Source organism: Oryzias latipes, chromosome 3 (assembly GCF_053564925.1).
Source record: "Oryzias latipes strain Hd-rR chromosome 3, Olatipes_Hd-rR_3.1".
Taxonomy (NCBI): Eukaryota; Metazoa; Chordata; class Actinopteri; order Beloniformes; family Adrianichthyidae; genus Oryzias; species Oryzias latipes.
The window spans coordinates 21,918,141-22,061,949 of record NC_136239.1 but is presented as its reverse complement, the minus strand read 5'-3'; the positions used below and the strand labels follow the sequence as shown (position 1 = coordinate 22,061,949).

General features: G+C 39.0%; 4 protein-coding genes and 1 long non-coding RNA gene across 7 annotated transcripts; 3 read left to right on the top strand and 2 right to left on the bottom strand.

Annotated features, from left to right (window-relative positions):
* Positions 1 to 3,919: 3,919 nt before the first annotated feature.
* On the top strand, positions 3,920 to 23,707 carry strc1 (stereocilin 1). Its single transcript, XM_023953425.2, has 29 exons — positions 3,920 to 4,100; positions 4,262 to 4,948; positions 5,056 to 5,080; positions 5,959 to 7,315; positions 8,547 to 9,368; positions 9,770 to 9,835; positions 10,693 to 10,803; positions 10,911 to 11,065; positions 12,298 to 12,484; positions 12,919 to 13,034; positions 13,155 to 13,284; positions 13,390 to 13,572; positions 14,082 to 14,114; positions 14,194 to 14,367; positions 14,527 to 14,667; positions 14,997 to 15,058; positions 16,244 to 16,379; positions 17,484 to 17,572; positions 17,726 to 17,861; positions 18,004 to 18,200; positions 18,962 to 19,052; positions 19,259 to 19,430; positions 19,824 to 19,999; positions 20,121 to 20,276; positions 21,184 to 21,326; positions 21,405 to 21,553; positions 21,725 to 21,822; positions 21,983 to 22,133; positions 23,017 to 23,707. The coding sequence occupies exons 1-29, from the start codon at positions 4,061 to 4,063 to the stop codon at positions 23,109 to 23,111; spliced, it is 6,078 nt and encodes a 2,025-aa protein (XP_023809193.2). The 5' UTR covers positions 3,920 to 4,060; the 3' UTR covers positions 23,112 to 23,707.
* Positions 23,708 to 24,350: 643 nt separating this feature from the next.
* eif3jb (eukaryotic translation initiation factor 3, subunit Jb) lies at positions 24,351 to 28,363 on the top strand. Its single transcript, XM_004067030.4, has 8 exons — positions 24,351 to 24,507; positions 24,645 to 24,745; positions 26,161 to 26,224; positions 26,299 to 26,390; positions 26,471 to 26,570; positions 26,756 to 26,914; positions 27,023 to 27,096; positions 27,220 to 28,363. The coding sequence occupies exons 1-8, from the start codon at positions 24,441 to 24,443 to the stop codon at positions 27,346 to 27,348; spliced, it is 786 nt and encodes a 261-aa protein (XP_004067078.1). The 5' UTR covers positions 24,351 to 24,440; the 3' UTR covers positions 27,349 to 28,363.
* A 4,055-nt stretch (positions 28,364 to 32,418) lies between these two features.
* On the bottom strand, positions 32,419 to 39,148 carry cilp (cartilage intermediate layer protein, nucleotide pyrophosphohydrolase). Of its 2 annotated transcripts, none has more exons than XM_004067031.5 (9): positions 38,992 to 39,148; positions 38,142 to 38,238; positions 36,705 to 36,752; positions 36,300 to 36,569; positions 36,043 to 36,222; positions 35,634 to 35,939; positions 35,415 to 35,523; positions 35,156 to 35,304; positions 32,419 to 35,070 (listed from the first exon to the last, which is right to left on the bottom strand). In XM_004067031.5, exons 2-9 carry the CDS (start codon positions 38,221 to 38,223, stop codon positions 32,723 to 32,725), a joined length of 3,492 nt encoding a protein of 1,163 aa, XP_004067079.1. In that variant the 5' UTR covers positions 38,224 to 38,238; positions 38,992 to 39,148; the 3' UTR covers positions 32,419 to 32,722. The 2 variants fall into 2 exon arrangements, with proteins under 2 accessions (XP_004067079.1, XP_020569199.1); XM_020713540.3 differs by having other exon boundaries at positions 38,142 to 38,244; positions 38,992 to 39,128.
* Positions 39,149 to 56,020: 16,872 nt separating this feature from the next.
* On the top strand, positions 56,021 to 59,626 carry LOC144990964 (uncharacterized). Of its 2 annotated transcripts, none has more exons than XR_013654851.1 (3): positions 56,021 to 56,821; positions 57,159 to 57,252; positions 57,718 to 59,626. It is a non-coding gene; the product is annotated as an uncharacterized LOC144990964 (long non-coding RNA). The 2 variants fall into 2 exon arrangements; XR_013654852.1 differs by having other exon boundaries at positions 56,023 to 56,821; positions 58,047 to 59,626.
* A 15,705-nt stretch (positions 59,627 to 75,331) lies between these two features.
* On the bottom strand, positions 75,332 to 139,263 carry igdcc3 (immunoglobulin superfamily, DCC subclass, member 3). Its single transcript, XM_004067122.5, has 14 exons — positions 138,898 to 139,263; positions 133,693 to 133,998; positions 104,229 to 104,373; positions 104,009 to 104,139; positions 103,698 to 103,835; positions 99,995 to 100,153; positions 93,227 to 93,392; positions 86,157 to 86,404; positions 83,863 to 84,027; positions 83,438 to 83,626; positions 82,792 to 82,896; positions 82,565 to 82,700; positions 82,221 to 82,428; positions 75,332 to 78,232 (listed from the first exon to the last, which is right to left on the bottom strand). Exons 1-14 carry the CDS (start codon positions 138,965 to 138,967, stop codon positions 78,107 to 78,109), a joined length of 2,292 nt encoding a protein of 763 aa, XP_004067170.1. The 5' UTR covers positions 138,968 to 139,263; the 3' UTR covers positions 75,332 to 78,106.
* Between the last annotated feature and the right edge of the window lie 4,546 nt (positions 139,264 to 143,809).

Below are 143,809 nucleotides of genomic sequence, written 5' to 3'. Positions count from 1 at the left end.
AGTCCTACTAGTCCTACTTTTGGGGGCTGCTGTTGATTTTATTCAAGGATATCATCTGAGAAGTACAGCAGCGTTTCTGGAAAATGCACAGGTTTTATCCGAAAATGCAATTCTCTCAGAGCTCTTCTCCTGCTCTGGAGCTAACACAGCTCCGCTGTCTGTGCTCACAGACGCAGTCTGACGTCAGATCAAGGTTGTCCTTACACGTGATCACAATGCCGGCTCCTGGGATGCGAGCTGGCGGCCAGCCAGAGACCCACTGCCTCCTGAACCTTATATTTTATTTTCATCGAGACAATAATTATTTTATTTTTTCCCTCTCTGGTTTAACGCAGGACAGCAGAGATGGAAACAAAGCTGAAGAAGCCGTGATCAAGACATAGCTTTCACTGCAGGAGCTGAAGCTGAGACTTTCTCTGGGAAAATCTCTGAATGATCCCATGAACTCAAACATGGAAACACATTCTACCATGTAGAACTCTTCCTAATAAAAAAAACCCTGATCTCTCAACATTCTCTGTGACTTCCATGCATTGTAAGTGAGATAAACACAGACACCAATCAAAAATTAAAAGATCTTGGAGGAAAAGAAATCTATAACTGACCTAAAGTATGTTTTCTTTGGCTTTAAAATCTCTAAGCAAGAGGGTACCCGGACACATTTTTCCACACAGATTTTGTCTTGATTTCTGTCTACATAGTTCCTTGAGCAATCCTTTCCAACAATTGTTTTATCTTGTTGACTGATGGGGTCTTGGGCTTTGGCAGATCTCTTATTTGCAATGCCACTGACCGCTTTGACGATTTGGTTATCGTAATTGTTCTCAGTGAAAAAAGGATGTTGGAGAGCTTCTTCTGGGGTGATGCGTCTATACGGATCAATAAGCAGCATCTGTTCAAGAAGGCTGACAAACAGTTCCACTTGACAATTACGTTCTTCAAGAATTTCCTCAAAGCTGGAACAATGTCTTTTGTCCAATTTGACCTTTTTCCCAGTTTTTACCAGATGTTCTATAGGCGAATCAAGTTTCCATTTGCCTTCAGAATTCATGTTAAAAAACTTGTCAGAGTAGAGTCCCTGATCTAAAAGGGAATTTTTAGGCATGCCCTGCATATCCACCATGGCTCGGATTACATTGTAGTCACTGTCACATGGATACAATGGTGATCCTTTTAACAGCATAGCTAAAGTATGTCCAAGTGCCCACATATCAACCCCTTCATTTAATGGGAGACCCAGCCTGACTTCAGGAGCTCTGTAAGGCATAGTCTGAAAAATGCTTCCAGTTTCTAAGTCTTCCAGTTTTAATGCTAAACCAAAGTCAATCAATTTTACTCTAAATGGCTGTGACTTGTGGTCTACCAACATGATATTATCCAGCTTAATGTCAGTGTGGACCAAACCAATGCTTTTTAGGGCTTTCAAGGCAACAAGAAGCTGCTGAGAAATTACTTTGATTTCAGATATACCCAAAGGAGAGAAGTTTCTTTTAGACAAGAAATGATGCAGATTTTGATCCAGCATTTCAAAAACTATGAATGCACGACTTCTATAATTAAATCTATCAATGCACTTAATCAAGTTGTTTTTGTCAGCCTTGATCCTCTTAATTTCTTTTAATGCTTTGAATTCCATTGGACCTGCTTCTAAGTAATCACCCTTGATTATTTTAATTGCTACAGCTTCATTTGTTCTTAGCTTTTTACCTCTCAACACCTTTCCATAAGATCCATCATCCAGAAATGTTCCCAATTGATACGACGCTTTTGAACTGTGAAGGATGGTGCCTTCTTCTATCTCCACTTTTTTCTTCACCAATATCATAGTGTTTTCATAATAAGTGGAATAGTCTTTTGAAAATTGGTGAGTAAAATTTCTCAGAAAATCTTTTGTGGCAGAACTCGCTGGAGAGGAACTCAAATAGCTGTTAAAACCTCTTGAAGTAGAACTTCCTTGTGAGGAACTCTGACAATATCTTTTAGTAAAACCAACTTGCTGGTTGGCAAACGGCTGTGAAGTTCTGCTGCGGTAGAAATTGGTTGCAGTGAAGGTAAAAGACTGTAAAACTCTCTTGCAAAAAATACTCATTTTGTTTTTTTATCAGGCTGTAATCAAACAAGTAATCTTTAAACAAATCTTCCAGTAGAATTCACTGACACAAACGTGTTGTAAAAGGCTTTCTTTGGGAGTTCACTTTTTTTAAATTGTTCAGGTTTCCTACCTATATAAATCAATTCAAGCCAGCTCACACTTTCATAAAGCTTTGATGTAACATGATGCGTAATGACACAACATTATGAAGCTTTGATGTAACATGATGCGTAATGACACAACATTATGAAGCTTTGATGACATCACAGAAAAAAAAGATTTGGTATCAAACGTTTTTTCTTTGATGACATCATGCAACATCATTTTGAGGCATGTGCTCTGTGAGTAAAACATTTAGGAAAAAGTGGAATGGTCAGGGGCATTTGTAAGCAAATAGGTACATTTATTCTATGTTTTCAATTGAATAATTAGGTTCATCATTGCTCTGTGCAACACTACACTTTTGTATTTTTGCTTGAAAAATGTTTTTATTCCATCAACAGTTGCATTTCGTTGTTGTTGTTGTAGTGGTATAAGTTTAAGTTCGTCAGGATGGAAAGTCAACATCCAGGTGAGCGTGGTCCCTGTGGACGTTTGCAGGTCTGCAGGCGTGTACACGGAAGTGTGGAGCTGAAATTATTTAAAAACTCAGAAAATCATCAAATGGGCCATTACAACATTAACATATTCAGAAACTATGCGTGATGTGACAGCAGGGGCGCAAAAAGTAGCTATGCAGCATATGTGTCGCATAGGGGGGCCGGCCAAAGGGGGCGCCAAACTAAAGTTGTGAAATTTTTTATAGTCCGTATTTTTTAACTTCACAGCTGTTTTGTGCACATATATGTACATGATATGATCAGTAACAGAAGCACATTGTAGCTGATTTTCTCTGCTAAGAATAATTGTTCCCATTGACTCTGCAATTCCTTACTCCAGTAAGGTTTTTCACTTTTACATATTCCTTTTTTGGTTTTATAGTTCTGTTTTGGTCTAGTTTTTTTTTTACATTTCTTAGTATAAAACATTACAAAACCATTCATAACAACTGTTCAAAATTTCCTGTGTTTGTTTACCTTCCCTCAGCTGAAGATCAATTTCACGTAGAGACTCACAACAGACTTCTGACTCCAGAAAATAACAGGCAGGTTTCTGATTGGCTTTTTGTTTTGGAAACCAATTTGCATATTATTTACAAAGTTTGTTTCAATGGTTTTATATCGCACTGAATGATCACAAACTGTAGTTTGTGTGTAATTATAAGCTTTTTCAAATGGCAATTTTTTTGTGTGCTCATGTTAGACCACGATTTGAATAAAGAAGTATTCGGAAATGCAATTTTTTTATTTGACATCATCAGAAAATGCTACAAGAACATATTAAAAATGCCAAAGATACAAGTTTCATTGGAGTTAGTCTTTAAACAGCAACATTTATTACAGCAGAAACTTTTTGCTTAGTTGAGTTTGTTCTTAGTCTAAGTTCGGTCTTTCATCCCCTGCTCCCCTCTCTCATTTGGGGCCCCATTCCCAACAGCAGCCTCTAAATGGGAGTTCCAGGCTGCTGATCAGAGTATTGGAAGCAGATATCAGACATCTTCTCCAGAAGTGTCCTCTGGCTCCTGCCACTAATCAGGTTTCAGGGGCAGGAGATAAGCAACACACTGTTTTAATAATTCATTACAGATTGCCATGCCTGTTGCTGAAATCCCTTCAGCGGTTCACAGCTCTGACTTCTCACCTGGGTTTTGGCTGTTAGCAGTGTCGTACCTGTGCTGCTGTCCGGTCAGGTGTGTGGTTGCAGATCTGCAGACTGTAGGCTACATGTGAGGGATCTGGTTCTTTGTAGTGCTAGCAAACATGGGACCTCGAGCACACTGCTTATTTTGTTTCAGGAAACATATTTTCTCCACATAATTAACAGAAAATATTTTTTGGAGTCATTTGAAGTTTTTATTGAAACCTTAAAATGTGGTCATCAGCAGCTCTTTACATGTGTATCTTGTTTGGTGAGTATTTGTTTACTTTTGATATGTAGTTGGCATCCAAAAAAGTAGTTTTTTATTATGTATATTTATATATTGTTATTTTTGTCACTGTTTTTTTGTTCAAGAAATGACAATTTTCAATATATCTTATTTTGAAGGGGTTTTATCATTGTTTTCTGCAGGGGTCCTGTGTGATGTTGATCAGGTGGGCTCAGACAGCAGACTCATACAAAGAAAGTCGTATCAGACGCTCAATGAAGTCACCAAACAGCAAGAGGACATGCAGAAAGTTATTGATCAAATTCACTTGTTGTCCAGTGGAAACACACGCAGCTTCAGCAGCCCTTCCACAGAGGAAAATGTAAACCTGAGTACATACGATAATATTCTGAGTGAACTCTCTGCTCTTAATTCACCACTGAGAGAGAGATTCATGGAGGACTTTCCCAAAATGTTAGTTTGCATTCTGTCTGGGAGACAGGACTGTGGATTGGAAGCAGAGCTAATCAAAACTGCGTCACTGGAGTTTGGGCCCCCACTGCTGTCCTTTTTATCATCTCTGAGATCGCAGACCTGCACCTCAGAGACCAGTAATGAAGCACTAAGAGGCCTTTTTGGGACCTACGCCACTGGAGGGACAGCAATTCCGGATTTAAGTAGTTTTCAGCAAATAATTCTTAAAATTCTGTCAAGCCTTTCAGTCTCAGAGAGACTGAAGAGTATTATGAATGCACTCCTGGATGCTACTGTCAAATATGTCTTACAGTTTATAGCAATAGTTGTGGAAGCGCCTTTAGACTTTATCAGGATAGCTTTACAGTTTGGAATTGAAATCCCATCTTTTGATAAAAAACAGACCTGTTCACAAGGTAAGAAACCTCTATTTTTTTTTTTTTTTGAGATATTGTAAACCATTGCAAGATGTGCCATTGCATACTTTTTCCAGGTTGTGAGATTGTTTTTTAATATTCTGCAGGAGATCTCAAACAGCTCATTATGTGGTAAGTTATTCATTCATGCAATTGTTGTTGTGTTTTTTTTTAATGACAGACAAAATGAAAAGCTTTCTTTTTGGAATTATTACATTAAAAAAGTCACAGTTTTTCCGCAAATCTTTAATACTTTAATGTTATCCAATTTCAAGAGCTGTTTGTGCTGAAATACACTTAAAAGTCCTTTTTTAAAATTTTGATGGCTTGGAAACAGCTTTCTGACCAGCACTGCTACCTTAAGTAATCCCAAAGGCGTTTAGATGTTTTTAGAAATCATTTGAATGCTTACTTTGTCAAAATGCAGATTGCATTACTTTGTTATTAAAGAGGTTATTTCATTTTAAAACGTTAACTACTTCAAAGGCTGGTGGTAAAAATTTACACTGTGCCTTTTAAGAGGAATTCAGTATGGACATATGAAAAAGTAAGTGTACGCAAAAAGTTGACGACTTTTTCATTAATTAATTTTCTTTAAATTTGATTTTGTATACATGCTTTCATATTCAATGATGCGTGCATATTATTAAGAATGTTTTTTTTTTCCACTTCTAACTATAACAGAATAATTCTTTGAAAGTCTTTGGAGAAATTGAGTATTTAACCAATTACTTGTGATTGATGAAAGTATTGTGTGTTTTTCTGAGCTGTTAACAATTTAACAACGTCTTTACAATTTAAAATATTATTAGTTTGAAACATTTTTGTAATAAAATCTGTCAGTTTTGCAGTTATGAACCCCGACATTATGCATTAAAAGTATGAGCACGTTAGCTGTATTCTTATGGAAAGGGTGACTATATTTATTGATCTGCATCAGTAGGACTACCTTTGAGTTTCTACAAATGTTATGTCACTGCTAATATTTGTAAAATGTCTGTTTTGTGTAGGGGTATGAAGAACAATGTAAGCTGGTCTTTCAGCGGTCCATTTATTGAAATCCTCCTGGAGAACATCTTCCCTTTAGAACAATCAACATACACCTCGGAATGCCAGGGTCCTTCCAGTGTCCAGTTCCAACGCACAACCTCGGATCAGACAAATTACACTGAGATCAACTATGAGATCATGTGTGATCAAGACAACCTGACCAGTCTTAATGAAACACTGTGCGCTGACATTTTGTCAGGGGCAGGAGGTGGATTTTCTGCTTCCATCTTAACTTTGTGTCAGGTGCTAAATAACCTCAGTCACAATCAAGTAGAGCTGACATGGAGGAACATGTGCTACTTCCTTCAGGCTCTGGTTTCTCCATTCAGCACCCGATCATCTGTCTGCAGTGTTGAAGACTCGGTTCCTTTTAATGTCATCACATCTCTCCACGAGTTTCTCCCCCTCACTCCTGCTCCTCGGCGAGTAGCCAGAGGGGCATCGAGCCTCAGACAGCTCATCTGCGACTACAACGGCTGGCTGGCGAACAGCACAGTGGATGGTGGTCTTGTGTCTCTGTGCAGCGACAATGATCATGCTGAGTTTGTGCGACAGGTGTGCAACAATGTAACTCTGATAAAAAAGCTGCTCTCATACCCGATGAACAGTTGGTTGTATGGATACTGTGGAAACTCCTCAGCAGATATTGGGTACCTCGTGAGCCAGCTCTGTGTCTACGAGCAGTGGCTCAACCAGCCCTCAGAGCCAGTAGACCCCGCGCTGATAAATTTCTGCATGAGCTACGATAGTTCCAGAATGACCCAACTGATGTGTGAGCACACCGGCTTCTTGATGCTTATAATGTCCAACCCTGACAACGGAAGGTTCATGTCCAATTGCACAAACTTGCCTCCCCCTCCACCAATACCTGGCCTGGACCTACTACCACTGGACTCATGTCAGTACTCAGAATGGCTTGATTTGAATCAAATCACCACAGATATTTTGTCAAAGTGCATCATGTTTGATCAAAGTGGATTCACGATGGAGGTTTGCCTCAACAAAACCTTTCTGAACAGTCTACTTCAAAACAAAGAGAATGGTTGGCTTGAGATGCACTGCAGTACCTCTTTCATCCCCTCCATGCCTGAGCCGAGCCCGGCCTTCAACTTTGCAAACTGGTGTGACTACCAGATGTGGGGACAAAAGCAGGTGGATAACTCGATCGTAGCTCTCTGCTGGCAACACGACCTGCAGTCCTTCAACGACCACGTCTGCTGTCAGTGGTCCGTTCTGGAGAAGCTGCTGCAGGATCCTCAGAACACATGGTTGTCCTCAGCCTGCTCTGACATGTCGGAAATAACTTTAGCTCCGCAGGTGGGTGCTTTCCCTGAATGAATGCAGCTGTAACCCATTTTATTAGAATAACCAACAACAATAATCATTCTTATTACGGATTCCTGCACCCCACAAACACTAACAATATCTTAATGAACCTCATATTTAAATATTTAAAAAAAAAAGGGTGTTCTGAACATGTTTTAGTCACCTATCACACATTGATGGCATGTTTCATCAAATGCATAAAAGTAAGAAATCAAAGTTGTTTGTATAATCACTACTACTACTTTTCAACGGGGGACTCCGGCTTCCTCCCACGGTCCAAAAACAGGCTTCATTGGTTACTCTAAATTGTCCCTAGGTGTGAATGTGAGTGTGTGATAGTGGCCCTGCGACAGAATGGCGACCTGTCCAGGGTGTACCCTGCCTTCGCCCATGTGTGGTCAGGTTAGGCTCCGGCATTCCCATGACCGCAAAAGGGACAAAATCGGGTTTGGAGAATGGAAATGGATTTTCACACACAAAAAGAAATGAGTTCAGTTTTGCGTGACAATGTGGCTTCAGGGCAAAGATGCCAACAAACTTTTGCATCTTACGGCGTTACATTTCTATATATATCATTTGTTTTCACAATATTTTATGTTGTATAAGTTACTAAAACATGACAACTTACAAATTTATAACATGCAATTTATTATTTTGGAAAATGTATTCGTTTATTGGTGACTTTTTAGGAATGGCTGTGTGTGGTTTTCTATCTGTGTGGCCCTACTGGTCCAAAGTCTACCTGTCCTCTGCCCAAAAGTAGCTGAGATGAGTTCCAGCAACCCTTGTGACCCTACTTGGGGTAAAGTGGTTAAAGATAATGGACAAAAGTTAAAAAAGACAAAGACAGTATCATCCCACTTCTTTAATAACAAGAATCCCCGACAGGGAACTATATGATATGCAGTAAATAAACATGAAAACGTTGACTAATTTTTAAATGCAGTTTAAGCATTTTTTTTAAAAGCTTTTGAAAAAATTGGCAAATTAACAGTTTTTTTTCTGGTAGCTGTTCATTCTAAAAACTCTGGGTTAGTTGATTTTAGGCAGATAAAATGATAAAATGTATATTTTCCATCACTTTTCAGCATGTCATCATACATGCAGTTATTCATATGTCAAGAAGTCAAAGCTGTTGGTGCAGCAATTATCAGCTGTTCTAAGAAATGTGTTAGGACCATCTTTTGTAACAAGTTTTGTTCTGATTTTGTCTTCATTTAAGGTGTGTACATACTCCGAGTGGACCCGCCCGGTTATTGTGGACATGACTGATGTAGCTCTTTGCTCGGAAATTGACCCGAAGAATTTCACATCCAAGGTCTGCAAGAATGATACTGTTCTCCAGAACCTGCTGGCTAACCAAGATAACACTTGGTTATTAGAGTACTGCGGCAACCATTCAAATCCAGCCAGAACTCCTGTTCCAGGTGTGGGGCAGGGAACGGGCAGGCCTCCGTTCAATGCAACTGAGCAGTGCCAGTACTCCAGCTGGAGCATTTCTCCCCCAAATGCAGCACTGCTGACTCAGTGCTGGGAGCATGACTTAGCCAACTTTGTCTCTTCCATCTGTTCCAATGCTGCCGTCCTCCTTTCTTTGTCTTGGGAGCCTTCCAGTGTGTGGGTGAACAACATGTGTCAGACCTTCACCAACTACACCACTACGCCCAACAAGAGCACCACTACGGACAAGACTGTCTGCGTGGCACAAGAACTGATCAAAGAGTTTAACTTGATCTGCCCTAGCTTCTACATCTCAGACTGTCGGCCGTGCACCACTCAGAATAGGGTTCTGCAGATGATGGTCCGGTGTTTGATGGAGACTCTGAGGTCCAGGAAGACGGAGCTGATGACTGCGTCTGTGACTAAAATACTGAATGAAGCTATCAGCACCACTATAGTGATCATGCTGACTCTGGAGGACGCCCTGGGAACCACATGGCACGTCACTGATGCCATAAGGCCCAGTCTCCTGCAGTCTGTAGTTAACTTTTTCAAGAACGAAAGCGACCCAGACAAAAAGACAGTCTTGCTGCAGTGCTTTGGGGTAGGGACTATACTTTGTTTTTTTACTGTACAAGAAGTGTGTGATGAAAGTTAGTCATGATGTTTTTTTTTTCCAATTTGAAAATGTCTTCATGTTAGATCATTCATTGATAGTAGTTAGCTTATCATCATTTACTTTTAGCTGATGTGGAAATGCATTAAAGGTGTTTTAATCAGTGTAATCTTAGAGCTGTTGAGCTTTTCCCCCCACAGTTTTTATCTGGTTACACTTCTGGCACTGATATCAGTTCCCTGACTCTTCCTGTGTGTGTAATCTCTGTGATCTCACACCTGATTTGACAGAGATTGCTGGCTTATATGATATCTGTTAAACCACCTCGCCAAAAAACAAAGTATAACTTTGTGTGTTTGTGTGTGTGTCTGTGCGTGTGTTGTTTACAGACTTTATTCAGCAGTTTGCTGCACACAACGAGAGATGTTACCAGTGAAGAAATGTTTCTCATTAAGGTCAGACACACATATTCTTGAAAGGTTTGTTTAAATAATATTTTTGACCGAAAGAAAGAAAGAACATTTTCAAGACCCACTCCAAAGAAAGTCCTGTTATTGGTGTTTATGTTCTTGTGGTATTTTCCTGATGATGCAGGACACTGACATTTCTAAGTATTGCTTTATTCAAATTTTTGTGAGTCAGGAGCAGATAAAAGAACACTGTTTGAAAAAGAGATTGTTTGTGATGTAGAAAATACAAATGTCAGGCCATAAACTCCCTGCTCCGCTCCGTTCTGATGCGTCCACTAGTAAACGACTAGATCCATGTACATCTTCATTTTCCTGGCATCTGACTCAAAACTGTACGGTTGGATGCTGCTCACCATTTTTGTTGTACCATTAATCATAAATTGAGGGTGTGAGGAGCTGTAAAATGGTGGTAGAGAGTGTGGGAGAAGGCTTACTCTGTCCCAACAGTCTTGTCCACAACTCAGAAGGGAATTTCTTATAAACTCCTGCTGCTCTGCAGAAACTATATCCTAGAAAAAGACACAAGCTTTTTGATTTTGTCTAAAAAGGCCATAATCATAATGAAAAGACCACTGGGATTGCTTTTACAATAGATCAATGCAATCAAATTAAAGAATTAAGGCACGCATATCTACTATTTAGACACTGTTCTCAAACCATGCAATTAATACATTGATGAAAGATATAACATATATAAATATTGTTCAATTCCATAATAATTCTTATTGTGAGCTTAAAACTTGTACCATAAAAATGTGCAAGTTTAAAGTAGAGTTGAACTGCAACTTCTTTCCAATTTTTTTTAGTTTTAGATTTTATTGCTTGTCTGTTTTTCTATATAGGAGTACTTCCTCGTACCTGTGAGTAGGTTGAGGCCAGTGCTGGCTGCAGCAAACATCAGCACTGTGAAACTGATCCTTCAGTACTATAATGGGGCTAAAAACATGCTGGACGTGAGTAAACAGCTGACTCCTGCTTGCTCACTGACCACACTTAGAAGCTTCTTCCTGCAACTCTTAGCTTTCTGATGAATGTCGCTTGTTCTCTCCTGGTGTTTCAGCTGCCTGATGGATACCTGTCCACCATGGTGTCAGTGTTGCTGCAGACTCATCTGGTAAAAGACGAGACACTCTTCCCAGAGTTGGCCCCTCTCTTGGCTGCAGCCAGTCCAGCTGACATCCAAGCTTTACCTGCTCTTCAGAGCAACTACAGTGTGTGAGTATGAGCGTCACTGATGGTTGAAACTTTTTTGTTGCACCGTCTTTTCAGAATTTGATCTCATAGTGTTCACTGTCGTCTTTTTTTTAACCTTTGTTTTCCTACCCTGTACCTTTTCATTATGGATTTCTATTCCACAGCTACACAATGGTGTAGTGGTTGGCACTCTTATTTCAAACTGGTTCATATATCCATGTGGAGTTTGCATGTTCTCCTTATGCATGTTTCTCCGGGCTCTCTGGCTTCCTCCCACAGTCCAAAAACATACTGTAAAGGTTATTTGATGACTTTAAATTGGGATTCAGCTCGTCTAAAAGATGGATGGATTGTGGTTCACCCTTTAATATTAATTGTGCATTCTAAATATATTATTATATTCCAGCTGTAATGAGTACACAGACGTGGGGAGGCAAAGGGTTCAGGAAACATTTCCTTTTATTTATATTTATTTAGTTAGTTATTTCCCTGTGTTTTGATCTGTATTGACTTGTATTGCTCTGATTTATTTCAGCTGTGCTAACAAGTATCCTTTACCTGTAGGTGTTGTGTTTCCACACCTTTGGTGTCAGGCAGCTGTGTAAAGTACCACTGCATTACACCGCAATGTGTGCCGGAGACATACATTATACATACATTTACTGACTAGGTTTCAGTTCAGATGGAGCCTGTGTTCTTTGACTCACACTACAAAACATCATCTCTTATTTTTGAAAAAGATGTAGAAGAAGTTCATAGATTTTGCACATTTTAATAATGCCTTAAAATTCAATATGATAATTATTCACAAGATATTAATCTGGTGTTCTGTAACAATGTTAAGAAAGTTTACTCAATGAATAAAGATGAGTAATACTAAATTACAACTGTAAAATCAATCTTTTAAAAATTATTTACCATCAAAATTAATAAATTAATTTAAAAAAATCTGGGAATATTTTTTTTGTAATTTGTAATATTTAGTTGTGTGTGTGTGTGTGTGTTCACATGTAAATAAAACATTTATCTGTAGGTTTCATAATATTTTGAATAAGATAAAAAAAATATTGAAAATAAATCGAATTTAAATACCCATCTTACATTTTTATTCTTATTGTGCTTCCTATCTCACTCTTAAAAAAAATTATGAACATCTGACCCCCATGCCATTGGCTTTGTCATTTTAAAAAAAACACACAGACATATTTTCGCTTTTTTGGGATATCCCATTCTGTTTTTTTTTTCTGCCCTAGGCGAGAGAGCATCAATAGAATCTTGAACAGCATGAGTCTGGAGCAGCGGGAGGCTTTCGGATTGTGGTACAGCAAAGGTATATCTGCCTCCGACATCATCAAAGGTCAACAGTCACTCATCCGAGACTCCGGAAACTTGATCGCCTACCTCCCCTTCCCAAGCTTCCAACACCTCTCAGCTGCTCAGGTAACAGCCGTCAGAGCCCCGACACCTGTCTGAGAAACTTAAGAAGGCAGAACATCATTTGATTAGCCATCAGGGCTCAGCAGAGACTGATGGTCACACACTGGTCAATGGAAAAGAATAGCCTTCTTCTTTTTTCCATCAGTGCGTGTCACACAGGACACTTGTGGTTTTTTTGTTTGTTGCATAAAAGCAAAAACCCATGAATTAAAAATGATGCTACCAATGCACCTGTGCAGAAATTGTTTCTAACATGTTGGGAAATGCACATTTTTGTTTGACAAAAAGTCGTATAAAGAGTATTTGTACTTTCATTTTGTTCTTGGACTGAAACAAACGTGTAAAAATTTGACGAAAGACAATAAATTGTTAATAGATGTTATTAGAAACAAAGACAAGGAGAGGCTTTCTGCATCTGTCCCTGTGTGTTACTGCAGCTGTTAGATGGGCTGGATGTGCTGAAGAGAAACACCTTAACCCCTATAAGGCAGGAGTTCATAGCCAACACAGTCATTGGTACCTACAAGAACCTGACCGCTCAGGACTTTAACAGGTTAGGAATGATAATGTTTATAGCCTATCTGTGCATGCAATAACAGTTGATGTTTTGTTTTTGATCATACATTTTTTATTTGAAAAAGCACGATTTATAAAAGGGGGCCTTTGATTTTAGGCTTGGAAATATCTCATGCATGGCAGAGCCAGCGGACCTCCTTGCATACAATAACACCGAGGCCTTTCGAGTCATCCTGGACACCATTATGAACTGCACACTTAAAGGAATCAGCATGCCCAGCCAGATGGTGTGCAGACAAGCAAATATCTCTTTTTTCATTTGAACTTCACATTCACATTCACTAACTTTTCCTTTTATTTATTTATTTTTTTTACATGGATCTTATTCCCAGATTTCCATTATCCTAAAAAACAGCCCAGAGCTGCAGGCCCCATCTTCACTCACGTCCGCCCGGCTGGCAGAGATTGCACCCCTCCTCCCTTTGGTAGGCGGGGCCTTCCTGCAGCGACTCACAGCGTCACAGCTGCTTCCTGCCCTTCCTGCCCTCAGCGCCATCCCCTTCAGTGCAGCACAGGTGAAGCTATCATTTCAACATCTGCACCGATACTCACTTTGCACTCTTTTATATTTGCACAACCTGATGGTCAGTTGGCAGAGTAAAATAAATATTTTACTGCTATAAATTTTATGAATTGTAAAATTTATAGCTCCTTTCTTAGATAAAAATCACAAAGGGATTCACAATGGTAAAAAAAATCCAAGTAAAATGACAACTAAACATCACACACGTATTGTGTGTGATAAGTAGGCATGCAGATGTTACAGCATGCTTACTTTAGAACAAAAAAAGGGATGAGAGGATAAATTAACATCTCAAGTTTGTAAATGCCCCCTCTAAAGTCTGTTATGTGTTACTGGAGCATCTACAGTAGATGATGGACTTCAGTATGTAAGATATTTGACAATTTTTCTTTTATAGCATGGTGATGTAAAATCAGCTAGACTTGAATTCGTTTAAATCTAAAAAATCCTAACTTTTATATGAACAATACTCTAAATAAGAAAACATTTTCTGATTTCCAGGCCTCCATAATCGTGGAAAAGCTACTTCCCACTGTGAGTGATGTCATCATTTTACATTTTAAATTCTGTGCATTTTGCGGCTTGAGTATTGATCATCCATCCATGTCACCAGCTGACTCAGGGCCAGCTGCAGGAGCTTGGTGCCCTGGCTGTGGGAGTGAAGACGGGGACCTTGATGAGCTTCACTTCGGACAAACTGCTGTCATTCCTGAAATCCTTTGGCCAAAGCACCAAAGCCCTGGGCCTCTGTTCACAGCAAGCAAATGCTATCACCACCAAACTATGGGTATCACACAGTAAACGCAGCAAAGCCCCTTAATATCGACACATGGAGGGGAAAAAAGAATTAAAATAATGATCAATATTTGAGTATATTTTATTAGGTACTGAATCTAGCTTGTGTTCTGCAGCCTTCTTCTCATGCTTTCTTTCTTGTTGCAATCAGGGTTTTGCAGAGGTTGTTGACTGGTTGAACGACGTGGAGCCGTTGCTCAGCTGCACACCTCTGATTAGTGTCCTGCGCAGAACTCCCCCACTTTTGGACATACTCCCCAACACAATCAAAAAAAAGTGGAACACACAGCAGGTACCACACACATGCATTGTTGGAGGTATTACAATTTACCAACCATAACGGTACGTAACAAAGAACTCTAAAAGACAAGCCAAACATTAAGGAAGCTGTAAACATGTAACTGAATACTATAGCATCTCAATGAGCTGGTAAATAATTCAACATCATAGGGAAAAGCAGAAACATCTCTGTGATGGACTTTCTGAAAGGACTCAGACAAAGCTGTTGTGCTATCGGATCACCTTGTGTCCTCAACTTATCATGGAAACTGAGAAGGAAGAAAACACAGGCTACACGCAACTGTAATGACCTTTTCTTTTTTTTTCTATTTTCTTCCTCAGGCTCAAGCGATTTTCACAGCGCTGCTCCGAACAAATCCAAATCAAGTTAAACAAGGTTTTCTGTAAGTACATTGTAACTTTTCTTAAACACCATTTCTAAAAATTTTAATCTTTATGACTCAATCACTATGTACCTGCACACGAACACACGTCCAGTTACCAATCCATCCATATTCCAAAGTCACTTAATCCCTTTGGGGCTCAAGTAGTTGCTGGAGCCTATCCCTGCTGTTGGTCAATTTATAGCTGAACAATATTTACTAAATTACACTCTCCAGGCAGAATTGTACACTTGTTAATATTATTACCCCCCTTTTTTTTTTTATAAAATATTAACAGACACAAACACACATCAGAAATCAGAATGGAGGTACATAAATATCTTATTTATAATTTTTCTTTTTAATTAAAAGTGACTTATTTTATCAATGGGTCTGCATGGTGGTGGACTGGCCAACACTCTCACCTCACAAAGAGAAGGTTCTGGTTCAAATACTGACTGGGTCCTTTCCGTGTGAAATTCACATGTTCTCCTTGTGCATGTGTGGGTTTTCTCTCAGCATTTTGGCTTCCTTCTGAAGTCCAAAAACATGTTTAATAAATTGGTGACTTTAAATTGTCTCTTTGGTATGATTATGAGTGTGTCTCTGTGATGGACTGGTAAACTGTCTGGAGTGTACCCCACCTTTGCCCAAACAGTAACTGGATCGGCTCCAGCAAGTTTTGAAAATGGTTGGATGCTTTGCCAACGTTTGTCACACCTTTGCCAGTGTAAGAGCCAGATGATCATCAAATCCCAGCCATCCATTTTCTAAACCCACCTAGTGTCATTCAGGGTCACAGGGGTTCTGGAGCCAACACAGCTACTCTCAGGCAACACTCACAACCCCATTCACACCTGTTGGACAGTTTAGAATTACCATTGAATCTATTAAGCATGTTTTTGGTCTGTGGGAGGAAGCCAGAAAAAAACCCACTCCTGCAAAGGGAGAACACAAACAAACTCCACACAACAGAGGTCCCAGCTGGCATTCAAACTGGGGTCTTCTTGTTGTAAGGCGAGGGCTAACTAATATACCACTATTTTATCATTACCCAAAGTCAGCTCAGTCATAATAATTCATTCTTGATGTTCTTTCTGAGAGTAAGCTAAACTTTTAAAAACTGAACTTTAAAAAAAAAAAAGAATGACTTGATGTTCTGTTAAGCCCTTCCAAGTATTGACCCATCTTCCTTTGTGTTATCAGGAGTTTGGGAGCACTGGGTCAAGGTTTGACTTGCAAGATCCTACAGGATAATTTGCGGGTCAATCCATCCCCTTCTGCAGTGAGGATGGTCTTAGCTTTCCTGAGGCAGCAACCTAATCTTCTGCACATCTCACTGGTAACCTTTTCACCTTTAGCTTTATTCATCTTTTTGATGTGATTGCAGGTCTGGGTGCTTTACTCCTATACATTGTAGTAAGTTTTGGGGATGTCATCTGGACTTGGTTTTAAGGTTAGAAGACGTTTCACCTCTTATGCAAGAGGCTTTGTCAATTCTGAATTAGCTGGTCGAAGAGCTGGTATATATGCACTCATTCTTTTAATAAGAATGCTGGTCTCAGGTTTATTCTTCCATCCATCTACGACAGTGTTTTGAAACCTAAAAAAAACAAACCAGTTCCACCTGGGTCGTTAACAGCTGAAAGAGATGACCAGCTTGGGGAGAGAGTCACTGGTTCCCCAACCCCCAGCTAAGGAACAAAGGACTCTTAACGACCCGATACCATGTAGGCTAAGTTGACAATACCATCCAGTTTGAGAATGAGAGTCTTCATAAACATGTTACTCCTATACAGTAAAGACAATATTTACATGTGCAAAAAATAAACGCAACAGTTTAGATTTTTTTTTACACTCTGGCTGCTATATTTTGGACAATACAAAGGAATTTTGGTTATTAATGAATAATTTAAACAGACTAAAAAGGAGTTGCTAAGTTTATGGTTTAAGACTGCAAATACTGTTTTTATAGCACATGGTAATTCTACAAAAATACAACCAATTTTGGAAAAATTTTGCACATGAAAGAACAACTCTGGGATTATAATGTGGAAGTAAGAAAAACAGTGCTCAAAAATGGCTCTCTGGTTCCTCGGTTGTGACCTTGAGGCCATGCTGATGTCTCGAGGTGACCATGTTGTTTGACAAAAACAAACATGTGTGTGTTTCGGGGACCAAAACAATCAATGCAAAGTCTGAGTTTGCCCGTCCCCAGCCCGGATAAAATACAGGGTCATAGTTAAAAAGTCAAAAGTAGGTGTTCGTCCATGTCTTTTTATCCTGCAAATTGGCTTACAACTTAAGTCAATTATTAGTCTCACCAAGATGTATTGATAGATAAAGTTGTGTGTCATCTGTGTCCAGGGGACATTCTGTGTTCAGTTGTTTGACTTTGTTAAGTCAATCTGCATAACTCTTCTGATGCTTTCCATTTTCTTCACAGAAAAAGTGTTTGATTGAGGCGATTTCTCAGTTTGAATTCTTCTCTGAACTGCTTGAGGATCTTGGAGTTGAAATAGCTCTCTCTGTGCCGTGAGTCAGCAGATGTGTTCTTGCTACCCGGATAATTAAGAAATGATGCACAAAACTAATAATGCTACATCCAAATATGGTTATTATGACCATTAACCATTCTTTTCTGCTTGTACAGTAACTGAATTAACCCTGTTCGATGTTGGTCCTTAGTGTGAGCACCATTAAGAAGTTTTCTATAGATGAGATGGACACTTTGAGGGAGATGATTATTCAGGAACCTCTTCAGTTTCTCATGTTGTCTAAAACCAAACAGGAACTGCTGGTGGACAAAATAGCTCAGAGACTGGTAAGTATTTTTACTATGAACAGCCACCAAAACAGGTACAAGTGTAGCCAGGGGTGGCTCTTTGATTTGATAAATTATTTTTTCCAGAAATACTTTCTGCTATGTATTTATACTATTTGTTGTCATTTTTTGTCCACTTCAGGGCATGTACACAGGGGACTTCACAGATAAGGAGTTTCGGTCTCTTGGAATTATGGCGCCGTTTGTGGTGGATGAAATCTTTATACAAGTCAATCGCAGCTTTTTTATTGAAAATCTGGATTCCCTCCAGGAGCTCTGTTACAGTGGCAGTAAGATGGAAATTGTGGCCCGTATCCTGCAAGAACCTGCTGTTTTTGGGTAAAGACGTCACACACGTGAAATCCTGTCTCTTCTTTTGGATGCTTGTAGCTTTTTTTCCGCTATTTCTTTTTATCAGATAGCTTAAATTGCATTTTTAGATTTAATTGAACTATAAAATAATAAAAAATTAGGGGTTGTGTTGCAGTTTCATTTTAAAAGATCACAAACAGTCCTTCTGTGATAGTAAACTAGGTGAAAAATACTAAATATTTGTCAAAGATTCCTTTTTTTGAATGGTTCAACTCCTAAAAACACTTGGATAGGCCAGATACTCATCTGCCTCCCACTTTAATGTAATTCCTCTTTGGCGGGATCTTTTCTAATGTATGTTTAGATGTATTTGTTGAGCAAACCATGTAAAGTAACTCTAACCGTAAGAGTGAGTCTTTTGCTCCTCCCAATGCTTCTGGTTCAGAAAGGTTGGGCCACATCAGAAACAGCATGAACATTATTGAAGGTACTCAGTCTGACTCTTGTGGAGATTATATCTGCTGAAGGATTTAAAAAAAAAAAGCCTACATACATGTTAGATAGATACCCTTGTGTACACACCGCTTCGCTGTTTTGTTACTTTCAGTTGTGAGAAAATTCAGCAAAATGGTAAGAGGTCAAATAAATTTCTCTTTTGGGGTCCTGTTGATCAAGTATGTTATGTATATAAGAAATATTGAAACGTTTTTAAACAGATTAGAAAAGCTTCAGATGCATTTATAGCTCTTTCTTTTCATTGAATTGAAATGATCTTGTTTTTTTGATAGCCCTGTCCAGAAGTGGAATGGGACAACGCTCACTCAGGCTGGGCGATTTATCTTCTTTTTGCCTACCAAAGTTGTGGAGACCATTTCACCAGTGAGTTTAATGCAATAACTCTTTTAAAAATGTTTTCTTTGAAAACAAATCAAACATTATTGGATGAAATGTTGCGTTTAGAAACAAAACAGGTTAAGAAAAAAAAAAAGAAATGCCTCAGGTTTCACGTTGTGTTGTTTTGTTGATGTCCCTTGTTATCTGTGAGTCTTACTTATATCCGTGGGTTTGTTTTGTGTTGCCTGAAGGATCTGATGACAGTGGGGCGAATAGAGAAGCTGTTCATGAGCCAGAGACAGTGGGCACAGGGAGATGTGGGGATCCTTTGTTCGGACCAGAATGACATGAAGGCCATTTTTGACAAGCAGCAGTATGTCCTGCAGTTCTTCCTGGGCTTCCTCAAAATAAATCCTTTTTCATGTAAGCTTCATGGAACTCTCATACAGTGTCCTGCTAATGTCACATTTAGAAAAAGATTTAAAAAAGATTATTTACCAAAACCCCAAGGTCAGTCTTGTTAGTGAATTTTTGCTCATTCTATAGAACAACCGTTTTGCAGAAAATGCAACATGCAGGCTGCTTCCATAAATGCAACTATTCGCTCATCAAAATTAATTGAACTCAAACTGTACTTTTTGTGGTTTTGTGTTACTTCTTAATGTGAATTCATTCAGCAGAGATTGTTGTAGCCCACAACATTGTCCAGTTTTTTCTCAACCAGCATAAACTGGTCAGACTGCATGCAGATTAAAAAGTATTTGTTGCTCTTTTCTTGAGTTATTAATTTTTGTGTGTGAATGCCTCCTCTGACAGCAACACCCTTGGTTCCCACCTGTGAGATGCTGCACACAACAGCGCCCTCTGTCTGGACCTCCAGCAGTCTGAGCAGCATGTCATCATCCGCCTTCTCCAACTGTCTGGAGTTGATGGGCGGCGACTCAAATTTGGCATTCTTCCAACGTGGCGAGGTGCTCAAGAGGGTGAAAAAGGTTAGGTTAATATGTAACAGCCATGCATTCCTCTCAATTGTGTCGCTTCTGATCTGTAAAGGTCCTAATGTTGTTTTGTTTTCTGTTTATTTTCCCCTGGATCACCCTAAAATGGATCAAGATGTATGGCCCAGTGTCATCATTATCCCCGTCTGTGATTGCTCAGTTAGGTGTAATAGCGACAGAGATGACACCGGAAGAACTTAATGCTCTCCAACTGACCGAGAGAGGAAGCATTGCTGCCATGGGAGCTGTCAAATCTTGGAACAGCAGACAGGTAGCTTCTTTGTTCATAGTTGTTAAATTTTGATGATAGTTTCTTGGCTCTTTTTAAATGAGTAATCAATCCTAGTGTAACTTTACACATCAGTTCCAAAGAGCCTTTGACTCAGACTTTAACTGGAACTTCTCCTTTACTTCTTTTACTACTTGTTTTACAACTTTTTTTGTTCTTTATTTACTAATTGAAAACCCTATTTTAATATTACAAAAAAGTGAACTTCCTTCACAAATGAACTTGTAAATGCTAAGTCGCTAAAACATCACAGAAACCTATTTAATAAATATAGAAATTTTAAAATAAAATAAAAAAGCTGTTAAGGTGTTTTGCTGTATGCTAAATTAGATGTTGAAGAATTGAACCAAGCAAAAAAATAACTTAAAATGATAAAAATATTTTGAATCTGCTGATTCAAATTCAGCCTAAAAGGATAAATGCAAAAAGGAAAAAGCCTTATTGACATAAAACTGCCATAATAACAGGTAAATACAAAATTATCCAAAACAAATCTTGTGAATTTTGTGTAACTTTTAAAATTTCATTAAATTGCCAAGAAAAATCTAAATATATATATCTGTTCAAGTAAAAAAATGAGACAGTACTATCACATGTCTTGTAAAAGCTATACTATTCTTTTCCTCGGTGGTTACAAAAACTTTTTTTGTATTTCAAAGGTGAAATAAAACTTCTGTCGTTTTACCAACAAAAACAACGTATCTTGAAAATAAGATCTCACATGTTATGTCTGGTAATAGGGTTTCAGCAGTAGAACATCCAAAAATGCCCATAAGAGAGTAATTTACACTGAAAAAAATTGCTTTTTTTTTTTTACAAAGTTGTCCACTATTCTAGTATTGTTTATATCCCTGCTTTCATCTGAACTCCTCTCTTTTTGTAATCCCAGCTCGCTGCCCTGTTCGCTGCTTTGTTAAACTCCACCAAGCAGAGTCCCAACCAGCTAGACTCCAGCACTCTGGTGGCACTGGGACACATTATATGTGGAGCTAAAACTACAGAGATCAAGTTACTCAATAATGTAGAGTTCAGGTGAGCAGTCAAGATGCTGCAAAAGAATCATCTCCTCTTTAACTTCTACTCCAAACATGTGTATTTGTCCGGCTGCAGCAAGGCAGTGCTCTGTCTGGGTCAGCTGAGTCTCTCCTGCTCAGAGGAGCAGCTGCAGGCTCTTGTTGAGCTGCTCTCCCACAGCCTGGCCTTTGGTCTCATGAGTTCATGGGGGACTGATGTGTTCATGGAGATTGGAGTCCTGGCAGGTACTTTGAAAAAAAACCCCACTGAAAGATCTGAACTGATTACCCTGAATGTATTTCTCATCATTATTTTCAAAGTATATTATTTTAACATTTTTTATGTGCTCACAGCCTTCAGTGAAAATAATTTGACTTCCATGACACCCATTGCAATTTTAACTGTCTATTTCACAGCTGGTCTCCCTGATATTGCTATGTCAGCTTTAGTTCAAGAGCAAATTGAAGGAATCACCCCCAAGGCTATCTCAATGATTTCACCTCAAAAGTTTGCTGTAAGTTGTCATTACGAGAGTATTTTTAAAGATGGTATTGTGTGGAAATTGGTCAATAATCCATAATGAAAAAAATCAAATAATTCGAAAATATACATTCTGATTTCCATCTTTTTAATGAATCTCAACATTAGTGTTCCTTTATTTTGTTTGTCTGAAGGTGGCACTTAACCAGAAGCAGATCAGCATGTTTTCCTATGAGCAGGCGGCAGCAGTGACTCAGCAGCAGATCGCGGTTCTGTCGGATGTGCAGAGGACAGCTCTTGACATGGTGCTGACTCCCTGGGTGAATAAACCTGTAGACTTCAGAGGTAACTATAGAACCAAAGGTCTGTGGATAATTGGACATGGTTATGTAGTATTTCGATAACAAAACTGATTTGAACATTTTATTTCAATTAGTAATTTCCTTATAAATGAAAGGATGTAAAATGTGCACGAGAGAGGACATCACGCACATTGTGTGTTTATTTTTTTACTTGTTTTATCAGTTTTGTCATCACTCAAAAGATTTCTAAATGTAATTTTCTGCATCGTGTTCATATAATTTAAAATTCCAAAGTAAATTTCAAAGAGAGGGGTGTGCATTGTGAATAAAAAAAGCATTAAGCTGGGGGTTAGGGTGTTTTAAAATTTCTTTAGGATTTTAACTAAAAACTAATTATCAATAAAAATGAAATAGATTATAATTTACTTTACTATAGAGTTAAAAAGGACAAGGAATTAAAATGTCATTTTTAGATGGTACTTTGGACTGCAAGCTGCATTTTTCTAAATACGTACATGATCAAATTGCTTATTGAAATGACAGTTGCAAAATGCATTTTCATTGAATTATGGTTCCACAAAACATGACAATTTTAAACGTAACTGATTTCTTTCTATTTAAAAATGTAATAAAAAACTCCAAGATTAAGTTCAAAAAAACATTTTAATTGAATTGTAAAATGTCTTTTCAAATTGCTGCCCATAATCAAATGGAAAAATTAATTGTAAAGTGATAATAAATATCCCTGAGTTATGCATTCACATTTTTTGCCTTTTTAAAAAGCTGTAACACTTGTTAAGGGTTGTTCTTTGGTTAACTTACCTGCAACATGCCTTCTTTTGAAATGACAGTTGAATAAGGTGCCATTTTGCATGGCTATTGTGTTATATTAATAGGTCTGATTTTGTTTTTTCTGTTTCTCACAGGGAGGTCAATGGGCTTGGTGGTTGGCATCAATCCTTCATGTCTCATATTTGGACTACTGATGCAGCTAACTGTCTCATTCTGCCATGATACATAACCTCACTCTTCTAAGCTGCTTCAGGACTGTGATACAAAGCACAATAAAAAATATAAGCAAATAAGCAAGATACAGTTTTTGTGAAGAGGAAATAAGCAACATATCTGGAGTTCTTCATGTCATGTTTCCTGACATTTTAGTGAACGTTGTTGCAAATTCCCTTTTTTTTTCAAATTAGCTAAAAGTACAGCTTTGCTTTTGATATAAAAACACAATTATAACATTTTGCAGCGTTTTCATTTAAACCCCATATAAAACCTACAATAAATAAAAGTTAACATTTATTTTTCTAAAAACATGTATATTGACAAGGAAAAAATGTAAATTTTTTGCAAATGAAAAAATGTATTGACATTTTTTATTTGTCTGTATGTTACTGCAAACTGTCAGGTTATTTTGTGTATATAGTCAATAGTTAAGACTGGAAGTATTAGTGCTTATCAATGACAGTCTATTGTTGCTGTGAGTTTATTATTGTTGTGCTTGCTTAATTTTCTTTAACTTTTAGCTGAAATGTTCAGTTAAACCACTTGGGCTCTGAATGACTGTTACTTTATTAAAAGGAACCAACAATTAAACTTTTATTTCACAATGTATATTTTTACATTTTCTGTCTTTTGTTCTTAGATCTTCTCTCACTGATAACCTCAAATGTTTTGCATACATTTCAGGACTTTCGGAGGTCTAAAAAACAAATCCTGGCAGTCATAAGGCAAGAATCAGGGGACCGCAAACCCAACAGTAATCTATTCATCAGTCTTTTTCAAATATTATAAGTTCCGAATCATATCTAACAGGACAAATGTTCAATATTTATTCAAACCAGGGATACTCTTAGAAAAAACAAATTCATTTATTACTCTGTAATTGTTTAAAATTTTCTTTGAAATAAATCTCTGTTATCTTAGAATTTTTCTTTTGTGTTTAGTAACCTTGAAACATTATGGGCGTCCTGATTCTGTAGATCCAAGAAAAAACATATTTTTGATAGACATTATTTACAAGAACTTGTGAAGAAAAAAGTGGTATAAAAAGTTGGTCCACCTGAAAAGAAAATAGAAAAAAAAAAGATTAATAATTACAAATATTTATACGTTTTTCATTAATTGTTTTTATATTGTTATTTCTGCCATAGTGTTTACGTTTTTGAACATTTATAAGGGGGTTGGCAGTCGTTCCTTATAATTGTGAAAATAATCTAGAAATCATTTTTGTAAGTTTTTCTTTGTTTGTTTTAAATCATCGTGAATAAATTCCTCGCCTGAAATAGCTCTTTTGGCTCGGGGACGTCACATAAACTCGCGGTGACGTCAGGAGCAGCTACTGAGCATGCCCAGCGGCAGCAGCCTTCACGTTTCTCCGAGCCTGTCAAACACAGCCAACATGGCGGACTGGGGTAAGAAACTAAGTTGGGAATGGAATATATTTATACACCGTAGTCTTGTTGTAAACTTCTTTTAAAAGTTGAAAACTATATCACCATAAGATTATAGCGAGTTGTCTTCGCATATTGAATGTTTTTTCTTATTGTAGACGCCGAGACCTTCGAGCCAGAGGAGCCGCTTAAAAAGGCGGCAGTTGTTGTTGCAGTTATGGACAAATGGGAAGGCGAAGACGAAGAGGAAGATGTTAAGGTATGCCTTCATCATGTCATAGTCTTAACGTGTATATTTAAATTCAGGTATATCTGTATTGTTTTTTTAGCGGGTCGTTCACGAGAGTCACGCCGACGTTAGGCTTAAAGCAGATCGCTCTTGATGCCACGCTTCCTCCGTGTCCGTCAAGCCCAACCTTAGAACTGTGTTAGCTGTATGTTAGCTAGCGGATGGCTAACTCGCGTGCTTCCACAGACTGTCCAATGTTGAGCTAACACCAGCCCTCCGTCCGGGTTTCACTAAGTGACAACTGAACGTTGTTTTAGCAAACTATTAACAATAGAAATAATATCTGCTTTGGTTTATAGTTTAGACTTTGAAATATACTTTTCATTTTAGAGGATTTATTGGCATAGATATTTGCTAACAGTTAGCCTGTTTTGGACGCTCAGCTGGGCACGACGATGCTTATTTTAAAAAAGAAATGTCAGAAAAGTCCAACTTTTTTTCTTCTTTTTACCAAAAGTGGTAAAGTGAAAATAGGTGAATAATGGCAGTAACTGTGGGCTCCGGTCTGCTGACGTTAGCTAATAGCTCGCTTACCAACTTAGCCTCAGTCAGAGGAAATCATTCTCTCTGCTGATGATTCAACTCGGCCAAAAGGAGGCCTAGAATTTTCCGACTTTACGATGGCTGAGCAGGAGTTTTGAGCTGTTGCGGCTCAGCTGACACTGCAGCTCAGGTGGCTTATATGAAAATATCGTGTTTCTTCCCAAATAGTTCAGCCGTGGAAAGTCTTAGTGTAGGCCTTCCTGGGATAAATGTATATTTATTTATTTGGTCACATATGCCATGGTGTCAAAGCTTGGGAAAAAATTTACTTTTTTTTTGCTAGTAGTTTGCTATGTAAGCAAGTGTACTGTTTCATAAGTGATAATTGGACATGGATGGTCATTTCTGAATAAAACTGCTCTTTTAGTGAAAATATCTCATAAGTTTAAACTAACGTAACTAATTTATTAATTCATTTATTAAAATAAAGTACACTACCCACTACTAAAGGAACAGTAACCTTGTTTTTGGGGAAACATTAATAGTCAATAAGTACTAGGTGCTGTTGCAATTATTTTATTTAGGTTAATGAGTTTTATTTATTTTTGCTTAATGAATTGTTCTGTCATCTCATTTGAGATCACATGTTGTAAAAGCTTGAGTTAGGCTTCACAAAGTGGGTGAAGACATTTCTGTGGATTTGAGGGATAGGATTTGGCAACATGTTGCAAAAGACAAAGTGGTTAATGTTGCAATAAATGCAATAAAATAAAGCTCAGGAATTTCTGGTATAAACCAAATTAAGATAAACTAATTTAAAAAAGAAGTAAAAATACATTTTTAAATCAACCTTTTTTTTCTGGAAATAACCTAAATATGTTTTCTTTCTTTCTTTTTTTTAGGATAACTGGGATGATGATGAGGAGGAAGATGATGAGAAGAAAAAGGAGGAGGCGAAGAAACCAGGTACTATAATCATTAGGAAAAACTTGCATTTTTATGGGTATGAATGTTGAAATGTTTCAAACTTGTGTTTACAGAGACGAAAGTTTCTGATAAGAAAAGGTTAAGTGAAAAGATCAAAGAGAAGGAAAACCGGTTAAAGAAGAAACAGCAGGAGTTGCAAGAGCAAGTATGTGTTGCTATGGCCTTTTTTTATTTAAACGGTAAAACAATATTCCTATAATGTTATTGTTTTTTTGCTTTCTTTAGGAACAAGAGGAACTAACTCCTGAAGAACAACTTGCAGAAAAGTTAAGAGTGAAAAAACTACAGGAAGAGGCTGACTTGGAGTTAGCAAAAGATGCTTTTGGTAAGAAAGAGTTGGCCTCTTCATTTCTCTCTTTCCAGGAAGTTAAAAAGAAAGGATTTTGCTCTACACTATTTTTACAATTAAAAACATTTGTTGCACCAATGAAAAACTTTTTTTTAATGTAACTTTTTGTTCTTAGAAGACATCTAAAAACGTTTTTTTTTTTTTTCTTTCTCTCACCTCAGGTGTTGGCAGTGTCACCGGCATTGATGCCATGTGTCCATCCTCCAAAGAAGAATTCACAGAATTTGAAAAAGTGCTGAAAGAAAAGATATCCCAGTTTGAAAAGTCTGTGCATTATTCAAGTTTTTTGGAATCGTTGTTTCGGGAACTTTGTATTTCATGTAAGGAAGACCTCAGTTTCATTTATCCTCAACATCACTTCTTAAATGCCATTTTCTTTATAAATCCAAGCCGGCCTAATATGTGCATCTTTTTTCTTTTTCATGCAGTGGAAGTAGAGGACTTAAAGAAAGTCAGTAATTCCCTTTCGGTTCTACTTAGTGAAAAACAGAAACAAGAAAAAGTAAGTTCTTGATCATCTAAAAGTGACTACTTGTACAAAAGGGGGCGCTGTTGACACATGGCATTGTTGAGAAGTTTGTCTTCTCAATTTCAGCTTAATTTTTATCTGTTTTTGCTTTCACAGCAAAACAAGGGAAAGAAGAAGAAGAAAGGTGTTATAGCTGGAGGCGGTTTGAAAGCACAGCTGAGAGATGACCTTGACTATGCAGAGTTTGATGGTGGTTACGCCCAAGACTATGAGGACTTCATGTGACGATGGCTCCGTCACTGCTGTCTTCTCTCTCCCATCTTCAGAACTACAGCTGTACCTTCTCATGCTGTCCAGTGCCATCCTGGAAAATCTGAACTGTGTGTTGCCCCCTTCAATTTTGCTTCAGTGACCTGAGGGACCAAGGCAGGGAGCATCCAGTCTGGCCCCTTCACATTCTTACTTAAGGAACTGCCTTTTGTCTCATTCAGCCACAATTGACACACAAAACATGGAGTGTGCTGTGTGACCCAGCTTCAGAAGAAAATACATGGAAAGCACTGTTTGAATTTTGCAGAGCTGTTTTCTTATTAAAACATTGCTCCCGTCTAAAAAAAAAAAAGTGCAAATACAGTATCACAATTGAGTGTAATGACATAGAAACAAGATTCTATGCAAATCTTTAACCAGAATGTCATGGGCATATTACAGCCACTCTTTTCTGTGGATGGGCTTTCACAGGAAAGTATATAGTCTATACTTTGGTTGCCAAAAGCAGAGCAATTATTTAGTATGTTATTCATTCTTCTTTCTGGAAATGTTGGATTGTGGGTAATTTGAGACAGGCGCAATTAGTAATTTTAAAGAGCAAATAAGGTTGATTGTAAGATAAAAAGGGATAGAGTATAACAATGTGACTTTAAGACTGCTCAGCCATTCTCTTGATACATCTCTGGAATAAAGAAATATAAGTATTTTTCATGCATGTCAAATGCAATTTACTAATTTGATTTCTATTAATGCAGAAGAGGTATAGATCAGGCAAGTGAATGAACTTGTTCATGGTCTGTTAGTTGCTTCTGTGGGCTTGTATCAAGTGAGGTGAGGGATGCAGCTTCTGGGCTTCACTTCCCCAAAGACTGCAAATGGGGTACATCTAGTTTTAAGGGGCATACTTCTATTCTTTTCTAGCAGTTGACCAGTTTGAAATGTTACATAGAGAATTGGATACATGCAATGTTAAAGATAAAAGTATCTGTTTTTAAGCATCTAATTTAATAAATTACTGGTCAAAAGTAAAGTTGTTTTTTGGTTGTTAATTTTAGTGTTATTAAATCTACACGACTCCTGACTGCAATGACTTATTAGATTAAAAGGATGTACCAGATGGGAATTAATACACATTTGTAAATGAATTATTTCAATTGTTCTTTTGATGAGATCAGGATGGCTTTAATGTTTGTGTACCCAAACAGCTTTTATGTCAAAAGAACATTGAGGTTTCAGTGAAGTGAAGTACATTTCTAGGTAAAAAGAGGCAGATTTGGGGCTCTTCCCACGGGCCCCGGTCGGGCACAGCCCGAAGGAGCGACGTGGGACCGCTCTCCCATGGGCCCACCACCCGTGGGAGACCTCAAAAGGGGCCGGTGCAGTGTGGTTTGGGTGGCAGTCGAGGGCGGGTGCCTCGGCGGCCCAAACCCCGATCATGGAACCTGGCTTTTGGGACATGGAATGTCACCTCTCTGGGAGGGAAGGAGCCTGAGCTGGTGCGAGAGGTTGAGAGATACCGTCTAGATATAGTCGGGCTCACCTCCACACATAGCCTGGGCTCTGAAACTCATTCCTTATAGAGGGGTTGGACTCTCTACCACTCTGGAGTTGCCCAAGGTGAGAGGCGGCGGGCTGGCGTAGGCTTACTCGTGAGCCCCCAGCTCAGCCGCCAAGTGTTGGAGTTCACCCCGGTGGACGAGAGGGTCATGTCCCTCCGCCTCCGGGTGGGGGACAGGTCTCTAACTGTTGTTTCGGCTTACGGGCCGAACAGCAGTTCGGAGTACCAGGCCTTCTTGGTGTCTCTCGAAGGGGTACTGGAAAGTGCCCCAACGGGGGACTCCATTGTCTTCCTGTGGGACTTCAATGCCCACGTGGGCAATGACAGTGGCACCTGGAGGGGTGTGATTGGTAGGAACGCCCCCCCTGATCTGAACCCGAGTGGTGTTTTGTTATTGGACTTCTGTGCTCGTCATAGTTTGTCCATAACGAACACCATGTTCGAGCACAAGGGTGTCCATCAGTACACCTGGCATCAGGACGCCCTAGGCAGGAGGTCAATGATCGACTTTGTAGTTGTTTCAGGTGACCTTCGGCCCTGTGTCTTGGACACTCGGGTGAAGAGAGGGGCGGAGCTGTCCACCGATCACTACCTGGTGGTGAGTTGGATTCGCTGGCGGGTAAAGAGGCCGGAAAGACTTGGAAGACCCAAACGTACTGTGAGGGTCTGCTGGGAACGTCTGGCTGAGCCCTCCGTCAGGGAAGTCTTTAACTCCCACATCCGGGAGAACTTCAAACAGGTACCGGGGGAGGTTGGGGACATTGAGTCCGAGTGGACCATGTTTTCCACCTCCATTGTCTCTGCTGCTGCTCGGAGTTGTGGTCGCAAGGTCTCTGGTGCCTGTCGCGGCGGTAACCCCAGAACCCGGTGGTGGACACCGGAAGTAAGGGATGCCGTCAAGCTGAAGAAGGAGTCCTACCAGGCCTGGCTGGCCTGCGGGACTCCAGAGGCAGCTGACAGGTACCGGCAGTCTAAGCGAGCTGCGGCCCAGACTGTTGCAGAGGCGAAAACTCTGTCCTGGGAGGAGTTCGGTGAGGCCATGGAGAAGGACTATCGGTTGGCCTCGAAGAAATTCTGGCAAACCATCCGGCGACTCAGGAGGGGAAAGCAGTTCTCCACAGGCACCGTTTTCAGTGCAGGTGGGGAGCTGTTGACTTCGACTGGGGACATTGTCGGGCGGTGGAAGGAGTACTTCGAGGATCTCCTCAATCCCACTGACACGCCTTCTATTGAAGAAGTGGAGAGTGAGGATTTTGGGGTGGGGCTGTCCATTACCCGGGCTGAAGTCACTGAGGTAGTCAACGAGCTCCTCGGTGGCAGGGCCCCGGGGGTGGATGAAGTCCGCCCTGAGCACCTCAAGTCTCTGGATGCTGTGGGAGTGCCTTGGCTGACACGTCTCTGCAGCATCGCGTGGCGGTCGGGAACCGTACCACTGGACTGGCAGACAGGGGTGGTGGTTCCCCTCTTTAAGAAGGGGGACCGGAGGGTGTGTTCCAACCATAGGGGAATTACACTCCTCAGCCTCCCTGGGAAAGTCTATGCCAGGGTACTGGAGAGGAGAGTCCGTCCGATAGTCGAACCTCGGATTCAGGAACAACAGTGCGGTTTCCGTCCTGGTCGTGGAACAGTGGACCAGCTCTACACCCTATCTAGGGTGCTGGAGGGTTTGTGGGAGTTCGCTCATCCAGTCCATATGTGTTTTGTGGATTTGGAGAAGGCGTTCGACCGCGTCCCCCGTGGCATCCTGTGGGGGGTGCTCTGGGAGTATGGGGTCCGGGGAGCCTTACTGAGGGCTGTCCGGTCTCTGTATGACCGGAGTAGGAGCTTGGTCCGCATAGCCGGCAGTAAGTCAGACCTGTTCCCGGTCCACGTTGGACTCCGGCAGGGCTGCCCTCTATCACCGGTTCTGTTCATAGTTTTTATGGACAGAATTTCTAGGCGCAGCCAGGGGCCGGAGGGGATCTGGTTTGGGGACCACAGGATTTCCTCTCTGCTTTTTGCAGATGATGTTGTCCTGTTGGCTTCATCGAACCGGGACCTCCAGCGTGCATTGGGGCGGTTTGCGGCCGAGTGTGAAGCGGCTGGGATGAGGGTCAGCACCGCTAAATCTGAGGCCATGGTCCTTGACCGGAGAAAGGTAGTTTGCCATCTCTCGGTCGGTGGAGTGTCCCTGCCCCAGGTGGAGGAGTTTAAATACCTTGGGGTCTTGTTCACGAGTGAGGGAAGATCGGAGCGTGAGATTGACAGGCGGATCGGAGCAGCGTCCGTAGTTATGCGGTCGCTCTATCGGTCCGTCGTGGTGAAGAGAGAGCTGAGCCGAAAAGCAAAGCTCTCAATTTACCGGTCGATCTACGTTCCAGTACTCACCTATGGTCATGAGCTATGGGTCATGACCGAAAGAACAAGGTCCCGAATACAAGCGGCTGAAATGAGCTTCCTCCGCAGGGTGGCTGGGCGCTCCCTTAGAGATAGGGTGAGAAGCTTGGTCACCCGCGGAGAGCTCGGAGTAGAACCGCTTCTCCTCCACATCGAAAGGAGCCAGTTGAGGTGGCTCGGGCATCTAGTTCGGATGCCTCCTGGACGCCTCCCTGGAGAGGTGTTCCGGGCATGTCCCACTGGGCGGAGGCCCCGGGGAAGACCCAGGACACGCTGGAGAGACTACGTCTCTCGGCTGGCCTGGGAACGTCTCGGGGTCCCCCCAGAGGAGCTGGAGGAAGTGGCTGGGGTGAGGGAAGTCTGGGCATCTCTGCTCAGTCTGCTGCCCCCGCGACCCGGTCCCGGATAAGCGGAGGAAGATGGATGGATGGATGGAAGAGGCAGATTTGATGACATGGACTTATAGTGACACTGGGCCACTTTTAAACCCATTAGTGCTTGTTTTTTTTGACAAAACTAAAATCAGATAAAAGAAGGGTTGCAGTGCAGCTTTGCTCAGACATAAAAATGACTTAGGCAAGCCGCTTCTCAGTTCTCTAGTCAGTTATTAGAGCCTGCTTAAAAAAGTGTAATCTGTTTTCTTACCCTTTAAATGAGTTATTTTCAGCAAGGGGTGCATTCGCACTTTAGGATACTTAGGAACAGTCATTAAAGGGTTTTGTTGTGCTAATGAGCAATAGTCAAAGGTCAAAATAAGACTTTCAGTGAAAGTTACTTTTGTATTAGTTCATAGTGTCAGCATATTAGTAAAAAAAACCCTTGGCTTTCAACATCTTAAACCAATGAACAATAGATTTAAAAAAAAGTTTATTCCATCTAAGTGCAATCAGAGTGCTTATTACACAGAAAAAGACATACTTTAAGTTATGCAACTATACCTTGTTTTTCTTTAATGGTTTTCTTTTGTTTGGTTTAGGTACCGTAATGAATTGATACTGACAAGGCAAAAAAAGGTTGGGAACCACTCCTCTGGTGAACTGTATTGTCTTCTTTTTGTAGACAGATGTATCGAAAAGGACCATCAAACAGTAGGGAGTAAAAATTTGGGGCAAATGATTTAAAACTTTGAACAAATCACTCTTGACAGTCTGTTCAATTTGATCAAAAGTCAAATTTTATTTAATGGTATGCATTTTAACCTGGTTACACATGGGCCCTGAAAAAGAGGGTTTTGCATTATTAAAAAGTATATTATTTAAGTTTTTACTCCAATGTGGACTCCCATTAAAGCTTAGAGCCTGCACTATAAGCACATACCCATAACATAACTTTTACTTGTATATATTTTTGGTAAACTGGGTAAAGTAAAAACTATAGGTGTCCTGATACTTACATTCCTTCATGATGGGATGTAGGTGTTTAGTTGTTGATATAAAGCTTTGAGTTTTGTCTAATTTAGCTTGTGGCTTTTGCAAGCTTTCTCACAGGATTTCTGGCACTACGTTTAGGGATGCCGCGGGAGCTATTGGCCCTATGCCGACCCCTGGTGTTTCTGGTTTTTCCTCTCACAACTGCACCTATCTGACCCCGAGAGGCTTGGAAGACGCTCTGGCGTGTTCCGTCGCGGTCTCCACAGGTGAAAGTTAGCGCTACACCTTCATTGGTCTTCATGACTCGTGACGTTCCATCAGAAGTACCATCAAAGCAACGTCCTAGTGCTATCTCTTTGGCTGTTCGGGGATCCTGATCAGTCACAGTATAGATTCCATAGTTATGGCCCAAAGGATCAAGAGGTCCCAGCATGGTGAACTCATTGGTGTCATTGTTGACAGCTAAAGGCAGGTGATTAACAAGGTACTCTTGGAGCATTGTGTTCACACCGTCTCTCCTGCAGCTCCCTTGTGGGATCACCTTCACCAAGGTGCGATCCACACGGTCTTGATCAAATAGCATGCCGCTGCACTTGAACTCCAGGCACACAGCCGAAACATTTGCCAAGTCCATGTCTCGGATACTGCGAGTGTCTCTGAGGCCGTATAGCTGGCCTACAGTCTTTGGATGGGTGCCACCCATGTTGCGAGACCGTACATTGATTTCATGTGGGCTGTTGATTTTGATCTTGATGTAACAGGCGCGGTATTCCATGGGTTTAGGCCACCAGCTAAGATAATCCTCTGTCCAGCTCATTGGGTCATCTTCATTGAATGGCACTGTGTTGTAATCGTAGCGGTCTCCTTCCACCCTTGAGAAGCGGAAGTGTCCCGCACTAAATGGAGCCTCCTCACATTCTTTTAAATTCTCAAAAGTGTACACAGGCCCATTGGCTTCCTCTGCTGTGTTAGGACTTGGTTTTGCCACATTGATACTGAATGCTGTCTTCTTCACTCTGGGGTCCTCATGGTCAGTGCGTCTGTAATTCAGTTTACCCAGGTATGGCTGGGGCACTCCGATGAGACTTGGATTAAATTTAGGGGCAGATGGAACAACTTCTAGTTCCTCCCCTCCTAGGTTGGCCATTACAAAAGCAGTGTAAGCATCAGGCTTTTGTTCATCACAGAAGGCAGGAAGGCAGGCACCATTTGACCCAGTAATGACACTGTCAAATCGACCCCAGGCACGTGGGTTGGAGGAATATCCAGCCGTTGGCTCCATATTAATGAGACTCACCGTGACTCCCTCCACTTGTTCACTGGGCATGAAGCGTTCACCACGAAAGGCCCTCACTTTTACATAACACCTTCGGTTCTCGGGAACATCCAAGTTGAATAACCTTCTTTCTCTGATCTCCATGTTTCCAATCAGAAATGTCCTTTCTTCTCTTTTACCTCTATTTTTCCTTTCTATTTTTAGATCACCCTCCTCTTCCCATAAACCTGTGTCAGGATTAAGAGACCACAGTTTCATGGCGTCAAGGTGTTCTGACATTTTTACTTGGGCAGAATCCAGAAACACCTTGACTTCACCTGCATTCAGGACCTCATTGTTTTCCTCGGCTCTGAAATCGATTGAGAACATTCCGTATGTTCTCAGTGGGAGTGTATCACCTTCATTTCCTATAAAGTTTAGATCACTTTGAGCAGCAGCAGCTGTGGAGACATCCCTGGGGTCTAGAAATGTCACACTTGCACTAACATTACCTGTAAAGACTTCCCCATTTTCTTTGTAGAAGGAATGAGGAGGAATCTGGATCTGAACCATGGCCTCCTGGTCTTTTACTTCCCCAAGCTCAAGAGTGTTAGTTTCTAAGGAACTAATAGTGACAGGATTTTTTTTCCGCAGAAGTTTGACCTCATGGTAAACAGCCCCCCCTTTAGTATTAAATGGAAGCACCTTTGTTGTGTTGACAAATTTTTGCATGTTGTCCACAAAAGTTAGCACAAATCTGTCAGTGTCTGGAGGGACCTGGATGGAGAAGGTGCCTTTGTAGCCCGTCCTGCTGACTCTGACGCCATTCATGAAAATATGACCGAATCTCATTGGCTCACCGTTGTCTGCAGCAATGGCCCTGCCATGCACAACGGCCTTGGTGTCCACACATTTCTTACAGCCACACTCAGTAACCACCATGGTTGGTAGTTGGTATCCTTGGCATGTCAGCTGTCTCTCCTCCATCTTTGCCACTCCACAGCAATAAGCTAGTTTGTCCTTGCACCTTATGCTGTTGTCTATCTGTCCAGTGCATTGACTAGACGGACACTTTCCAACATCATAGTAGAAAGAGTCTGTGGTGTTTTGGTGGCAGTCATGTGGAAGGCGGATTAGGTGAGATTCAGGCTTGGGGTTGCACGAGCGCTCATCTTTACCTATGTTGGAGACATGCATATTCAAAGACAGATCTAATATCATAATGATATAATACATGTGAAATACATTGTTACACCAACATACCAATTACTTTAAGAGTGGCTGGCTTAGACTTGATGGTCCCAGATGCCCCACTTGCTCTGCAGTAGTACTCTCCGGCCTGCTGGGAGTGTAGATCTCTCAAGACTAGCATGCCATCAGTCTCCATCTCCATGACTGTGTTGTTATGGAACCTGATGGTAACCATAAAAGAAAAAGAAAAAAATAGGACAGTAAAGCATAGATCCATAAAAACTGTAACTTCTTCAAGTGAAAACTGAGTATTTGTGAAATAACATCTCACCACTGGTATTTGTCTGGTTCTGGTCTTCCTGCAACTTTACAACAAAAGGCAACACTTTGCCCCTCTCTCCTGGCTTTGCTCTCAGGGTTGCTCAAGATATGCAACTTTTCTAAAAACAGCAACAAAAAACTTTACAAAGGAGCTTTTCCTCAAAATTAGAAATATATTAGATAACAGTTAGCTTCAACATAATTTTTGCTAGATTCATAAGTAATCTACCGGCTCTTTTCAACTGGATGGTCAAAACAGAGGTGCGTTCGGTGCTGCTGGGAACAACAGCGTTGAGGCTTGCATGGCCTTTGACGTTGACTGTGAGGGTTGTGTTTCCATCAGGGCAGATACCAGGGATGCGAAAGTGGCCGTTGTGGTCTGTTAGAGTAAGCAGTTTGTTGGCCCGCAGGATAGCCGCTCCTGTAGCAATGAGACCGCCCGCACTGCGGACGGAACCCAGGAGGATGTGCTCTTCGCACATGCATGCATCACAGTCTGCATTTACTCTCCCCATCACACAGCGCAGGGAGCAATCTAAAGAGAAATCAGTGTTTTCAACACGGTTTAGATATTTTATCTTCACCAAAATATCTGGTGTCACAAACATATCTGTGTAACACAAGCAATTGCTGCTAACCTGCATTTATGCATTCTGGCCCATTACATGGCTTTTCCTCTGTTTTAGGCCCACTGCATGGTACCAGTTGAGACCGACAGCTTCGATAACGACGTTGCATGGCCTCTTGACCACAAAGGGCAGGGCATGGGCTCCAGTTTGACCAAGGACCCCATGTTCCTTGGGTAGTTTGACTGCTATCTGATGGAAAATAACAATCTAAGCAGTATTCAAAGTAACATTTTAAAAAGGAAAGTTCTCCAAGATTTAGTTCAGACCTTTAGGACAGAGGAAACGAACTGCATAGTTGGAGCAGTTGCGACCAGGACTCTGTTCTGTATTGAGGCACCAGAAACCCACTGAGGGGTCTGCATGAACTATCTCCCCCGTTTCTCGAGCTGGGATCCATTCTGTGGTTCTGGCCTCAACAGCTCTTGGAGTCTCACACACTCTGGAGCGGTAATAGAAGCGAATGGCATCCAGCTGCTCATAGTCTCCACGGCCGCCCGGGTGATCAACGTTGAACCATGTCGTCCACATGTAGTGATCTGGTCACGCACAGTTCACAGAAACAAAAATGTCCTGAAGATCATCGTATGTCTTTTTTTCAGGTACTGTAACAAGGGGAACAATACACTGTGTGCTTTTAAAAGTAATTGAAATATAAAATGTTCCCATGGTACCATTAGAGTGGTAGACATCTGACGCTTTGTTGTCTCTTCTCCATGATCCTGCAATAGACAATAGAAAATTGTGTCATTTGTGCCAACAATGTCTCAATGATATTACTATAGAAACTTTGTTTTATCTATATTTACATCTTTATGTATTACTTTAAATGTTTTTTTTATATATTCAACTGACTGGCGGAGAAATATTGCTTAATGAGAGTAAGGGATGATTAAAACAATTTCTATACAATTCCGTTTCAGATAAACTCAGTAAACTGCAGATGTGTGTGTGCCATTCCAAAAAGACAGATAGGTCTCTAGTGAAAGTCAAGAGCAGACAGTGACTGGACAGGATGTAGACATGTGCCTTCTTAACCTGTATTTTTGGAAGCCATTCTACACTTTTTAATCTCAGAGGTTATGTCTTCTTGGTCGAAAAAAAAATGACTCAATGTTGAGAACATCACTTCATGCTAAATCCAATGTTGTCATGCTCATCTCTTTGTCAGTTTTAAAGTTTGGAAAAACTTCTTAGTTTGCTCCCTTCACTACTTTAACTTTTCTGGCCCCACACATCAACTGTTAATATGACATTTAGAAATAAAAACCTTAATCTTTTTTCAAATTATTGTTAATTTCTAATGGGGAGAACAAGTATATATATACAAGTATATTAACTAAATGTAAAAGGTCATTCTTGGCATTTTTTTCTTTTACCTTGGAGTAGTTCAATGAGCAATGACATGGATCTGGATTTTAGAAGGTGTTTTACATATTAAACATTTCATTTATATTTACATTTTTCATTTTACAAGACTCTCATTCATCCAGGTAGATTCCTCATTTTACATTGTGTTTTGGTTGAATATTTTCTTCCCTGTGATATTTCTAAATATGTCTTTGTTTGATGTCATATTTTGTCAAATTTGTATCAGCAACACATCAAAAACACAACATATGTTACAAAACAAACTTAAAACTTTGAGCTCCAAGTTCATAGACAAATAATATATGTCGGAGCTGATACGTTTATTTGCAACCAAAATAAAAAGGGGAAAAAAAGTAGAAGGATGAATCTGACATGAACATAAACTGGATGTTAGTCAAGTATGACTCAAGGAAGGTTAAGATTTATCTAAATAAGCTCTTTTATATGCTTCAACTGCAGCTTATTTCCTTTTGAATGTTTATATTTTTATCGTCTCTGCTACCAGCAAACAGTCTTTCCTCAGCTGAGTGCCTTTATGTTTTCCTCATTAAACACTGAGACACTTTGGAAAAAAGCATTCTCTCAGTGTTGTTCAAGTCAAAAAACGCCAAATCTTTTCTTTCTCTTGAAGACTGACCAAAAGGAGCAATGAAAGACAATTTTTGCTGATAGTTGTTAGTGAATATTTTCCGTCCAAAGACAGTGTATGTGTGTGGTGTGTGTGTGTGTTAGAGTCCCACCTTGAGCAGTTAGAACAACAGCTGCTGTGATTGCCAGAAAGACAAGAGGTCTCTGTGGCATTATTTCCCTTTTCACCCACATTTGACGCTTTTACTTCTGAAACTCAACAGAGCACAATCCACACATCTTAGAAACTCAAGCATAATAATGCAACAGCTTTTTAATAAACCTTAATAACCATCAAATAAGAAAATAAAAAAAAACTAAAACTTGTAGTGAAGGTTAATAATAAAGTGTTCAGAGGAATGTGTCTGGAAGTTCATGCTCCCTGCATTTGGTCTTTGAAGTTTTAGGGTGAAAAAAAAAAGTAGCAGGACAGAACCTTCCTCTCACGTTACACATCTGTGTTTGCCATCAGCATTCGTCAGGGGAACGCTCAAACATTTCTGGATTCTGTGTCGAGACGCTGTTCGCACAAACCCCCTCAGACCAACTGATGGACGGCATTCGATAACTCAAAGGAAGTAAAAGACTCACAGAAAAAGACGTTTAATCATTCTGAAAAATCGTAACCATCAAGTATAGGTGTTGATACTATAACTGAATAGGTCTGGAAAACTAAAGAAGAATTTCTGTTTATTGTCCAAAGTAACCCAAACAAGTATTTATGGAGTACATAGATCCATAATACTAACTGAAAATTTAGGTGCAGAAATTGTAACTTAGATATTTAAATACACAGGGTACATTTTTAAACAGGAATCAATTATCTTAAAACACCCAACTGCTAATGTTTCCAGTGACATTACCATCTAGAGTTAAAGTTGATCGGGTGTTAATAAAAACATTTTCAGCGTATAGGTTCCACCATAGCAAATGATGCACAACAGAAAATTGTCTTTTTCTTACCTCCTCTGCAGTTAACCCTCCTGTGCTTCTGGTTTTTATATCTTGTACTGGAAAGCCGCTCCTAACCTTTTCCTAATATTTCAATCTCACATTTGTCTCCACCTCCTCTGCTTCCCACTTCCACTCATGCTCCCTCCTTCCCCATCTCCTCCGCGTCTCTCTGCCTCTGCCTGGCTGTCTTTTTACCGTGCCATTATCTCAGTCATTTATCACATTCACCTGAAGAGTCTTGACATCAAATGGTTATCTCATGGAAGTGGGGCAGTTAAAGGTCCAGGGAACAGACTCTGGTACTGGAAGATTAATGGCAAACTGGGCATTTGCCCTGTTTTACTCTCAGCCTGCAGGTTTCTGCAGCATGTGGAGCGGAAGGGGAAAACCTTATCAAAGATCTTAAACCATTGTCATGTTTTCCCAATAAAGATACATTTCAGATAAAGACTGAAAGCACATTTTTGAAATAAGAAGAGAAGCAGATTATTTAAAGTAGAATTATTTTGTACATCGAGTTCACAAAACTACATTAAAACTTAATGGCTGCATCCTTATTGTTTTGTAATCTTCATAAAACGTCTGCAGCAACACAAAAACATTTGACTGGATTTGCAAGATTTTGTTTAAACTCCTAGAACTCCTCAAGTTTTGGCCCCAGCATTTCTTAATATGTTAATTTTTTATTGTTGTTGCTTTTAATCTACTTTGTCTTATGACTTTTTGATTGTTTTTATCTAATGTTTTTATACGTATTTTTTGGTAAGCACCTTTTGTTTGACAGCATGTTGATGTAAAGTTCTATATAAATAAAGTGATTGATTCATTGGTACTTACTTTTCAGAGGTGTAAATTGGTTAATTGTTGATTTTTATTTTATTTTATTTATTCAACCAAATTTAATTACATATTCAATAATTTGACACATAATTACAGCTTCTGCCAAAGGCTCCTCCTTTCTACAGGAAGGGGGCTGTGCTTTTTCTCTGCTTCCTTTCTTCTGAACTCCAAACGAAAAATTCAGAAACTTTTTGTCATCCGGACAAAAACGTTTTTTAAGGCCTTTTTAGGTTTTTTTCTGCACATTTGTTATTTTTCCTCTTAATAGGTATTGCTTTGTCATTTGACTAAACTAACATCTATGTCGCTCTTAAAGATGCTGCAGGCAAAAGTTAGAAAAATGTGATTTAATTTAGAACGCACCTCATTTATTTAGTGTTTTCCAGATAAATATGCTGTCTTCAGTGGGTTTTATCATGTTCAAACTTAACTTTTTTGTCTTGTAAGTTTGTCTTTGCTCATGCTCTTTTGAAGGAAAGAACAGACTTCATTTGTTTCTTTTCAACATCAGCAAAATATTCCCTCATTTTCAGCTTTAGCCGGTTTGAGGTTTACTTTAATGGTCTTTTTTTATTGACTGCACAATGATATGCCATTACAGCTTCAGCTGGACTGATAAGAATAGAGCACACAGGTGCTGTTAGGGGCATTTTGTGGAAAACAGCTGGTTTTCCAGCCTCATACAGCATCACGGAAGCAGTCACAGTGAACGAAAACAGATGAAAACTCTGTTGAAAGAGAAAAAAGCTGTTTCCAGGATGTGACCCTGAAACAATCGAAGCCAGCTATGGCGGAGCCAACATGGTGATTTAAAGAAGTGTTTCTTGCGTTCAAACCTGGGCACCTGCTGTTTTAACCCTTGTGCTATCCTAAGCACTTTACCATTGGGAGTTGGGTCATCTAGACCCACTAGACAGTGCTCTGAACCTTTTTTCTTCAATGATTTGTGATCTTCACTGGTGTCCATGGATTACATGAAATCTTTCCACCTTTATCCACCTTTGTCATGGTAGGGAGAACACGTCAAAGTAAGGGTGGGGTCATCTAAGATAACAAGGGTTAATGCATCTGGTATTGTGTAAATTGTCATAGCTGGTAACCTCTTCCTATCCCGTTCCAGTGCCAGGATGTTATTCACAACTTCCTTTAAGTCAGTTAGGCACAATTAGTATAAGAGGGACATTTGTTTGATAATTTATTGCAGAAGAAGTTCACTGGTTGCAGACACTTCCTGAGCCATCCCCATGATTTGCCAAAGAGGAGAGCCAAATGAAAACAAGGAGAAACAGTGCCACACTCCAGATTGTTCAGTTAAAAGACGGGATGACCGCAAACTGATGACTCATGCCAGAATTCAGAGGTTCCACATGCCTAAAGATGATGCATTATGCAAAAAAAAAAAAAAAAAACATTTGGAAATATTAATAAGTAAAACAGTTACTTGTAGGCTTTTTATTGAAAGATAAGGAATTCAAAATTTTAAGCAAAAGTGGTAAATACATCCGACTCCACTCATTTGTCTCCAAAGTGCTAAAATAAGTGATATGCTCACTAATGGAAGATAGAATACCTTGTAATAGAACAGAAGTAAAAGAAGTAGAATTGGTCTCTCTCCCACTGTGGGGCTCTGATGACAGAAGCAGAGGCTCCTCTGCATTTTTGCACTGCTACAGTCATTAAAGAGGCTTTTCTCTGCTTCCCCCTCTTCTCCTCGCTGTCCTGTCTGCGATGCTGCGGTGGGGGAACGTATCACTTTCTCTGTTACATAAACCTACAGTGTTTAACCAGCAGCCACACACTCTAACACACTCCACTGCTTTATGGTACTTCCTCTGATATTTGTACTCAAAATGCTTCTTAATACTAAAAATAAATCACAAAGTCAGTAAACTGAAAAAGAGCTATTACAGACAAATATTGTAGCTCTACAAACATTTGGTTGCTCTATTTGGGGCACCAATGGCCAATGCACGGGAATGATTTAGAGTCATTCCGTTGTAGAAATTATGGGCTATAATTTTATTTTATTTTTTGTTGTTTACATAAGTATTTATACATCTTTGCCAACAGGCTGAAGCCCTTTAATAAGCAAATTAACTCATTAAAACCTCAAAAATTACATCTTTGTATAAACATAAATAAAATAAATTACAGATGCATTATTTCAAAATTTCCCAAACCTTTGATACATATTAAAAGACAAGATTTAAAATTGCAGCATAGGCAGTGGTGAGAAGGTCAAGGTGAGGACAAGTAGAGATAAAACCATTTGCCAAAATTTCAACACAACAAAATGTACCAGATTCAAGTGTTAAAACACAAGCAAATGGAACACAGATAAAAGCAATTTATCGTCCATCCATCCTTTATCTAAACTTGCAGTATCACTTTTGGGGTCATGGGGTTGCCAGAACCTGGCAACACCCTAGACAGGTCACCAAGAAAATGAGGAGTCAATCTTTTTTAGTGGTTTGATTTATCAAACGATCCTTTTTCCTGATTATCTTTTTCAAAATGTATTTTTCTTAGTTGGAACAAATTCATCAACTTTAAAACCAAATAAAATTTCATCCTCTGAAAGAAATGAATGGGTTGAAGAATTGTTTTCAAAGAACCAGATACAGGGACACCCAAATATTCCTTTAACTTTGTCAGGCGGGGAGGGCTGGTGAGCATGAAGGACCCAAAATGTTATTAAACTAACAAAAAGCTCTGCAGAGCAGGGAAACAAAACTAAACTTACTGTGGGCTAAATAGGAAAACAGGACAGAAGACAGTCAGGAAGAGACAGTATGAACCAGCACAAGAGGAAGGCTTTAATACAAAACAGGACTGACAAGACACAGATGAACATGATCAGGAGAAATTGGGACCAGTCAAGTAAAACTCAAAAGTATGATAAAACAGGAAACAAAACTCAAGCATGACAGAAACAAAAGGAAAAGAAAACCAAACCATGACAAAGTTCAGTGATTCAAGTAACTCCTATGAGGATCAAAATACTTCAGCTGTTTTTTTTAACTGAAAATAAAATGGTTGCTGAGCTGCAACGTGGTTTCCAAGACATTGTAAGAGTTTCTCGGAAGAAGTAAGTAAAGTTTATTTAAATAGCACTTTCCCAGAAAGATTCACAAAGTGCTTAACAACACAAGTCAAACCACATTAAAACCACGACAATGCAAAAATGTTAAAAAATAAAATAAAATTTCAAAATCAAACCTACATGTGGCTTCATGCCTGCTGAAATAAAAATGCCCGTTGCTGAGTCTATAGAGCATAGGAAGAAAGGTAAATAATTCCAAACTTTAGGAACCGTCACTTGGAATGCTCGATCCACTCTAAAAAAAAAAAAAGAAAAGAAAAGAAAGCAACAGAGATAACAGATAAAAAGAAGCTTAGAAAGAACCTCAAATTCAGGCTGTGGAAGCTGATCTTTGGTGACACAGTTTAGTTAAGTTTCAGTTTTACTTTAGTCAAATGTCTAACATTAAACATAAAAGTGAGAACTGGATTCATTTTCACCCAACAAACTCCAAAGTATTCACCCAAACAAAGAAAGACATTTAAGGGGAACTCTTTGAGTCCATATGTCGGGAATTACTTTTTGATTGATGAGATAAGGTTCAAGTGATAAATTCTGGGAATAATTATGAAATCTATTTCATGCTGTTCTCTGACTCTGCTAATGACTCCCGCACAGCTGTGTTTTCAAACCAAGAAAGCATGTTTTTCTTTTGCATACTTTTTTTGGCACATGTGCAATAATCTATAACCCTGCTTTTCTAACTGATGATCTTGTTAATGACTCAGAAGCAGAAGAGAGGGACAACATTTCTGCATATTAGAGTGGGAGAGGACAGATTTTCTTTAAACATTATAGTGAACATGTAAAGGTCACAGCACCTCCTACATGTTTTCTGGCTGCCTGGAAGTTAGTAAAGCACAAAGACACAGAATTAAAGAATAGATTAGAAACATCTGATGCTGAACTAGAAGACAGATGACATATGCTCAAAGACTCAGTCCATTTGTCCCGTGGACCGTAGCCTGAAGACCTCTGGAGAATGAATAGCCAAGGTCTGAAGTTCTTTCACTTACAAGCAGAAAACAAATGTTTTTTTTGTTTTTTTTTTACACGATTGCAGTTCCCCAGATCTTGAAATCTCTTCATGGAAAATGTCTTAAGACAATGACAAACCTCTAAACTTTTCCAACTGTTGTAAAGTGTTCATCATTTCTCCAGAATCCTGCCTCTACTGACAACCTGAGGCAGGATGAAAGTTAAGTCAGAAAGCTAGAGTCAGTTTGTAGCTTTACAGCAGGCACTGACAGGAACAAAAGCAGATAGCATGTGAAGAAGTGTCTTATTAAAACATCTTAGCACAAGATTCTAAAAATTTACTCTGAAAAAAAAACAGAAACCTCAATCAAGCAAGGAACAATTTACAGAGCAGATAAATGGAATGAGTCATTTTGCTGTGAGTCTTTTCATATTTTATTTAGCTTTCTGGTTGGTTCATTCAAGCGTTGAACTTTTTATTTTTTTATCTTAGGTAGTGGCTTATGTACACACAAATGTTCATCTTTCAGTGAAAGGAAGAAGTCCAGATTTGCAAAGGTGACTCACACAGATCATGGCTCAGCTTCCGTCCAAGAGCATTATTACACAACTAAGTGTTCTCATGAGTATAAGGCCTTTGCTGAAGCATTAAGATGTCATGCTTTATTTTTTTTGCATTTTACAAGTGTTTAAACGTCTTTAGAAAAAATCAACTTTAAGTATTTAAAGAAATAAAAAAATTCAGTAACAAGAATCAGGACTCATAAGCATACATTTGATGAGAAAACAGCTATTAAAACGTGTTAAAACAAACATTTTCCAGAAATGTTACGTTCTGATACTGATCTGAACTGTTTTCAGTTTGGTTTTCAGGTTTTTCAAAGAAAAATGAAGCAGAGTAGAGAACCATGCACCCTTTAAAAGGCCCTTTTTATTCTCAGGCCACATAACTGACTCATAAAAAAAAGTCTGCAGAGATCTGGTATAATGCTCAGTGTGTAACAAAACCCACACAGCACTAGCTGGTAAGTCTCTCTTCATCCTAAAGTACATTGTCACGCTTTCTTCATCACAGCCATTCATACTGCTAAAAAAATGTTTTCATCACTTTTTTGTTTTTATGTATTAACTACACTGCTTTAATGATAGCTGAAGTAAATAATGATAAGTATTTAAAGCAACAGGTCCATAACATTGGACTTGTTAGAGCCTTGTTGGAGCCTTAACAATGTTAATGATCTACGCATTTTTGTTGGCCCTTCTTTTGAGAAACCATCAAACACTGCATAGTGTTAAAAATCTCGTTTTATTATTTCACAAATACATTTTACAGTATGTGAACTGTATCAGATTAATCTGAATATCTTCAAGGCATTTATTGATTGTTAATGTACTTCTATGCACATGCCTAAATGTGTAAACCCTGCAAATTCAAAATTACACTTAAATGAATTGAATCAAGCGAATCTTGAATCGAATCGATTGTGGAAATTATTGGTGATACCCAGCCCTACAATGAAGTCACTTGCAGCTCTCATTCTTAAACATGAACACTTCTTTGCAATTATTGATGAATTATCATACAAATCCATAACTTTTTATTCTATTTTTTTTTCTGAAAATTTCTGAAACTAGAGGTATTTATGAGATTATTTTGGAATGATATTGTACTACTGATACTGCTATTTGTAGTTGTACAAAACTGTAATTGAACCTTCAGTAAGTCAAATACATAATCAAAACCTAATAGGTATTATAAACACTGCCAACAATGGAGGAGAAAAAAATGGTGCAATCAGTGCCGCTGCACAGTTTTCCTGAAACAAATGTTTTCTATGAAATCATTTTCCACTTTGACACATGACTTATCAAACCAAAGTTGATACTTCCAGCTGGCCGAGCTTACGTCCCAAACACAAACAAGAAACTTCTTGAGTTCTCACGAGGAGATTGAGCTATTCAGAGCTGGTAATGTTTAAGTTCGATGTTTGGCTTTCATCTGTGCAACTCTGAGCATATTTTCTCTGATAAAACAGTAATGTCATTCTTTTTTTTTTTCCCCTCCAAGCAATGATTGCTCGCAACCTGCATTTAATGAAAGCACTTTGGAAAATTGCAGTATGTCCTTTCAGCATTCTGATGTACAATAAAGATCTTTTTAGTGTAACATACCGTGGAAAAAGGAGTAATCATCAATCTAAGAGCTATTGTTGTGTCTTTTTTGAATTGAACATCTGTTTGTAATCTGGCTTGAGTGTTGGCTACTAAATACACTATGTGTGTATCCGTGCACATGAGTGTACACTATGAGAAAGGAGTATATATATGTGATGATTTATATAATTTATCCCGTAGGACATGTTTTGCCTTCAAATGCGTCTTTTTCACAAAAATATATTTGCAAAATGAAATCAAGCACCACAAAGCCTCATTTTCTGTTGTTCTTCCAACAATTTACAAAAAAAAAAAAAATAGATCAAGCTGCGTCATTTACAACTAATATGATGTTTATTATAATTTCAAAGTAATTGATTGCTGCATGCTGTCTTCATGTTTTTCATTTATAAAAGAAGGTTTAAACAGTGTCGGACTTGTTTGGATCACGTCATGTCACCAAAGGGATTGATTTGTTTCTGTTCAGCAGTCACTGGAAGAAGTCACTCACCTCCTTAGGTATGAAAATTCATAACTCTTTGAAAGTTTATAATCTCTCCTTGTACTGACAAACATGGGAAAGCTTCCTTTTTGAGGTTTCGTGCTCTACAAGCAGCAAACAGTTGAACTGCCTAAATAGCACCGACGAAAGTGCAATTCCAGTCACTTCAGCAGCAGTTATATCCTTTTCTAATTAGAAAAAATTGAAAAAAACCTACTCAAATTTCACTGCTCCTCTTTTGTGATGTTCCACTTCCGTGTTAAATGGAATGATCAATCATGTTTTCTATCATCTGAGTTTCATCCTGCAATCTGAATCGCTTAACAAACATTTTTTATTTCTTATTATGATATCCTTTATTCTTTTTTATCTTTAAAGCAAACACAATTTAAAATCTAGCTTTCAGGTACCTTTTTGTCCAAATGTGATAATTTTGAGTCATAGAGCAGGAAAAAAAAGGTAATAGCTCAGTCTGATATCTGTCACACAGCTCCTATCCACTAGGTGTCACTGGATGCCAGTAAGAAATGGTTCAGTATTGCCCATCTCATCAATAGCAATGGAAGTTGGAATGAGATTCTTAATTCAAATAAATCGGCATCTTCTCCCAGTGGAGCTTCACTGTGTAGCTTTGGTGAAAATGAAAGGTTGCATTGCACATTTGCACACAAACAGCCAACTGTTTTGTACCACAACCACTGTCATATTACCTCTGCCTTCTAAAGGTTAATGCAAATGATCTTAAAGGTCAAAACTTTCTCAACTTCTGTGTGGAAATGTTTTCTGGTGGAAGACAGGTTTTGCTGCTTTAATGTCAGCTCCTGGATTCTCTCTATTCTAAAAATGAATCAAACAAAACGTCCAAAAACGAGCGAGAAATGAAAACGTACTTTTTAGGTGAGCATATTTTCAAAGTGGTTCAAATTGAGCTTCATCCAGATGTCTTTTGAAAGCACAATGGAGACCTCAAGGGTTTGTTGTTATTTTTGTTTATACGTTTTCATCATTTGACCATACAAAATGGCTTAACTGATGAGCATTTTGAGAGTGTCACAAACATCTCTAATATAGTATTTTTACCCTAAAACTTAAAAATCCAGATTGTTTTTAAAAGATATCTGCAGTGAGACAAAGAAAGAAGAGGATTCTTTACTAACCTAACAATCTTTTTGTCATTTTGATCAATGCAGAGAAGAGGCTGTGTTGCAGAAAGGCACCTGAAGTGGAGCTACAAGGGTCTTATAAAATCCTAGACATGATCACATGATGCAAGCAAGCACAAAGAGCTTTGAACTCCTGGATTCTTGGAAAGGCCTGAAGGAAATACCCGAAAAAGAGAACATGACAAAGAATAGAAACAGACTGAATGCAGATAAAGCCAATTTTATTCCTCAACATAAAAAAAACGACGAAGTTTGAAAATATTTGAGCAAAAGTTACAGGACATGATTTTGATGGACCTGAAATAGTATTGATTACTGAGTCTTGCGGACTTGGCATAATCAAAGTTTGACCATATAGCTCTTTTTTGAAGATGGAAAGAAAAAAGGGAAAACAGAAGTGTGGCTTAAATAAAACAAGACAGTTTCCTTTTTATGCATCTTTTGCCGTTAGTTATCAAAGTAAAAAAAACTAAAAAAAACTCTTGGTGAAGCTCGTCTGCTGGACTATTGAAACATGTAGTTGTAGAGTTAGATAAGCTCATTCTACTCTGAGAGTCCTCGTACATCACCTGTCCATCCTGGGAAAGGATCCCTCCTTCATGTGGACATCTCTGAGGTTTCTTCTTTTTATTCCGGAATCCGTTTTTTTTTATTTTTAGGAGTTTTTCCTTACAGAGAAGGAGAGTCTAAGGGTAGGGATGCCCAGTTTAACCTAGTCTGTTCAGTTAGTTTAGCAATCAGTTATTATTCTACGACTTCATGTCCTTTATGATTTCATGTTTATTATACAATTACCGGTGTGTGCGTGTAGAGCTGCTCAAAGAGGCTCCGTGTGCTCTGCTGCCAACTAGCGGTCGGAGGTTTCAGTGGAAAACAAGGCTCTGAAGGACGCTTATAAATAATCAAATACATTTTTTCCTGACAGCATTTTGAATTGAAACAAATATCGCCAAATGATCTATCGCGATATATTGCTGAAACTATTTTTTTCAAACTACTTTTTACTAGACATAAGAACCCTGTTTTTTGATGAAAAAGGGCCCTTTTGCAGAAGAAATGGAAGATGCTGGATGTGAAACTGAATGAACAACATCCTGTGATGGCCACTAATGTTTAACTGAAAAGATTTTCCAACATATTTGTGGCTTTTGAAAGCAGTTGAGCACATGGACAAACAATGAAATTCAAATGTCCTTAATGGAGTCAGTTGGGAAACATAATCACATGAATTTACTACCAATAATTAAGCATCTTCGTTACACAAAGTCCTTGAAACTATTTTACTGTTTGAGCAAAATTAAAAATTAAAAAAGATGACTATTCTGTCTTAACAGAAATGTTCTCATTTAATTAAGATGTACAAACCCAGAGCTGACTATCGAACATCAAACCATCTGCATGACCTGTTTGATGTTTTAATCATTTCAAAGTACTCAAAGGACTTCTGAAAACAACTAAAAATTACAGTTTCATGTTGATACAGAGGGAAAGTCTCAATGCTGAAACACACAGCACCATCAATATCTAGGGCAAAGGGGGGTCTAAGGGCAGTGATGCCAGTTTAGCTTAGTCAGTTTGTTAGTTCATTTTAGTATTTTCCTATTGAACTCGATGTATTCATGATCCTTTTGATTTTATGCTTCACTATTTCAATTACAGATACGAAGTCCATCGAGACGACTGTTGTTGTGAATTTGGGCCATAAAAATAAAATTGAATTGAATTTCCTCACAACTCAAAAACTGTCTTTAAGGAAGCACAGCGTGACCATAAGCAGTGCAATGATTTTTGCAGGAGGCTGCGCACAGGAACCATTTAAGACACTAGAAGTTTGGTAAAACACTTAGAGCTACATTTTCAAAATGCCGTTCCTCTTTCATCTTGATCAGGTAAAAGGAACAAGCAAGGCAACACCCAATACGCAAAAATGTGCCCACAGCAATTGTTTTCACCTCAGGAGCATATTTTTCAGCTCCAGTCTCAGCGGATTACACGGATCAGTCCAATTCTCCATGTCCAATTTCACACCTGGTCCTGGTACTCAACGGGACGTATAGAAGAAGGAGGATCAGAGACCACTGATCAACAGAAATACTCCTCTGCATCCACAGAAAAATAAAAAATAAAAATCTCAGACAATCAGTCAAGCAGCAAAAAGCTGTGATGTGTATGAAGTGGCTTCCCAAGGTTTAAGTGAAAGTGAAGTTTTTATTTTACTGAAAAAATATAATGTTGGGACTAAATGTTTGACTCAATCCTTGTGACAATAGTAATTACTTTCTTCAATAATAGCTGTTGAAGATAGGTGATGAGCAGTTATCATGGTCTGTCTTCTCTCTGCTGGCCTCTGCTTATGTATGCATCCATCAAGCTCTGCTCTTCCCTGCTGCTGTGCACCTGCTCCTCATTGCTCATTAAGCCTGCATAGGATCGAGGATCTTCCAGCTACTGGTTGCCAGTTTGAGTTACTCTGGCAGAAAGTGCATGCTGGTTCGACAGAGACAAAGAGACCAACTTATTAGGCTTCATCTGTTATTTAGTGCAGTGGTCTCTCTGAAATTGACAATTTAAGGCAGAATATTAAGTGTTTCCTTAGAGCAACTACTCTTGAAGTTGTTCTTTCCAGCTGTTTCCAGTGTTTTCATTTGAATATAAATGTTTAAAATGAACCTTTACTGTAATTAAAGGCCACGCCCATAAAGAGGAGATTTTGGAAACAGAGGCTTCAGATAAACATGAAATATGGCTTTTTAAGACATTTAGATTGTGGGATTTTGGTTTAAAAAACTATATAATCCTGATGAAAACACCACTGGGAATGTTATTGAAAAAAACAAAAAAAATGTCATGACGGACTTTATGTATTGTGAGTTTATGGGTTTCAGGTACATCCTCGCCCATCCAAGCACGTGCATGAAACCGAACAAAGAACCAGCAGAACAGCATCAAAAGTGAGAAACAGAAGATAGAGAATGGCAGCACTTTAAGACACTGAAATCACCCAAAATAAACAGTTAGAGTAAAGAAAATTGAAAAGAAGCACGTTTTTGTGATATTTTTCTCTGTGCTGTACTGATAAGTGGGGCTCATAAAAGAATACGGTTCTTCTGACACACCAGATGCTCACATGCATGTCACACTCACACTGTCTTGATCTCGCAGGTTGTTGGAATCTGTAATTGCACATTTACATCTGTAAGGGTATTTTAATTTTGCACAAAAACGCTTATTTATGGGGTCAAATCAGGATCTGTACAAAGTAAGTAAAAACAGCTTGGAAATTGAAAGAAAAACACATTGTAATTAATAAAAGAGATTAAAAACAGCTTTAAACTTGAAAGTACACACTGTAAACTTAAAGGAATTATTAAAAGTTTAAAAAGTAAAATAGTGTAAATTTGAAATATATTTATATATTATAAGCTTGGAAGAAAAACAGAAAATGTAAAAAGTAAATTGTAAATTGGAAACTTGAAATAAAACAAACCTTAAACTTTTACCAAAGGAAAAATGTTGACTTGTAACAGTTGCTGTTTTATATTTTCAACTTTTCTTTTTCTTTTCCCACTCTTATTTATTAAAACCAAAATTATTTCATAATATTTTTAGACTCAGTTTTATTATATAAAGTCAGCCAAATTATCTACCAACATCTCCAAAATCACATGAACTGTATAAGAAAAAGAAAATAGTTCAGAGAAGCATTAATTCTCGAAATGTAACAAAAGTCTGTTTTTATTTATTTTTGTCTGTGAAAGTGTAAATGTGTGAGTGTTCTCTGAAGGGTTAATCATCACTAAACATCATCTGCTGTTTAAAACCTTTCCCTGGGAGTTTTATTGGATTAGCAACATCACTGAACATTGCATCAAAACATCAGCTTTTATTGCCAGCCATCCATTAAATGTTGCCTTTCTGGCTCAAACACTGCTGCTCTGTGGTGACCGTTGGCTGTATCTCTTCCACATGCAGTAGATGCAGATGGGGAAGAGGCCATCTGGACTGGGTGACAATGTAGCAGCCACCACACTGGGCACAGCCAGAACTCCTCCAGATCATAATAAGTGTTTGGATGGGAACCTGAAAAAGCAGCTATGGGAACTTTTCCCTGCTACAGTGGCGCTCTTTCTTCCCCCACGAACTCTCCCCTTCCTTCCTTTCCTCCGAATCTTTATTTCACACCTCTTGAGATAATTCTGCTTACATGAGTTGATAAATCCTACTTTTGTGTTTCCTCGTTTATCCGCGTTTTGTTTCTGTAACACTAGCTTTGCTTCTTTCAAAAGCAGAGGAGTGTAGTGTATCTGCAAAGAGGGAACGAGTCTTTTGTTGCTGATTTGAAAGAGCAGCCTCCAGCCTGACAATTGACGACATGGCGATATGGGGACTACCAGTCGTCTGTACTCATTCAACAGCGTACAGTTTTGAGCAGATATCCGAGCTGTAACACTCATCCCACAGACACACACACATACAAGAGTTCAGCTTTTCTCGCAAAACTCCATCAAAAGAGACACAAAAACCCAGGATTCACCTTTTTCTATTCGTACATTTCCATAACATTGGAACAGTTGCTGGTACAATAAAGTACACTTCTCTTTCCTCTCAGGCTTTGTGCAAGTGTCTGTCCACAGTGAATGCCGTGTTTTGTTTTGAGTCTGACCCTCTTGACCTGCCTTTTTTGGACCAGCTTCCCCTTCTGGCTCCTCTTTAGAGCTCTGAGAAATTCCCCACTGTGAAAAGGATCCCTACTGAACTCCCCTGTGTCTCCTCCTCCCTGAGAGTGTAAGATAATGAACTCTCATAAGGGAGAGGGCGACCCTCGTTCATTCTCTCTCAATCCATCTTTGCTGTGCGATGAAGAGAGAGGCAGGATGGAGCAGAGAAAAAACAATGAGGTACAGAATGGCAGTAATATTCCTAAACAGCTAAGGCCTAACTCACTTAGGCTAGTTTGCCAAAATCAGCTGCTGAAAATGGATGAGGTCCCACCTACAAAGAGCTGAAAGGTCTATGGCCTGTCCACTCCAGCCAAGCGTTGATCTTCATTTGTACGGAGCTGGAATCTATTATAAAAGAGGTTAGGAGGCTTTTCATTCTGCTCCTACGGCAGTGGAAGACCCTGGCTTTAATTGAGGACCCAGTGGTCACATGCCTAAACTAAACGTAGCTCAGACACGGGCCCCAATCAAGCACAGCCTTTAATTTTCCACTCACTGTCACCCTTGTTACTCCCAGTCCTCTTTTTATTAAAGCACTCTTTTCACATGTTCAGCTCCGCACTCATTTACTCTTATTAACAGCAAGTAGGTTTAGTTGGGCAGCCTTGCTTTGTTCACTCAGATGGAGTCCAATATGCATTGGTGCTTCACTCCATAGTGTAATTGGTTCAAAGCCTACTTTAACTCAGAAAATTGTTTGTTCTCGGCTCAAAATAAGGCTGCAAAAAATGAATGCAGATGCACAAAAAAGTGATTAAACCACATAAATCCAACTACTGAAGTGTATTTAGAAGAGATGAAATAAAACTTTATTCTACCCAGAGGGGAAATCTAAGCAAAGTAACTCTTGATCCAGCAATCTAACCATGAGTGTGAAGAGCCTCCTACAGTCTTCTGCTCTACCCACTGTGCTCTCAAACTGTGTTCAAAACAGCTGAACGGGGACTTAAACTCTGGACTCCTAAATGAAAATGCTGAGGCTCTGGGATCTGAGCCATGCAGGTCTTTGCTGAAGAAGTCCACGAAAGTATTGATGTGGGTAAATTCTGACAGAGACAAACAGCTTCAGCTGCTTTGAACTCCCTCAACATTTTTTTCTGCTGTTTCCTAGATTACGTGAAGAAGTATTGACTTGTTGTTGCTGTTTTTGTTAAAATAGTGAACTGCAATTTACAGTTCTTTGGTGAGATAAGAATCTTTGTTTGCAATGAAATGTTTTAATGTAATACATATTAGATTTTGCTGTAATGATTTCAATACGACTTTAAAACTGAATTTTGATAGGTAGTTACATGTGCAGTAACTTGTGTTTTATGACACACTAACTGCTAAACTAAAACTTTTTTTTCTGCATGTGTACATTCATTTCATCTGGCTTTGAAGATCATCAACATACAAAATTGTAATTTTGGTGTTTTTGAGATGAAAAAATGACACTGGAAAACCCTGTAGCCATGACATAGAAACTACAATTGGCAAGCCACAAGCTCCCTGCTCTGCTCCATTCTGATGCAGCCACTTGAACACAAATGTATCCATGTTTGTCTTGGTTTTGCTTATCTTAGGTGCCATCTGGCTCAAAACTGTACGGCAGGATGGCTCCAATGATGCTTGCCATTGTTGTTGCACCGGTAATATTGGTGTTGTGGGAGACTTTAAGCCAGCAGGCGAGAGCTAAAACAGATGGATGATGGAACACTTGGGCTGGCTTACTCTGCACAAACAGTTCCGCCCTCAACTCAGAGGTGAATTCATAATGAACTACTGTCACTCTGCAGAAACTATGTCCTAGAAAATAAGACAGTTGGTTTGTCATTTTCTTTTGGCTAAAAAGGGAATCATCACAGTTAAAAGACCACTGGGAACGCTTTAAAAATATATTTAAAAAAGGACCAGGGTGGGAAATGATATTACTGTGCTAAATTTCCCGTTAGCCTTCATGGCACCCAACCCCTTAATTTTATTTTTGTGTTCCTTGTAAAAGTGTTTAGTCCTGTTTTTTCACAGTGATTTTAAACCACTTTTATTAGAAGCCATTTATTGGAAGTGTCTTTTACTCTTTGCTGTTTTCCCTTTTTTTTTTAGAGTAGATAGCCTATGTTTTTGTTTTTATGGACTAAACTAAAGTTTTTACTCCAATCATCCCTCAATTCAATTAAAAATACTTTGTGGAACAATTCAGATGTCATGTTCCACTTCACAAGGTATTAGAGTGAAAGTACTTTTAATGTAATACACGATTACTATTCTATGAGAGAAATGCTTCAATGTGATGGATTATTAAGAAAATTAACAAATAATCTGTAATGTCTTCAAATGTGGAAGTAACTTACACAGAACTGTAAGCGATTAAGTAAGTAAATGCAAAGTGTTCCAGATGATCACCAATTAGAGTTGAGTTTAAAATCTCACCTGTAGATTAGTGGGTCAAGAAGTACAAATTACACCAGCTTCCTTTGGTCCTTTGACTTCGTCATCTGCACGCAGCTTTTCTTCACTCTTGCTCAGCAAAAAGTTGGGGTGGTTTTAAGCACTAGAGCTGAAAAACAGCTCTAGTGCTTAAAACAGAAGACAAGCTGGTCTTGGTGAAACAGCTGGTGCTGAGCAAAATTCAGTTCTGAAAAAGAAACAAAACCAGGTCTTCTTGAACGGCTCATGAGTGTATATAAAGAATAAAGGGTTCTTTTTGGTCTTTCTATAGCTTTACAGCAGGAAAAGTGCTTTGTGTGGAACTTACTTTTCGTCCCTTTTCCTTTGAGAAAATTTAATTTCTGGATTGTTCTATCCTGTGTTTTCTGTGTTTTTGGGTGAGGTTTTAATCATCACAGCTACTTCAGTTTTTGACTCCAATTTTTTGAAGAGAGAAGCTGAGAAGAAGACAAAGAAAAAACAGTCTTTGTATCTGTTGCTCATTGTTAGATCCATGATTGTCTCTTTTTAATCACTGCCAGCCATGTTTTAGTTCAGGCTGCAATTTTGTCAAATTGAGTTTAGTGTAGTCACCTTGAACCACAAACCTTAAGACTGTGCATTCTGAACAATCTAAATTTTTAGTTTGAGAGCACACACTTTTTTTGCAGAAAGGAAGAAAAGATCTTTTGCTGGCTGAATCTTCCAGGAGTTATTGTTAGTTAAATAGAAGGTCTTCTTGAATCTTTTTCTGTGAAAACAAAAGATCCTTACTGTGTAAAATGACCCAAAACCAAGTGTTTTTTTTAAAAAGAACATTTGAAATCAGTAAATGATAAAAGACAGTTCTTCTTCAATTATTTCCTTTAGCAGATGACACACCAGACCTTTAAAGGATTATCTTATCTCTAGCAGAATTGATGTTTTACATTTTTTGATGCAAAGAAACCACACATTTTGTCTCAACTAGTACGACACTTTTACACATTTTTCCACAAAGCATTTGTAAGTACACCTTTAATAGTCAACCTACGTTTAGGTAAAAGTTAGATGGATTTTATCCATTTTCATGTCATATATGGGGCTGTAGAAAAGGTTGAGTCAAATTCTACAAAGTCTTAATATAACTTTTCTGTTTCCTTTGGAATCTCCCATAACTTCACTTTAACCAATGACATCAAAAGATTTAGCATGAACAAACGAGAAATGGGGAGGATGTTTTGGGGCATTAAGACCCACTTTTACCTGGCATCATTGTAATTCCTGAACACATCTAGTGTAGATCTGGTTTAGATCAAGGTGTTTCAATAAAACTGGAAGTTGCACTAACTTTTTTTTTATTTTTTATTGAATCAGTAGACAAAGTGTGGACTGAATTTACTTTGATCAACTGTATTTAGAAGTCCAGTAAAAAGCGAAAAAATTTTATCGATCAATGTCTCAACACAATAATGTCAGGATTGTGGAGGATCCACATGCAGGAGAACAGGAGCTACAGCACAGAAACTTCAATGAATTCTATGAAGAAATAAACTAAACTGAAAATTTAACAAACAAGTCCCAACTACAAGTGACTGAATAGGGGAACAGTATTACCTTCAAAATGCTGGGGAGCAATCAAGCTAAATAGAGAGCAGCTGTGGTGATTGCTGGTCAAAGCCAGGTGTGAATCTGACAAGAGACACGGATGAACAGAAATGACGTTGCAGAATGCCTATAATTATAGACATGTAGAAGGAAAGAAAAAAACACCAGAAATCCTGTCAGAAAAGGATTTTATGACTTGTTGCTACTAAACTCAATCATATTTATTCATAAAACAGGATCATCTCAACAGAGCAGAGCAAACTTTACAGATGAGACATTAAGAACAGGGAAAATAGTTGTAATAAATAAAACATTAGAAAGGTCCAACCTTTTGGGAGTGTAACAGTCTGATGAACTGCATGGCAGCTGGAGTAAATACAGAAGGATTCAAGAGAAAAGCTGTGTAAGAAAAACAGTTGCTGGTTTCTAGAAGTTTATCTCCCTTGTTTGTTCTTACAATTGCTCAGCAGTGTCTTGTCTTGTCTTCCTTCGATTTCCAGGGGTTTGCTAAACTAAAACTCTTGCAGTAGCTGGAATCCTGTTTCTTGCATAGTTACAAAAAAATTCTGAAATGACTTATCTGACAAATAATGGTCTTTTTTTTTCTTCTTTTTTTTGCTCGAATGTCTCATACTACTGTTTCTACTTGTTTTCCCCCTCCCTACTATTTGTTTGATTTCTTTTTTTTCCTCTTATTTTTCATTCAAATTCCCCTCTTTTCTCTGTTGTTGCTGCCCCAGTTATTCAGGCCATCTGTTCATCTGTCAGCGGGACGCCTCTGACAGATCCACCACTCAGGAGGAACGCGGAGGAGAATGCCTTCCCGCTGTGTAGGTGGGTAAATCAGTCCATCATCACAGGCTCATGTGTCAAGTATTCAAACTCCATAATTATCTAAAGAGAAACATGGCTGCCCTGTGCTCAAAAACAGTTGCGAAAAGCGAGAGCTTAATTATTTAGCAGCTCTGCTTTGATGCCTTTTAATTTTGTTAATTGATTTTCATTGTGTCTTGGAGTTCAGCAGATGAGAGGCCAAAATTAGTTGTTCAATTCTTGTCCCTTTGCTCAAGGCTCATTGATTTTATGACAAGTTTGCATTCTGTGGACCCCACTCAACCATTAATCATGGTTGATTTTCAATCGTTACAGGCTGTTGTCCTCCTTTATTACTCCAGGGACTGATTGAGTATGCTTTGTTAACCTTGACCAAAGCAGCAAGGGCAGATTTCCTGTATTTTTGAGTATAGTATTTGTTCTTTCAAAAAGGATGCGTTTAAATGAAAGTATTTTTGTTTACAGATCAGGAAAATTGGAAAAAAAATGGTGGAGATGCACACGGATGGGCGGGTTTAGATCCTTATGAGAGCGAGGCAGTTATGATGAGTGTGAAGGAAGAGAACTGAATGATGACTTGTGACAGTAACAGCGTAATTGGTCCCTTGTGCGCTGTCACAGCAGCACAAACTCTAGGAAATCTGTGCCTGCGCCTCATTAAACAAAACAGCAATACTCGTGTTCGGAGGAGTCTCCTTCGGAGTTTCATTCACCAGTACTTTTTTAAAAATGGCACTTGAAGTAACAGCTCCTCGTAAAATACACATTTCCCAATTTGTGTTGTCTTCCCTCAGAGTTTCAGGTGGAGGGCAGAAGGTGAATTTATCAAAGTGGGATTCCACAGGGGGGAATGGGGCCATGGGGCTTCTCTTACATCGCATTATTAAATTTCAATTCCAAGCCTTGTACTTCTCACCACATTCGAAACTATTCAGGACTTTTGAAGGCTTGCAATGACTGCTCAACCTGAAAGAAAAGAGTGAAGGTTTGTGAGGAAACTTTTTTCTAATGCCTTAGACTTCTTCTGGGAAAAGCGGCAACCAGCCATGAAGCATTAGTGACAAATTGGGGCTTTGTTGAATGAATACTCATACATACTGAGCAGCCGCAGACAATTCGTGGATGTGTCTCCAGCAGCAGGATCGGCTCTGCTGGCTGTGGATCTCTTTTCATCTGTGAAGTGAAAAACCAGAGGACTCTCTTGTTCAGTGTTTTTACCATCCGCTTGACAGCCATCATCTCTCCCGGAAACCTCATGCAGTTTCTCGGTTATTGAAATGCAAATTCTGGAAACACCACATGGGTGGCAGATATCAGCATATTTCTGATATTAAAGCTCGCGGAGTGGATGAATGCTTCATACTACAGGTATCACGCTGAGCTGGGCCCAGAGGAGCAATGCTTTGATCTGAATTAGTGGACAACAAACTCATCACCAAAGAGTATCTGACTCCTACACGCGTCGGTGCTGAGGCCTCTTTCAATCATCCAACCTGACAGGATATTTCCTGAACTGCACTTAATGAAAGAGAGACTGCAAGAGGAGGAGGAAGAGGAAAATTGAAGTTGAATATTATTGTTTTTTTACTTTCCAAATACTGCAACATCCAACAGCCTCAGAGGGTGCTGTGACAACAGCTGCACACAAATGATTTTCCTTGTTCAGCAGTTTTCACCAGAAAACCCAGTTCCTGCAGGCGTGTGAATCCATGATCCGCTGCTCTTTGTTCTCCGACACCAAAGCATCTGTATTGAGAATTAACAAGTGAAATCTACCACCCTTGAATTCCTTTTTCCCCGTCTCCGTGTGAGCAGTCCTGCCAATTGTGATGCACGATGAATTATTCACGATCTGTCTATGTGAGCGTGTGTACAGTATGTTAATTATTGGAGACATTTACGATAATTTAATAATGTTGGAGGACCTTCTGTACCAGCGGGAGTGGCAATCACTTTTCCTTCTGTTACTCAACACATTTACATCCTCATCTGCAACTTTTTAGAATGCATTAGCCCCACCTGCCACTCACGTGTGATCTTTTTTATGTTAAACTACTTTTTTTGTCATAAATGTTTAAATGGGTCTTTGATTTATTTATGTCTGCAGTGTTTTTTATTGACAAAGGATAAAACAAGAGAGAAGATGTTTGGAGGGGAAAATGTGGAAAACAGTTCCTTGTTATTGTGAGGTAAAAAAAAAGACCTAATCCTCCCCACGGTAACAAATCCTGGAGGCTCACATGCAAACACAAAAACACAAGGAGTCTTTAAAATTAGTTTAAGCCAGAAACTCTCTCCTTCCAGTTGTCCCATTAAAGTTGTACTCAGAATGATGTGAGTTCCTCATTTTTTTAAAGACCCACTCTGATGAAAATCATGTTTTTTAGTATTTTTAAAAAACATTTCCTTGTGACATTTTTTCATGGAGGACATAGCTATATGAAGAAAATGAAGCCATTTCTGCATTTCTGACTATATCTTTATTCAAATCATTGCAAATCAGGAGAAGATGAAAAAGTGCCTTTTGCAGAAACTTGTAGCTGTGATGTAGTTGTAGTTGTTTTCTTAGTCCAAGCTTATGTCTGGCTCAAAACTGTATGGCTGGTTAGCTCAAATATTTTTCTTGCACGGTGATGTTAACCCTTGTGCTATCTTAGATGACCCCACCCTTACATTGATGTGTTATTCCTACCATGACAAAGGTGGATAAAGGTGGAAAGATTTCATGTCATCCATGGACACCAGTGAAGATCACAAATCATTGAAGAAAAAAAGGTTCAGCGCACTGTTTAGTGGGTCTAGATGACCCAACTCCCAATGTTAAAGTGCCTAGGATAGCACAAGGTTAAGTTGGGGATGTGAAGGGCTGTAACCTAGTAGAAGATCGTGTAAACAAATGGATGATAGGAGAGGAGCACAGACTTACTCCACACCAACTGTCCTGCCCCCAACTCGGAGGCAAATTACTGATGACCTCCTGCTGCTCTGCAGAAACTATGTCCCAGAAAACAACACAGCCTTTTTGATTTTGCCTAAAAACGACATAATCACCATCAAAATACCAGTGGGAACACTTTAAAAATAGTTCAAAAGATGATTGGAGTGGGCCTTTTCTCATTTTGGCTCTGCTGCGATGTAAGACGCCAAACAAATGCAGCAGTCAAAAATATACAATTCCCAAAGACTTCAGGTAGATCACATCTGTGGATGCAGAAAGGGGGCTGGCTGCCGTCAGGCAGGAGCTCTTCAGGGGGTTGATGACGAACTCCAGGGAAAGTGATTGGATGCAGAAGCTTTTTAGACATGTATGTCTAGTCTGAGCCTCAAATGACACAAGAAAGTAGCAGCAGAAAGCAGAGCTGTTAAATCCACTCACAAAGACACAGACAGCGCCAGGAGCAAATGCTCATTTCTGTGTTATTGTTCCTTGGTTTACTGTACACAGCAATAGCAGCAATACTTTGACTGACTTTCCTGCAGTGGTTCATGTTTGTTGCCATTGAATCGTGTGTGGGGAAGTGAAAGTGTGTGCAGGGTTTTTACAGTCAATGAGGTTCAGGTCTGTTTGTATTGACATGGAAAAGAAACTGCACTCTCGTCAGCAAAGCTCAGCATTGCAGTCAATCACTGTCCGCACAATCTGGAGGCTCCCTTGCTCTGCAGCTCAATACGTGCACACACATCTGCACACGTGCATGTCGATGTCAAAGCCACTGGATAACACACTATTAGCTGTGTGGGGAGGCTTTTTCACAGCATGACATCAAACACTGCAACTAAATTAAAATCTAAGGAAAAGATCTTGAAGATGATTAAACACGAGTTTATAAAAATGCTTCAAATTACAGTTTTTGGGAAAAAAACGGAGTTCCCTTTGGCTTTGTTTGGTGAAACAGAAATTGTTTCCTTGTTTAATTGTTGAGTCTGAATTAGTGCTGTTTTTGTTCCCTCGTGGAGATGAGAGTAAACAACATCCTGGTTGTCATAGCTACTCCTCGAAAGAGATGCTAATGAGGGACAGAATGTCTTTAAGCACAGCAGCTTTTCAAAAACATTGGTTTAGTCAGTTAAAAATGCTAATGAAAAAAAAATGCTTAGAAATGTAGGTCCCATTTATTCTTGTCATTTTACCAAAAGACATGGCGGTCTAAGAATATTTAACTCTGTCACATGAATGGTCACATTTTATACTGTCCCCCAAGTATGATTGCTACATAATCACAGAACTTTTCAAATATTTTACAACAAAACAGGAGGCACTTTTCTCCCTCCAATAACCAAGCTGTTCACACAGAAATCAACAAATATGACCCATTTTTGGCCTGAACACACGATTGTCATATTTTAAAGTTTGGGAGGTGCAGTGACCATGTCTGGCCATTAGGTGGCAATACCTCTCTTTCAAGTGCACTAAGGCGATTTTGTTTTTATGTTTCCCTGACACTGTGTGTGCGTGTGTGTGTGTGTGTTTTGTCATCCATACATTACCACTAGCATTGTGCCCATAGGCTGAGACAACAAAGGAAGGGCCGCTCTGTGTAATGGCAGCAATAACAGGACAAAGACCAATCAGGTGTTGCAAAGCAGAGCCAGGGAACACAAAAATGCTTCAAACCTCATCTGTTTTAAATGAATAAATCTAACGTCTGAATTAATTTAAGTTTTATTATTAATTGTGGCATTGTTAAAGGTTTCTGGCATTTATTCTAACTATTGTTTATTATATTTATGTATACACAATAACTCCCTTTGCTTTTCTTCATACAAATGCTCCCATTTAGCAAATTCACTGGTAATTTATGGTAACTTATCGATCATGTGATTAATGATTCAGAAGCCCCACCTCCTTCATGTCCAGTTCAGAGTAATAGTTATTGAGTAAGTTGTCAATTTTCGAGGTGGCCATTGACCAGAAAATCCGGGTGATGGCAGGTAGGGGGTTGGGACAGCTACAGCAGCAGCAATATCCACTCTGACCTTCACCTTGCCCCCCCATCAACCCCCTGATTTGATTAGACAAACCAGGAGCCAGGGTGACCCCCACCTGTAATCATCCACCCACTCCCTGCTCCACATTAACCCGTGTTTTGATGACATAAAGCTTGGAAATCTGGCTTGTGTTTCAGAGCACGGGCTGGTGCATCCATTAGGACGACTGCAGTTCATCCTGCGGGTGATGATGCAACATGAGAGCAATCCTTACACATGATCCAATCTCAGCAAACCGCAAGATTAAAGTGGACCCTCGGGCAAATCCTCATGTTTGTATATTTCTATTGTCAATAAAACAAGCTCAGAAGCATTTCGTTGATAAGTTTGCTGATCAAAAGTGTCAGTAAAACACACTGCACGCATAAAATCTCCTTGTTTGTACAATGTATCTGCTGGGGCTAAACTTGACAGAAGGAGCTTTAGGGGATTTAGTGGTCCAGTTGCTAAAACATATGAAATCTAAAAAAGGAAATGGAAAGCTGCTGATGGTGTGTGTCAAATGTTCCCCCCATGTTTTTATCTTTAAAGAAAAAACTGTGTAGATTCTCTTCACAGTGTTGGCCAAAGCAGAAGAGGCAGTTGAAACGCCTTTCCTGAGGGATTTCTCTGCAGTATTTGACAAGACATGAAGTTACTGCAGATGCTTAGAAAAGGAACTTTAAGCAACTTTTTAACACAAGAAGCCCAGTTTGAAGCCACAAGCCTGGCAAAAAAAAGCATGTTTATTAACTTACAGTCCAGATACAGAACTCAAGCGTGTGCTTTTTTTCATAGTGTGGCTTGATTTTGTATGTATGGACTCTTTTTTATCAAACACAATATTACGAGACAATCAAAAGAAAAAACGTTTCTGTAAAGGTTAATCTTAAAAAGTCTGATGTGATGAAACAGAGAATCCCTTTGAGATCTCCTGGTTTGACCTATTTATCAGTTGTCTGCATCTAATACAGAAAATGATGAGTTCTCTGTTAAAAGTCACTGAGGCAGCTCGTTGGGTTTGTTGTAATGTTTTCACTTCTAGTTGAACTACAGTTTTTCTTGATTGTTAAGACACTTTTCTTGAAAGCTGCTCTCCTTTTCTCTGAACTGTGAACACAACACCCAATTTTCAAGCTACAGTTACAAAACCTCAGACTCTTTATGCAAAGCCAAACTTTCCCCTTAACACTTGTGCTATCCTAGGCACTTTAACTAGACAGTGTGTTGAACCTTTTTTCTTCAATGATTTGTGATCTTCACTGGTGTCCATCGATTACATGAAATCTTTCCACCTTTGTCATGGTAGGAAGAACAGGTCAATGCAAGGGTGGGGTCATCTAAGATAACACAAGGGTTAAAACAGTTCAATCTGGGCTAAAACTGAACTTTGTTGTGAAATCGAGCCCCAAGTCAGTCAAAATTAAAAGCAAAATTGAACAGTCTCTAAACACTATGTAGAAAAATGGAAAGCACAACGCTCAGGACATGAAGCTGGAGAAAAAAAAGTTTGTTGACTGTAGGCTAAATGCATGTTGCAGAAAACCTATGCATTTAGGACTTGTACAAAAAATAGCACTCCTGGTGCATTTACAAATAGCACTCCTGGTGAGTGTTGTAGGGCCCCAGGTTGGCATGATGATGGACAACCACATGGTTGCTGATGGGAGCACATAATGTGACAATGCCACCATGCTGCCCAGGAACACCAACAATGGCCCGATGGCCAATCACATTACGACCTCTTCTTCTCCTTTTGGTGATATTACTGTAAACTCAACTTCATCCATGTGGATGTATTCATGGAGTCATTCCATTGCATCCAGTTGAAAAACCCTCTGTAGAAATAGACATCGTTTTGTGAGTGATATGTAAAAAGTGATTTTGGCCACTACAGGTAATAACCACTTAGAGTAATCAACATTAAATGTGTGGGTATTTACCAACTTGTACATACAGAAACCTCAGCTCTTTGACTCTGTCTGAGTTGCGATCAAAGGACACTCTGTACAACTGTTTCACGCGCAGTCTGTTGCGCTTGAGGAAACAATCAACAGTAGAGAGGCTGACACTGTTGACACCCTCAAAATTTACTTGGTCCTCAATGATCTTCTGCTGAATCTCACTCAGTTTAATAGCATTGTTCTCAGGGACCATCTCAACAATTAGGGTCTCTTGGTGTGGGGAGAACAGACCTGTCCTCTGACCCCCACGTGGTAGTCTTTCAATGCCACGGAAAGAGAACACGTATTTACAAAAAATGTACATGGAATACTAGCCCTACAAACAGTTATACCAACCCTCCATTACAATACTACAGTATGTGATGTAGTGAAAGATATTTTTACTTACAGTATACTTTGAACATGTCCCTGTAATTTTCCACCACTTTGTAAAAAGTATGTGTTTTTTTCCACACAGATCTTTTCTCTACCTTAACTCACCCTCACTTCTCCCACCCCATCTCCATCCTTCCACTTGACCCTGTGAGGGACATTTCTGCCTCTGGCGTAGAAACTGTGAGAGTGAATCTCCCTGGTGTTTGGCCACACCCTGGGGTCTAATTAGTATGACAAACTCTGCATCCGAATGGCTGTACTCAGAGAAATTGGGAGAGCAGATAGATGGGGGATAAAGCATGCACAGGTGGGCTCTACTCCTTTACATTTCCCACACTGGTGAGTTAAGGCACACTGTTATGCAGCACATGTTTTTGCGTTCTGCCTCCAATAGACTGCTTAGGGCGTGCAAACAGAGAGCAATCTGAGGCGAAAAGCGTGATTAGAAGACGATAACACATTTTAAAAATGCATAACTCGATTAAAGATGCATTTTTCTTTGGGATTTGTAATTTCCTCTTTTTCTTTAAAATAAGCAAAATAACCCATTTAGTTTAAAAGTACAGGAGATAAGCCAAGTAAACAGATCTAGAGGCTTTCTTCCTGCACATAGATTATTGATTATTGGGCGGCCGTGGTGCAGCGGTAGGGCGGTCGACCCATGATCATAAGATTGCAGGTTCAATTCCTGCCTTGCATGCCCATGAGTCGAAGTGTCCTTGGGCAAGACACTGAACCCCACCTTGCCTCTGGTGGTAGGCGGGCGCCTGTGTTTGGCAGCGGAGCTGCCACCAGTGTGTGAATGTGTGAGTGACTGGTTGAATGGGTCTGTGACTGTAAAGCGCTTTGTCCTTGTAGGAAGAAAGGCGCTATATAAGTATACACCATTTACCATTTAATGAGAGTTAGCTGGAGGTAAAGAGCAGGAACAAACCAGGCCAACAGGTCAGGTGAACTGATAGAGACAAAGTAAAAAAAAAGGAGTTAAAATGGTGAGTGAGAAGAAATCAAAAGAAAGTGATTAAATGAGAGGCAAAGTGAGACTTGAATGAATAACAGCACTTTTGGTCATATACATAATACTCATACTTTTGAAGCTGGTAAACAATTATACAATATTATTTTCTTAAAACAATTTGACAACATGACCAAAATGTTTACGCTTACATTTGACATCTTATTCCATCGTTTATGAGAGCAGCAGAAACATTTTCTGTGGTTGTCACTTGGTCGAGAAATCTAAAAACGTATCAAGAGGTGGCAGAATAAAGATGATTACAATTTTTTCTCATTTAAGAGAGTACAAACTTGTCTTCTTGTAGTTTATGAAGAATATTACTATCATCATAATGCACCAAGATGCTCTGACTTCTCAGTTTAGGTGGAACAAATCACATATATGTGTTTTTTTTGTAAGATTCAGCCCTGGATGCTCTCAGTTTTAGTCCTTAGTGCTCACTGTCACAGAGCTAATAAAACAGTGCTCTTACAGTATTTATCTTAGAATGGCAGTATGCGTCATCTACCACAGAACACTACATACAACTATACTTAACAAGAACATTGTTCAGTTTGTACCGTTTGACTTTAACTTTTTGTTTTTTTTTAACAGGTAACAATATTTCCTAATTTCTACTTTTACATTGTGAATTCCAATTCAGGGGAACTCAACACCTGACAAGGTTTATCACTTGTGCACGAGAACATTTTTATTAAAATGATTAAATCAGTTTAAATTCACATCAACAATATACAGCTTTGCTGTTTCTGAAGTTTAACTAGTATTTTGCTGGTGTTTTTCATCTGTGGATCATTTGTGTTTGGAAAATGCTGCATGTTTTTATGATGACACAGAGAACTTTACCCTTCATTAGTACAGCCACCGATTGATGACAAATAAGGCAGACAACACTAGTCTTCCTAAGTTGTTTTTCTAAGTTGTTTCTTGTCCGTATGCCAGAGACTTTGCCGCTCTATGTTTTATCAATATCTGACAAAACCTGTAAAGCTCCTGGACTCCAAATCTCATTGCCACAAAGGTTCATGGGACTTTTTCAAAGATGGATAAAAGTTTTTTTCTTTAACTTTGAGCATATCCCTTCAAGGTAACCACAGCAAGTCAGCTTTCACTGATTCAGACAGGTGGTTTGGCAGAGATGGTCAGAATCCTGGGGCCATGAGAGGCCTCAGGTCAGTTTTTACACTGAAGAAAATTCACATTGACTCATATAATCACACAACCTCTTTCTGTTTACACTCTCTTACATATTAACTCTCGGGATTTGAGTTCACTGTAAAGCTGTATGTCTAATTCAGTCATGGTTTTTCAAATAGTTCAAATAAATATGCAGTTCTACTGTTACCAGCTCTCGGTCTGGTTTGCGTTTGGGTTATTTTCTGCCTTATTTTTCTGCATTTATGCCACTTTATCTCGTTTTCATCCAACCCCTCAAATCCCAACTCTACTTCTCCATCCAGCCTGAGCTTCTAACAAAACAAATAAAACCAGACAAAACACAGAAACAACAAGACTTCTAATAACTACACTCCTGGAGTGTTGGGTCTGCAGTAAAACTGTCTTCAATATGACATGTGCTGAGCTTCTGAACTAAAAAAAAAAAAAAAAAGCTAAATACCTTTTCGCTTATAAGCCTTGAAATCGACAAAAGCAACCTTACCCTAATGAGTAACTACACTCTCATACACCCTCTTATTTTTTGCACTCTTCTCTGAGGGCTAAACATCCATGTGGACATTGCTAATACAGTTTTACTTATATACTGTTAGTCATTCAGGCAGCAACTAGAACATCAAAGGAGGTCATTTTAACACAACTGCCATTTCTAGGCTGAAATGCTTGTGTTGTTTTGTTTGCGTGGGCAAAACTGTTTTCCCACTCAAGATCCAGAGTACTAAACATCAAATTATTGTCAGTTTCTTTGTCACTTCATGCTTTGCTGCTGCACTAAAAATGTGAAATCTAACACCACTACTATCAGAAATGTCGCCCTGTTCTGGTTTAGATCCTCCATCTGCTAATGTTAAAAATAATTGAAAAAAAATTATTAGGGTTTATTTTTTATAGGGGTTTAAGAATTCATTTCAACAACAATTGAGTCTTTATCCTGACTTTTGGTTGACAACACAATTTATAGTTAATATTGGTTCATTTTGGACGATCCGATTCACTGAGCTTAAATCGATCCAGGAAATCTTTACCCAAAAATTCAACCATTGCGACTCAGAGATAAACACTAAACAGTGTAGGTGAAATTTTCAGTATAAATCGATAATTCTTTCAATTGTTACAACCCTAATTTTTATGTAAATTGTAGTCTATTAGATTTTCTTTTCAATAATAGCTTGGTTTGTACCAATACAGTGGTGTATAGAAAATTATACAAATTCAATACAGGTTGTTTCAGATCACACGTTTGAGTAGTTACGTGCACAGACTAGGAAAAGTGTTCTTTAATGTGCAGTAAGTGCCAGCCGTGCTTCCTGGAAGCCCAAATTTCAGTAAGTTTTAAAGAAGATTTTAATGTTTAAAGTGCTTTATGTTCACCTCGTCTCTTTCTTTAACAATAATTACGACTTTGAAAAGCATATCTGCGACTACTAGTTTATTCACTATACACTAAAAGTGTTAGAAAATAATATAAAAACAATCATTGTGAACAGTTTAACATTTATTTATTTATAAGGTTTCTTTTAATTGGGCATTTTTCTAACTTTCGTATATCTGATATATTACTGGCATACAGAAAAAAACAGAAGTAAAAAAACTATTTTTTAACTTTAGAAATGTGGTGTGTTTACTTTTCCCAACTTTGCAGTAGTTTTTATGTAATCGCTGTCTTGAAAGTTAAAGTTGTTTTCCAGAAAGCACTTTTTTGAGCAGGTTTTTGATGTTTAGAAAAAATGCTTCAAAGTGTCTCTTCTGTCAGTCTTCTTGAAGACTTTTCATCACATTTTTCATGCTTGTTTTTTATTTTGAAGGGGAATCTTGGAAAATGAGACATTTTTGTTTTTTACAATAACTTAAACTTTTTTTTTTAAATAAAAAAAATAAATCTTCTCTATTAAAACCAGTAACTGTCCTTGAACAGATCTCTAAATCATGCAGACCTTCTGTTTTACTTCAGATCTGCATGTTTTTCCCTTTTTTCAGTTTTAACATTTTCACATCAATTGTCACACAGGGCCACCTCCTCCATCTTTGGCTGCTCTTTTCTGAAGCCGCCTCACACCTCTATCCCTTGCTCCCACCCCCATCCTTTTCTTTTATACTGTGTACTGCTCCACACCTCAGTGTGCAGCAAGCAGGAGACGCAATATCTCTGACACTCCACCTCCCCCACACTTTACCCTTACCCCCCCCCTCCCCTTGTTCTTTCTTGAGTGTGCTCGGGTACATTGGTACATTATGTTCACTGAAGAGTAGTCAATCCAGCCATCTGTGTGCTCACATGTGTGTTTGAGCGCTCAAAGAGAAGAAATCAACCAAGGAGGATGATATCTCTAAAAGCTACAGTTAATCCAAAAAGAAAAAGCAGACCTTTTTTTTTTTTTTTAGGCAGATACATATAAATATATTGTAAGGTCATCCATACTGCCTACGTGGTCATCTGCAGGGAAAAGATTCCCCTGGCCCCCATTGCAATCACATCAGCCCTACTTTTCTCAGAAACAGTCACTCCATTAATGCTTTCAGTGCCACGTCTCCTGTGGCCTTGGCATGTTAATGCTCACATGCTCCATCAGTCATCCTCCGTCCAAAAGAAGCACCACCTTCGACCACAGGCAGGCAACGGCACAGAGAGGGAAAAGTAGCAGCAAGGATGTCGGTTCTATTCTCACTTGTTCTTTTTGCTCAAACAACAGCTCAGACCATCTCAGCAAGTCATAAAGCAGAAAGTCAATTTGCTCTATACATAATTCGCTGTAAAACCAGGATTTCATTATCACAGCAGTTTGATTCAGAAGACTTTAAATGTGCCTTTTTATCTCCATCTTTCTTTTCCAAGGACCTTCACACATTATAACGAAAACATTAAAAGAGCATCGCTAATTAAACGAGACACATTACCATAATAACTCACAAACTAATACAGATGCTGTTAAATAAATGTGAGGGGTGAAAGAAAACTTGATCTAGAGAAAGAACGTATTTAATTTTCCTTAAAAATCAAGGATACAAAAGTATTTTTCTTTTTTCTTTAAGTCCACTCTTGTTTGGCCATCTAAATTTATCAGCCTGACCCTGATTTTAGAGCACCTGGACATGAAAACAGCTGCTGCAAAAGCAAAGGTTTTGTCCAAAACCAAGCCCCAGACCTATGCTGGCCATGTTTGCAACAGTTGTCTGGAGATCTCCATTCTTCTGTTGATGGCTGAAAAGCATCAGTTGTAACCAGGAAGTAAAGAAATGGAGATGCAACATCTGCACCAGGAATCATCCAACTACGATGTGCTTGATGGTTGTAGCCTGTTTTGTCTTACAAGGACAAAAATCATTTCAGTCCGTCTACATAATGAGTACTTACAGAGATGTTGCTAACTGAACCATTTTTTTATTTATAAGCTGTATTTTTTTTTATTTAACATCATTAACTTTGACTTGATTCTCTTTAAACCATTACAACTTGATTGTAATTCAGGTTAATGACTCATCCTAAATGTTAATTGAGAAACATTTAATGTTTATGGAAAGAGGTCATTTATAGACAGATCCATCGAACACAGTTAAAGGATGATTTAAAGGAGAGCTGAGGAGATTATTTGCGACCTGAGAGGAACGATGTCACCTGGGAGAAATCTTAGCGCTCGGAAATCTGGAAACAGTAAAAACAGAATATGGAGAGGAGAGGGAGGAAAAAAACACAGAGAACATTAGAGGCAGGCGGGTGAGACTGCTTGTGGCTGCTTTGACCTCTGCCCTCTCTGCTTCTTGGCTGCTCCCTCTGAGCTACTAAAAGGCTTCGTAGTGCAGGGAGCCAGATGATAGCCCCCCACCACCACCCCCCATCCTTTCTTTAGGTTCCTTCTGGGAAACGAAGGTCCCCTTTCTCAGTTTGCCTTAAATGTGTGGGGTCAGGAGAAATCAGGGTCCGGCCTAGTATAAGGTTTCACAGCTTTGCACGGTCTGCCTGAACTGTCTGTGTGCGAGTCCAAAGACAGCTTTATACACATCCACACATGTATATATAGGATCACACACATTCACAGCAGCTCCACAAGAGGAGCAAATCATGCTCTCCTCAAGTTCACAGCTGTGAGCAACGATAACTTACCTCCTGTTGCTCCTACATTTCTTCATGTCTTCTCAAAGAGTTTATTTTTGTCTGAAGAAGATAATTCCTTTCTGTTCACACTCTAAAGCCTTTTTTTTCGTGCAAGAATGTCATTATGTAGATTTTTAACCTCCTAAACCCTGACCTATGTAAGTGGTTACACCTTCAAAGATGCACTTAGACATGAGGGATGTTGCTAAAAAAAACCTTTATGTAAGGCTTATATAATATAGTGCTTATGTAAACCTCTTAAGTAGGAGGTAAAAGTGAAGGTGAGCACACCTCAGGTGCTGGAAAAACCTCTCCGCACAGGAAATCTGCATATGAGGTCAGTGCTGTTACACTACAATGAAAAAGATAATCAAGTCAAGCTTTTAGTCTTAAAAGCAAAAGGAAAACTTCTTTGAAAGGTCTGGGATTTTGAACGATCACAACTGTTTAGGTGCATTCAATCATTCTGTTTCTCCCAAGGGACACTTTTAATGGAAATTTGATGACATCAAATATTCAGGACCGACAAGAATGCCTAAAAACGAGGCATAAACCAGAGCAAAACTGCAATCATCTTTTGGTTTGTTACCCAAGAGAGACACATAGGGAGGCAGTTGATTCATATCGAGCTCTGCCTTTGCAGTCCTGCACTGGGATTTACCATGATTACAAGTCCGGCACCAGCCTTCATCGACCAGCAGCTGTAGGCCCTGAGCTCAATAGCGCTCGTCTGGCCGGGAAGCCATGAGTTAATGTGCCGAACAGGAAGGGAGAGAAAGCAGGAGCCTGAAAGACATTGATCCGCTGTTTCTCTGTGGATTGCAGGAAGCAAGCGAGCAAACACACGCGTGTGCAGTAGTTTACACCACTTTACACCACACAATGAACACAGACGCCAATTTTTTTTTTTTTTTTACTAGCGCTAGTTTATTACTATTAATGCTTTTTTTCATGTCTTCAGTGTTTCACAATGAACCCTAAAACAATACAAACCACTAAAATTGGTCTATTTTTACACATATACATACACACATACAGTACATGTGGATATGTATAAAGATTTATAATTTATAATTGTAACACCCCGGTCTAGAGAGAGTGTAGAAACATTTGTGTAGACAAAAAGCAGTGATCCCTGCCAAAGGTCTGAGAACACTTCTTCAAACAAATTTACCTGAATTAAACCGGGAGCAAGTGTTAGCAGTGACCTCAGCAGCGGACACACAACCAGACAGACAGGCAGAGGAATCAGACAGACACATGTCATTTCGTAAATGGAAAGATCTGAGCTCCCTTTAACAGTTAATCAGACCCAGTAAACACAGTTTGAACTGGAAATGCACAATTTGTACATGTTGTCTTCGGGTTGGCACCACGTTATAACCCTGCAGTACTTTCAAAAAGAAAAATAAAAAAAAAACAAGTTAAAAAAATGCATAGATGAAATAAGAGGTTTGTGTCAAAAAAAGAAAAAGTACAAGCTGAAGAAACACAAAGAAAGCTTAAAGTGATACTAATACTTTTTGATTAAATAAAAAAGTTAAAGACATCCTTGTGGTGGAAAGCAATTACATGGTAAATTCAATGGACAGAAATTAACTTAGCTCTGTAATTATTTCCAATTCTATTAAATTAAACATTTCAAAACTGAAGCATTTTTGGCAATTCTCAATGAATTTATATGGTTTCTTTAGCCATTAGGCATTCAAGCCTAGGTTTAAACCCCATCATCAGTCAAACTACAGTTTATTTTGGATCTTTACTGATTTACACTATATAAGTTATTCGAGTATATGCAAATGAGTCAAATTGCTGATGCACCTTGAAGCTGCACAGGGAAAAGCCGGTTAAATAATCCAAAGCCTACCTTTTTTTGATATGTTGATAATTTATATTGACATAGATTTTCCCTGCAGGGGATTTTCAAACTATGTTTCACAGCATCCTTCATGAACATTTACAATCTTTTTGTCTCGTAACAAAATTATGTGGATTTTTTTTTTTTTAATCAGCAACCTGCAGCTGATTTATTCATCACGTTGAATTTGCTCGTGTTGACACAAAGAAAATAAAAAAATAAAAATATTTTCAAAAAAAGATGGACTGTGAAAAAGTAACAGGACCGACACAGCTTCACCCCAACTCGCTCATGTGAACAGGATGCATGATGGGAACAGAATGGAGGGGGTCATTAGGAAGCTCAAGACAGACACCGTCAACAAAAAAGGTCACCCAACCTATTTTCATCAATACACACCATCAAAACAGATTGACTGACAATGTGAAACAGGACCATCAATAGTACCATACTGAGATCACAACGTTATTTTGCCATTATTTGGCTGAATATCACAGTGTTACCATCACAAGTCCAATAAAGGTTAACAAACACTTTTTCAATCGGGCTAAAAGAACACGTCAGCTTCTTCTTCTTCTTTTTTTGTTTGTTTTTTCATGCAGATATACTGTAGATTTTTCTCTGCCTACTACCTTTAAATACACTGGATTCAATCCACTTCCTTCAAATAAGTATTAATATCATAATACTGATCTCAAACATTAAAGTACAGTTACACTGAATCACCATCTGACAACAAATTACTTAGAAAATCATGAAACTCAGCATGGTTTGGCATGTCTCAGAGCAGAACACCAGGGAAAAGTTGACTGAAACTGGAAGGAGTTCACATGAAAATCAGGATGGTGATTTGGTGCTGATGTCAGGGATGCCTGCCTTGTGTGTGTGTGTGTGTGTGTGTGGTGGGGGCTTTCAGGGAAAAGAACATCTGAGGGTTTTTTTTGTGAGTCGTACGTCCTCACCCCTGAGGTAAACCATTAGCATACTAACAGAACAAAACACAATAATTTACTATTCTAACCAAACCAACTTATTCTCCTCTGTCTGACTGAATGTGTTTAGAAATCACAATCATAGAGCCATTTTCCTGACTGCGTATTCAGAATGAATCAAGCTCTGCCTTCTTCATTCACAACCCAAGATGACATTAAACAACAATCAAGGCTTTTTCTAAAACCGGTAACTCTAAACTTTCATTAGAAGCTGATTAGTCACTGAATGGTCTTGCATTTTTTGTAAAGCTCATTTTTAAATGAGTCCATCAAAGCAAGCAAACAAAAGGTAAGTTCATTTCTTATTGGATGCTTTAAATACCCTTTAACATGTTTTTGTGGAATTTGTTCATGATGGAGGACAATTTGCGCTTAAAATTGCATTTCTGAGAATTTCTTTATTCAAAATGTTGTGAATCAGGAGCAGATGAGTCTGAACTGGGCAGAAAGACTAGGAGGTAAAGCATCTTCAGAAGGTCAGCTATTTCAGACAGATAACAGAAGTAATGCAAAGATTGTTGCGTCCCTGAGCATAGAATCTTCTCGACCAAAGATCGGGCTTCACAAACAAGCAGTTAAAAAGGCAGGCGGCGCCTTCCGTCCGTGAAACCCGGGTTCGACTCCAGGCTGCTCCCTGTTCCCTTCTCTACCTCTGCCGGTTCCAAGCCCGGTTAGAGAAGGTTGCGTCAGGAAGGGCATCCGGCGTAAAACATTGCCAAATTTACCATGCGACTTGTTCGCTGTGGCGACCCCTGATGGGAGAAGCCGAAAGTGGAAGAAGAAGAACAGGAAAGAGAGGAGAGAACATGCCCAAGACCTAAATATAAATAACCAAATATCTTTTTTTGAATCTGTAAAAATACAAAGTGTACGGTCTCCCTCCACTGATGACTTACACCACTAACGCCAGTTACTGATAACTTTTCTAACGCTAAAATGATACTAGTGTATGACATCCTGATCTATGAAAGTCTAATCACGTAAACACGTATGTCTCTGCTCCACATTTCAGGCTTAATAGTGTGGCACGTCTACAGGGGGTGAGAAATTTGCTGCAGCAGGAGATTAACCCTAGATTACAACAAGGGAACAAAAAAAAACCAAAAAAAAAACACACACACTTCTTAGATCCCATGTGAAATGACTCCCAACAGAGGTTAAAAAACCCCCAGAGATATTTCAGCGGCCCTGAAGAGAAAAATACCACATCGGCGGTTAATAATATACACAGAGGAGACGTTAAAGTTGGGCATTTGTTTGGCTGTTTTGACGATTTACATTTTCTCAAGGCAACATGACAAACCACGCAAGTGTACAATTAAATAGAAGAAGTAGATGTAGTCAGAACATCTGCGTAGAAAGAAGCGTAAACACATAATTAACAAAAAGGCATAAAAATATACATTATTTGAGATGATCACTGAGATGGAGACCCCGCTGGTTTGCATAAGACATTAAAATAAAAGATAATTATTCGCTGTGGCGACGCCTCTAACCTTCAGGCAGACACTGATTTTTCACTCAGCGACGTTTTGAATGCACGGCGTCAAATGTTCATGAACAACAGTTAGCATGTTTGCCCGCAGCTAATGTTTAAAATGAATCTAAAAGGTTTCTGAGGTATGGTGCTGGAAAGTCTTTTTCAATGCTGCATATAAGTTAGCTGTTTTATTGTTATTTTTCTGAGCTAATTAGGATGAATTCATCCCGACTAAGTCAAAATCTGTTTAACCCTTGTGCTATCCTAGGCACTTTAACATTGGGAGTTGGGTCATCTAGACCCACTAGACAGTGCTCTGAACCTTTTTTCTTGAATGATTTGTGATCTTCACTGGTGTCCATGGATTACATGAAACCTTTCCACCTTTATACACCTTTGTCATGGTAGGGAGAACACGTCAAAGTAAGGGTGGGGTCATCTAAGATAGCACAAGGGTTACAATGAATCCAATATAAGAAAAATTGTTCCCAAAATGCATTTTTCTCCAGCTGTATGAGAAATCACAAATCTTAAATTTGTGATTCGAAAAGAAATTAAACTTCAGTTTCAGAATAAATGAAGCACTAAGTGTTTAACTAGTGCATGGCATTAAAGTCCTAAAAACTTCTTCCTTCATTTTTCTAGAAAATTAACGGTCCATTGTGTTCCTATTACTGCAAGCACTTCACATTTTGTATCACACAGTCTGTGTGTATTTTAACATAGTGTTGAGTTTCCTTCATGAAGACCTGAGAAGAAGGCCTGAAACAGGGTTGAGGTAGATAACCATGATGCATCAAAGAAAGTCCTGTGCAGGATGTGGCGACGCAGATTGTGTGAACACCCAACAACCATGCATTCCCCCCAGCCAGACGTATGTGTGTGCGCGCGGGTGTGGTGATCAGTGTGTAACAGGAAGAGGTTGATGTTCCTGAAACCCTGACAGCAGGCAGGAGGCTGAGCAGCTCGTGTGGTTTTGGGAAGAATACCAGCAGATAAGGTCAGAGGCTGTCTCATCTACACGACACCAGATGTTTCAAAGGCTACTGCTTCGGTTAAAAGGAGGCATGCAATGTGATGTAAAAACAAAAGGACTGCAGAAAAAAGACATTTAGAAAAAGCCAAGAGTTACACTGCTGTCAATTGAAGTTACACAATTTTCCAACTGTTTCTTAATGACAACATCTCGTCTATAAAGTATTCTTATTTCTGTGCCACTAAAGGAACAATTGATCACTCTGGTGATCACAGAATAACAGGATCCTGCTTTTAATTAGTCAAACATTTCAATAAAAAATTTAGTTTCTCATGGTTTTGGTTGATTTTCCTGTTTTTTGACAAGCAAATAACACCAGGCTTCCCTTTTACGCTAATAAATCAAAATGCACAAACAGAATTTTCAATTGACTGTGTCTTATTTGTCCAAATTTCTGATCAAAACTAAATGTAAGTGTTGTTTTATTTCTGCCTTTTGGTTGGCAAAGTTAAGATGAGAAAATAACATTTAAATGATTTCACGGTAGACGAAAGAAGATGCCATGATTGAACTGATTTAACACCTAAAAAAATAGAAAAAATTCAGATTATCAAAATAATGAACCATTCCTTCAGTTTTCTTTCAGTGGTAAAATGCCACAACAAAGACGTACAAATGTCCTCATATGAACCCCAGCTTGTGTGTAAATTGGTGTTTTGACAGAGTTTGTTTATGCAATATTTCCTTTCAGTGTAAAGATTCCTCGAGATGTAGATCAAAACGCAGTGTATCTCTTGTCATTGAGCTAAATCAGCTACCAGTGGGGAAAAATATATACATAAAAATAACAATAACAAAAATATATTCTAAATAACATTCTGGAAGAAAACGTCAAACATGATCAACACTTTCTCAGCATACTGTGTATCATGTTATCAGTCTGTCAGCTTGCATGAGGTACTGACAACTCTGCAAAAATTACAACAGAGGAAAGACACGACTTTACCAAAGGGGCAAAGGAAAACGGTTCTCGTTATGCAATAAACAAACTAACAACAACAACAACAGTGACAACATTTACATTGTTATCTTGAGGTAGAACATTCATTTCAGCATTTGGAAGTGCTTCATGTTGGATGCTCATTTTCCTGTTTCACGTCCATACGCTGGAGAGGGGGACGACGCTTCTTGACATCTGAGGTAGAGCGGCACCTGATCCTGTGGTTTTTCCTTCTAATCAGTTCCCTCCGTATCTAAAGTATTGTGAACAACGGGGAAGATCCAGTCCCTAAAAGCTTCCCACAACACATTCATTCCGGCTGAGGTAGGTTTTCGTGTAATTGTAAGGTTCACACACCCAAGTCTAGCACCTGTATGAAGGCCAAGAACTGATAAAAAATGTTGATATCAATGAAATAAAGTCCTGAGACAGAATATATTGAATCCCTGGAAGAAAGCTGAGGTCTTCTGTGAGTAAGAAGGTGGAATCATCGGTGGGAGAGAACAGGCAGCAGGAATCTTTGACATCCACAGAGATGTGAGCAGAGATACGACCAATAACTTATGACTGGTTCGACATAAAGACAATAAAGATATGTGTGTATTTATATTTATATATAGATATATAGTTATATAGATATAAACTTAAAAATAAAGTCATTGTATAACAAGGACATTTGGGGGAGGGGTCTCTCTTCTCTGTGCTGCCAAATACCAGAAAATTTACAAAAGAGATTTAAAGTGGTCCATCTAGCTAAAAACTGCCTGACCGCATTCACAGTCCTTGATTTCTGAAGACCTCAGAACAAACCACTTAAAGAGCGAAAGAAGGGGGGGAAAAAAAACTTGGCACAAAAGGAAAAACTATTTTCTGAAAAAGAAACACTTATCAACCTGAGTGAGAGAAAAGTCTAAGTGGACACTAGAAAGCATCCCATAAAAGGGCCTTCATACATGGTTAGCCTTGGACGTGCTGAGCCGCTTCTGCTGCAGAATGCGCCTGGAACTGAGTCTCACTCTCCATTTTAGCCTCATCCAGCGGTATGGTGGACAGCTGGGTGTCGTTCAGCATGAAGGAGTTGGACTGAAAGACAGATGCAAGGATAGGGTTAAAGGAGCAGAGGCTCACCGTGCACGTCCGATCCATTCAATTCAGCTCTTTTACACTGTATATTTAGAGAGAATTTCCTTTTCCAATACAATAAAAATAAACAAACACTTATCTGTCACTATATTTGCTGCACCTGCCAAATGTTATAGTACCCAGGGCAGCAGTTCTGTCTTAAATATTACTTCAACAAAGGTGCAATTTCTCCAAATTACTGATAAAACTGTTAGAATGGCAGTGATTCTATGATCTGTTTATTACTGAGGTCACAGTGGGTGGTGGAGCTTTACTGGGGTGCATTAAGGTTTTGCAAAAACATTACAACCAACCCCTTTTTATAAATCACTCCAGTAGGATCCCACCACCTGCTGTGACCTCAATAACAACCAGACTGTAGAATCATAAATTTCCCAGCAGTTTTAAATTAAAACCTGCGCAGTACAACTTTAAGACAGGGCTGTCTTGGGCAGCGATGCATTTTTCAGCAGTAGCTCATAAAGGTAATGAGTGCATTTATCTGGTGAAATTTAAAACAAACTCAATGCTGGGGAACACTTACAGTAAAAATTTAAAACAAGAGCACAATTACAAAGAAAATGCAAATACAAAAATATTAAAGATTAAGATTTTTTTCCTAGAGCTATGGACAGATGTATCAGAATGCTGAAAGTTGGTCCAGACATTTATGAGTTAAATTTTATAATTGGACAAATCTAACAGTTGGATAATAAAAGCAATGTGAACAGAAAAAAAACCAAGCAGTACTCCCCAAAACACCCAGGATATTTACTTAAAGGTTTTTTTTTTTGTGGCATTTTTCTCATGATGGAGTACATTTATTAAGAAAGTTAAGCTTTAAATCTCTTATCTTGTAAATCCGGAGCAGGTGAAAAATGTATGCAGTTTTAAAAATACCGTATTTGTTATATAGAAAATATCCTGGGCGGCCCACAAGCTCCAAGCTCTCTACAATGGGGAGGGGAAGAGGGGTTGGGGGATTGTTCTGCGCCAGTGGTCCCATTCACAACTCCGAGGTGAATTTCTGAAGAACTACTGCCGCTCTGCAGAAACGATGTCCTTGAAAACGACACAGGTTTTTTTTGTGGCTAAAAATAGTGTAAATATAAATAAAAGACCACTGGAAATGCTTTTAGAACAGATCAAACAGTGATTAAAGTAGGTCTTTAGGAAGGAACTGTAATGGAGTGTAGCGCTGATCTTACTTTGACCTTTAGTGAACTTTTAAAATGCTAATATCCAATCTGTTCAGACTTTATGCAGCTGTCTTAACAAAATGACTGACAGAAAAGCTCACAAGAGTGTGCACCCTGAATCTGCACCGCTGTGTTCTGCTTTAGATAGAAGGCCATGTTTCAGCAGACTACAAGTACACTTATGGAACACCATCAGAGTCAAGCTGTAGTCGATACTTTAGCTGACACCGGACAGGTTATTGAGATTATGACATGTTTTGCTATGATTTTTCTTTAGTTCTCTCTCTTCATAGTTTTTGTTTGAGACAGAGACACTAAGTTCCTCTTTAGATGAACAACTGTTAGAATAAACTCGTGTTGCTTATAGACTGTTTCCAAATTTCCATAACGTCACCCAAAAAGGAAATAACCAGAATTTCTCTCCACAGAGATGGGCTGTTTAATCCCAGATGTCCAGGACAGAAATCTGGATTGTTTAACTTTATCACCTACTGCTGATTACTTGAGTCAGGTATGTTCCACTAAAATAAAAAAATACTGCTACGTCATTTCTGTCCAAAAATAAAACAATAGTAATAGATAATTACTGAGTGAATGATAGTGTTGGTAATAGGTTTTTTATGTCCATCAGTTAGAAGTTTTTCATGACACATCCTCTGGTTCTTATTAAAAATGTCCATCTGTGCAGGACGGGTAAATGTGCTTGCATGCATGGAGCACAAAGGGTATTGCTGTAACTTCACAAACTAGGTTAAGAACTGTCAGGCACATTGTTAAAATTGAAAGAAGAAAAGAGAACCACCATCTTTTAGAAAGAAATGTGGCCATTAAAAAAACAAATCTACATAAGTTTTGGTAATTTAACAAAAAAACAACAACAGTGGACATGATGGCTAACATGGTTTAACTCGTGGATGAACGGGGAAAAAGCATTAAATGCAAATGGGAACTCAATAGGCACTAAATAGCTGTGGAGTCTTCAAAAACCACTTATAAGTGAGGCTAATCAGAGCAAAAGGCTTCAATTTGCTAAGAATTGTCGAGATTAGGACTCTGGAACCGTGGAGGACAGTCATGTGGTCTGATGAGTTCAGATTTGACCAGTGATGAGATTCCTTAAACTATGCTCCACATGCATTGTCCCAACCATACCAGCCTTTTCTGGCATTGCAATGAACTGGGGGTTTCTGCAGTTAGTGGTTGTTCCTGAAGATTGAGGTCAGGTGATTATTTTAATAGGTTTAAAGACCAACATTTTTCAAACAAATTTTTTTCTTCTTTCCTGATTGCCGGGACATTTTCATTCCATGCCAGGATTCTTCAGGCCCTAATTTACGAACCTTATGGAGAGTCTTTGGAAACTTGCAGAAGAAAATATTGCAGGGGTCCAACTCATTATCATCAGTACAAGATTTTCTTTTAAAAAATGTATGTAACTCAGGACAGGAATAGATGCTGTGACATAGGAGAACCACATTAAAGTTGATGCACACATAGGTGTGATGTAATCAAAGAAAAAAAAAAAAAATGTTAGCAACTTCATTTTACCCTATTTTCCGGACTATAAGTCGCTGTGGAGTATAAGTCACACCAGCCCAAAAATGCATTATAAAGTAGAAAAAAACACAGATAAGTCGCACTGGACTATAAGTCGCATTTTGACGGGAAATTTATTTGACAAAATCTGAGACCAAGATACAATAACTTGCACAAACTCATATGACACAATCATAGCAGACTGTTTATCTCATAATTTCACAGTAATTCCTTCTCATTCTTTCTTTATTTATTCCTTTCATGAAGCATCATTGTCCAACTAATACTCTGTGTTCATCCTGTATTTGTAGAAACAGTTGTCATTTTTATTGCATTTCTGAATCTATGAAATCATTGGAAAATAGAATATTATGTTGTTAGCCTTCAAGATCTTATTGTAAAAAAAGGTTTGCTGATTCTCTGAGTCACTTAACAAACTCTTAACACTTAACATACCTCATACATCAAATTGACCCAGGAACATCATCTCTGTTCCTCACAAATGAACATAACAGGAGGGTTAACAATGTATTTATTTCAATCTATTTCTAATATAAGTCGCTGCGGAGTATAAGTCGCACCCCTTGCCAAACTATGAATAAAAGGGCGACTTATAGTCCAGAAAATACGGTAGTTTAGAACCCTGGATATGTCGACATATCCAGGGTTGCCTCAGGCTTTCACTTGTTTGCAGTGATTTATATGCCAGATGCCCTTCCTGACACAGCCCTGTATTTTTTGCGGGCTGGGGGCTGGCACAGGGAGACCCAGACTTGGGCCCACTTGTGGCTACATAGTTAGGCAGGAGTGTGAAGGGTCCACACTGGATGAAGCTTTTGAAAATGTGCAAAATGATACTGAACTGAGCTGCTTCACTTCCACTCATTTATTTCAATGTTTCACTTACTTGCCTACTGTGGATCCACCTTGACGTTAAATTTTGCTTTTTTTTTAAAACTCTGTAAAGAACCCTGCCTGACTGATTCTTTATGATCACAAACCTGCTTCTTTTTTCATTGAAAAAATAAAAGCTGTGTTGTCATTTTGTCTCTTCAAATGGGAATTGTTCAAACATGAACACATCAATAAATTGCAAAAATCCACTAATAAATATTTAATACGCCCACAATGAACACAAGTTTTTGTTTAACATAACTTTAACCATATTAAGAAGTATTTATAGATGACCTGGAGTGCTGGATATTAACACTTACCATGCATGCATCTCGTGCATCAGGTTGAGAGAAAAGTCTCTCCAGCTCGCCGTGGACCGCTTTCTTCCCCGCGGCGCAGCCGTTGACCTCCCTATCTCTCCTGGCAGCCCCGTTGAGCCCAGAGGGCCCTTGAGAGGAGTAGGAGGACTCCAGCACTACACTGTGCCCTGCCTGGGGGGTGGCTTGAACTGTCTTACACATCATTAGCCTGGGGATTACATGAGCATACACACATGAAACACTTGTCTGCTGTTTACACACGATAATCATTAATCCAGCCATGAACAATTACTGAAAAGTATTTTCGGTTGTTTTCATTAGCCGATGAGGAAGTGTGCTCTGACCTGCCGCGGTAGCTGAAGACGAGGAAGAGCACGCAGAAGATAATGCAGGTCACTCCAATGTGAATTCCGATGATGATCCCTGTAGTTGATGATTTGCCGTGTTCGTCTTTTGCACAGTTACACGAGCCGTCCAGCACTGAGGAACATGAACCATGAAGCGGTTTGTGAGAAACAGACACAAAGGAACTCAAAAAAGTTACGTGGGACACTGTGAGTGTCTAAATCACCAGATTTCTCCAGTGCCTCCCGGAGGGAGACGAATCTCACGGTGGCATTCCCATCTCCATGTTGGTTGTATGCAAGCAGCTTTATCTCATAGACCAGCGAAGAGTCTGGACAAAGAAAACACACACACCAAGGGAGTGTTACAAGGGCGAAATCAGCATTCACCCTAGAATATTCGCTATGACTTTTGGTCAAAACTAAGTTGTTCAAATCTTTGTTTCTTATTTTTCAACCAGCAGTTCTGCTTTCTCCAGGCTAGAACTCAAACTAAAATTGATTACTGTTTCAGTGGGTCGTGGGAGGATTTTGACATGCTCCATTAGGAGCCCTGATTGCAACGTCAAACTTGATTTCTTTCTTTTTCTCTTTAATTAAAGACTCAATGACAAAATTGGGATATTTAAAAGCATGATCAACAGCTTAAATGTGTCATAAATGTTATGTCTCGGTTTGCCGCTTTGTTTGTAGTTTCTCTGTCACAATTCTCAACATTCTAATCTGCCAAAAACTCTACATAAGCTATGTCCTAGAAAACGACACAGGTTTATTGATTTGAGCTAAAAACAGCAAAATATTAATTAAATATATATTGTCCCCAAAGGTTCAACACATTTTACACCCGATGTTTCATGAAACCTGTTGCCTTACCCAGTTGAGTGACGTTGAACTGAGTGACATTGCGTGGAAAGATGATGGGGCCGGTGAAAAGTGGTGTGTGCGCTCTCCTGTAGTACAATCTGAAGCCCTCATGTTGGCCCATCTTGGAGGAAGCTTCCCACGTGACCTGCACAGCGCTGCTGTTCAACACTTTAGTGAAGAGCGAAGGAGGAGCTGGCACTGGAACGCCACAAAGTGACAACCTTAATCAGTCAACAAGTACGTCAATCACAGGGACTGTGCAAGCAGCTTTAAAGTAAACAAGACAGAGATGAAAGGGAATATCTATTAAAATAGCAAAAACTGTTAAAGTACTGAAGCAGTTAAACTGTGGTAATTGCTATAACACGCAGCAGTCTGTGTTCTTATGTGTGAAAGATACGGTTTGTGTACAACGTGGAGCGACTGCTGCTCACCCTCTCCGTGAGTGCTCTCAGTAACACTTTCTGATGGCTTGCTGGCTCCGTGGGAGGTGTAGGCCTTTACATAGAAGGTGTAACTAGTAGAGGGTTCCAGGTCGCGGATGACCTGCTGCAGTGTGGTCTTACTAACGGCTTCCTCGTACTCCATCTCCTGCGGGTCTGACGGAGCAATAATAGGCGAAGAGGGGGGGGGGGGATGTCAGGGATGGACACAGGAAGGATGGATGAGAAAGGATGAGCATAAGGGGTAAAACCATAAATACCATCTGCTCCTGTCATAATTTCTGGTTACTGCCAATTTCAGTGGTTTTATTAAAGCTGCTCTGTTAGTTTATTGTAAATCTATCTCAATCCTGGGGGGGGGGAGACGACCATTGAGAGGTGAACTTCAGGGGCGGAGAGAGTATATTGAGGGGGGAGTTATACAGAATGTGTTAAAGCCTTTTATTGCTTATAATTCAAAGACAGTAAGTCATAACTACCATCCACCCCCAGTTCCCAATCCACTGGGCCATGCCATCTTAGAGTAATTATAATAGGGCAATTCCTGTTGGTTAGCCCTGGGGGACTCTTTACTATCCATCACTGAGAAGCCCTGAAAAAGGACTTTCACCAGACACCTACGCACGTACGACTATGCCTAGAAATATGTGCATTAACGAGTGTAAACACGTCAGAGCCACACCACATCACAGACTAACCCCCTATCACATGTGTTTGTACAGATGAGTGTTTGAACAGGAGCGTGAAGCGGAGTCTGCACATTTAAGCTCTCCTCAAACCTGGCGCATGACATGTGTCGCACATGATTCAATCAAAGGCCAACAGCTCTGTGTGTGCGTCACTTTGCATCAGCCTGTTCGCCCACAACCGCCCAGCGCTCGTCACAGGATCTCATGTCTGCGATGTGTATGCAGATATAGATTACACCGCCTAAAAATATCTGCTTACTCTCGAGTCATTCATGAATAAGATCTGCTCGCGTCACAACTGTTTGACAAGTTTCGTTATTGAACCAGTACACAAAACGTTTAATACATTTTAGTATTTGTGTAATGTGTGTGTAATCAAGGTTTCTTTAACAGTTCTGGTCCATCGCCTGTCCATCCTGGTAGAGGATCCCTCCTTCATGTGGAGATCCCTGAGGTTTCTTCTTTTTTGCTTAATGAGAAGGAGGGTCTTAGGGCAGGGACGCCCAGTTTAGTTTAGTCTGTTTAGTTAGTTAAGCAATCAGCTATTGTATTTAATAACTTATTTTATGTTTCGTACAATTAGTGAAGCCTGTTGAGACAACTGTGTTGTAATATTGGGCTATAATAAAAGTAAATTGAACTGAATTGAATTGAGATGTGCTACATTATTTCATCTGCTGTCCTTCAAAGGTGCAGTTTTACTCAGAAAATGATGCCTCGAGAACCTTTTAATTCCTTCATTTTTCATTTGAAATTGTGTATATGGTAGACGAAGGCAAAAACTGACTACTAAGAACAAGCCTATACAGGGGTCTCTATTTTATTGTGGGAGTTCTAAAAATAACCTGTGATAAGTGAAATTCACAGAGTAGTCAACTTTTTTATAATTTGTAATTATTACAAATGTTTCGAGGCTCTAAAACTTCTCACTAAACCCTTTATACAGTATGCTTTTCTCAGACAGACATGAACATTTTCATAATTTTCTCTATTGTTTAAGTTCGGAAAGTTCAAATCTTCATTGAAAGTAAAGCTAGTTTGATAATAAAACTAAAGATCTGCTCCTGATTGAAGATTGATATAACTCTGACAAACTGAACACATTCTGTGCAGGACACTTGGAGATTGATTGACAGTGGTCTACAGCTATTCAGAGCGCAGAACACAATGCACTGTAAAAAATGTAATTAAAAATCACACAAAAGTACAAAGACACTGCAAAATTAGGGTTGCGATATAGCGAAGGAAAACTAAAGCAAATGGAGAGGAGGCCAAAACTTAACATTTTTTACTTATTTGAGACTTTTTTTCCAATGTTATACTAAGATGCTGTTTTCAGTCAAACAAATGATTTAACTAAATAGAACTTCATGCTACATTAACGACTTTAGAACCTAAAAAAAAACAAGTGAGAAGGGCAGCTGCTGAAATGGCATTTACAAAGAAAACAGTTGCTGTTGGTGGTGTTAGCGACATTAACATCCTTTCAGTGCAGCATCACGTTTTCATAACCAAGTACTGCTGTGTGAGTTTATTATTCATATATGCAAACAGTCTCCACTCTCCACTTTAAGATAATGTGTAGCTTAGTTTCACCTGAGGTTCTGCGGATGTGAAGCACGTATCCAATGATGTCCTGAGTGTTCTGCTCCGGCTCTTTCCAGGAAACCTGGATGGTGGTGGGTGAGAGGGCGTCAGCTTGGACATGGGTGGGAACACCAGGAAGTCCATCAGCCCACAGCACAGTGAGGCGTGCGCTGGCCTGAGTGGAACCCGCACTGTTCTCGGCAATGCACTGGTAGATGGCCTCATCGTCGCGGCTGATGCTGTGTATGGTCAGGGTGCTGTAAAGACAAGAGGGGACTATGAAAAAAGTCGAAAACATGGGAAATTAAGACTGCAATGGTTGTGATTTTTTTCTCTGCAAAGTAAAAAACTAATTTTGTAAAATGCTTTGTCATCTTATTTTCACCAGAGCCTTTGTTTCAACACAATTACCACAACTTCTTAACAGTTTTCTTGAGATCACAGACAGGCTCTGAAATTTTTATTTCTGGACAAAATGCCAGAAATGTGTTCAGCGTGAGGAATATTGGCAGGTAATTTTCAAAATGTTTACTGACAGTGATAGGACTAAAATCTAAAAGAAAAAAAAGCCTTTATGAAACATAAAAATAAATCTAAAATAGATCTGAAAGAAAGAGTGAAATGATTGTTACTTTAGGTTATAGTAAAGGATGGATTGTATTGATGGTTGTGTTTTAAAACGAGTGTTTGTGAATACATTGTTATTCCCAAAACTGACTTGTGAGAATTTCACAACAATATAAAACAATCTGGATTCAGCCATGTTGACTGACTTTATCCATTTTTTACATCCCATTTTTTGTTACAGGACTCCAGCTGGGGGCCGTGTGCAAACTTTTAAGCCGCTGAGGTGTGGATCATTTGATATCGGTCATGCTCCTCTGAAGCTTGTGTTGGCAGAAATGCCGTCTGACCTTTTGGAATCGCTCACAGCTGTTGAGTGTGTGATCAGAAGAGGTGTGGCGGCTTATGGGATGTCAAAAAAGTAATCTTAGCAAAATCTTATGGCCAGTAGCTTGAGAAAACTGTCAGTAGGGGTAGTATGAGCAGAGCAGCATGGAAAAATCTACAGGATGCCTAAAAAAATTTGATGTCTCTAAAACTGCTTTGATGACATTAAAAACATTTTTTTTACTGACTGAAAAAACAGGAATCTGCTTATTGCATTAGTTGGATTGTTTTCTTGCGCCTGCTTGTGGAAAGCAACGTCTTCGGAGAGTTGTAGTTTACCGACAAAGTATTGGTGTTGTAACAAATGGACTTAATGTTACTTCACACCTACGAAAAGAGGAGGATATAGCACAGGAGGTGAACGTGACATTATGCATGTCAAGTGCACAAAGCCCCGTGCTCGGCTGCGTAGCGGCAAATAGATTTATGGCACACATTCACCTAAGACAGTCAGCAGCAGAACGTATAGAAAGGTCCCTACTCATGCAAAGCGCATACATTCAAACAGATCTGTCTCTCGCTGCAGCTCCCCGGGGAGTCAATAAATCTATTTCAGGGTTTTGAAAAATGGGGTTTGCTTGCATCAGTGAAACATTTCATCTGTCCTGCACACACATGACCTCAACTACCAATTGACAGCACTCTCCCGTCGCTGTATAACACCTTCACTTCTGCCACCCTCTGCTCTTTGTCCTCATGTTTCTATCTTTGATTGTTTTGTCCTCACTCCAACCTGGCTAGTCTACTTTTTCCGGAAAATAAAGTGTTGTAAAAGGCAAAGGTAGCATTGTGTGTGCATGTTTTTGCTTCGTGTGGGCATCGGTGTGAAGTCTGAGTGGGTGTTTTAAAGCAAGAATACACATTCCACTTCTCACATATTGCCTATCCTAAGGCAAAAGAAAGAATAATAAATCTAACATAGTATAGAAAGGAAGCCCTGTGGTCTAAAACACAACTTTTCACATCAAGGCTACATGTTTTTCCATATAAAAGGCTACACAAAGAAAATAACTGACAAAACAAAATTTCCAAATCCCTTTGGAAAAGTAAAGACTGAATTGTAGTCACGTCCACTTAAAGTGGTGATTTCAGCGGTCATGATATTTGCAGAGTTAGCTTGTATTTATGTTAAAAAAGAAAGTCTTTCTGGCTTTAAATGCTTTAAGCTTGAACAGAGAACGTAAATGTCACTGGACTTCAACGTCTTAAAGAGTGTGTCCCTATTCTGTCACCAAATGTGTCAACTGAATGTCATCTTTTCGAATGACAAGAAGTACACTGGGGAGTTTGTTAAAAAAAAAAAAAAAAAAAAAGACCCAGGCTTCGTAACAATTCATTCATGACAAGCTAGCAATTCATTCAAAGAACACTGACGTCCACAGAGGCTGCATTTCACACTTGCTGGACCTGAAACTGGGGCATGAGGAAAGCGGGAATTCAGGACAGAACTGATCTATCAGCCTCAGCTCAGTTTGTACTGTCAGGGTGGATTTCTGTGGACAGGGGAGTCTGATTCGACATCAGCGTCTCAGATGGAGAAGAAAACAATTCTATGTCCTATTTTACAATGACGCGCTTACATAAAGTTCTCTCTGAGTGTGAATCAGTTGTGCAAATTAAATCCCTTTTTTTTTCTTCTGACCTCCCAGGTGGTTTCGATCTGAATAGTTATCAAAATAACTTATTCTGCGCCCATCTGACCTCTAACCCCAGAGGTGGCAGCAGTCACCAGCCTCCAGCTTGCCACTCAACCATCACATCTCTGACAGCCTTTCATATCAGCGATGGATGGACAGTTTGGCAGCCTGATCAGACACCTCAGGTGCAGGAAATAGGTCCTCGGGGAGCTGCTGCAAACAAGTGATAGAAAGAACAAAAAAAAAGTATGGAACGGGTTTGCCAGAATTTGTACTCTTTGTTTGCCTTGAGCTCTGAAGCCAAGCTTTCCTGTTGTGACAGGTTGACACCATCATTTACTCATCAGTTCAAGGTCATTTCACTGATTGACAGATAAGGCTGAGAGCCAGAAGAGTGGGTGACAGTGGCTGTTTGGGTGCGATTTCAGCTGCTGGGGCTGTGTTTACTCGTCATTGTTTCTGAGCCGTTCCCCCTCAAAGGCCAGCAGGGCCATTCTGGATTCAGTGAGAGTTGAAGGGGGAAAATGGGAACAAAGAGGAAACATGAGGAAGAGGAGGGGAAGGGATTTGGGCAGGTGGGGAGGAGGGGGTTGGAGCTGTCGATGAGCTGTCTCCGCTTAAAGAGGAGGGGAGAGCTGAAGGATATGATTGATTGCAGACGGGTCAGAGTTCAAGGCCAAGGCCTGAACCCCAGCCAGCTAGGACACAGCAAACAAAAAAATACAGTTTTTTTTTTTTTTATCAGTGACAAAAAATAACCCTATTCATCATTTATTTACGTTTCCATGTAAAGCGTGGTCCTACCACATACTTCTACTGCTAACTTCTTAAGTTATCATGTTTTTTTGCTTTTTTTAAATTAGAAATAGTTTCGCTTTAGGGGTTTTTCACAATGACCTGCTTGGTCTGGACCTACCCTATGTAGAAAGTGTCCCTTATTTGGCAGCTGTAAAAGATCATCTGAACTCTGGAACAAACCAACTATCAAACTTTGGACAAAGTCTCAGTTTTCTTACAAATACATTTGGTGTGTTAAAATCTATTTTAATAAAAAACATTTAACCAATCAATGAGTACATGTGGACCAATAAAAGGAATTGAAAAAAAGCATAAAACATGGATGCTGTAAAACGTCCTATCAGTTAACACAATTTAGTTGGGGGGGGGGGGGGGGGGGTTGCAGTGCTTCAAATGAGCAAGTGTTAGGAGTCTGTGATCTTTCCATGTGGTTTGGTCTTCTCAGCGCAAACCAAACCAAACCAAATGAAATCGTAAAATACTTAAACATTCTGTGCCCAATTAAAACAAGTCCATCGGATTTACCTATAGTGCACTCCATAGTTTTATTGAATCTTCTGATGAAAAAAAAAATAAAAAAGCATAGAATAAATGGAAATGACTAAAATATGACACATCGATATTTTAGTAACAACTGAGTTACTTCTACCCTAATATATCAATTGTTCATTTTCTTTGGTAAGTTTGATGTAGTATATTTCCTGTAGAAAGCACCAGTAGTTATTTGATTTTATAAAGTCTAACGTTATGAATTCAAACTGTCGGAATTATGTTGATGTTTTCACTATTTTTGAATTAACGTTGAAATTTCCTTTAAGACCACAACAAAGCATTAAAACATTAATAAAACGTCTTCTTTAGTTTATGTTTGCCCTCATTAGTGACTCTTCAATGCCTGACGTGAGACTACCATTCATATAATAATAGATGTCAGCTTTACAGACTCTAAACTGCATACAAGTCTTTACATTCATCATTAGCATAAACCATTGAGGCTTCAAATAGTATATTCCTGCAGCTAAAGATGAAAAGGCTTTCAGTGAAGTGTGTGGATGGGAAGTCAAGGTGTCATAAGACGAGAAAGAGAGTGCGCTCACCTTTACCATGAGCACTAATGACTGTTTACAGGTGAAGCCGGTCAGCTCCTCTGGGACATCACTGCTTTCTTTGCAGCGTTGTTATGTCCTTTCTGGGCGTTTGTGTATAAGGGCTGCATGTAAATGAGGAGTAATGGCTAAAACACCAGAATTTCTATATGTAAACAGGTATGTTTATATAATAAAAAATGTCATGCATCGTGGGGATGTTTGTGAATATGTGGACTGGTCCTTTTCTTTTTTCTTTTCAGTAAATCCTGTAAATGCTCATATTTGCATGTGAAAACAGTCTGAAAGGCATTACCTTCCCTTCCCTTGTGTTTGAAGGTTAAAGCCATGAGAGCACAGAGAAGACAGAAGCCTTTTGCTGTAGAGTATCTCTACAGAAACACTAAGTATCTGCATCCATGTATATGTTTTTTAAGGATCAGGAGTAAGCAAATTCTACAATCCATTTTAGATTTTTAATGGGGGTGTAACAAATAATTGACATAATTGATCAGCTAATTAACATTCTTGTGATCCAACCAGATCGATCTCTCTGAGACAATTTGTAAATCCAATTGACCCATTATATATTAAAATTGCTTCAAAATAAAAATAAATCGATTATATCTATATTAGAAAATACCATTTGGATTGAGGCATGGTCATTTTAATAAACCATTAAAATGACCAAATGCCATCACAGTGGACAACACACATGTGATAGAAGCAAAAACGGGACCAAGATGAACAACTATGGACTATGATTTGCTTCGTCAACCACAAATTATATGAACGGTTCAAATGAATCGCTACACCTCTACAATGTACATTTACAGGACCAGAATCTACTTCTGTTTGAGTGAAAAATAAAGGTTGTGAAAAAAATGGCAGTGTCTTGGTGAGGGCAGTCACATGATTGCGAAGATCTCTACATATAATTTGTTATTTTTGTTGTTGAAGGGGTTTTAGTGATTCTAGTGACTGTTACCTATAGAAATAGATGGAAAAATCTGCTTTTTTTTTCACTTGAAAAGTAGAAATTTTTTTCTAAATAGAAACACTAAACACGTTCTCATGTAATATCAGAGCATCCACCCGCTGTGCAGTTCAGCGACACCGTGCACTTCTTAAGGAGCACTTCAAGCAGCTCTGTTCTCAAATGCCTGATTACATTTTCCTGGTCAACCAGCTGAGTGTAGGAGCTCATTAGCTAATGGTAGATCTCAAGCTGAGCTCTGTCTCTGTAACCAATCACAATGCATAGTTTGTGATGCATGAGATACTTATCATAGCAGGTCATATGTAATGATAGCAAGTGTAATGCTCACTTTATCTTTCAGTTACTGTTCATTTATTTGTCCTGCAAGTTTATCATTTCTAGTTTGAAGGTTCTTTCTTTTTAATCCTTTTTTGTTTACTCTGACTTGTCAGTTATTTTTTTCCCTTTATTCTTTGTTAGTCTCTTATTCTGTCTGTCTGGCCAAACAAACTGGTAAAAGCTGGTGGGAGTGAGGAAATAAATGTAAGCGAGGCTTGAGTCTGCTCCTTTTAGCCACTGCAGTGGAGTGCAAGTATTGATTTTTGTTTGTGCCTGTCTGATTTTTATACACACACTTCAGACTTTTTTCATGTATCATAAAAAAGCTGTGATTACTGAAAGCCAAAAGCAGAACTTTCCAGTCCCCATTATCTATGACTATGTGTGGTTAAAAATATGTTTTACACACAGGTTTAGTCTACACAGAGAAAAGTTAAAGAATGAAATACACAAATATGTGGCCATGAGCAGTTTTTATTCTCATAGTAAACCTCATTTGCATCACCTCTGGTATTCCAGCATTGCACAAACATCATTATTGCTATTACTATGTAGAAAATTCTGGCTGTAACATGATTTTTATGGAGGAGCAGGTTGTGGCTGGCATCAGCCAGAGCCGCTCCCTTTCTCATTTCCAAATAGACCGTGATAAGAATGACTCCAGCATCGAGCCCAGAGCAAGTTTGCATTAAAGACATAAAAAAATGTGGCTTGGGTCAGAGCAGGCGTGTAATGCAGAAGCTGTGGTGTTACGAACCACGGCAACGCAGCAAAACTGAGCATTTCCTGAGGCCAGAGGGGAGGTCAGTGTGGATTTAGAATACTAATTTTACTTTGATCAGCTGGTTTCAGCTTTGTGAGGACAAAGTTTGTAATGTAATGTTAGTCAGAAATGTGTTTTTATACTGTTAACCCTAATACATTATACCAGTCAAACACAAATAGGTGACAAACGTGAATAAAAAAAACATTTTTTCTTCTTTCTGCTACATCTCATAAAGATTTACCCATTAATCAACTCACATTTGAATGGTTTTAAAAATAAACAGTCAAGATACAAGTAGGACCTCCTAAATAAATTTAACTAAATAACTAAGTAATACCGGGAAAAATAAAGAAGTCCTTAGATCTTTATAGTTTTAAGAATGACTATCAGTAGAATTTAAATTGTCTGAAGAGTTAAGGGCAGTAGTTCTGGTAGAATAAGCATGGCTTTTCCTTAAATGAGTTTTTTTTTCTTTATTAAAGTCTAATAAAATCTCTTCTTTTTTTTACTGAAAATTGTTTTACCTGTTGTTGTTCCTGAGTCTGACATGTCCTCCTGGCTCCAGGACCTGCCCATTCTTCAACCAGGTGAGCTGCGGCTCAGGCTCACCTTGAGCTTGGCAAGTGAAGATGGCGGTTGTGCCGACCGGTCGCGAAACTGACTGCGGAGGCTGAACGAACTTAGCGGGAGCTGAAAGAGCACAGACACAAAGAATGTAAAGCGCACATGTTTCTAACTCTGCCACAGACATAACTGGTAAAGAAATCCACTGTTAGGACCTTCAGCCTGATGCAGAGGGGTTTGAAACTGAATAAAAGTAAGTGTGACGAAAAGGCTGAAAAAGTGTGAGAACGTTGGGGAGAGGTAAACGTGTAAATACTGAATAAAATCTATAATGCAGGCCAGGATCAATTATTGTGAGAGTCAAGATCGATGCCCAAATCGGTAAATAAAAGAGACTGAGAGAAATGCTAGCACAAAGGTGGAAAAGGAAAGTAAAAGAGTGACAGATGCTGAGCAACAATTTCTCATGCCTGATGTCGTTTAAAATAAAAGATAAAAAGTGTGAGGTTTATCATAATTAGGACCAGTCAAGTCATAAGGAAAGCTTTCCAAGCCATTTAGTTATGTGTGTTTTTCTGCTTCCTCTGTTGTCTCCATCATCTGTTATCATCACGGCTGCTCTAGTTTTTCAGTTAAACATTTTAAACCCTTGGATTTCTTTGAGTAGCTTTAAGGCTCCAAAGTCATTCGGACAGACTTTTAGTGTGTCACTTTAAGACATTTCTGAATGAATGTAAAGGCTTTAGCTCAATGTTTACTCAAATACACTTTAATCGGATAAAAAAAACTTCCATTTTTGTTAAGGGTTCCTTTGTGAACACTGTTTAACATCAGTATTCATCTCTTCCTGATCTACTTTCTATGAAAATTTTAATGTTTTGCCAATTTCAACTCATCCTTCTAGTCTTTTCAGTTACAAATAATTTTCATACCCATTACTGAAAAATGTTAAAGTAAGTTTTGACCCACTAAACATAAAACCTGATTTCATTATTTTTACTTCACAGCTTCAAGACAACACACATATTTCAATGTTTTGCAACTTTTTTTTCTTTTTACAGCACTAAGAGATCCTGAGGGTTTGAGGAAAAACACTTTCAGTCCTGCAGCAAGAGCGCAAGCTACCTTCAGGGAGCACCTCCATCTGTCTGCTCCACAGCTTCACTGAGTTGTTTGGCATGTTTGAAGTCTTGTTCTTCTGTTTCATAGCGAGACTGTGAGCTGTGAGGAGAAATGATCTAAACATGCACCTCTCACTCTCAGCAGGTGATCCGTGCCTCTGAATCACAGCACAACTTTAATTAGTTTGCACTTTGTCAGATGACGTTGCAGTTTCAAAGACGGGATTTTTTTTTCAAAGCAAAGCAATCGGCTTCCAAGTGCGTCTGAGACAGTTTCCGGCTTGCCTGACAAGAAAATCTGCAAAAGCAGAAAGCTTTATTGCCTTGATTCTGTTCTAGTTTAATGTAAACTTTATTAGGGATTATAAAAAATGATAAACAGATGTTGGATTGAAGTCATGCCTGTTCCTGGGAAGCAAACAGAAAATCATGCTGAAGCAATACCTTGAAAAACCCAGTTTTTTAAATTCTTAATCATCCACCTACCTTTCTTCAGTTTCATGCAGGAACAAAACCCATTTCTAAATTTTAAATTTCCCTAAAAAAATGGATCAAGAACTCTGATCACTATTTTTAAGGAAAAAGTACATAATTGGTCAAAACTACTTTTTAACAATTGTTTCAGTGATTGACATTGATAAGCAAATCAATATCAACCATTTTGTGTTTAATATCCTCTAGGGAACCAGAATGATTGAACTACAAATCATAAAAAGTTTAGATTTTAAATTGAAAGTGATGCTATAAAGACATTTACACATGACTAACAGTGTAATCAGCTCTGCTTTTCTCTTTTCTTTCCTTTTTGTAAACTTTTATTTCCAGCTCAGAGTTGCTGAAGCTTTCAAAAGATTAGGAAATGCTCAAAAATTTGTGAAACTGCATATTGAATCAGTTATAGCTGATGCAATGCACGAATTATAAACCCCATCAAGAATTCTTTTTTTCAGGATGTTTATTGAACTCCAAACTCAAACTTTTTAAAGGGAAAAAGTCATTGACTTTGACAAAGTTGGACTTTCTTCACTTCAAGGTTATGTAGTAATGCTTGTTCAAGCTTGGAAAAGTTCTGCTGGGTTCTGCCCTCCAACCATGTTTTGATCCATTGTAAAAGTGATTGCAGGGGTCTTTTAATTGTGATGATGCTGTTTCTAGCAACGTGTAATTTTCTGTGACATGCAGTAGTTTCTGCGGAGCAGCAAATGTTCATCAGAAACTTGCCACTGAGGTGTGGGTGGGGCTGTTGTGAAAGTAAGTTTCCGCTGACATCCCATCAACCCTTCGTTTCCACTCTCTCCCGCTAGCTTCCAGCTGCTCACATCCCCAAACCAACACTAGAGGTATAACAGAAATAGGGTATCCTGTTGTAAAGTTTTGAGCCAGATACCAGGTTGAACAAGGAAAACATAGACGTACATGGATCCATTGGTCTGCAAGTGGATGCATTGGCATGGAGCAGGGAGACTTTGGCCCTTCACACTTTTCACGTCACAACTGAGAGCTTTTTATAATGGCATTTTTTCGTCTGCTCCTGATTCATCACGATTTGAATCAAGAAATACTCAGAAACGCAGTATTAATCTTAAAGTGTTTTACATATATCCTTCATCATAATAAAAGGCTACAAGAACATAATAAAAAACAACAAAAAACATGATTTTCACAGATCTTTAAAAACTAAAACATGTGAGCTGTGGCTCAAAAAGTGACCTATTTTAAAATGGTCAGCCCTTAAGCAGAATTCAGAGGGGGGCTGAGAATAATTAGCCCTTACGTGTGTAAGTGTCCAGGTCCTGTCCACCTGTTGTAATTTTCCATACCTGCTTTAAAGGTGTGACTCCTGCTTCAGCCTATATGTGTCTTTAGTTTAATAAAGCAGTTCAATTCCACCATAAATGCAATAAACTTCTTTTCTAAACTGAGTCTCACACTCGCAGAGGCATCATGCAGGTTTTCTCCAGCCCACATGTATGGACCACCTCCTCCAGAACTAGAAACTGATCACTCCTCTGTCACATGAAACAGCTCCAGCAACCATTTATTCTGAGCTAATCCTGTTTCTTTGTTTCCAGAAATCGATAACAAAAACCAAAGACATCGACTCATAATTAACAGCTGTTGCTTTTCATCTTGTGAGTTGTGAGGGAAAGGCTTGTCTTGGACCTGACAACGTGATGGAATATTGATCATCATCAATACTGATATGCACGGGGGCAACATGTGGTCTATCTGATCAATATGTTAGAAAGCAAAAGCTGGGTTATGTTTTTGCTTTTCATCCATTAATGCACAAAGCCTCCTACAATGCTCTTTTTTCCTTTCATAAAACTTTTCTATGGTTACACTAAATAGACCTGTTGAAAAGGAAAATGGAAAAAGTCTAAAAAAATTCACAAAGCAACATATTTTGAATTTAAATAATATAACTCAAGTATAAGTTAAAAGTAATCATTTAAACATTTACTGTGTAAAAAGTACAATGTAATAGTTTGAACAAATTTTTGAACTAAATCAATACAATTAATGATGATGAGATGCAACAAGAATAAAAGGTACAAGTAAGTAGACAAATACAGCCTATTTTAAATGAGTAAATATACACATTTCTTTCAAGTACAAGTAGAAAATGTTTATCATTAATATGAGCAATTATTATCATTAAAGTATGGTTAAATAAATCAATAAACCAATATTTTTAACTTATTTACAGTTGTATAACTTATGGGAGAACAATTATCACAGAAAAGTACTTTAGTTAATGTAACTGAGAGACTGAAATTGCCATTGCTTACCTCTGAAATTCAAATCACATTTTGATTATACATTTTTCCAAGATCTGTTTAATTTTATTTAAGATTATGTAATTTGATGAAAAATCTCATCCAATTGTAGTTCATGTAACCAATTTGTGTTTCAAGAGAGCCGATAACAGTTAATGTAATTTATTGTTCGTGTAATTAAGTAATCTGTTAATAATAATAATACTAATTACATTCCATGTGACCTATTTATACATTTGATTACAATCTGTGCAGTCTTTATAGTTTGAATATTCTGATCACCTATTAAAAAACGAGTTCATTTATGCTTTACTTTTGAATGTTTTCATTGTTTTAAAGTATTTCAGTGTTTGTTCTCATTTCTGTTTTATTTTGTGATCTTTAAAGTACTTTGGTCCTTTTAGTTGTAAAATTTAAAAAGTGTGGAATCGATTGGAGGGTTTTAATGAACAAAGGCCTAAAAAACCCAAACATTTCTGATATTTATATAGCTGTTGTGATTTTATATAACATACTTTTCCTAAACCAATAAACAAATATAACTTGTTGCTAACAAGAGGTAGAACTACGCATTTAGTGGGATTTAAAGGGGCTATAAAGAGAAAGGCGGTGCTTCAAAGATCGATTTGTTTTACTTCCTGGTAGGAAAATTAGCTGTGAAAATAACTAATATTCCATTAAAAAAAATCCTCCTTTAGTGTGCCAAAGGTAATATATTACCATATAAATGAATATAGTTTACTTTGAAAGGCTTAAGAAAAGCATGATATGGGTCCTTTAAAAAACAATGTCTGGCTCATACTAACAGAAACAATGGTGGAGATTATCTTATAAAAAATGAAAATTTAATTGGAGGAAAACATATAATTATGAATAAATAACAATAATTTAAAACAAAACCCAATTAGGAGTAAAAGCAAACAGTGATTGTTGTCACATCCCAACTCCAGCAATAAAAACTACCGAAATAAAACCGGATAAGTTCACAAAAACGGTCAAATTTGGAGAGACGACTAAAAGATTTAAAATATATATTCTTCTAAATGAAATTTAAATAACCTACTGATGCTGAGTGTATTTCTAGGTTTTTTTATGATGTCGTTTAATTGAGATCAATGGGGATGAAATAGCATGTATGCATTGCAACAAAGGGAACAGGGAAATAAGCAATAAACTGAGTGATCCTCAGAGCTGCAGGAATCATTTATTTCAGAATGTTTTTCCTATTTTGTTTTTATGACCAAAACATGACAAAAACAATCAATGAATTGGAATTACATTTCCCAATAATGATAGAGTAACTAGCAACTACAATTCTAAATTTACTACTCATTTTCAGTTGAATTGAGTTCATAATGATGATCTCTATTGCCACAGTCAGAATGTTTTTTTGTGCCAGCCTGATTTCAGTACTTTCTGCTTTTTTTTACCTATTTCTAATCTCCTCTAATCATCAGGTTACCCCATAGTCACAGTGCCTGCAAATGAAAAACAATCTTTTCTCTTATCACACAAGCAACATGCCATAAAATATGTAATCACATGCACCTCCACAAGTGTAATTTACAGCACATCATAGTGTGCCTCCATGTAATAGCCAACACTGGTGAAGAAAAATGTTAGTACCGGTATCTCTAAACTGCAATGTAGAAAACAAATGAAGGTTTTACTGAAGACTTTATAGATTTATGTAGTGGTGTGGATGTAATTTCTCTGACACTGAAACAACCTACTGCTCAAGAGAAAGTCATTACAATCCGAATTCTTCCCCTTCGACTTCTCCCTCTCCCTCAGTTGTAGGGACATGTGGAAGGATAGGGCTGTCTGAAATAGGTTTCTGAATGGGAAACCCTCACAGAGAAGGGGTCTGTATCCCTCTGCCACTAGGGTGCTCTGCGTTTCGCTGTACCACGGAGGAGAAACGCATTTCTTCATGTTGGTGTGCTCTGAAGCACAGAAGTTTACATATAAATATAAATAATGACTTGTTGTTTTAGCCGGACTTTTACAAGTTACAAACGCAATGTTGCTATGCATTTTCCAAGCACTGGCAGCTAGGCGCTAATGTGGATGACCGCCCACTATTGATGATCTCAGCGAATGAGAGTGAAGTCCAAATTAGAAGACGCTATTTTTCTATAAATCTCTGTTTGGAGGGCGAAATGTAGGGGTGGAGGAAGAATTTGGATTCGGCCGTAGAGCACAGTATAAGCAATTACTTCAGCACTGGTTTCACAAATAAAGAAATACTAAGTCTTTTAGTGAGTCAACATTGTTTTCTTATAATTAGGCCATTGAAAAGAATTTACAGGAAACTGGGCCCCTTCAGATGAAGATTCTTGACCCACAAGGAGTGGAGTTTTGGCAGCCGTTCCGTTTACGCAGTCAGCAGTAAAGTTGCAGAGGTCCAAATGCATTCCGTCACATTGATACCTATGATACCTAAGCCTTATGCCATCACCATAAACTGCTGCATTCATGGATTTAGTCAGCATGTAATGTGGATGGAGGCTTACACAACTAACTATATTTTGTGATGAAGCATGGCTTTTTCTGACAATTCTTGTCAATTCATTTGTTAATTTATATATTTTTTTTTACGGTGGCCCTAATATTCCATCATACCAGGCAGGTAAAACAAAATTAAAAAATGTTTTTTTTAGTTCAATATATTCCACAGCATTAAAACTACACACTCATGAAAGAAGTATTACAAATTATTATCCATTGTAATTACAGTAATCCGACAGCAGGTTTCCATTTTTCTGGGGTTTATTTGACCAAATCTCAGTTTGTTTTGTTGTTTCTGTTTTAACTCAGAACTCACCTTGGACAACCAGACGTCCTTGAGCTGTCCTTCGGACGCGGGTCCCGGGTTTGTTAGCAGCGCACACGTAGACTCCTGAGTGCTGTACACCGACATCAGAGATCATCAGGTTCCCCGTGCCAAGCACTTGAATTCCCTCCACCCCGATGGGCCGGCCGTCTAATCACAAGGGGAAAAAAACCAGGGCAGTTGTCAAGGATGGGAAAGAATTTATATAGGGCAAGAAAGAAAAAGGGCTAGGGGCACACATGTGGAGCACACACTGCAGTTAGACATGGTTTAACAGGTGTGTGTTTGCGCTGTAGTAAAGATTTAAGTGGGTTTAAATCTTTTAGGACTGACAAAATGCAGCCACTTTTTGACTGAGGCAGGGTTGTTTCCTCCTTCAAGGATACGACGCACAGAATTAAAATGTGATGAAGACGGCTGCTGCAGCAGCCTCAAGGAGGAAGTAGAAGAAGTAGATTTGAATGTAACAGCAGCTCCTCCTTGGTGCGTGATCACTCAAGTAAGACAAAGTGCTTTCTTTCATTTTTCTCTAAAATCTTTGGAGTAAATTTTACTTTTAAAAGCTTTACTGCTTTTTTTTTTGGCTGCCACCCTGGGGACCAGAGACTTTAACAGCAACTTCTGATCTTCTGTCTCCTTCCACAACCCACAGCTGCCTTCACTCTGCCAGTGCTGTAATTACATGATAAGCTCACACTTTTTGGCGCTCGCTATCTGCAGTGTCAAACCCCACAATGGCTTCAATCTGCTTGTGATATTAGCTGTGGGTCCAAGGGGACATTCTAATCCCACCTATGATTACCATCTGCAGCCTGTAAGCCTGAATGGGTCAGATTTGATGTGTGAAAAAGGCCAAGCAGGGGGGCAGAAAGATGGGCACCGGGTTGGACACATGCAGGGGAATGGCCACCTGTTAGAAATGCAAACTGACAGTGTCATTTCAACTTAGTCGTGATCTATATCCCTGTTTTTCGAGCCACCGAGACATTTGCACCAAATAAATGAAACTAAAAATAAAAAGATAAAATGAGTATTTCCCTTCTACCCGCTCCTCTTTAAAACATATTTCATTTTAGTTATCGTCCTGCCTCAACAGACAATGTGAAAGATTGGCCCTGCATAAATTTGACATTTGAAAATCTGTCCCAACTGATTTTGTCAGAGAAGAAATAGAATAAAGTGGATGACAGAATTAAATCTAGGTGCAAGATCAAGCATAAATCTGCCATCCACAGAGGTCTTAGTGATGAACAGTAACTGGGAGTAAAGGCTGCAGCTCAGTGGATTAACCAGCCATTAGCCATTTTGTCGGCTGTGAGTTAAATCCCCAGGTGTGACAGTCTTTTTTTAATTGGCCGAGAAACTTCACCCAATGTTGCCCTCAACCGTAAGACACCTTTAAAGTGCCACTCCAATGAAAATCATGTTTTGGGTGTTTTTACATGTTCTTGTTCTTGCTGCATTTTTCTTCTGACGATGGAAAACATATATATATAGAAAATTAAGCACAAAATTGCTTTTCTGAGTATTGAAAGTAGTTTGACAAAGCTTGTACTTGTGGCGTAGAAAATATGCTGGGCGGGCCACAAGCGCCCTGCTTCGCTCCATTCTGATGCATCCACTTGTAGACGAATGGATCTGTGTACGTCTTTGTCTTCCTTGTCGGAGCTATCCAAACTGTACTGAATAGCTGCGAAATTGCTTGCCATGTTTGTTGCATAGCTGATGTTAGGTTGGGGGTTTGAGGGGGTGTAACCAAGCGGAAGGGAGTGTAAACAGATCAGTTATGGGAGACAAGGAGAGCGTGTGGCCACAACTCAGAGGTGAACTTCTGATTAACTCCTGCCGCTCTGCAGAAGCTATGTACGACACAGCCCCCCCCCCCCCCCCCCCCCCCCCATTTTGTCCAAAAACAGCATAATCATAACTAAAAGACCAGTGGGAACACTTTTGAAATAGATGAATGGGGTGGTATTTTAAGTTTTTGTGTTAAATGTGATGTAAATGTAACAATGGTTCTCAGTCTAATGACCTAAGCTACAAACTGATATTAATATGTGAAGAGCATGTTCTGTGAATAATTGTTATTTTAATAGCACAAGTTGGAATGCATGTTTCTGAGCTTATTTCGAATAATACAGTACTTTTAGTCAAGGACATGAATATGAAATATATTTGTTTGTCGTTTCCTTTTTATTTATTTTTTTCAGAAACTCTCAGGTCGGCAAAAAAAACCACTTGTAACTTGACCTGGAAATGACCTTCACTGGAGTTATTTGCTAATTATTTTGCATTTAGTAGATATTTATCTTATTAACCCCTTTTCATAACAAGATTTCCACTAGAGTTTGACTAAAAGTTTACAGAGTTCAACAATACATACTGTAGAGATGATTTCATAAATTCAACTCAGATATAGTCAATAAGGTCAATAAAAAAATACAGTGTTTATATGCCAAAATATTCAGACCTAAATATAAAATCTCACTATATTATTACATTTACTCAGAATAGGACTGTATAACCAAGATAGCCATACAAGTAGGTTGTCACGTATCATTCAGGACGTCGGCTAATTTCATGTAAACTCCAGTGTGATTTACTGAGCAGCTGCTGGACTGGATTGTTTAGGCTTTTGCTGGTTCTAAAGTGGTTGGAGATCATTTATGCTGATCACAAATAGCACACAAATGACACAAACTTGGTTACCATAAAGCACATCTTAGACAGTCACTCAGTAGGAGCAGCAGAAAAGCTGGAATCTGTAAAAACACATGTTCTCCACTTTAACCTGTCAAATTGTTTTTTCTGCTGTTGTTGGGAAGATGGGTTTCATTGCCATTTCTTAAATTATCATACATTTTATCTATTGAGAATTCAATAGCTTCTCGTCTGAAAGGAATTTTTTTCTTTCTTTTTGCACCGTTTTTTCTTTCTTTATTTCTTTTCAACATTGTTCAGCCAGCCACTAATTAATTTAACGTTAGAAAAAAGACTGAGCTCAAACTAGCAGGCGGTGGTATTCTTCAAAGAATAACAACAAACTCTGGCATTAGGCAGTGACTGATGTGAAACTATCAGATTCATTATGCAGCTTATCCCAGCCTGCCTGCTGTAATCTAATACATACAAATCCAACTGTGTTTGCATTTCATTGTGGCAGCGTTGTGCAGTGCAATACCCTCAATCTGATTATGCCTAACTGCTTGGGAGGGAGAGCAATTTACATTTGGAACAGCAAATCAAGTTGGATAATAGGTAAAGAAAACAGATACGAGATGGAAAAAATTTTCATGACAGACTTTGAGTGATAGTTTAGAAAGAAATGTACATGGAAGGAGGAGAAACTAATCTTATCTGTCTCAGCATCTCACAGCAAATTACTCAGAGGCTTTCCAGCGCTGAGAAGATGCTCGCTGTCACAAGAAGGTTGAAGCGGGTGTTCATCGGCACAGAGTTAAACATAATATTTAGCCCAAAAGTTGAATGTCTTTCCCTTTTGCATGCACAACAGATTTACTGTACATAATGTCAGGTGCACACACCTCTTTTACACACAGGATGATAACATCTGCACTGTGAGGAACTGATGAGAACGCTACTTTAAGATTTCAAAGGGAAACGTGGGCAATGTCACAAACAAGCGAAAGGGGAAAAAAATAATCGACTGCAGCTTTGAGGCTATTGTTCTCACCTAGTCTGCTCCAGGACACAATAGGTCGAGGATATCCTGTAGCAACACACTCCAAGATAGCAGTCTGGTGAACGGTGAGGGTTAGGTTTTCTGGGCCGACCAGAATCGTGGGCTCTTTGTAAACAGATGACAGGGAGCCTGCGGGGAAAAGAGAAAGATGCACTTCAGATGGAAAGGTGCTGATTCTCTACAATCCTGCGACAGAAACTACAAAATATTGAATGTATCTAGAAAAATGTCGACAAAGGTAGATGCAATGGAGTGCTAAAGTTTCACACACAGGCTGTATGCGAAACTAAAATGCATTGAACCTGAAACGGTTAGGAGAGCCTCAGCGCTGTGCTTCACTCCTGCACTGTTGTGAGCCACGCAGCAATACTTTCCACCGTCTTCTTCACGCAGTCCTGTGATCTGCAGAACACCTGTCGGCAGAAGAGTGTACCTATAGGAGAGAAAAATGCAACGATCCATTATCTAAGAAGTGTTGTCACTTAAAAAAGAACATTTAACCATGCTGTAGTTTTCCCCCACCTGTCGTTTTCAGTGTCAACCGGATGGCTGTCTTTCTCCCAGCTGATGACAGGCTCTGGCAGACCACGAATCTGACACTGGAATCGAGCGACGCCCGACTCCTCAGCATGCACCGACTCTGGCTGGACATGGAAGTCTGCCATAGCTGCGAAAGCAAGAGAAGGTATGGAACTTTAGAAACATCTCAGCCCACAAACAAATGAGGCACAAAGTGGTTTGGTCATAACCATTACATTTAAAACTGAACGTAATATAACTATTGCATTAAAAATATTAATGTTTGTAAAATCATCAGTGATGATGTTGTGGTACCCTAAAAGCCTAAAAGTAAAGAATTTGACACTTCTATTCCTTTTTTAGCACACAGAGCTTCAATTTTTTTTTAAATCATTATAAAAATTTCATTCTGTGCAAGAACAATGTGACAGATGTGTTTCAGCTAAACATTCGATTTTCTTGCAGATGTGGTTCTAGGTTTTTTTTACTTCTAATTGCATGGTTACATTGCAAGTACACAAGTCTACAATATCAGTATCAATATATCTCCAGCTGTTTTTCACAGTCGTTTTTCACACCTAAAGAACAAAAGCCTAATTAGAAGTGGAGTCAAAAACAAATTCATTAGGGAGAGCAGCCCTCTTCTTCCTCACCTACTCAACCTTCTTTACAAGGGTGTCCTTTAAATGTCAACTGTAATTAACTCCAGTTGAGGAAGAATTGTCTGAACATTATAACTATAGCTTAAGATAGGAGTGAGAGGCCTTTATTATTTGATGACCTCTTGTTCCGGCATGCAGCCTGTTTTAGGTCATTAGTATCAGGAAAAGCATTAGCAGCAAATTTTATCCTTCCATGAAACCACTTTCTTTTTTTTGTCTTTCAACAAATTCAATGTTGCTTTAAACCAGTTGCATCTTTAGCATGCTTGCTTGTTTTGCATAAAACTTTTGCTTTCAGAGAGTTGTATGTACGATTTGAACTAGAGCCCTTTCAAATACCCCGGGCTTAGGCCTGATTGCAGCAAATGTCCTGCCCACACATATAACCAAGAGGGCAAGAGGACCAGAGGGCAGGCAGAAGGAGCAAACGCTCTGTGAGACTGCAGGCTGTAGACGAGTGATCCCTAACAGCAGCTCAGTGTCGTGCTGGAGGACAGCAGGGGCATGGAGCTGCTCAGGCAGCTCATTGAGCAGTCTGTGACCCTGATAAAAACTTTAACCAAACTCCTCTAAGTAGTTTTAAGTTGCAATAAGCCATCCACATGGTTAAATATTTTTTAAACATACTATGTCTTCTGGTTTTTGCTGTTTGCATAATTTTAGAGTGTTATTCCTTCAAACTTCCATAAAAGTCAAATTTCTTTTTTTAATGCAGCAACTCTCACAGTTTCCCAGCAGCAAACACTAGACAACACAGGCAAATTAAACATAACACCCACCAAACAGATGTGAACCCATTTGATCACATTATGCTGCTTTATAGGCACTCAAACATGAAGAATCTGTGCAAGTGGAGCAAAAGTCAACACAATGGATGTTTGTCCAAATACAAATTATAATAATCAAATTATATATATGCAAATTTGCAACAGAAAAATAAAAAAACAAACTAAAATTATTAGAATATATCGTTCGAATGAAGCTATAGGAACAAGTGTCTTCCACTTAAAACATGACTTTCAAAAACCTTTTAGAACTCAACAGCCAAAGATGTTATTTTTCACCTGTTCAATGTCACTGTAGCTACTTCTCGTCAAACAAAACCACCTACCTTTTCAGTACCGTTTCAAGAAGCATTTCAACCACAACTTGTGTTCTATTGATTTTCTCACCGAATATTTGCTTTTTTGCTGTCAGCCGTCATTGTTAGAAAATGGTTTCTCAAGCTTCTTTTTTAAAAATACATTACTCTTTGAACAAATATGTTCCTGTTTCAAGGCCGGTAAAAGTACTACAATGCAGTCCCTGGGCACTGGCACTACTCAAACCCTAGCCATTTCGGAAATATCCTGGAAATATTGTTATTTTTCGCAGGTTTGAAATATTAAATTAGAGAAATGGTACAGATATCCAGTCAACAGAATGTGCTTCCATCCGCCTCACAGGGCAAATAGACCTAATATAAACAAAAGATAATATTTAAGTCCCAAATTTCATTTTTTTTTTCTTTATATGTATAAAACTCGTCTCCTCTCAGACCACTTTCTATGTTTGGCTTTACACTGTGACCACATACGAGGCAATACACAGCCATTTCCTGTTTGTTAAAAAGTGGTTGTGAGGGGCCGAGAGTGTGCTGAAATCTGGCAGGAAGGGCCCTTGACCAAGCAACAGCATGTGACGAGTTGGAAACGTTGACCTGTTCCAGAGAGCACCTGATACTTCACCAAGAGAGGCAGTACTTTGGAGCAAGCTGCAGCAATGCAGCAAAGTTTGCAATTATTCTGTTTTGGAGCTTAATCAAAAGAGCCACATTCTCCAGCACGGCTTGACCTTAGAACTCTGGATGGATGCATATAGAGATCTAATAGTAGATTTCAATTCAATTCTATTTAAATAGCACCCAATTATAAGAAAGGTCAAGTCTGGGTAATTCACACAGCAGTGGTCATAACCTTACAAAATTACAGAGTGAAACACAACAAATCCCCTTTGGCAACACGTGGCAATAAAATGAAGTAAAACTGAGCAAGACTCTGGGTAGGCAGGTGTCTGTTTTGAGCAGGAGAGGTGGAAAAAAAAGACTGAGACAAAGATAATAAGGCCTAAGAGTATTTCTATGTGCTTTTTTTAATTTTCAAAGTTCATTCTGCTACATTTACCTTGTGGAAGATCCTGAAGTGTTTGAAAATGCAAACTGTCTGATTGAAAGGTTTAGATCTCACATCATTTTGTTGGCAGTCCTTGTTGGTATTAGACAGCTTTGGAACTAATTTATTGGCCACTGTAAAAGTATAGAAACTTCTTATCACATGCAAACGCTGACAGTAAAATGGAGTAAATAACCTGCATAAAAGATACTAACATTGAATTATCGCAGAAAGCCAGCTTGACATTAAATCAGACAATTATGGGCAAAAAAGAAAAACAAAAGGAAAACAACAACAAAAAGATGAGACTGACAGATGGGATCTAAGAAGCAAACTCATTTTTGTGTTGACAACATTTTAATTAACTTTAACCTTGTTTAATGTTTGATAGAAAACATGAGAGACTTAATTCACAAGCAAATCAGTCTTTATTCATTCTAATGTAAAACAAAGACACTTCTCAAAACAGTTGCAGTTCAATTGAATTTTGAATCTCAACTTTATTGCTTGGTCCTATTTAGAATTATCGGCTCCACAATATCCTTGCTGGCGTGAAACTTGGTGCAATCATAGTCAACCAATTAATTATTTTGTGTTGATGTAAATAAATATTATATTATGAATATGTAAAAATGAATGGATTAATAAGGGATATGGATTAATAAGATTTTCTTCTACCCACTCCTTTTTTGAGAACCTTAACACTTTGTGTTAATCATGGTAAAATGGTGTATACCGGTACTTGTAGAGTGCTTTACTACTACCTTCCTTTACAGTCACAGTACAGCACATTCACACACTGATGGCGCTGCCAAACACAGGCCCCAACCTTCCACCAGGGCCAAGGTGGGGTTCAGTGTCTTGCCCAAGGATACTTTGACATGTGGGAGGGCAATGCAGGAATTGAACCTGCAATCTTCCAATCAGAGTTCAACCACCCTAACGCTGCACCACGGCCACCCACCATGTTTACTTAACTATATTGTGCTTAAAAATAAAAGAAATTAATCAATCAAAACTAATTTTCAGTTGACCAGTAAGCTAAAATGAAAGCCATGAAAGTCCACTCATAAGAAAGATGATAGCATTAGTAGACTCTTGTCCAAATCTTCTACAATCATTGATTGAGAAGCATGCTGTGATGCTGAAACCGAGCACCCAAATGTATTTAAAAAAAAACGAAAATAAATAAAAACTGAAGATGCTCCTAAAGTGAAAGCAACAGCCACACAAAAACAAAATGTTCTTTAAGCTGAAGTCCCCAACATATGAAGCCATAAACTCCCAACAAGACCTTAAAAGTTTTTCCATTACCAATAACAAAAAATGCACCAGAAATTACTTTAAAATTGTGTGAGTAGGGATGGGAGATATATCATTCCAGTATCGGTATCTGTAAATGAGCATAATTTGAGTTTATCTGTTTCGGTCCAATATTTAAAACTTCTACCGATATTTTTCTGATTGTTTTCAGAAACACTTTATTTTTTAAATGTATACTTGTTCCTAATAGATTTGGAAGGTCAAAATTAACATTTACCTGTTTTCAGGTAAATGTTAATTTTGATAGATATACAATAAATCTCTGGCAACGGGAAGCATATGGTTTCCAGCTATGTCCAATATAAAATAAATGGTCTGAATGCTTTCAGATATATTTCTATGAAAGTTTTAAAGTGATAAAATACTTGTTACTATGAGATCATATGCTGTATGTTAAAAATGTGACAATGTGATTGTCCAGTAAAAGAAAAGTTATGCATTTCTACTAAAGAAACAGAAAGGAAATCTAAAATTTGAGTTAACGTTGGCTATTGACTACAGTTGCAGGGGAAATATCGGTTATTGGAATTGGCCGGAAAAAAATTACATCAGCCCATCCTTAAATTCAAGAACCAACAACTACCGGTACCTCCTTTTAGCAAAAGACAACAAAAAGAGTTAGTTAGAAATGACTAGTTTGACAAATTAACAGGGAAAAAATCTGAAACTTGTCCCCAGTCTACAAACTTCATCTGGAGGTAAATTGTGGTTATTACTGGTTTTGAAAAATGATGTCATAGGATAATGACACATGGATGTGTGTGCAAACACGCAGATGTTCATATTGGATCCTCCATGGGTACCAAGAACATTGGAGCACTCGAATGCACCAAAACAAAAGGGGTCCAGTACATGAAGAAGCTGTCCTGTGCAACTATGCCAAGTAGTCATGGTGTCCACTGATTTGGCTTTGTGTATCTCTGGTGACACCACCCCCAAAGAGGCCCCAACCTTGGCCTTCATGCATAAAACATGGTTTCTCTGAGAGGCCCACCACGCCCCTTGCAAATTTACAAAAAAATACGCAAATTTCACGATGATAATCAAGAAAAACTGCACAGATGAACCCATCAGTTTCATTAAACGTAAAGGGAAAACAGCCTTTGGTGATCCACACTGCAAGTTGTGGAGTCACAGTTGACAACGCCTTCCTCAACAACGTGCTGATATAAACAGATGGAAAAAGCGGCTTCAATAGAAACACAATCATATCAACCCCGCACCCCCCCATCCCATCCCCTCGCTTTAAGTAAAGACAAACAAGCGTGAGGGAACAAAGGGCTTTCAATTACTTCAATCCATGGCCCCCACAGACCTGTTCAGCCATTGTTTTTTAGTCTTCCTTTGCAGAATGTTGACAGACCTTCACACATGATTAAAGACTGTCCGCAACCAGCATGACGCCCCTGGCCCAAATGAGGCAGGTCTAATTGCTGCAGTAAGAGAGAGAATGGATGGGTTGCATACTAAAAAGAATTCCATACACAAGTGCGCGGGGAGGAGATTGCTTCGCCAACATATGTTAGACAGTTTCTCTGTGACACCAACAAAAGAAGAATGATTATGGGAATTATATGAAGGAGGGTCACAGACAGGAAATGTGGAGTAGCTGCGCTGTAAATCAGATTTTGTCAAAAGTGAGAGGCACTGTCCCGCTGTGTGCCTCACAATAAAGCATCAAGTGGTTCCAAAAGGAGTCAAAATCAGGCAGAAATTAGCATAAAAATCAGCCTGAATGGGCCAACTTTCACCTGCTTAGCCTAGAGCAGCACAAAGACACAAGGAATGAGAGATAGGCAAGTGCAGATGTGGAATTGTCGATTATCGGATTTAGAGACCAGTAACAAGCAGTTAGTATTGATGAATTCAACACTACAGGTCATGTACAGCACAACTAAACTTCAGGATTTGCAGGCTTTTCCCAATAAATCACTCACATTTATAGCCTCTGAGAACAGAAGTACTTTCAAGAGAGAATACTGAAATTACTTAGGAGTGAAATTTTGCCAAATGGTGTGAAAAGAATGATCCATTCCTTTTGTACTAAAATAGATAAGCCTGAGAATATAATTTTCTCACACAATGCCCACTTCATGGACCAAATCATGCCGTCACATTGCGTATTTTATAGACCTGAGGATGTGTTTTTTCCCTTTGCTGGAGACAGTGCATTAATAAAGGTAATGATGCAAATGGGGAGACAACCGCACTGCAGCGCCAATCAAGCTTTCAGCTCCAGCGCGAAGCACCAGTGAACCTGGTGATGAAATATCACTGCCCCCTCTTCAACCCTTCATCTCCAACCAACCCTGAACCCCCCTCATGCATTTGCACAGCTCTCCACTGCAGCCTTCACCCAACTCCCAGAAGTTCCCTCACACCTGTGACATCATTAGGCACATGTTGTTCAAGCAGGAGCGATGAGTGTCGCATCCCACCCCGCCCCCACCTTGGCGGGCCAGTAAAAGCAAGATGAGGCCCATAAATAATGGGGAAGGTGTACGGTGCAATTCCAGCGTGAGAGCTCACACTTCAACTACCTTTAAATAGGCATCCTTGGAAATAGCGGGCTCTGTGTTGGGACCCTCAAGATGGCATTTTAATGCAGATGTGATATTTTACTGGCTTACCCCTCCCTTTCCTACCCCCTTCTATAACCATACGCCCATGCTTAGGCAGCGCTGTGATCCATCTGCTGGTTTGTGGTGTGTGATGCTTATCATCCACGAAAGGATAGGTTACACATGGTGGGGAGCGGAGGGATGTTTTCCCTGACACACACTCATTCCCCTCTTTTAATGCTTTGTCACCGCAACACCTTCGTGTGTCAGAGCCCGCATGAGCGGGCACATCAATTTACCAGAACATCTGCTACGAGAAGCTAAGTGACAGATGTTCAGATGTATATGAGGCTCAGGAGCCAAACCAACCGATCGTTTATTTTAAAGGCACCCCGGCCAATATTTCTGTAATAAAATATATAAAGCAGAACCTTACAGTTATCTCTAGGAGTCCAGCTTGAATGTTTTTTGCTTTGCATTGCTTTATGACGGGGAACCTCTCATGGCGGCAGTAAAAGAAATGTTGTGGGGCAAATGTATTTTAACATTCATACTAATTTTGACTTTATTGCTTGTATTTAGGAAGGAAATATTTTATTCCAACAGAAGATTATACTCCTACTGCCCAGCTGTCATAAGCTACAGTATAAAAAGTGATACAAATAAAAAAAGATTTTCTTTTTTTTACTCTCTACAAAGAAAATAATCTCAATTTCTCAGATAAAAAAACACATTTTCTAAAATGCTCTTGATGTTAACATACTAAAGTTTCTCCTTTTGATTACTAAAGAAAAATACAAATGATTTACTGTTAACACAAACTGGTTTGCAATAATTTCTGGTTTGCCTGTTTGTTGATTGCAGAATTGATGAATAAAACCGAGTTTGTGCGCGAGGATGTTAAATATATGAAGACTGATGGGTGCTATTAAGAGTCCCAGCAGGAGACAGAGTGAGCAGCAGACCTTTATAGAGATGAACAACACACTAGTTATGATGCAATCCAAGATGCCCTTTCAAATGATTGGGCAGGTGAACACCCTGAAAGTAATTTCATATTTCGGTAAATGTTGGACTAAATACACAGTCTAATGCAAGTTTTTAAAAAATATATTCATCAAGCAAAACAATAAAGTTGTATTTATGCAACCTTGGTTTTAAATGTGCAGTGAAATATTACTGAAAGCTCTGCTTCTACTGTTTTAACTGTGGCATTCTTTAAAATTTGATCTGTTTTCTTTTAGTGTTACTATTATTCTAATTTTTTATATTAGCATTTATTGATTACTATATTAAAACTTTTAATTTTACATATTTCTAAAATATTTAGATAATTCTAAAATTATGCTCAAACTGCAATTTCAAATATAAAAATATATAATATATATATAAAATATATAATATATATATAAAAAAAAGCATATATGTGACATAGAAAGTACATTGGACAGGCCATAGCCTCCCTGCTCCCAGCTTCAATAACGGCAAGGGGGGCGGGGTTGCTCCATGCCAACGTCGTGCCTGCATCTCAAAGGTGAATTTCTAATGAACTACTGCCGCTCTGTAGAAAACGTTGTCCTAGATTACGATAAAGATTTTTTTATTTTTGCTAAAACAGCATACTCATAATTAAAAGACCACTGGAAACACTTTTAAAATAGATCAACGATGATCAAAATGGGGCTTTAAACAATCAAAGAATAAAATCTAGATCACAAAGAGAGTTGTTAATTTTTTTTTATTTTGAAATGTGTCAAGACCGTCTTATAGGATTAATTAAACTTGTAGGAAAATGCTTTGTTGTGAGGTATGTGAGGTACCCCCAGGGGTACTAGTACACCTATTTGAGATAAAATAGCTTTAAAGTAATATACACATTTTTATATTATAATAAACGTGTGTTTATGATGCTATTTATTACATTTTCAACTTGATTCTGTTTTGTTCATGGTGTTCACACTTTATCAATGCACTATGGTCTGTGCTTTAGTGAGTTTCTCTTGTCATTTTGTTCTGACAAACAGTAGATAATACTATGACTGCCGATGTTCATGAACGCATGAACCTTCATAAATAAACTTGATAACTGCTGTCAGCAGAACAGAATCATCAATTTGTCTTTGATTCCATTAAGTAGATATAACATACTGCACAAAAATATCACAGCATAGGCTCACTTCCTATTATCTGGTATCTTAATTTTGTTTCTCTTTTGCCCCCCCTGACTTACCCTATCAACAAAGCAGCAGCTTTCACTGCCCTGCGCCTCCACCTTACTACTTTAAATTTAAACAGCACCCCCCATCGCCCACCCTCCCGCTCCACCCAGTGGCCCCAAATCTCCACACTTAGCTCCCAACACCTACTTCAGCATACAGCTTCTAATTAAAGAGGGAGTCATTGAAACTGAACAGATGCTAAAAATTAAGGGATTATTCAAATTATTCCAAGTCACGGCTTTGTTAGATTAGAGACATGCATAAAAGAAAACGAGTGTGGGAGCCGTGGGATGGAGGATGGGAGGTATCAGGGAAAGGAGGGCTGAAATAACATACAAACCCGTGACATGAAAAGCTGAATGGATTTCAAATTAGCTTCAAGTGTTTCTTCTTGTTGGTGTCAATACTGTTGATGTTGTGCCTTGGAAAAAGAAAAGGAAAGAAATATAAAAAGTGTTTGAAACTTTGAAATCGCATGTACCCCTAAGCAATTACTACAGGATTAGATGTTTAAAAGAGAAAGAAAGAAAAAAAAATAGCAGACCCTTTGTATCACTTAAACACAAAGTGGACGTAAAACACATTAAACAACTTTAGACTTTCTCTCTATTCAATCAGAGAAATGGCTTAAATGGACTCATAAATAGTATCTACTCTCCTAATGTAGAGACTTTTAGTCGTGTAATCTTGTTTACTAATGCATATCTCACTATTCTCAACATACAGATACTTGGAGCCACTATTCACCCTCCAGGTCATCACCAGAGTCCTGATCTAACAAAGTTTATGCCTCCACCACTTCGTAATTAGCCGGGATGATGATCAGCCGCCTGTGTTGCCTGTGCAGCTGCTCCTGCACCAGCATTGACGTCCTTGTTCTCCAGGGTAACAGAGTAACACTAAGCTACTTAGACATTAAAACAGTGCCTCATATGGATATCTTCATCTTCCACTATAACATCCATAACATTTTAAGAGGATAACATAGTGACTAGGAAGCTGCCATGTCACTCAAAGTTAAAGTACGTTTTTTCTTATGAAATGAGACTATCAATATAAAAGATCTAAATAAAAGGTCTCAAAAAGCTTAAGTGAAGGTACTTTGTAATTTTAGCTGACTTTGTGTTGTTGATTTTCCCTTTTTCTGTCTTTGTTCCTATTTGTTACAATTTGTGTAAAGAGAAACATTAATTAAAAAAAAACTGAGCTTTAAGACCCACTCAATCATTTTTTTGATCTATTTAAAAAGTGTTCCCAGTGGTCTCTTAGTTGTAATTATGCTGTTTTAGCCAAAAGCAAAAACCTGTGTTGTTTCGTAGGACACATTGTTTCCAGTAGGCAGGAGTTCCATGGAAATTCACCTCTGACTTGTGGGCGAGTAAGCCTTCCCTCATTTCCCATCATCCATCATCAAGGAAAACGGAGACATACGTGGATTCATTTGTCTGCAAGGGGAGGCATCAGAATGTAGTGCAGCAGAGAACACCTACATCACTGTTGCTTTTCCAAACAACATTTTGTTCATCTGCTCCCAAAACCATTTGATGCAATTTTCACCCTATTTATATATATGGTGGGTCTTTGAGGTGGTTTTATTTATCCAAAAAAACAATAATTATAGTTTTAAGGTTTTATTAAGGAAATGTAGGGGGTAAAGTTTGATAATGTATCATTTCTTTTTTCTTTTCATGAGCAGAAATGTGATCAAATGTAATCACACACCCCCATCCCACAGAAAGCATCTACCCGGTAAGTCGTTCATATTTTCACAGACACATCGTTTATTTCAGCTTTGTAACAAGCAAAGATTTAAAATAAATTCTCAAAAGGGGACCAGATAAAGAGGATTTGTGGACAGAGACATCTCTGTCAAAGAGTATAGTCTTCCACTGGTGGAGCCTCAAATCCTCTGCTTGAAAGAATTTGATCTCTTCTTAACTCAGCCCCCTCCTCACTTTGCCCTTCTCTCTGCCAAATTACCATCCCATTAAAGGACCCTGAATGACGGATAAAAGTTCTATCCCCTTGTTGAAATTGTCAGCTTTCTGTTAACCTCTGAGGGAACGATTTCTTTTCCAATCATGTTTATCAGGAAAGTTAAAATTATATTTTTCTATTTAAAAAAAATGATGGGAGGAGTCTCACACTACAGACCAAAGTAACTTTGCCCCCCTTTTACTTTAACACTTGAAATATTTACAGCTGAGAATAACCTTAGGAGGACCAAACATATTCATAATAATATTAATTCTACATCCGATTGCAGTTTGTAAAACATTATCAATTTTGTATTTTACCAGAAGCATAAATAAAATAACTTATGCTCCTCCTTGCTACCACCTCGTGTAAAATCTTATGAATCCATCTTTAACAGTTCATATCCTTGTTAAATCTGTGTCAATTACTTGCTCCATCCGCCAAAGAAAACCCTGATTTCCTTTTGGTGTTTGTTTCTGTTAGTGATATTTTAAGACCTTAGGCTAAAAAAACATCTACATTCAAATGGAAATGACGCTCAATTCCTCCTCAGATGGGGCAAGCCCCCTGTTTTGTGAAGTCAGACATGAGAGAGGCCCACAGACAGAATCAGACTCTGATTAACAACCTGGATAGACGTTTTGTATCACAATTTTTCACAGCCTAATGCTCATTACTTTCCCCTCATTAGAGGACAACTGTGGAAGTACGGGGCCACTTTGAGAGGACAGCGATGAATCTGCCCAGTAGAAGACTTTTTTATTCCTGATTGTGGATTGCTGCTGAAATGAATTTACCGTTATCTAGTTGCCTCCCGACAGTGTTTACAATCCATCTCTCAGTGACTTAAAGGGTTTGGTTTGATCCTGGAGATAGATGGATGACCCAGCATCTGGCACTCCCACGGGAAATCTGAAAGACGCAGGGCGGGTCCATGCGCTTCACTGCCCCTCACGGCCCTCCCTCCCCCGCGCCTCCCCCACTCAGAAAAAAACGCCAGGGTCCCCAAATGACTGAAGCGGCTGTGTAAATCTCCCTCCGTCACATCAACAAACAGACACACAAGAGGAGTTCTTCCAAGCGGGAGGTCCACTGGGCCTCAGAGGTGTGGTTCCCACTGGGTATTTATCTGTCTCACTGTCCAAGGCAGTTTGCAAGTCTTCACGTCATTTTACCAGAATGCAGTCTTGTCACAAATCGGCACAAACACATCCATCAAGAGCGTGACAAGTTCAAAGTTTTGAGCTGTCTCTTTATCATAAATCTACATTTTTCAAGTTGGACTCTGTTCATGCATTTCAGCAAAAAAAAAAACCCTGGCTATATACAACTGAGTCCTACTTGTACAGTTTTAGCACTCGATCCAATGATTTCTTCTAACTACATGATAAGGGACTTTATTAGTTGCAAAAATGAGTTGATGTTTGATTCTCCTGCTGAAGTAAACAGTTTTACTTTTCCCCTAAAGCTTCATGCAGAAATGCTTCTGCTAGAATTTACAATTTATTAAAGAAAAGAAAAATGAGCTAACGCTTTATGCTCTTTCAAGCACAGCACTTTAAGCAGAGGCTACACTTTGTCACCATATAAAAGTGCTTTTCACTTTGAATCAAACACACTTTAGACCTGATATTTTTTAATTTTATAGGAGACACATATTTTGTGAGCTTTGTTTTTCAATGTACACATCTGACTTGAATAAAAAAGGCCAAGTTCTGTTATTATTAAATGTCTCTGTTAAGTGCCAAAGATAAGAAAACCCACCTACTTAGACTTAGTTCAAGTGTTTGCAATCTGTATACCCAAGAATATTCAGTCTGGTCTAACAGTTGTGTACTTAAATCTAAGGATTTTCTCAAGGAGAAGTTTGAGAAAAATTGCCCTAATCTTATTTTATTCTCCAAACTCTCAGGTAGGGCTAAAAAGACGTATTTTAATATTTTTTCAAGACAAGAAAAACAAACTAGGATACAATATTAAAAGCTGCTCAGAAACAATTTTCCATATGCGTTAAAATATATTTGAAAGGATGCTGCCCCAAAATTGCATTTTTTCACATTCTCTATGAAGCTCCACAATATTCCATAGACCAAACCAAATGTTGGGGTGTTTTTTTTCTGAAAAATACTCTCTAAAACTGAGTTTGAACATCTGTAGCTGTGATATGATTTAGCCACCTGTCCAGGTTGCTGTCCGCCTCTCAGACAGTGACAGCTGGGATGTGCTCCAACTCCCTCAGGTGGGCTGACATGGGCATCTCTGTCAGTCTAAACAACTTTATTGTCTTTGTTTCAAGAGTGTGACGTGAACTCTATCACACAATCTTGGTCTATTCTCCCAAACAAATGGGTTTCATAGCACAGACTTTAGATGCAACTGATTTTTCAGTTTTAATTTGTTGAAACGTTCAATCCTAAAATATTCCTGTGAGACTTATTGGATGAATTCAATTTCTAAAGTTCCAAATTTAAAATCCAAAACTTTTATGGTTAAAGACCCACTCCAACGAAAATCATGTGTTCTGTGTTTTCTGATGATGAAGGACATGAGAAAATCATCAAAATTGTGTTTCTGAGTGTTTCTTCATTATGGAAAAAACCTTTATTTGTTTCGTATAGTTACACAAAAAATAAAAATAAAAATATATTTTCACCTTTTTAAATATTTTTGCTTAGAGTTAAAAAAGTGTCAAATGCAAACACAAACAAAAACGAGCAGAAAGTCCTGACCTGGGGGGTATTCCAGAAAGCAGGTTATGCTAGCTCCCACGATAAGTTTGAGGCTAAGAAAGTTGATAACCTCAGCTTTCGGGTCAAGAAATGGAGGTATGTTTCAGGGTAGGTCAAGTTACCATGGCAACTCATGCTCTGAACATAACCTAGTCCGGAGCAGGTTTAGTTGAAGCTTAGTTTGTTTACAGAGAGGTGAAGCAGCATGGCGTGTCCATTTGAAGATGATTTAGTGGATGAAAAAGCTCAGATAATACTTTTTCCACCATGAGAGGGTGATAAGACCACATATGGATGTTGGAAAGATAAACTTTTTTACTTTGATCTAACGTAATTATTTGCTTCAATTAAGATAAATCATTTTTTTTGTTAGAAATTTTTTTGTTAAAAATTACACATAGTTTTCAGACAGTTATTTTCCTTTCGTTCAAATTAATTCAATTAAGTAGGTGTAACTTTGATGCTGCTGTTAGATCGGCACCGCAAGGGATTCTGGGATATCATTCCCTTTGCCTGTCTGGACGGATTTGGGATTAAGTGTGGGTTTTTTACAAAATGTGTTTAGTTGTATAGCTGTTTTACTGTGTTTCAGCGTGTTTGGCCGAGCTATTTTGTCCTACTATGCTTACGTCTCTGCACCATGAGTGAGAGTAAGGGAGAGGATGATCAGTTTATATAGCACCCCTACCACTTAGTGCTGTTATGACAGTGACGGAAAATTCTTTAGTGAGTTTTTGCACTCGGTGCATTTTTTTTCCGTTCTTTTTATTGTTGTAAAAATGAGCATATCTGCCGGCTCAAACTTAGACATATGAAAGTTCAAGAAATATAAGTAATTAAGATGGAAAAAAGATTAACGGAGTAATGTGACATTTAGTTAGATAAATACGTAAATTTGAGTTGTATAAACAATTATTGAGTTTGAATAAATTTAACTAAATTATTTAAATTATTTTTCAGCCTTGTTACTTTTTTAATGGACTTATAGTTTTTAACCGCCGTCAATAAAATCTCAGACTCCGTCTCACTTCCGTCTCAAGTGTCGCGCTTTCTTTTTTTTTCTCCACGCGTTTCCATGGTGACTCCAGAAATCGGCGATCTATTGAGAATGTCTTTATGTACCGTGCGTTAACCCAGGGTTACCAAGTCGAGCGTAATTACGCCAACTCATATCCGGTCTTTTGGAACCGACATACCCAGAGTAAGCAAGTTCAGGCGGATTTCAGCCAGAGGTCAGGCTCAAGGTCAGGCTAGTTTAAAGATGCTTCCTGGAATACCCCCCTGCATGTCATCAGTCCCCTGATGTTTATATGTATCCAGACTGTCGACTGTCAATGACGCATAACTTATCAGCGTTGTGCAGATTTTCTCCTCCCTCTCCCTTACAACTGATTCAATCCTTGACTTCCTCATGAATACAACTCTGTGTACTGTTATGGCTTTTCTCCCATTTCATAATAGCTAGCATGGTATTAATAGATATTACACCCACTTGTTTTATCTAACTTACTATAGAGACTAAATGAATGAAGAATTGAAGTCTGCATTGGATGGATAAGAGCATCACAAGAGGTCATGGCTTTAAATGGCAAAGAGAATGAGATAATGCAACATGTGCAGATGTTCTCCATTAAAGCTGACTGCATTGTTCATGTAATATTCAGATGCCAGTCATGTCTCACCTTAACAGTCCACCTGAAACATGGAGAAAGCATAAATCACGCATGATTGCTTCCACACATTTAGGATAAACAAAATGAATGAATTCCTGATATTCACAGGAACCAGTCTGTATCTCTTTGTCTCTTACTTGAACACACACACACACACACACACACACAGGCACACGAGCATCACTTACACCCGTCCGTGCTCCATCAGCTCTACTGACAACAGTAATGAGTTTCTTCTCTGTGTAAGCCAACTGGCACCCACTCAGGGGAATTTTTTAGGCTCAACTGTGGCCATTAATCACAATCCTGGGCATCTTGGTGCCATTGCCTGTGTGGCAAACAGGAATGCACTGGCGGGGGGGCACGGCTACAACACAGTAAACGAAGACATGTTGATTGTGTTGAATACAGATGGAGGGGACTGATGAGGAAGGAATGAGAGTGAAATGCAACTGTGATGGTATGACAAACAACCTGCAGCTTGTTCAGGGCAAGTTTGGGACTCGGCTTCTTTTGAGCAAAACAAAGCGTGAAAGGATACATTTCCACCAAGGAGATGGAGATAGATGCTGAACATAAAGTGTAACAAGGCTGGTGGACGATTGTATACCAACAAATTCCAAAAATGTGTTGGGTGACATCAAAGAGCTAGTGAGATAATCAGAAAATAAGCTGCTGCAATGACAGCAGCCCTTTGTGGACATGGAGCGTTTAACGCAATAACCACAGGAGCCGCAGCCATTATGATATGAAAAATTGCCATCAGCTCGCCTTGTGATGGGAGGATACAGGCACCACTGTGTTCCTGTTATCGAGACAGCAGCAAAGCCTCCTTTTCTTTTGCCTTTCGCTGTTTTTTTGCCCCTCCCTTCGTTCCCCCCTCTAGAGGCTGCCAGCTGACTGCGGTCACCGGGGCTGGCCATTGTTGCCACTTCGCTCTCTAGAGAAATACAGACACCCCCCCAACCCCCCTCCCAAAAAAATGAATAATTCTGATGAATGCATGGTAATATATGCCATCAGCTACCCTCTCGTCTCCCCCTGCTCATCTCCTTTTGTGCACACATGTGTAACACCCCCCAGCCACGCCCACTGCACGGATTCGATCTCACGGCAAATCATGAGGAAAAAAAAGCCGCGGTAGCACGGGATGGAGAGGAAACGCAAGTGCGAGCGCTGTCAGTCCTGCTCAGCTTTACAAGACAGACTGCGAGAAATGAAAGCCCTTTGTCTTTGGAGCAACCTATAGAGTGGGCAAACAAAGCTGATGCAGATAGTATATTCACTCGTGCAATTGTTCCATCAGATAATGAAGTACCTTTCTCAAGGTCTGTAAAAAAGACAGACAAAGAGCAGCGCCAGACTGAAAGAATGGAAAGAATATTTTTGTCTGTAAAAAGAATGCCCCCAGGGCTGAACAGAGTGAACAACAATATGAAATAAAATCTTTATAGTGAGTCCTCTGTAAATTAAATTCCTGTCAGTCAAAGAAAAAAAAAAAAAGAAAGACAGTAAAGGTAAACAGTTACATTCCTATATAAGGTTTTCAATAAGGTTTCCAATTTCTCCTTTATATATCATTTATTTGACTTCATAAGTTTTTACTTTGGACTCATGCTTTGTCAATGGCGGCAGAAAAAAGGCTTTTGGCATATTAACCACATAAAATACTGAACAAACCTACAGAGAGAAATTAAACTAAATCACTGGGAATTGGTGCAAACCCAATATAGTCCAATGTGAATCCTTCTGTGTCTTCTTTTTCACTTTTGCAGATTAAAAAAACAAAACTTAATAGTTATCCCTTAATCCCTAACAGGTAGTCTCATTAGGCTTAAAATACTAATGTTACAAAGGAAGAAGTCATGTTTTGCACAACTTTGGTTTTTTATTCACTTAATATTACAATTAAAAATTGTTTTCTTTTTTGTTACTGTTCACCCATTATATGTTTTAGATTTTCAAAATTATAAATAAACACAAACAACAATTTATTTCAAAGGCTTCCTTTTAATATTTGTTTTTCTTGCAATTCTTCTTCACACCTGTATGATTCTGAATCCGACTGTCAAAGAAAACAAACACGATGTATGACATTATCTGCTAACTTCAAACACGTGAGTGACCTGTGGCTCCCTGACCATCATGCTCGTCTCCTTTATTCATTGCAGTGGATGGGAGGGAAAACTACCATAAGCTGTCAGACATAAGCACATATCACCAGCTCGTCCAACCCACCATCAGCCTGCTAAGCCTTTAAAGCTGTCTTCCCACTCACAAATAATGCCCATGCTGGAAAATGGAGAGGGCTATTACTCTACAACCATCATGTTTCATCTTTTCACGCTGCAGCAGTGAAACAGCCCACCTTACAACTTACTAGGTTATGACATAAAAGTCCTTCTGGAAATGGGAAAAAAAACTGGAGATCCAGTTATAAAAGATGATTAAAGACTTCAGTTGGATTCGGGGTGCAAATATCCCTTATGTGTTTTTTAAACAACTCAAACAGGCTATTTGAAGCATGTGTTTGCATCTTCTAAGGTAAAGGAAGTTTTATGTTTTGACTGTGTTTTACTAGATAAAGATTATTATGTCCATATGTTGGAGTGCACGGTGCAGCTGCTGTTATGCACAAGCAGCAGGTCAGCGGATAGTGTGTGCCGTGAACAATCATGAGCCTGAGCATGTGTACGGTTTTCTGTGCATTTATGTGATCCTAAGTGTGGGTAATTCACATGTTAGAGAGATGAATTACGAGCTCTGAGTCCAGGGAGAGGTTTTGAGACATATTCTATGAGCAGAGGCGGGTTTTGTGGAGCTCAGTGAGTCTGCTGGAGCTCTGCATCAATCTAATTCCTGAACGCCGCTCAGAAAACAAACTCTTGGATTGAAGAGGTCACGGCACAGAAAATCTAAAAAGTTCCTCCTAAATCTCAGTTCCATTCACTAAAGAGGCTCTGAGATCATCTAAGAACAAAAGTCTTACTTAATGTGGATCATTTTGTTCTGGATTATTGCATGAAGATCCCTTTTAGACCCATTATTAAATGTGGGACGAATAAAGTTTGTCTTCAAAAACTCAAAAGAATTTTAACTTTCAAAATGTACGTTTTAACCTATTAAATTTGAACAAATAGCTTTTTAAATGACGTCCTTTTTTCTGCATCAGATTCCCATGAGTGATCTGTGCCTGTAAGATTACAGACACTGCAAACTGGATGCCAGAAGAGAATTGGTCATCCCTGAAATCCTTCATCCTGAGCCATGCAGCAGTAACTTTTCTTAATTGGTTCCAGTGGAATTTATTTGATCTCTGGTGACCAACATGGCACACACAGCCTGATGGGTTTTTGACCTTAAACATTTCAGGAGCTCCATGACAACTGCGAGGAAAACGATGCAAGGACAACATTCAACCGTTTCACTCCCTTATTCCAAACGATGACTAACAAATATACCATATTTTTCGTACTATAGATTGCTCTGGAGTATAGGTCAAAAAATGCATACTAAACAAGAAAAATACAGAAACAAGAACAATCATTTAATCTTGAAAAGGAACATCCTAAATGCACAGATCACTACTGAAACACTCCATAAAACATAGAAGGAATCTAGTATATTAATATGTCTCATTTTTTGGCACATCCGTAGAGAGGTCACCACAGCGAATCAGCTTTCACTAATTCGCACAGGTGGTTTGGCATAGATTTTTATGCCGAATGCTCTTCCTGAAACAAGCCTGTATTTTATCTGGGCTGGGAAACGGCTTAGAGAGACCCAGGCTTGGACCCCCTTATGGCTACATGGTTAGATAGTAACTCAATGTGCCCTCAAGAATCGAACCCTTAATTTCCCACGTGCCTGTACTGCGTTTAACCACCTCCGCTATCCAGCTGCTATTTCTATATTGGTGCAACATATGAACAATTATTCAGATAACCATAGCCTGCGAACAGGTCAACTAAACTCTTTAAATCACTTCAGATCACTAAATCAGTTGAATTCTTTGTCCTCTGTGTCGCTTTGGAACAATTTTGCCAAGTCCGACATGAAGACTGAGCTGCTTCTTCTTCTGGGTTGCTGTCAGTAGCAAATACAGGGACAAACCTACAGGGCCCGCTAGTGGTTGTTGCTCTTTTTTTTTTAATCGCATATATGTTGCACCACCAGGCAAACTTTGCAAAAAAGAAAAAAAGAAATACGCTACACGTTGTTTTCCAGAATTTTTTTTTACACAATTTGGCTCTATTTAATAATTCGTTTTCATAATGACATTTCCAAAAAAGTAAAACTAAATCATTCACAAAAACTAACGAAGAGTTTGGCCTGCGAGCCACAAACAGAGCAGGAAGTTCTTGAAATTCCCAAGAAGTCTCTGATCTTCATGAAAGTACTGAATGGTAAATGGTGTATCCTTGTATAGCGCTTTTATACCTTTCTCGAAGGCCCAAAGCGCTTAACAGTCACAAACCCATTCACCCATTCACACACACAATCACACACTGATGCCAAACTCTAGCGCCAATCTTCCAGCAGAGGCAAGGTGGGGTTGAAGGCGGGATTAGAACCAATCTTCAGATCAGAGGTCAAGCACCCTTCCACTGCATTATGGCCAGCTTTTCGCAATGACTGAGCTCAAATCACTTCCTAAATTCATTTTCATTTTCATTTCAAGAAGAAACGTGTTAAGTGATGTTGAGATGAAAAGGACATGGATTAAAACAAAATAGAGGAGAGAAGTGAATGCTTGTAGCTTCTGACAGATCAAATGTTGCTCCTGTACTTCTGTCGGCCATGCTGCCTGTTTGGGAAAGGCTGATGCCTTGGCGGGTTCAGGCCTCTTCATTTCAGTGCCAAAACCAAGGTCACTGCCACTGCCCCAAGGCCACCAGAAAGGGGGATGGGTCTCCATAAGGGAATGAGCAGGAGGTGCAGTATGTGAGGGGAGGGAGGCGCGGTGGGAGGAGAGTAAAAAAGGAAAGGGTATTCTGCACTGGTGCACACACAGAAAGGTCATAGTTTCCCAGATCAACCCCCCACTCTTTGGTCCAGCCCCTCATGATCTCTGACCTCTCTTTTTCTAAGCCAGCGCTGAAACAGGGAGAAGAAGAAAGAGGTGTGGAGGGGGTGAGCCCCCCCCCTAGAGTCAGCAGTGACAAAAGGGCCTCAGCCACAGCCAGGCCAATAAACACTCAGGCCACTGGTACAAAACGGAGCCAACAGAGGATGAACATCTCCACTGCCTCTGCTTGTTCCCAACCACTACTCTGGTGTTTCACAAAAGCTGCTCTTCTGTGCAGCGAGGTACCCCAAAACACACAAAAGCACACCCGCACTTGTGATTGAGAGGTGGCTGAGGCCCAAAAGTAAGCCTGTGCCTGCCTGTCACTGAAAGATTTCCTGATCCCAGCTCAAACAAAGTGGAAAAACTCAACTGAGGGGCCCAATGTGTGAACCTTATATATGTGTGTTTATGTCAGCCCTATCTTCCACTGGCTTTTTATACTTTTACCTCACCGTGTGATTTCACACATGCAACAAAAACGTTTGTGAAGGACAGGAAGAGGGACTTGAGGAGGTTTTATTGGTGGATGGCGCAGACCCTGTAAAGAATTTTAACTGCACAATCTGGCCATAAAGCCTCTGTAAAGTGTAGTGAAGCGCGGTGACGGGGCAGAAGCAGGACTAAGTCCAGCCACCAGTCAAGCCTGGAATCACAGGAACACCAACAAACTCGCTCAAAGCAAACTTTCCTCTTCAGAAGACCTACCTTATGGAAAAACTTAATTACTGATTTCTTCACTTTATTCTCAGCTTTACATTTTAGCAGACAAGGATTTCATGAATATGTATTTCAAGCCTTAAGAAATTGGCATGAAGGGATGAATCAAAATACCAAATTTGGACTCCAGTCTGACTCCTGTAACCTTGAGGTCGACCCAATCCCTCTCTCTGTTCACCTTTCACCTCTATTACTCAGGAATTCCTCCCAGGAGCATTAAAACCAAGCGGAAGGAATTTTTGGGCCCCCCACCCCCCTCCAGTCATTTGTTTGCTTTGGGTTAGCTGGGGTGGTCCAAAGACCATTATAGACCTCATCCCACTTTGGGCACAACAGAAGCCCCAACAGGGACGCAAACTCAACCAAACCAAAAGTGAGATGCAGTCTAATCTATGTCACTGAACTCAATCTGGAGGCTTGTTAGCATTATTATAATCATGATTAGCCATCTTACAAAAATAATTCCTGCCCATTCAGGAAGCAAACACTGCTTTGCATGACAATGAAATAAAAAGAGATTATCTTAATGTGCATCATCTGGATGATCAACTGCAGTGTGCACAGCTGAGGAGAGCAGCTGCTGAAATGTTAGCATAGCGGATAAGAGAGGGTCGGGGTTTGTAAATATGTGCATGTGCGCTTCCATACCCTATTTATAAAACTAAAAAACACTTGGATTTTTGGTTCTGGTTCATATCCCAGCTGGGGGACCTGAAACAGAGTCACCAATGGGGGACCTTTCTGTGTGGAGTTTGCACGGTCTTGCATGTTTGCATGTGTGTGCGTGGGTTTTCTCCGGCTTCCTCCCCACCGTCCAAAAACACGCTTCATAGGTTAATTGGTTACTTTAAATTGTCCCTAGGTGTGAATGCGATAGTGTTTGGGTGTGTGTGGCCCTTTGTCAGACTGGTGAGCTGTCCAGGGTGTCCCCTGCCTTCACCCACAAATGGCCGTGATAGGCTCCAGCAGCCCTGTGACCAAATGGCAAAACGGGTTTAGAAGATGGATGGATGGAAATTTACAGACTTTTAAATTTGCTGTTAAAAAAGTTACCGCAAAGCATTTGTCTACAGCAAAAATACATGAAGACTTACATTAAAGGTAAAGTCATCAATATTTCTTCACGCAAATAGGATTTATTTGAATTAAACAATGTATTTGTAAACCCCTCCATATTGTATAGGGCTGTATAACCTTTTTTATAAAGCACTGCACAGAATGTAAACTTAAAAACATAACAAATCTATTGTTTTTTATCGCTAACATTTGTCGCTTTAAAGAACTATATATTTTTATCTCCCAGCTGTGACATTGATTGATTTGATTGATTCATTCATTTTCTGTTTGCCGTTGTTTCATTTGCAATTTAATGCTGTTTACACAAGCGGATATTTTTAGAGCCTCTACGATTTATTTCAGCCGTCATGAGCTGTACCGGGCAGCACAGGATAGTTAAAGCTGTCAGAGTACATCCGTGGTTTGGTGAATGAGCTCTTATGTCCAATAACACAAAAAATAATAAAACATTATTCCTTTGATTTGTTTGAATTTATTATTAATTATGCAGGAAGCAGCAAGAATGCAATTAATGTACTTCAGCAAAGCGAGTCATGGCGGTTGTCACTTTTGTATCCCAGCAATGCTGCATTACTGCCTCTCAGTAAAATCATAAATATTAATGAACGCTTTCAGACAGTATTTGATTTGCAATTACCCAAATAAAGTTGCAAAATTGCCATTAGCTGGAAGATTTCTCTGAAGCCCAGTTTCATTCCCTTTTCTCTTCAAACTATAATGGCACACGGTGAACTATGACAATACGACAGCAATATCGTATCCCTTGGTTATTTTCACAGCTCCAAGGTCAAAGATGTGTCATCAAGAAAAATAGACATTTGCTGCCTTTGTCGCACACTTAAGAGGTGGCGACCGCAAGCATCACAGTAAAAATAATTAGAAGTGTAATTTAGGAGCTTTTTGTGACAGCTGTTTAATACCACGTAACACCTTTAGGGAAATCTCTGTTTTTAGGAGCAGTGAGAAGATTGAGAGGCGACATCACTTTTAAATGGCGTTTTTTTTTTTTTTCAGACTCAGAAATAAACCTCCTCTGAAGTAATTCTGAAAATCAGTTCAAACGCTGTCAGATAATGAGATCTGACAGTTTGGCGAGGAGGCGTACAGTAATAACTGGTTTCAGGTGTAATTACACAGAGCAGGTCAAAGCTCTCACTCCTACAGCCCACCTCACCGGTAATGAAGAAAAGAAAAAGTATTTAACTTCATCCTTGTGACTCACTGGTGGACAGATGGAGGGGTACGGACCACACAGCAGGTGGGATCGCTCTGGGTTCACAGCAGCTCACGTACCCACCCGACGAGGAGCAGGGTACTCCACGCCCGTTCACTCTGATGCTCTCTACGCAGCTTCCTCAAGGCTTTACATGACAGGAATATAAATGAGAAGAGTGACGCGAGCAAAACAAATACGGCAGTGACTGCAGCTCTGCTTCTCTGACCAAAACAGTCAAAAAATCGTGACCTCTGCAAAAAAACCTGCCATCATTTGTGCGAGCATTTCTTAAACATGTATCAACACACTCTATAGCGTGTAAGTATGGGGAAATAGTAAACAGCATCTGTGCTTAAATGTCAAAACTATATTTGGCTAATCAATATGACAAGAGAGATGATTTGCTCTATGGCGAGCGAGCAGAGGGGAGCAAAGGCGAGGTGGGGGTGGGGTTTAGCTGGCAGACAAAGGAAGCTATGAGGAGATGCAGGGACGGAGCTCCAGCATTTACCAAAACAGGAGGCCATGAAAGGGGTGGGGACAGTCAGCCCGCCGTGTGATGGTGAGTGGACTTCATGTTTGCACGTCACAAAAAAGCTCTATCATGTAAAAATAACAAGAGCCCCTGACAAGACCCCTCACCCCACCCATGCATCATTTCTATTAACCATTGTGGCAACTCATCTTTTTAAAAAACTGCAAATTGCAACTATATTTCCTGCCACGCTGGCCGTGCTTAGTTAATCTTTTTTGGAAATTAAAGTCACACAAATGAGAAGCGGTTTAACCCAAACGGCCCCTGGACTACTCCTTTCCATTTAAATCGTATGCACAAGGGGGAAAATCGGAACAGCAAGATGACTCCCCAGAGTCAAACAGGCTACATATTAAGAGAAATCTACAAAATAAACACCTTCTATAGCCCAGTAGCCACACTTTTAGGTCATTAAAATTTCTTCAACAACCAGATTCACCTTAATTAGCTTTTTCTACTTCCTAAAATGTCAACTGCCCTCTCTTTATGTGAACACAAAGAAAGGTAAAGAAAAAAATTCACGATAAAGCTTTTACTCATTCCAATTAATTTCTCACAAACAAACAGAAAGAAGCAAGTCACTGATTGATCCTAAAAGCTATTTTGTAACAGGGAGCTTTTGTGATGTGTTGCTTGGTGACGCCTGCGTTCGAAGGGGGAGGGGCCAGGTCCACCGTAGCTGGGCTTGTCATTCATCCAAATGATGAAAAGCTTCCTGAACCTAAGCTAATGAGGAGGCGAAAGTGAAAAAAGAGGGAGAAGCACGGAGACCAAAACCGACAACTCCACAGATATCATTTAAGGAGAAAAGTGTTTGCAACACGGACTGGTGATTTAAAAGGACAGCGGGGGGTCCGTCCCACAGCTGTCCCCACGCAAGCTCGCACAAAAGCTCGTCAAGCAAAGGAAAAGTACAATTTATGGTGGCGTGCTGGTGTAAAGAGTAGTACACAGGCTTTATCTAATCGAAAGGCAATCGCAAAACACATCAGATCACAGTGGTACAAGTCACAGCAACACAGAGTAAGACCTCAAAATAGATCATCAACATTAACAAACATTTGGAACGCAAAAAAACACCGACAAGCATCAGTCAATGACAACAAAGTAAAAGAGATTTACTTCTTTAGAACTTTTTCTATAGTCACAAACAAACCGGGGAAATCATTTTACCCAAAAAATGCATGTCCAGGACAGCAAGATAAGATTTAAAATCCAGAATAAACCTTTTTAAAGAGACTTTATATAATAAAAATGAATCAATGCTTGTAGACCAAACTGGATATTAGAAAAGTTTCATTGCAAAGTTTTGAATGCAAGTATATGACATAAAAGTGCAGGCAGTTGTTAAAATTAGGCTACAATGTTGGGTCTACAGTGGCATTTGTGATTTTCTTTCAATGCTCCAAAGACAAAGACTAAAAAGTGGTTATTATTACAAATACTCCTTGTAAAGCATTATTAATCAGATTTTAGTGGTGCGTGGAACATTTTTCAAAGAAGCAACAAGTTATTCATATATCACAAGCATTTCATTGTAAAAAGGGTACATGCATTAAAAGAGTTCAATCGGTGCAAACTGAAGGAGAAATGCAGAGTAAAAAGAAAAAAATGTTAAGTTAACATGAGTTAACGTACAGTTCAGTTTTATTCATCAGCTTTTTGTTAGATTTGCACTGAATAAGTAAATGTTTCAATGAAAGAGAGGAATAATCAATCCCACACCCTTTAGGTTTCATAACAGAGCTGAACGACAGACTGTGAATTCACAGAAAATCCCATTCAAAGCATGATTTAACATTAAATTACATGTCCTTGGAGAATGTGTTATTATTTTGAGTACAGTAGATAATTTAAGAGCGAAAAACCCGAATTACAACTCCTAGCAGAGCCCATTCTTCCTTTACTCATATACCTTATGAGAAAATATGTACATTTCTGTACTTCTTACACAATAAATTAAACATGTAAGGGTTAATGGCCGACGAAGTGTGCGGTTATTACTTTTAACGCACGCCGTGGAAGCCTGAGCGTCGGACGGTTGCTTCCGCGAAGTGCGTTAAAAAGTAATAAACGCACACTTTGAAGGCCATTAACCCGCTTATACCATGGTCAGTTACAAAAGCAATACATATTAACCAGATTTTAGTCCTTAATTCTTGGGGTTTTTTTTTTTCTCGATTTGGATCGCTTTTCTCACAAAAAGCGGACTATATCGCCGAATCTGCAATCAAGATTCGGCGATATATATATGCTGATCATCCCGATGGGTTGAATAAAGCATCAGTTCAGAGAGAAAGTTCATCTCTTACCGCTTGTTTTTGTCCAGATGATGAAGCAAAAGGTTGTTTTAAAGAAGCCGGCGCAGTGATACAAAACATTTAAGCTAGCTGACCAAACTTCATTTTTCACCGTGGGGTTATCAGTTTTTAATGCATACCCAGCAGCCAATCAGAATCGAGTATTCAACCGGACCATGGTATAACTTTGGTTAATACTGTTAATAAAACACTTTACTTTGTGCAGTAATACCAATTCAAAGTTCATGTAGAAGTGGGATTCTAAAGAACAGGAATGCAACATCAAGTTCGATCACAATTATGTGAATTTCTCTGCAATTCATTGAGCTCCTTTTTGAAAAATTCCCATTCTAACACTTTATACGCAAAACAATGTCGAACTAATTCTGTGAAATTAGCAACTAGGGGCACCACACTGCCAACTTTTCACTGATGCAGAATTGAAAAAAGGAGAGCTACAATGGAAGATTTAAACTAACCTTTGAAAAGAAAAACTCTTCAGGGAGGCCTTGAAAGGTTGCATGTGCTTGACAGGGCCAGCCACTGAGCTGAGTGACTTTTCCCTGCGGTCAGTCAGACATCCATGCTAACCTCCATACCCCACTGAGTGGAAAAGTTGTATTGGCCACAACAGCACAGCAGTGTCCTGTCTACTCATAGCCCCGGAATCAAAAGACTTCTGTGAGTCTTTGTCCATCTCCATCTTGCAGAATATAGTCTTAACTCAGCACAGTGTGGAACTGTACATTATTACGGAGGCCGCTGAGGGAGAGCACTTCCCTGACGCCTTTGATTTCAAGCAAGATGAGAAATGCAGTGACACAAAGGCCAAGTGAGGAGGATAAAGTGTCAGATTGTTGTAGTATGATGTGATAGAAATCTACTAAAGATGAGCCATGGCAACAATTCATGGAACTTGATCAACTAGAATGTCTTATAATAAAGCGTATGGGAGTCAAGCTGCTGAAAATGCATCTTTTAGCTTCTAGCAGAGAGCGGGTTGCTAAGTTCCCTCCAGTTTTTTATTTTTTTTTCCCACTCTTACAAAGCAGCTGGGACGCTCTCAGCATGACAGCTTGTTAATGCTGGATTCAAAGGCTTGGGTTGTGAGTAGCAATGGGGATGTCCAACAAAAAGTTCATTAAAAAAATGACACTGAAAAATGCTTGGAACTGCACAGCCATGTGAAAGACTTAGCATGTTTACATGTGCAGCAGTGCTGTCAAATGAGATCAGGTGAAAAGGTGGTCATTTAAAGTCCAATAATCTTTTTATCTATTGTTGAAGTGTTCCCATTGGTCTTTTAATCATGACTATGCTATTTTTAGCCAATAATTTTTAATTGTCGTTTTCTGGGACGTATTTCCTGCAGAGCAGCAGTTTTTCATTAGAAATTAATCTCTTGAGTTGTGGGCAGAACTGTTAGTGCGGAGTAAGCCAGACCCCAATTCCTATCATTCATCTGTTTATACTATCTCACGCTAGCTTACAGCCTCTTATACCCCCAACCTAAAATGTGGATGGATCTATTTGTCTACAAGTGGATGAATCAGAATGGAGTGAAGCAGGAAACTTGTGGCCTGCTGACTTTACCACCTATATCACTGCTACAAGCTTTTTCCAACTGCATTTTTTCATCTGCTCCTGATTCACAACAATTTGAATAAAGAAAAACTCAGAAAAATAATTTTAAGTTGATTTTTTTTTACGGATGTCCTCCATCACCAGAAAAATGCCACAAGAACATGTTAAAAACACCAAAAACACAATTTTTTATTGGAGTAGGTCTTTAAAGTAACATTTGATTCTTTTTTCATGAATGAGATTTTTATGCTTTAATAAATGTATGTTAAGAGTTAAAATAATAATTGACTTTAACTAATTGACTTTTTTGTAAGTTTCTTCCTGGGGTGTTCAGCTGCAAAAAGAAGCTCATCATAACCCTGACCCAGATTGGCCTAAATAAGAAGATATCAGTTTACTTGGAATTTAGCCATGGAGTGGTTCCCCTGTAGTTTTAATGCTGACAGACTTGTTAGCTGACTTAAAGGTTATTTGGGAAATCAAAGAAAACAAACATAACCACAATACATTATTGTCCAAAGTATAAATCATTTAGGAACAAATAACAAAAAGATTGTAAAATGTCTCTTTGATAAACATGCTGAACTCATGGAGTGACAGTCCTGATTTATACAAGCTGAACTAGAGCTGTCTTTTTTTTCTTTGTGCTTTTCATTTTCTCCTAGTCTGAATATCCTTTTGTGCGATACGAAGAACTTTCTGTTGTAACTGCGTAATGTTTCCAGGAGGCTGGTTCTGCTCTGCGTGAAAGCAAACCAAACAGAGGTGAGAATGCATTACCTGCCTATTTAAACTGAGTCACATCGCTGAGTGAGAAAGCACCCTCTGTTTGTGTCATAATTACTCCACCAAAAGTACAGCAGCTTTTCTGAGAAACTCATTTATATCTGATCAAAACCAGTTCTTCTTCAGCTTATGTCGCTTATCGGATCACTTTAAATTAAATACAATAAAGGCCAGTCAAACAGACAAATGAAGGAAACTGGAGACAAAAGTATAATTCTATAACATGAGAAATCAACACCTGTTTTTTTTTTAAATCTAACTTTTAGAATCTTAGATTTAAAACAACAAAACACCATCTTACTAAAGACTTTTGCATAAATATTTATGTTTAGGTTACTGAATCCACTATAAGTGAGCTGATAACCATTCATTCAGTCATATAAGAACTAAGCAGTAAGCTTGGATTCCAGGGTGATCCATTTTCTAAAGCAAAAAGAATTAGAGCTGAGTGAAAAAAAATGTGGTTGTTGCAAAGTATATAAGTTCTAAAGTCTGCATAAGATATAGATGAAGATGTGGTCACATGACCAAATGCTTTCCACTGAAACCTGTTCTTTTAGCAGTGGAGTTTGTCATCATCTTGGCCAGACACTGCGTAACAAAAGACTTCCAGAAGAAGGACGAATAAACCGGACATTTGGTACATAGCCATTAGGTACACCTGTCAATCACCGACCAGAGGAGAAGGCTTAAAAGCGTCTCCTATGGAAACTGATGAGTCACATGACCACATGTTTCATCTATCTGTGTTTACAGTCAGTGGCAACAGTTGGTCTTATTTGGTCTTTTCTTTTATTTTATTTTTCAAAAAAAATTTAAAAAACTTCTTACAAATATATGCTTTCATACACAGAAAAGCCACAAAAGAAACAAGCTGAATGACTTACTGGCTGCTTGAATGCGAGCCTTCCGGCTCACCACTCGCCCAAAAGAATTCTGGGCCATGCACTCATAGTCGCCCTCATCAGTGGAGCCGTCAGACTTGGTCTTCTGGAAGTGAGCGATCAGGAGCGAGCCATTGATGAAGGTGGTGTGATGCTGATCCTGAGGTATGAGCAGGCCGTTGTGCCTCCACTGTGTGGTGATTGGTGGGATTCCATCCACCTGGCAGTGGAGCATGAGAGGCTGCTGCTGCACAGCGATGACGTCACTGGGCTCCAACGTGAAGGCCAGCTCTGCTTCGCACACCACACCTGAGGGAGACACACTCAGTCAGCATATGCTGCAAAATCAGGGGTCTTAGTTTGGAATAAATTCAGTGCCAGGGTCTCCTAAAGGATGCACACTTTCCTTTTGGCCCCTTCGTTGGAGTGGGGTCAAAAGAATTACTATTGGATTTGCTGCACATCTCATCATGTGTTAAAGTAAACAAAACCAGGAATACAATCTCCCAAATTCATGAAGGAGCCAAACCTAATAATAGGAAATCCAACCCCGCAATATAGTGGAGGTCAACATAAAAGTTGAGATTTTCTTTGTTCTTGATTGTTTTTTGCTCATGAAATATTTATCTGCACCATTAACAGCAGCACAACACAAAAGTAACTACAGCTGCAACAGCTCCTACTCTCATATATTTTCAGCCCCTACTAGACCATCCAAGGTCATTCTAACCTGCAGCTTTAGCAAGAGAGATGATCATTTTCATATAATTCACTGAAACAAGAAAGAAGAAAGCTGTTTACGGGCTGATCGCTTCTCACTGGGCCCTGCACCTCATAAATAAATCGCCTTGACTGAGCTACCTTCAGGCTGCCATCACCAGGGAATTAATGGTCTTTATACCAGGTGCATTTAGAGCAAGTGTTCCATTGTGCTGTGACATATGTTTGGACTATTAACCGATGGCTACAACTTTGACACTATGAACACTATTTTCTCCGTTTTTTTCCACTCTTGGGGAGAAAATGTTCTCGCTCAAAACTCCTAGAGGGATAGATTTGTTTTTGCCGATGCTTCCTGTCCATAAAGTTGTGACAAGATCTTACTTTATTCCAGTACTTGTGGTTTCTGATGGTAAACAGGGGACGCAGAAACACCTACTGCTAGTTTTTGTGCCCTCAAAAGCAGTTTAATGACAGTATGTGACAATTAAATGTTCTATATTTTTTAAGACATGAGACTTGATTTGAGATTACAGCAAAAGATTTGACTTAAATTTATCACCAGACTTGAGATTTGACATGAACTTAGACTTGACCTCAGACTTGACTTGGACTTACAAAAGGGGATTTGTGGGTATCTAGAGAAGAGGGTGGATAGGGTGGGTGCACACTAAATAGAGGATGCAAAGGGCTTGATCTGACTTAGTTCTATGAGCGAGAAGCTGAGTGAACAGTCTTGGTATCATGTTTCAGCTGCTGATAATAAGCACTACCAGCCTCTGCCCCGGGCCCTGGAATCTGGTGGGATGGGCCGGAGGAGGGTAACAGAAAAGGGGGAGCAGAGAACAAGGGTCAAAACAGAGAACCTCCAGCTTCATCCCACAAATTCCAAAGAAGAATTTGTTACAGGAGCAGCCACACACCTTCACATATGGAGAGCAATGCAGATAAAAAGCAAAAAAAAAAATCGTCCTCGGTTTTCCCATATGTGAGCCCCTCAGTGGGCATTTAAGTGAAATGGCCATGAGGCCAAAGAGGCATCAGCCCTGCCACTTGTGAAAAACAAGGGGGAGGTGTTGGGGAAATATTTAACTCTTAGCTGGCAGATGGTGAGCCCTCAGTCCGAGCTGCTGCTCTGCAAAATGATGCTGGGCACGCAGCTCCAGCTCCTCTGATCCAGCAAAAGCCACATTTTCATTCCAGAAGCAGGTGGAAGACAAACTTTTACACATGTGGGTCACTTTTTATCCAAGCACTGAAATCTCTTTAGGAGAATTTCCAACACTGAGCCAAATGCTCTGGGACAGATATTAATATTTCACAGAATTAAACACAAAGCCCTGAAACACAAAACTTACCGGTAGATTAAAAGAATGTAGTTTTTTGCTTTTGAAGTTATTTTGTTGCGTGTTTTCTTAGTAAACTATCTTAGTTCATTTGAGCTGAAGTAATTAGACTTACGTCCATTTGGGCACTTTGACATTGTTAAACTTTAATTTCACCGGAGAATAAAGCCTGTTGCCCTCTGACAAACACCAAAGTGACTCCTGGGCGGGTAGAATGTCACAAACAATGCCATGAGAAATGTCAGCGAAAATATTTCTGAGCACAACACTTCATTATGAGGCAGATCCAATAAGATGAGGGAGATACGAAGACAATAAAAAGGTTACAGTCATCTGTCAAAGCTGAGTGTTTTTCAGCACCTAAACCGATTTGTAGAGCAGCTGCAGAAAACAGCAGTCATAATATCCCATCCAAACGCCCTGATGTTCTTACCAGAATATGGGATTACACAAGGGACAAGAGTCAGCGAGGTGTGGTTCACGCTGACTTCAACTCATTTTGACAGATAAGTGAGGTAAGCTGGCACAGGGGGCAAAAACAAACAGATTATAAGAAAGCAGCCTCTCGGAGGCAGATGTGTTCAGCAGGCAGGAGCAGCACTGACAGAGTTCAACCAGCTCCGCAGGCTTCTTCCAGGCTGCAGAGTGAGAATACAACGGGTTACTGACACCACATCATATCGCGTCATGACCCTGTAATAACACCGCTAGGAAATGAGTTACACTGAGCGTAATGCAGGAGGAACAATATGTTGCTTTTGAACCTATTAAAAACCATTAAAACTCAACTTTTGCCTCATGTGCATTTATAAAATTCATCATTTGTAGAAGGAAATTGTTTAGAGATACTCCTGTTGTATCAAATTACTGAGAGGCACACACAAGAGTTGAGCTAAATAGGTATAGTTAAAGGAAAAATACTGATTTTAGTCCATTTGATGATTTCAATTGTCAGGCTTACTCACTACTTCCTTATAATAGCCAAGGCAATCATTTCATACCACCTGGATAGAAGATAAATATACTTTCTGACTAAAACTGATTGCAATCATAATCTATATCTATCTACACTATGTGCTGCTGTGAGTTTTAATTCATCTTTCAACACCTGAAACCTTCACTTTGAATGAGATTTTGACTCACTTTTTGGGCTTCAAAAGTAGAATTTATCCATTTTTCCCTCCGATAAATTTCTATTTAAATACCCACTCCAATTAAAATTGCGTGTTTGGTGTTTTTAACATGTTCTTGTTGCATTTTTATCACAATCAAGGACATGTATTAAGAAAATTAAGCTTAAAATAGAATTTCTGAATGTTCAAATTGTTGTGATCAGTAGCAGACAAATACATGGAGTTTGAAAAAGCTTGTAAGTGTGATGTACACGACGGCAAACCACAACCTCCATGCTCTACTCCATTCTGATTAATCCATGACTACATCCATGTACGTCTTTGTTTTCTTCCTCTGAGCTAGCATTTGGCTTAAAACTGTATGGCTGGATAGCTCCAAGTTTGATTGTGAGAAACTACGTCCTAGAAAACGACACAGGTTTTTTTTGGTTTGAAATAAAAGCAGCATAATGATAATGAAAAGACCACTGGGAGCGCTTTTACAATAGATCAAAAGATGATTGGAGTGGGACTTTAAAGATTATTAATCAAAGCTTTATCAATGCTCATCATGCACAGTTCATATGTGTTGGATGTGACAAGTTTGGAGGTGTTGAGAAAAACAGATCTTAAATATTGAGCACAAAGATTCTAAGGAATCTAGTTGGTGAGTTGGAGTGAAAGTAGGGCAGCTGTTGCGCTGTTTTCTTCTCTCTGCCATTTAAGCAGAGCAGGAGAATATAGACTTTTAACACGCAGGATGTGTTGGTATTACAGTGATGATCATTATAGCAGCTTTGCATTGATTATAAAGGAGTTTGCAGACAGTCTAAGAGGGATGCAGCTTTGACCTCTGAGTTTGTGCAGCGTTATCAGACAGGTGGGTGATACTGCATGAGGTTTTTCAAAGTAAACAACTGTTAAGATGAAATGTCTTTACATTAAATCCAGAGTGTGATTAACCGCAGTTTTAGTTAAAGCTTTTTTTTTGAATCCCAAGCAAATGTGATGAAGATATTCAGCCTAATCATTCTTTCACTCCTATCAACACGGCTTAAAGACATAAAAGTGCTTTTATCTGAACCTAATCTGCTCTCTGAGGAAGACAAGCACTTAAAAAGCCTTCATTTCTCCAGTGCGATGGGTAGATTGGAAGTGCATCCATCACATAGTGTGTGTTTCTGACGGTTTTGTTTCCAATCCTCTGAGCGTGCGTGTTATGAACCATGAGCCTTTATATGATTCCAGTGGGGCCTTTGTGGGTCCCTGTGTGGTACGCTTTGCAAATACTCAATACTCTCTCCAGCCTTTGATATGAGGGGCCCCCACATAGAGAGGGAAAGTGACTGTCATAGGGAACAAAGGGATGCAGAGGAAAATTTGAAAAGGAGGAGAGAGACAGCCTTGACATTTAATCTGTACAAATATTCTCCCCAGCAGGCAATAACCACAGTCTTTTAATCTATTCTCAGAGCAATAACCACGTCATTTCACCCAGCCACAGGGTGGTGCGCTCTAATGACTGACCAGTCAATAAATCCATCTACTTTGGAAGTCCCCTGATTTAAAATTAAACTCCACTTAGGAGAGGGAATTTTAAGTTTCACCAAAGAAAGCTTTTTTGTGCAGATTTGGGGGTTTATTTTGTGCTACTTCTTCTAAGAAACATTCTAACATCCAATCTAAACAAATGTGCAAACTAAGTCCTGACTCAGCTGCATCGTGGAGCTATTCCTCGCACATCAGTTAACCCCATACAAGCTCCTAACGTCAACACAAACCCAAAACAGTGGCTTCTGATTTGAGATTGTATGGTCTTTGCACGCACGTGACATTATAGTGTGTAAGAGCACCAAATCCTGCACCACGCAAACCGGCTCCGTGCGCCCTGCTCATCATGGGCTCCTGCGTCCACACTGGCATTTGCAGCCGGAGGAGAGCGGCCAAGTTCACGGCGCGCTGCCATCCTCACATGCTGCTTGCAGCGTGCAGCGCTCTGGGCTGATTCCCGTCATGATAGAGGCACTTACCGATTAAAGCATTAAGGAGAACTCCCAGAAAGCACGGAACATGGCGCAGCCGCCGCCGTGTGGGTGCCATTTAAACCCCCTCCCCTACCAAAAAAAAAAAAATACTCCAGCAAAGAACAACGTGGTGGGAGACAAACGGCGGATTTTTCAAAAAACACACTGAACAGAAGAGCAAAAATAGGAAATATCCAGCTGCAGCTACGACATGTCCCCACATCCAGAGCTACAAACTAGTGGTTCGAAGGCGATCTCGCCATTTTTTGTGTATCCATCTATGTGGAGTCAGTCAGCATCCCAGCTTCTCTATCCTCCTCACACACTGCTGTATCCTAAAGACTGCCTCTGTGGAGGGCTCTGTCTTTCTCTGACACACACGCGCACACATGCGCACACCATCTCTCTCACGCGCGCGCGCGCGTACTGGATCTCTTTTTGGAACAAAAGAGCCGACTGCTGACTGTTTTTGCTCTCAACGCTGGGATCTGGGATTCAAACCGTGTTCATATCTGGATTTGAGTCCAACACTGCGCCTGTTGGAAGCAGCAGTGATGCTAATTATACCAATAAAAATGAACCCTTTCAATTCTTCTGACATTTTAGGTGGCATCGTTAATTGCAGCTGGAATGATGACTCTGACCCATCAATTGGAACATACCAATATTGACCCCCCCCCCCCCCCCCCCCGCGAAGAAAAAAGATAATGCCCCTCCCCCCAAAAAACAAAACAAAAAAAGTATCATTTTTAAATAAACAAACAAAATCGTTCAACAAACTTTTACAAAGAACATTCTTCAAACATTTGATCTTAAATTCTTCTTGGAAAAAAAAAACATTTTTCGGAGTAGTAACAAGGATAAAATTAAAGAATCAGAAAATTTGTGAGATGGTTCTGCATCTTATTTAAAGCTGATGGTTCAGCTCATGTGAACCTGAGATGATAAATCTAGTAGAACCGCTGGCACTTGGCTGCAACAAAGAGGGCTTATATTGAGAGTGCTTCAGCTCCCTCTAGTGGACTAAGTATGCATGTCCTGTACATAAAAAAAGTCTATTATGATTATAAGCAACTACACTGTCAAGAAGATGGTATCATCTTCTAACATCCTTATCATTTTTTCCTAATTTTCTTATCACTGTTGTACTTTATATCTGAAATCTCGGTTTGATGTATCTGTGTTTTGTATTTTGTATTCCATTCCATTTTTAATGCATGAAATAAACTAATGAAATCAAAAAAAAAAAAAAAACGTTTTCAATATAAAAATCCATCCATTCATTTTCCACACCTGCTTAATCCCTTTTGGTGTCACAGGGTTGCTTGAGCCTATCCCAACTACTGTTGGGCCACGGTAGGAAACACACCCAGAGCAGGTTCTGTCACAGGGACACACACTCACACAAAACACATTCACACCTAGGGACAGTCTACCCAAGACCTCAACCTAAGCAGCATGCTTTTGGACGGTTTTTGGAAGGAAGTTGGAGTGCCTGGAGAAAAGCCACAGATGCATGGGGCCAACATGCAAATGCCATGCAGAAACAACAATGCTACATTTTACTGGGATTTTTCTTTGAATCTTTTCATTTCTTTTCCGAAATGGTTGCTGGTAAAACCCGATCGTGTTTTTTTTCCGCCCTAAGACACTTTAAACTGTTACTGATATTTTTTTCTCTGAGATGACTGTGATCTGTTTTCTTTTCTTTAACAGCAACATTTTTAATAACATTTTAATACCAATTTCCTGGCAATTAAAGTATTAAAGTTAATTTTGTAATGTATTGGGAGCCTGCAAAATTAGCTACCTAAATAATTAAATGAAGCTCCGCCTTGGCTTTAGCTGCTTACACAGTGATAATTAGTTTCACCAGTAGCGCCTTAGGGTGGCTATATCAATTTCAGAGGTTATTTTTTAGTGTAATGACTACTTCTGCTGTGGTCTTAAATAATTAATAATTTAAAGGGGTGTTATTTAACATAATTATGTATCGTTTTTTTTTTATTTTTGACTTTTTACCAAAATTGAAAGTTTTGTTAATTCTTTTACCACTGAGGACCATCATTAAAGGATTAAACAGGCTTTTTTGCCAAAGTCCTTGCTGTCCTGGGTTATTATTCAGGGAGTTTGGGATTTGTGTCTTCCATTAAGTCATAAAAGGAGCTACTGTATCATCTGAAAACACCAGCTGTGATTAAGATGGTGCACCACTTATGGGCATCAATGGTATTTGTTTTATCTGCTTAGTGGTGGCTTTTAAAACAGAGAGAGCCACACATCCCATTAACCTGTGCCATCTTGGTATAATTTGGATCTTGTGGTTTATGAGCTGTTATTAGCGTTCCCAAAGCTATTCTGTAGAAGACTATGCTCATGTGCATTTAAATAGCACAGGGTCTGTGTGCAGGAATTTGGTTATAAATGAAACAATGGAGCACATGAACAATGTAAAAATATCATAGTGAAATCTAACACATTCATGTTTATTTTTTATTTAGTTTTTGTGTGTACAAGAAAACTACGACAGAGTATTAGGGCCACCAAAAAAAAAAAAAAGCCACCAAAAAAAAAAAAAAGAAAAAAGTAAAATTACGAGTTTTTATCTCGTAAATTTCGGAGATAAAAACTCGTAAATTTATGAGAAAAAAACTCGTAATTTTACAAGATTTTAAGTCGTAAATTTATGAGAAAAACACTCGTAAATTTACGATATTAAGTGGAAGTGAGCATGCAGAGCAGCAGGTGAACGCCCCGCAGCAACAGAGCAGACCGACTAAACTTTGTTGAACAGGTGATCTGAATGAGCTTGAACGCTCCAAATATCTGGAAGCTCATTTGTTTGATTTACAATTTATTAAAGTTTTATTTATTGATGGTTGGTTTGCAGGATCTCTGCAGCCCGATGAAGCCATCGGTGTCCCTGCAGCTTTCCACTTCAATCCTTTCTTCCTCCACCCAAAGCAAGATCTCTTGGTTTGTGTGACGCTTCCATCTGTGGAGGAGGATCACTTTTTTTTTTGGCATTTTCAACGTTCTAATGCTAATATAATAAACTATTTTCATTCATCTTTGTTGTTTGATGATATAACGGGACGTTTACTTCCGCATTGGTGTTCGGATCTGATGACAGGTTCATGACGTAAGGTGACAGATGAACTTCAGGGTTTGTGAATGAAAAGGAGAATAAAAGCTGCAACGATCCTCTGCACCCAAACGTGTCTCTGAGCTCCTTATTTTACATATGAAAGTCCGCTTTACTGACACCAAACCCCGGAAAGACGGCTACACGGAAAATAATCTGATTTTGAGTCGCCAAAAGACTCAGAATCTCTTTGTTTTAAACCTATAATCCGGAAATAAAGCTTCACAAAAGGCTCCACATATTTCATCTTCAAGCTAGGCTCCGATAAACAGACAACTTCGGTGTTTTCTCCTTGTTAATCTATGACTTTTTTTCTCGTAAATTTACGAGAAAAAAACTCGTAAATTTACGAGATAAAATGTTGTAATTTTACTTTTTTTTTTTTTTTTGGTGGCCCTAATACTCCGTCGTAGAAAACGATTATTTACAACCCTGTTATTTTAATAAAAGAAAAAGTTCCCATTCACTGTCTTTTTTGTGTGTAATAGATAGCATCTATAAAACCATGTACATTTCCCTCTTAATGTACATATTTGCTCATTTGTTCATGAAACAATTTTCAAATTTCAATCCAGTTTTTATAATTATTCAAGCAAACTTTCAAGTTTATGCATTTATCATGACTCTTTTAGGGGTCTGAAACTCTTTGAATTAGGGGCCAATATTTTCTCACTGTTTATCACTGTTCAAATGATACTAAAAAAGCTGCTGGTGCTTTTATTTTATATACTGTGAAATGCAAAACCGCAAAGAGACAGTTCAAATTGTTTGCAGCTTATCATTGTAAAAGTTAACTAAGTCTCATATGAACTAGAAACAAAGCTTTGTTTTCTGAGTAGATACTGTATGTACATACTTAAAAATTTAAAACACAAAAATGGGGATTCAAACTTAGGTTAAAGAATTTTATGGACAGTAGACAATCCCTAATTTTATTTAAACACGTTTACCTTATTTACTGCATACTACAACAAAAACAAGCAAAAAGCTGTATTCACCCTCATCTTTTGTCTCACAACTAAATCAATTCCCTTCTTTATTGTCATTCATGCTGCAAGTTTCTTCTGCTTTTCATGCTGATTCTTTGTGAGGCTTTACTTCTGATCTCCATAGCTGTGATGTTCACAGAGCTGCACACCTTTTTAATTGTTTGTTGTTTTAAGAATTTTCTTATTTAAAACATTATAGAATTTTCAACAAATACTGAATCTTTTAATCTGGTCTTAACATAAGGGAGGTCTGTACAAATTTTAAAAATTAACATATTTTTCAGACTACACAGTGCATCAAGGGTAACAAAACAGGTAGAAAAGTCCAAATTTATTCAACTCATTCACAAATATTTGCAGCACAGACCATTGTTAAAAGCTCCTGACTGCAGTACCCATAACTCCTCATTAAATCATCATGTGGTGTGGCTTGGCCTTGGTAGTTTACCAAAGTGGAAGACTTTAAAAAAAAATTTAGGCGCTGTGTGCCACATAAAATCAATCAATCAATGACACTAGCAACCACTATAATTAATGCATTTACTTCAAAAGTAAGTCACCTCTGTTAAACGTTATGTGCTATTTTGTGTTTTGGGGAAAACATTCTCATTATGTTTATGTTTAATTTATTTATTCATATTTATTTATACACTAATATTTTATTTAAATGTATCACAGTAACATTGGCGATGAAAGATATATATATGTATATCTATATATGTATATATATATATATATATATATATATATATATATATATATATACATATAGATATATATATAT

Coding starts and splice junctions, on each gene's coding strand:
- eif3jb (XM_004067030.4), top strand. CDS start 24,441: ATGCCCAGCGGCAGCAGCCTTCACGTTTCTCCGAGCCTGTCAAACACA. Junction 26,571..26,755: donor GTTAGCAAAAGATGCTTTTG/GTAAGAAAGAGT, acceptor CTCTCACCTCAG/GTGTTGGCAGTGTCACCGGC. Junction 27,097..27,219: donor AAAAACAGAAACAAGAAAAA/GTAAGTTCTTGA, acceptor TTGCTTTCACAG/CAAAACAAGGGAAAGAAGAA.
- cilp (XM_004067031.5), bottom strand. CDS start 38,223: ATGTGGGTGAAAAGGGAAATAATGCCACAGAGACCTCTTGTCTTTCTG. Junction 35,940..36,042: donor GCCAGAATGCATAAATGCAG/GTTAGCAGCAAT, acceptor ATTTCTCTTTAG/ATTGCTCCCTGCGCTGTGTG. Junction 35,305..35,414: donor GAACCAGACAAATACCAGTG/GTGAGATGTTAT, acceptor GGTTACCATCAG/GTTCCATAACAACACAGTCA.
- igdcc3 (XM_004067122.5), bottom strand. CDS start 138,967: ATGGCACCCACACGGCGGCGGCTGCGCCATGTTCCGTGCTTTCTGGGA. Junction 104,374..133,692: donor GGCTCGCATTCAAGCAGCCA/GTAAGTCATTCA, acceptor TTGCTTTCGCAG/CTATGGCAGACTTCCATGTC. Junction 100,154..103,697: donor TGTGTCCTGGAGCAGACTAG/GTGAGAACAATA, acceptor CCTTGTGATTAG/ACGGCCGGCCCATCGGGGTG.
- strc1 (XM_023953425.2), top strand. CDS start 4,061: ATGTGGTCATCAGCAGCTCTTTACATGTGTATCTTGTTTG. Junction 13,035..13,154: donor ACCGCTCAGGACTTTAACAG/GTTAGGAATGAT, acceptor CTTTGATTTTAG/GCTTGGAAATATCTCATGCA. Junction 14,668..14,996: donor AAAAGTGGAACACACAGCAG/GTACCACACACA, acceptor TTTCTTCCTCAG/GCTCAAGCGATTTTCACAGC.